This window comes from Nuphar pumila, chromosome 1 (assembly GCF_984573655.1).
Source record: "Nuphar pumila chromosome 1, dmNupPumi1.hap1.1, whole genome shotgun sequence".
In the NCBI taxonomy this organism is placed as follows: Eukaryota; Viridiplantae; Streptophyta; class Magnoliopsida; order Nymphaeales; family Nymphaeaceae; genus Nuphar; species Nuphar pumila.
Genome location: NC_143249.1, coordinates 92,516,277 through 92,660,455, shown reverse-complemented (window position 1 = coordinate 92,660,455; position 144,179 = coordinate 92,516,277). Strand labels below are relative to the sequence as shown.

General features: G+C 36.6%; 1 protein-coding gene across 1 annotated transcript; it reads left to right on the top strand.

The window, feature by feature from the left end:
- Nucleotides 1-38,360: 38,360 nt before the first annotated feature.
- On the top strand, nt 38,361-110,620 carry LOC149849067 (uncharacterized). The gene is made up of 3 exons (XM_089998479.1): nt 38,361-38,484; nt 38,583-38,971; nt 109,691-110,620. Exons 1-3 carry the CDS (start codon nt 38,406-38,408, stop codon nt 110,453-110,455), a joined length of 1,233 nt encoding a protein of 410 aa, XP_089854605.1. The 5' UTR covers nt 38,361-38,405; the 3' UTR covers nt 110,456-110,620.
- Nucleotides 110,621-144,179: the final 33,559 nt, after the last annotated feature.

Sequence of the window (144,179 nt, the reverse complement as noted above, 5' to 3'; positions counted from 1 at the left end):
AGTTAGTTTAGACATCACAATAAAGTGTCTCAAAGTCATGTCTCAACTTTCTTGCATTTGTCAAATAATATCATCTAGTTGGATGTCAAATCTTTCTTATTACTTGCATATCTGTATTTTCTTTATTGAAAATTTTTTGTTTTTTCATAAAGCAAAATGTAATTTTCATAAATTTAAAATTTTCATCAAAAAGCATGAATTAAGGCTAATAGGCCATTTTAAGATCATTTAGGCCTACTGATTGGATCCTATAACACCAAAACATAATTCATGACTTTAAAAATCCATTTATAAACCATTACCATTTTCTAAACTTATCAAACTCGAAATATCCCTTTTTAAACCATCTTCATTTTTTTTCTAAAAATTTATAGTTTTTAAATCTTGGCTTATATATAATTTTTTTTCTAAAACACATGGCCAGTGGTTTCTAAATTGCCAATTTTGTTAAAACATTTTTTTTTTTTTGAAAAACACAAACTCAACTGGCTGATTTTGAGTTGGTGTTTAAGAGTCAAATCAGTCCTTATCAAACTTATAATTTTCACCGCTTAACGAGTTGTGACAAAATCTTTTTTTTTTTCATTTTGTCCATTCTATGTAAAGTCATTTCAAAAAAAATGAATATGCAAGAAATCAGATGTTACATTTTTTGCATTCACATACGTGTCCAGACAATATGTAATTTCCTTTCAACAGACCGTTTATGCATATACGCATAAACAATTCCTAAGGGCGGATTTTTTTTTTCTTTTTGGAAAGATGCTATAGCATACACTATCCCACATTTACACATTTCTCGTGAATTCCAGTTTATAAAATAAGTTGAAAATCATGACTTACCATATGATAAAAATTTAACCACTGCATATTTTATATCGGACATGGTTTTGGCAGCATAACACTATAGACTTTCATGAAGATCGACAAACACAATTTCTATTTTGCATTAAAACAGAATATAATACTTAATATGCAAGTTTTGACCGCATGGCAATGCAACAAACAAGACATAAAAATAATAATGAACTTCTTGTACAGAATTCAGCATTTTGCGACCTACATGGAAATCAACAAACACCAATTTCATTTTATGACAAACAATAAGATGGTCGATCGAAATACAAGTCTCAAAAATTCATAATATCGTAAAAATGATAAACAGGGCTGATTAAAAATATTGAATTTAAGGAACTTGTAGCATGAACAAAAATTCGATATACACAGCCTACAATCATACATACACGCTAAGTCAGAGTACCCACCTTAACAATAAAGAATATGGAAATCGTGTAGACTCTCTTGGCTTTTTATAGAGAGGAAAAATAGTGGTTACACAAGTAGGTTAGTGGGAGTTTCAATTCCCAAAGGTCACTTTAGGTTAGTGGCTGCCAAGGCTTAATGAGAGAGATGGGAGTTTCAAGAAAACTTCTAAGTCTTAAATCTTTTTTTTTTCTATTCTATGTTTTGTAACCTCCCCCATTCACGTGAATGGGGGTGTTACACAGCCTCCCTTTGGCTGCTGTAACTCCAGGCCACCTTTTTCCACACAAGATGTTTTTGGATTTATCCTTCTTATCTCTTCTTGTTTCCATCTTACTTAACCAAATGTAACTTCATTTCACCTTCACGTAAAAGAGAAGGTGGGTTCAGCCCACTTCTTCCAATTAGTCCACTCTTACAAAACGCTTTCTCTTACTAATTACTTACCACTATTCATTGTTTTTTTTTTCTCCACTTTCACTATTGTAACCTCCCCTCCCATTTACGTAAATGGGAATGAGTGGTTCAGCCCACTCTGGGCTCTCAATGTCACTCTTTTAACACAAAAACGTGTTTAACACATATTTCATCTTATCATATTAGTTTGATTATGTTATTTATTTTCCTCAAGTGGGGTCCACTTAAAGAAAATGTACCCCCTCTTTAACGTCATTATCTCCCTCTTACTTTATTAATCCATATATATATATATATATATATATATATATATATATATATATATATATATATATATATATATATATATATATATATATATATATATATATATATATATATATATGTTACTAAGTGTATACTATATAATTATTTCATATCTTATGAAATCCATATCATATATTTACTATGTAATTATTTCATATAAAATTCATCTTATGGATTAAATCTTATTCTAATACTTCTTTCATTTTATTTTACCTCATTAAGGTCTGGATCCATGTTGGGTCCACTCTCATATACCTTATTCTCTACACTTACCGAAACTAATTTGGATCCTTTCGACATCTGGATCTAATTTTCAAAATTCTGCCCATATACATATATTTTTTTTTCTTTTATATCCTTCATCGTAAATTTTGGATATTATCTACGAACTAGATCCAGGTACAGGATCCATTTCCCATAACTAATGGATTTCAAATATTTTTGGTGTAAGACCTAGATCTGAATCCCAGTAGTTATGAATCTACTAATCTAAATTTTTAAATACATTACCTTTTTGCAAATTATTTTCAAAACCCTTATAATTTTTCTCAAAAATTTGTGGGTCTTATATCCTTCCCTCCTTAAAAAAAAATGTATACAAAATTTAAGCTATGATTACGTACCAAATAACTCAAGGTATTTCACTTTCATCTCTTCCTCTGGTTCCCACGTCCATTCTTCAATATTGTGATGTTGCCATCGCACCTTTACTAATTGAATAGTTTTTTTTCTCAGTACTTGCTCTCGTTGATTAACAATCTCAATAGGTCACTCCTCAATTGTGAGGTCTCTCTATTTCAAGATTCTCATATTGAATGATATGTGTAGGGTCTGGCATATACTTTCTTAACATAGACAAATGAAATATATTATGAATATTGGCAAACTGAAAAGAAAGTGTCACTCTATATGCCGCTCCTCTAATCTTCTCAAGAATTTCGAAGGGTCCCACATATCTTGGACTGAGCTTACCATTTTTGCCGAAATGGAATACACTCTTTGTTGGTGAAACTTTGATAAACACATGATCTTCTATCTCAAATACCAGTTCCCGTCGCCTTTGATCTACATAACTCTTTTGATGACTCGGAGTTGTCAAGAGTCTCTTTCTAATTAATTTTACCTAATTCGTATAGTGTTGAAGTACAATTGGGGATTCTATAGTTTGATCGCCAACTTTACTCCAACTAACCGGAGATCTGCAGTGTCGCCCATACAAAGCCTTGTACGAAGCCATACCAATACTCGAATGGAAACTATTGTTATAGTTAAATTTTGCTAACTTCAAGTTTTTAGTCTAATCCCCCTTTCAATCCAGATCACAAACTCTTAACATATCTTTCAATGTTTGAATTGTCCTTTCTGATTGCCCATCGATTTGAGGGTGAAAAGTTATACTAAACTTCAGTTTCGTTCCCAATGCCTTCTATAACTGTCTACAAAATTTTGAAGTAAATCTCGCATCTCTATCGAAAATGATTGACAACAAAATTCCGTGCAGTCGGACAATTTCGTCTAACGTTTGCAAGACTTTCTAATGTTTGGTTTGTTCTGATTTGCAAGAAGTGTGCTAACTTTGTCAGACAATCAACAATGACCTAGATTGCATCATACTGATGCCTGGTCTTTGGTAGACCTACTATAACATCCATAGTAATGTCCTCCTACTTTCACTGAGGTATCTTACTAGTTTGCATTGTACCTCTAGGCTTTTGATGTTCAATCTTAACCTGTTGACACACTAAATATTTTGAAACATACTCGACAATTTCGTGCTTCATTCCATTGTACCAAAAATTATACTGTAAATCCTTATATATTTTTGTACTTCCAAGATGAATGGTAAACTTAGATCTATGGGCACCATCTAACAATTCTTTCCTTAATTGTGGGTCTTTAGGCACACATAACCTTTGACCAAATCAAATACTACCATCTTATTAAGTGTAAAATTGCTTGATTTGGTTGACAAGCTGCTATCATTTTGAAAAAACTTGGGTCATCTTTTTGTTGACCAATGATTTGATCAACAAGATCAGTTCGGACCACTACGATAGCTATCTTGATTTTCCTAGTGTCAGAATCGAATGGCTTCCCAATAATAAAATCTTCCAGAAGTCCCCACCGGTTACTTATAACGCATGCTAAGCTCAATGCCTTTTTTCTCAAAGCGCTAGCTACAACATTAGTTTTTCCTGGGTAATAGGCTATTGAAAAATCATAATCTTTCAGAAATTCCAACCACCTTCGTTGTCTCATATTCAACTCCTTTTGTGAAAAAATGTATTTTAGACTCTTCTGATCGAAAAATACCTCAAATTGTTCTCTATATAGATAATGTCGCTAGATTTTGAGGGCAAAATCTACAATTGCTAGTTCCAAATCATGGGTAGGATAATTATACTCGTGTACTTCAATTGACGAGATACATATGCGATTACCTTACCATGCTGCGTTAAAACACATCTAAGGCCTATTTTAGAGGTATCATTATATATTACAAAGCCTTTGTGTCCCGATGGCAATGTAAGCACTAGGGTTGTAGTTAGCTTCTAACTCTTGAAAACTTTTCTCACACTACTTCGTCCACTCAAACTTGATTCTAAGAAGTAGCCTAGTCATCAGAGTGGCAATTTTAGAGAAATCCTAAATAAACCTTCGATAATATCCAGCAAGTCCTAGAAAGTTGCAAATATCGGTGACACTCATAGGTTGTTTTCAATCTACAATTGCTTCTATCTTGGCGGAATCTATAAATACTCCATCCTTTGAGATTACGTGCCCCAAAAACATCACTTATTCCATCCAAAATTTACACTTCAAAAATTTGGCATACAGTTTGTGCTTCCTAAGTGTTTACAATACAATCCTCAAATGCTCTTGATGATCCTTCACTTTTCGAATAAATTAGGATATCATCAATAAATACTATAACAAATAAATCCAAGAATGGGCAAAATATCATGTTTATCAGATCCATGAATGTTATGAGATTATTTGTTAGTCCAAAGGGCATCACCAAAAATTCATAATGATCATAACATGTTCTTAATGTGGTTTTCTGTATATCAGAATCCTTAATCTTTAATTGATGATAATCGGATTTGAGATCTATCTTTGAGAATACTTTTGCACCCTAAAGTTGATCAAATAAATCATTGATGCGAGGAAGAGGATACTTATTTTTAATTGTCACCAGATTCAACATATGGTAGTTAACACATAATCACATTGATCAATCCTTCTTTTTGACAAAGAGTACAAGTGCTCCCCACGACGATGCTCTAGGTCGGATAAAACCTTTATCTATAAGTTCCTGTAACTGCTTTTTTAGTTCTTCTAATTTTGCGGGTGCCATCCGATAAGAGGCCTTCGAAATTGGAGTCATATCTAGTACCAACTCTATTTTGAAGTCAATTTCATGCACCAAGGATAATCCAGGTAGATCATCAGGGAAGACATCCTCAAACTCTTGTATCACCTTTATCTCTCTGATAGGATTTATGTCAGGTTTTATCAAAGAGACACTGGCCAAAAAGGCCCTACATCCCTTTTCAACGAAATGTTGAGTTTTTAGAGACGAAATTATCCCTCCCTGCTTTTCTAATATATCAGCTTTGTAATTCACGACAGGTTGGTTAGGATGTGTAAAACGTATTTGTCTTTGATGACAATCCATACAACGTAGTGCTCATATAGTCAGTCCATCCCCAATATTACGTCATACCCAATAATGTCGAATACAATTAGATTGGCAGAAAGGTTCTTTTCTACAATTATGACTTGTACCTCGGGTAAATAGTTTTGCGCGATCGTCCTATTTCCTGACCGTGTGATAACCTCCAATATATATCCCATAACTACTAGTGATGCGTCTAATAAACTATCAAATCGTATAGCAATAAAAGAATGTATCACACCCGTATTGAATAATACTTTGGCATCACACTTGGCAACATAAATGTTACCTTCGATGACCTCTGCATCTTCTTTTAGCTCTTCTACAATGGTTGTGTAAACATGACCCGTGGCTTTCCTTTGTCTCTGCTGCTGTGAATACTGAGGTCGCTATTAAGTTTGTTGGGATCCCGTAGGTTGATCATTCTGACCCACACTCTTGGGACAGTCTTTCATGAAGTGCCCCATAACACCACAGTGAAGACATACTCCAATGTCCCAATAACATTGGCCTTTGTGGAGCTTCTTACACTTTGGGCAAACCTCTGTTTGTAGTGGTTGTCAAGTATTACCTCCTTGCTGACCGCACACCCTCTTGGTTGGTGATCCTGTAGAGAAATTTTGCGGCCTTTTCCACTTTTCCCCTCCCTTCTGGAACCTACCGATTGAAATCTTCATAGAGGACTTCCAGTCTTCTTGCAATATTGTATCCATTTCTATGGCCTGATTAAGATGTTGTGGTCGGCTAGTGAGAACTTTGGTCCTCAATCCATCTCGTAATCCATAAATATATTTCCTGGCTAAAGCTTCCTCGGTGATATAGGTGTGTGGATAGTATTTCTCCAAATGTCAAAATTTGGTTGTGTATTGTTTCACCTTCAAGCCATCTTGCTTGAAATCTACAAATTCTTGCATCTTACGATCTCGAGCGTATTGGGGAAAATAAATCTCAAGGAAAACTATGAAGAATTGTTCTCAGGTGATGTTCTGCAATTCCTCTAGCTTATATCGTACCTCCTTTACAGTTTTTCACCAACCTTTGGCATCCTCTTTGTAACGACCCCAACTCATCCTCATTGAAAAGTAAAAAAAAAAAATTAAACAATTACGGAAACCAAAATTCAAGGATATGGGGCCTCACGGACTTAACAACATTCCAAACCACAAGGGATCTCTGCATTAAACCATCCAATCAAAATAACTAACTTTATTAATCAAAAATTAAAGTCTGAAAATAGAAATAAATTAAAGTTTAAAATCATAAAGCCACATTGTCCAAAAATAACAGAAGTAAGTCACGCAGTCTTGTAGGCTTCCTATGGCAATTGTCCTCATCACTCAACTCCAGATTCTGTGAAAAACATAGAAAGTACTGGATAAGAATCAAAGATTCTTTAACAACAACAAACACATAATCCAATTATCATTCAAGCATTTAAAAGCAATTATCATACAATAACAATATCTCACATAAAACAGAACAAGAAAGAATGCATAAACTAATGCAAAATAGTAAATATGCATTATTTCAATGCACATACATGAACAATTTATTAAATTATTATTAGAGTTCTCTTTTGCATGCATGTCTCTATTAAATGCACACAAGTTTAGTTTCACTTTTCATTAAAACCCGAAGATACTCAAAACGGGCACAACAAATTCTCGAAGTTTAAGATATGATCCTAGTTGTAGCTTAACACACAATTTATATTTTATTACTAGGTTCCACACTTGTTCCTCGACCGATATCAGGAATCAACACTATCCATCGAAACATTAGAAATCAACATCTAATGTTGAGACACCAGGAAAATCAATATCCACTTATGCCACTTTTTTGGTATAAAAATAACAACATATGTGTCTACAACACCACCCTAGGCAAAGTAGCGGGAAACTCCCTAAAATCGTGGTCGGGAGGCGAATCGCCATATCAGATTCAGAGGCACAATCGCACACAGAGTTCAGTAACCTCACAGTTTTTCCAAAACCATCATCCAGGATTTCCACACTATGGAATGGACATCCAGGAAGAAAAATGTTATTTACATTATTTATCTCTTTTTATCTTTTTAACAATAATCAAATTCTTTACTAAAAGAATCATTTTGTAAATCAACATGCAAAACACAACACGGGACCTTGGCCCGTTACAATATTTAACAGTGTAATTAATTTAGAAAGCCAATAATTTCAAATGGATTTTGCAATGTATGCAACAAATCTTAGAGCAACACATGTTCATGTCCCATATGGCCTACAGTGGTTCATATCTGACCATCGATGCATCTTATGCAAAAATCCTCACTAAACATGTAGCCACACAATTATTCAAACATGTCCACAATGCTCATTCATTCATACACAACAAAAATATACATATAAAACAATTTGCATATACATATAAACACTTGCTTGCAACATGCATTTTGCTTTCATGATTCATCTGCATAATATCCAAACATGCACATGATCATGTTAATGCAACATTAAAACTCACTTCAGAATCATATGTTCATGATATGCACATCTATGCCAACATGATATTTATTTGCATGAGCATATACAACCAATAATCATTTTTGCCAATTCGAGCATGCTCGGGGGTACAGAACATAACTACCGAGCCATTGTTATGTTGCTACCATGCACAAGACATCATTAGCTTGTTGTTAGCAGCATGTTCCTCATGCTGAAACACATAGCCAAGAATAGTGGATAGCGGACAATGTTGCACAAGAATGTGCAGCATTGTTCTGCCCTATAACAGCCCACAAAAAAAACATAAACATAACATATTTAACAGCATGATTACAGATCATATGGGAGCATTGAGAAAGTAAAAATTCAGCCTACACATGACAACATAAAAAATTATTTTAACAGTGTGCTTACATAAATCGACAAGCACGATTTCAAGGCTGGTTCAATGCTAACCCAGGTGGTAGCATCTAACAAACATAATGATAACTATATCATAGCTAAAATTGAACATAAACAAACTAATCAAAATCCACACCAGAATTAGTTTATGTAAAATAGAAAACAAACAACAACTTATTGAAGATCAACATTATTGGTATAACCATTTTTTTTTATTGTTCTACTTCTTTTCCCTATATAAGAGTCGGCTGAATACTTGAATGAAATTCTGAACAGGCCTTACACATGTAAGTGTAATAGCCAAGCCAAGCTTCGATCTTACAAACTCAGTTTTATTTTATTTTCTGAAAACTGATTTGTATAATCAATCGGCCCTACAAATCTGAGCCAGATCTGTCCTCAAAGTGTGTTTTAACATATCGATTTAGATCTGCATGTGCATACAACAGGTTTGAACTGATACTGCATATGTATATAACGCTTAACAGATCTGAACATATTAAAAAAAAATACATGATAAAAATCAAAAACTGCATATGCATTAAATTTGCACATGCTTCCTTTATTAGAAACGATACATGATAAACAAAAATTGCATATGCATTTAAATCTGAACATGTTTCCTTAAAGGGAAACAATACATGATAAAAAAATTAGATTACATGTCGTGAAGTCAAGCCGATACCATAACCAGAAAAAACAATAATGTTGTCCAGCCAACAGATATATTTTTTATACAGAAATACCTGATAGTCGATATTTTCCTATTTTTAACATCATATACTAGACTGATGACTTTTGGCTGGGAATCAGATTGTACATAATCTGATCGGACCTGTTCTCAGATAGTCTGACCAAAAACACATCAAATCGATCACCAGTTGCAGACAGCATGTCGGTTTACCAAAGAAATAAAATTTTTAATGACAGTTCTAATATAGTTTTACTATGAAACATAAATAGTGTTGGACATGTAAGCACTTAGATCAACTGGTCTGCAGAACACATCATTTACAAGGACAGCATGCTAGAACATAAATATGCTATTCACTTTAATAGAAAATTGGAACCCCATTCTGTTAACAGCCAACAATTTTTCAGCATGTAAACAAGTCTAACAGAGTCAAATCTGCAGTGACAGCATGCTGAAACCTACAACAAGTTTGGCAAACCAGACCTTGCATACACAGTCCCACACACACCCAAATATATATATATATATATATATATATATATATATATATATATATATATATATATATATATATATATATATACACATAGACAACATGTTGCAAAGAAAAATCAATATTTAGAACATGAAAAACGAGAAATAAGCCATGTGTTTGTAAAAAATCTAGTTTCATGCACACGTACATCAAGACATGTAATCAAACATATGAAAAAAAAAACAGATTTATTATTTTTCCATCTAGAATCCCCACAAAAATCTAATTTAAACTATTTTTCTCTGTTCAAATCAAGAGAGGAACCCGTACCTTCGACTGGAGATGGAAAATGATCGAAAATATACGTCGAATGATCGGAATGGAAGGAGATCCATCTCCTTCTTCTTCCTACTTTTTCTTCTTTTCTTTCCTTTTCCTCTATTCTCTTTCTTTTTCTTTTTCTTTTTCTTTTTCTTTTTCTTTTTCTTTCTTTTCTCTTCTTCCTTTTCTCTCTCTTTCTCCCTCTCTCTCTCTAGAAAATGAAGTTTAGCGAGAGAGGCGAGTTAGACCCTTTTATTAATTTTTTTGTTTTTTTGGTCTTCTAGAGAGAGGATGACGTCCCTTCTCGAGTTTTTCACCCATTTGGCTATGAGATAGAGTTCTTCTAATGTATAACTCTATCTCTAACCTCCTCTTCCCTTTTTAACTACTTTTTTTTATCCATTTGGTATTTTATTTTGTGTTACTATTTTAATCTAACCTAATTTGGGCTCTTCTAGAATCCCTACATATTAGGTAGAGTTCCACAAATATAGAACTCTACCATACCAAAAACAAATTTTTAGAATTAATTACTTTTTAATATTTAAATAATTATTTATTTATTATTTATTAAAAAAAATCAAAAAGTTTTAGAGGGTATCTCCACCCTCTGGGAGACTTTTTAACTTGAAAATTCACTCAATTAAACCTTTATATTGAATTTAAAACTTTAAATTAGTTGGACTTAGATTTTGGATCTGGATCTAGATCTAGATCCAAGATCTAAATCCATATCCAATATCCATATGGATATCAAACTGGACCAAATCCTAATTAATATGGGTCTTGGACTGGGTCCAGATCCATATTAACTTGGGTCAAACAGATCGAATCCGATCTTATTTGATCCAATCCAGAACTGGTCACATCGAGGTAGGTCATTTTTTTAAAAATATGATTTTCGGGTTAACCATAACCTGAATTCAAAAAAACAAAATATCAATGTTTTCAGAATTTTGAGACGCATCTAATGATATATTACCTGAATTTCACTCAATTTTAAAGGTCAAAAATAAAAAAATTTACCAAATCATAATTGGCTCCTTTAGGTCTTGTCAATGGGTCATGGGCCAAGCCTAAACTGAGTTGACTCCACCTAAAACTGAAGATTCCTACCGACTTTACAAAATACTTAGCCAAATTTTATGAAGTTTTATAATTTAATATTATAGAAAAATACACAATATTACACTCTTTGAGGCAATACATACCAAAAGTTGCCTTATTATCCTCAGGGACCTCTAGTATTTTAAAAATTTCTCCTAACGAACAAATCCATTCCTCAGCGACATCAGGGTCTACCTTTCCCATGAAGGATGGGGGATCCATGTCCATAAAACGTTTATAGCTCGATCCCTGATTTCCTTCATTTGGAACATTACAGTTGATCATGCATACATTTCAGGGTTTAATTCATATCAAACTATGCATGATTTCATAGAAAAATATATTAAAAACTCAAGTTTGTGTTAGTTTCGAGAAAACATGCAAATAGGATAAAAAGTGGAAAATGTTTGAAAATTAGTTTTACTTTGCAATTTAGTGCATAGATTATTATTTGTAATTAATGTAGTAGGTTGAGTTTGAAAAATAGTATAGTTTGAATAGGTTTAGTTGAAGTTTTACAAAAATAGGGAAATCGAGTTGTTTAGCAAATAGTATTTTTTCTAATAGGGGAGCAAAGTGAAATATTCAAGAGTAGTGAGAGTTGTGGTAATTTTACCACAATTACCACTCAAACTCTTTTAAATACCCCGTAAGGGAAGAAAAAGGGTCTTTCCCCCTTGTAGCCAATGCCTCCTCTCTTTCTTTCTTACTTCTCTTCTTCCCCTCTTCTTCTCCTTCTCTTTCTCTCTTCTTCACCTTCTCTTTCCTTTCTTTTTGGTGTAGAAGTTCAGTCCGGCGGCGGCGCAAGGAGAAGGCCACTTCTCCTCTCAACCCTTCTTCTTGTCTCCTCCTCTACGCATGCCTCCTTCTCCTCGTCCCTCTCCTCTCTTGCTGGAATTTCTCCCTCTTCTTCTTCTTCCCTCTCTTTTCTCTTCCTTTCTTCTTCTCTTTTCTCTCTTCCTTCTTTCCGACGGAGAAGCTACACACCGGCGACAACGCAAATGATGGAGTCCACCTCTCCTCTCAACCCAAACTAAATCTGTAAGTAGCTCTTCTTTCTTCTTCTCATTCTCTCCTTCATTCTTTCTTCTGCTGATTGCATTTTAGATTAGCTCAAGTTGTTTTTAAAAATAAAAATAAAAAAATATACATAGATCGAATTTTGTATTTGATTGTCAATTTCAGTATCATCTATTCATTTTCTGTTTTCGCAATAGCATTTCACGCATCATCGTCTCTGTTTAGTTTCCTCTAAAAAAAATAGATATTCATCTTCTATTTTTCACAATAGCATTTGTGCCTATGGTTCATTTCTTCAAGATAGTTTAGTTCTGCAAGTTAGAATCTAATAGCGTCTGGGAATCACCATGAAATTCATAGCATATAATCTAAAATCACCATGAAATTCATGGTTTGTGTTCTATTCACATCATCTGTTGTGAATCACCGTGAAATTCATGGTCTCTGGTGAGATTCACAGCATCTGTTGTTAATCACCATGAATTCACGGTTTCTGTTCTGAAATCCACCATGAAATTCATGATTTGTTGTGCATCCATTTGTAGTTTGATTCCAACATCTGTGTACAATGTGCATCAGCTATGCATTTTAGCATAATTAATATCTAGAGCAATGAACAACATTCCCTTTTATATCTGTGATTTTCGTTCAACAGATTCATTGTTGATATGCATCATGTTCCGTTGATTAGTGCAGCAGTATGAATGTTAATAGCATTTGTGTAGTCCTTTGTTGATCAGCATCACGACATTAAGCACTAGCATCTTAGATCTGCACCATCAGTTTGCATACATACCATCGATTTCCCTGCATTTGCATGGTCTCTTTACATCAGCTGCATTGTTGAGTTAGTTTGCATATATAGTTGCATTGTTGTGTGTTAGTTGAATTATCACTCAGCATTTATATAAGTTGCATAGCAAGTTAGTCATCTGCATAGTAGTTAAGTCATTTAGCATATTAGTTTCCTGCATATTATTCCAGCATCTACTTAGTTAGTCACCTCCATATGCATATCATATTGGTCTTACTTGTACATCATTTAGTGTATGTTTATCTATTTTAGCATTTTAGTGTGTTTAGCATTTTGCTTGATTTCACCGGCATTGGTTTGTTTACTTGTTGTTTAGTGTGTAGACGTTTAGCATTTAGTTATATGTTTAGCATTTTGCTATTAGTATGTGTTTACTTGTATTTGTTTTATTTAACAAGTGATGTTTAGTGATACTTGTGTTTACTTGTCATTTAGCATTTAGTTTTCATTTAGTGAATATTGCATTCATATTTGTAATTGCCTTCGTTTAGCGGTATCATTTCTTATTTCAAATTAATTTTTAGCATTCATTTAGTGCATTTCATATAGTATTGTTTTAGTCTTTCTTTTGTGTTGCTCGTGTGTTTTAGATTGTGCAGGAAGGCGTGGAGCAAGAGCAAGCAAGCAAGTGATACTTGTTGCGCACACATTCGACACGCGACATGGAGGCACAAGCATAGAAGACTTTCATTTTTTTTAGATTAGGAGTTTTAATTTCCATTGAATTCTTGGGTTGTAATAAAACCATTTTAAACCCTCTGCGTAGGGTATTCATTTGTTGTAATAGTTAATTAGCTTTACTTTCCTCATACTTTTTCATTTTGGCAATAAAGAGTAGTCAATTGCTTATTTGAATACAAAGTATTCCTCGTTCCCTGAGTTCGACCCGGTCTCTACCACCAGTGAGAACCGGTTTTTATATTTGGTGTATGGTTTTCACATTGCTTTCATATAAAAATATCTTTTCAAAAATAGACATCAAATTTTGGCGTTGTTGTTGGGGAACGGCGAAATACAAGTATTCACTTTATTGCCTATTGTGTGTTTACGTATTTTAGGTTGTTTAGTCTATATTTCAGTTTATTACTTAGGATTGTTTAGTTTGTTTTTCACATTTAGGTTTTAGAACCATGTGTTTACACAATGTAGAGAACAGTTTACTTTTCCTGCACAACCCACCCATAGGATACCCTTAGAGGTGACTGCACACGATTGGTACATTGCTCTTAGTTTGCTTCTCGCAAATTCTTTATTGAGTGCAAGTGTGTGGTGTTTGTTTGCTTCTCAGTTTTAGTATCTGTTTTTGTTTACTCGCTTTGTGGTTTGCGTGATTTGGATGCTAGCATGTTAGTTAGGTAGAAAACCCCAAATTAGGATGTGTGCTACATCGGTCTACTTTGTGGTGTATGCAAGGACGATGTTCGCTTGACCCCGAGCTTGTTGAGCCAATTGAGGACCCCGAGTCCCTTATCAGGAGAGCCCATAGATCTGCAATCATGGTTGAGAATTAGTAGATAATTCATCCTCTTAGGGAGTATTTCATGCCAAACACGTACACTTCCGCCTTCTGCATCACGAGACTTGATGTAGGAGCGAATCATTTTGAGATAAAGGCCAGTGTCATTCAAATGTTACCATCGTTCTATAGCCTTAGCAACAAAGGCCCATACCGTCATCTCAACAAGTTTATCGAGATCTGCTCCACAGTACAGATCAACAACTTTGGAGATGATGCATTAAGGTTGGCATTGTTTTCATTCTCCTTCAAATATAAAGCCAAGCACTGGCTAAAGGCTCTCGATACGGTTCAGATTGCCACTTGGGAAGGAATGCAGCGCAAATTCCTTAAAAAGTACTTCTCAATTGGTAAGACGAATCAATTTCGTAAAGCCATAACCAGTTTTTCTCAAATCGAGGGAGAACAGTTTCACGAAACTTGGGAGAGGATGAGCGATCTTCTCCACAAGTGTCCCCACCACCAGGTGCCCCGTTAGCAACTGGTGCAATATTTTTATGATGGCCTGATCGAGAAGGACAGGCAAATAATGGATTCATCGTGTGGGGGCACTTTCATGCTCAAGAGTGAGGATGAGGTATGGTTATTATTTGAGACTCTGAGTGAGAACGCGATGCATCATGCCTTGTCTTCACGGCTCGATAGGACCACATCTGTGCCTAGTGGTCCTAGGAAAGTTGAGATTTTTGAAGTAGGATCCGAGCATGATTTGTATACCAAAGTTGACTAGGAAATTAGATCAATTCCTAGCCAATTCTTTGTGAAGTTCAGTAGCAAGAGTGTGTGAGCTATGCGCTATCCCTGCACACTTGTTTTAGAGTGTCTGACAGCACCGCTATATCCTGAATTCGTTTAGGGGCAGGTGAATGTTGCCCAAGGTTTCGCTAGAGCCATGCATGATCATTTTACACCCACATATACCCTGAGATGGCGAAACCAACCCATCAACCCTCTGACACAACATAGATAGAGTACCTTTTCATAAGATTACTTGTATCCCATAGTTCCACAGGTCCACCCCTAATATAGTACGCCTTCTCCTCAGGAGCCCACACCACGCATAACATTTCAGGAGAAGATGTTAGAAGCTTTTTCTAGAAATCAAGTCCACGCTTTGTTCCCATACGCAGTCAATTGCCAAGCTAGAGACTCAAATGGGATAGTTGGCTGAAGCCTTCAATAGACAAAGCAAGAGGAACATATCTAGTCAGCTTGTTGTCATCCCCAAGGGAGAGGATTCCATGTCATTTTACCTGCACCCCACATATTCATACCTGCGTAGGTCAAATCTGTTACATCCCTTAAGAATGGGAAGGCGTGTCACCCCATTCAGGAATTGACTCATGAACCCAATGTCATACCCAGTGACGAGTCGATCTCTTCCATTAGGCCTCAGAAGAAGGGGCAAGGCCCGCAGAATGCACTATCATCATATATTCACCGAGCCCCAATTTTTCAGGCCTTAGGACAGCCGATTGCTTTTAGCAAGCAAGAGGTGCATATGCAAAAGAAGCTTGACCTAGTCAAGCACGATCACAGCCACCTCTTGTTTGATGTTGCATACATCGATAGTCGATCGGTCCAAGACTCTCCTTTTGAGAGTAGTCTCCCAGAGGAGACTAATCTCCGTCCTTCCTATAGCGAGAGTCATGATATTATTTTTAAGGGTAGAGTGGGCGGAAACACAATGCGCAGTATCACAGATGACACTCTTTTTCTTAGAGAGTTCGATTGAGCTTGACTTCATGTCCATTGATCTTATGGATGATGAAGGGTTTCTCAGAAATCTGTCTGGCTGAGGATGTGAAACTTAACGCTTTATGGGAGACAGCCTATATGTTTGTATATTATTAGATTTGCCCTTAGAATTTGTAGATTTTCTTAGGTTTTTCTTTTTCTTTTCGTTCATGAGTTTCATGCCATGTCATGTACGCATTGCATTTTGTATAGTCGTAGGACGTGCATTCATATCGCATGTCAGGTTGTTTCTACTTGTTTCCCTCATTTATTTGCATCTCATATGCATTCACATAGTTTCATATAAGCATGGAGGAGTGCCACTGAGACAGTTTCATTCAAGCATGAGGGAGGGTGTAGTTTGCACACCCTGATATTTTTGTCTATGTACTTGCATATTTTTACACATCTTTCATGAAAAGTAGGCTTTTAAAGAAAAATTTTGAACTTATATGAATGTTAGTCAAAATCTATTGTTTTTAGAGGATTTTTAAGCCCCACAAAAAATTCTTTTTGACATGGATCTAGAAATTATGGTTGTTTATGTGAATTTTGAAGAAATGACGATAGATACATGTTAGAGTTTATTTTGAATCACAAATATGAATATGCACAGTTTTATTTTTGAAAAACTAAGCAAATAAACAAAAGCACAAAAATGAGCTCAAAAGTAAAAGAGCATGCGTTAGGTTGTTTGGATAATTTCACAATCCCTAGTAGATGGGACTTAGACGCAAGTTGAAGCGTTTGAGTTTCATTTCAAAAAGGAGAGTGTAAATCTTCGTGATCCTTAGTAGCTGAGAACAAACACAAGTTGAAGTGTTTGAGTCTCATATCGAAAAGGTAAATGAAGGAAGTCACTTTTGTGTCCTAGTTAATATCTTTGGCATATATTGAAAAAGTATAAAAGATATTGGCATTGCATAGGGCTTAAAAACATACCATACGCAAGCCATAAAAAAGTGCGCAAAAAGAAAAAGCATGAAAATTTGAAAATCAGGAAAGAAATGAGCTTAAAAAGAAAAAAAGTTCACTGCTTAGAAGTATAATTGAGAAAATATATAAATGAGGATAAGTAAATAATAACCAGTTTTTATTTGATTTTCCAAGAATAAAACATAAATAATTATGACATTTAGAAAAGTGAAAGAAATCTTTTTATTCTATGGTGGTATATAACAGACTCTAATTATGTTTAGATTATGTAATAACAGGAAATATTTGTGAAAACAAAGTTTTAAATTACCTACTACTTATGAAGAAGCGTAATATTGTGCATACATGAAAGGGATGTTTGTGGGTAGCATCGCTGCAAACCCTCACGAGACCTTACTCATCCACTGGGGTAACCCAGGGGTTGAAAGGGCTTGTTGCATATGCTAAATGCAACCGTGATTTCTACAAAAGTGAGTTAGTGATAGTTTGTATTTCTTGCATTTTTCTAGTTTGCTCAAGGACTAGCAAAAGATAAACATAGGGGTATTTGATCATGCATACATTTTAGAGTTTAATTCATATTAAACTATGCATGATTTCATAGAAAAATGTATTAAAAACCCAAGTTTGTGTTAGTTTTGAGAAAACATGCAAAAAGGATAAAAAGTGAAAAATGCTTGAAAAATTAGTTTTACTTTGCAATTTAGTGCATAGATTATTATTTGTAATTAATATAGTAGGTTGAGTTCGAAAAATAATATAGTTAAAATAGGTTTAGTTGAAGTTTTACAAAAATAGGGAAATCGAGTTGTTTAGCAAATAGTATTTTTTCTAATAGGGGAGCAAAGTGAAATATTCAAGAGTAGTGGGAGTTGTGATAATTTTACAACAACTACCACTCAAACCCTTTTAAATACCCCACATAAGGGAGGAAAAAGGGTCTTTCCTCCTTGTAGTCAATGCCTCCTCTCTTCCTTTTTTACTTCTCTTCTTCCCCTCTTCTTCTCCTTCTCTTTCTCTCTTCTTCACCTTCTCTTTCCTTTCTTTTGGTGTAAAAGTTCAGTCCGGCGGCAGCGCAAGGAGAAGGCCACTTCTCCTCTCAACCCTTCTTCTTATCTCTTCCTCTACGCATGCCTCCTCCTCTTCTCTCTCCTCTCTTGCTAGAATTTCTCCCTCTTCTTCTTCTTCCCTCTCTTTTCTCTTCCTCTCTTCTTCTCTTTTCTCTCTTCCTTCTTTCCGGCGGAAAAGCTACACACCGACGATGGCACAAATGATGGAGTCCACCTCTCCTCTCAACCCAAACTAAATTTGTAAGTATCTCTTCTCTCTTCTTCTTTCTTCTTCTTTCTTCTTTCTTCTTCTTTCTTCTTCTCATTCTCTCCTTCATTCTTTCTTCTGTTGATTGCATTTCAGATTAGCTCCAGTTGTTTTTAAAAATAAAGATAAAAAAATATACATAGATCGAATTTTGTATTTGATTGTCAATTTCAGTATCATCTATTCATTTCCTATTTTCGCAATAGCATTTCATGCATCATCATATATGTTTAGTTTCCTCTAAAAAAAATAGATATTCATCTCCTATTTTTCACAATAGCATTTGTGCCTATGGTTCATTTCTGCAAGATAGTTTAGTTCTGCAAGTTAGAATCTAATAGCGTCTGGGAATCATCGTGAAATTCATGGCATATGATCTAAAATCACCATGAAATTCAGAGTTCGTGTTCTATTCACAACATTTGTTGTGAATCACCGTGAAATTCACGGTCTCTGGTGAGATTCACAGCATCTGTTGTTAATCACCGTGAATTCACGGTTTTTGTTCTGAAATCCACCGTGAAATTCATGGTTTGTTGTGCATCCATTTGTAGTTTGATTCCAACATCTGTGTATAATGTGCATCTGCTACGCATTTTAGCATAATTAACATCTACAACAATGAACGACATTTCCTTTTATATCTGTGATTTTCATTCAGCAGATTCATTGTTGATATGCATCATGTTCCTCTGATTAGTACAGCAGTATGAATTCTAATAGCATTTGTGCAGTCCTTTGTTGATCAGCATCACAACATTGAGCACTAGCATCTTAGATCTGCACCATCAGCTTGCATATATACCATCGGTTTCCCTGCATTTGCATGGTCTCTGTTTTACATCAGCTGCATTATTGTGTTAGTTTGCATATATAGTTGCATTGTTGTGTGTTAGTTGAATTATCACTCAGCATTTATATAAGTTGCATAGCAAGTTAGTCATCTGCATAGTAGTTAAGTCATTTAGCATATTAGTTTCCTGCATATTATTCCAGCATCTACTTAGTTAGTCACCTGCACATGCATATCATATTAGTCTTACTTGCACATCATTTAGTGTATGTTTATCTGTTTTAGCATTTTAGCGTGTTTAGCATTTTGCTTGATTTCATCGGCATTGGTTTGTTTACTTGATTTATATAAGTTGCATAGCAAGTTAGTCATCTGCATAGTAGTTAAGTCATTTAGCATATTATTCCAGCATCTACTTAGTTAGTCACCTGCACATGCATATCATATTAGTCTTACATGTACATCATTTAGTGTATGTTTATCTGTTTTAGCATTTTAGTGTGTTTAGCATTTTGCTTGATTTCATCGGCATTGGTTTGTTTACCTGTTGTTTAGTGTGTAGACGTTTAGCATTTAGTTATATGTTTAGCATTTTGCTGTTAGTATGTGTTTACTTGTATTCATTTTGTTTAACACGTGATGTTTAGTGATACTTGTGTTTACTTGTCATTTAGCATTTAGTTTTTATTTAGTGAATATTGCATTCATATTTGTAATTGCCTTCGTTTAGCGGCATCATTTCTTGTTTCAAATTAATTTTTATCATTCATTTAGTGCATTTCATATAGTATTGTTTTAGTCTTTCTTTTATGCTACTCGTGTACCTTGGATTATGCAGGAAAGCGTGGAGCAAGAGCAAGCAAGCGAGTGATACTTGTTGCGCATGCATTCGACACGCGACATGGAGGAACAAGCATAGAAGACTTTCATTTTTTTTTAGATTAGGAGTTTTAATTTCCATTTAATTCTTGGTTTTTAATAAAACCATTTTAAACCCTCTGTGTAGGGTATTCATTTGTTGTACTAGTTAATTAGCTTTACTTTCCTCATACTTTTTCATTTTGGCAATAAAGAGTAGTCAATTGCTTGTTTGAATACAAAGTATTTCACATTCCCTGAGTTTGACCCGATCTCTACCACTAGTGAGAACCGGTTTTTATATTTGGTGTTTGGTTTTCACATTGCTTTCATATAAAAATATATTTTCAAAAATCATTTTCTCAAAAATAGACATCAATTGTTACCATTTCCCCTATTTTCGGCAAGGTTTTGGCATGTCTTAGTTAAGGTATTGAGAGCTTTTATTAGAAAATTCCTCTACCTTACCCAACCTTGAGGCTTTCGGTTGGCCATCTAATAAAGAAAATTTCCGTAAGTTCTTGGCTTTAGTGATGTACCTATCATATCACCTAGGTTCTTAGTCTCACACAACAACTATTAACCATATCAAATATTATAAGTAACATAAAAACTTACTTACCGGGAGTTGTTGAGTCGCTGAACGTGTCGAAAGCCAAGCTTTCCCTTTCTGCTTTGATACCAAGTTATAACATCCCAAGATTTTGAATCCAAAAAATTCAGTAAATTTTTTTTTGTCAATGGAAATATTTTTCAACATATTGGATCCAAAAACTTTGGACGAGTTGCGTTAAACAAATACACTAGCATTGGATTTTAATAAATGTGGAACATCTCTTTATAAAATTCTCATTGTCGCATATAAAAGTTCATCAAACAAGATAACAAAGTGATTCAAATTCAAAATTTAGTTTTCAGAAAAGGAAAATGGAGTGGCTCTCAAGCTCTGTCACAGCTCCTCATCATCACCTCTGTGGTTCATTTAGTTCCTATAATTGTGTAGGGAGTCAGAACAACACCCCAGTAGGAATACATTGACCAAGCATATGTATACAACAGTAAACATATATGAAGCATAGTCATTTTCAAACAAACATAGTGGAAATCGTAAAAACCATTGGAAACATTTTAGAGGTATGCATGATCAAGAATGTTATGTATAACTAACATTGCAATATAGTATGCATATATGACATGAGTATCTTATAATTCTTTTATTTATGTGTTCTTTCTTAAATGATGCATGCAATGCTTTTATCAGAATGCACATTACACTTTTGTTCCTCTTGTTAACAGTCTCGGTGGGTATGACACAGACATAATCTGAATCGAAGACACAACCAAGGGGTACATTCAAGAAATTTGTGTCTTATTACCTTGGTGATGTATATCCTTTTTGGCCCTCAGTGAGGGACAAAACTTATCGAGAGAGAAATCCCAACACCCTCAACCTGGTATACCAGTTTTTTCTTCAGCTGAAACCTTATTCACTACCACCCCGCAACACTAGTGGTAGCTATTCGCTATCTCCATGGCTGGGGAAGCAACCCTCTGTGCTTTACAATACACCAAGGAACCAGATGTACCACTTACTCTCTCATTATAAGCAACATGATAATTAACATTCACATTCTTAATTAATTAATTCTCATGACATACGTACTTAAACAAAATTTTCAAACTTATAATGGCCTCTATAGGGCACAAGTATGTGTGATTTTTTTTAAACTTTTCAGTCAGTTAGTGGCCACCACTTCAAGACATACATATTATAACTTTCTTTTCAGAGGTTCAGAATAGATATAGTGTTTCTTATTGCCTTTGGGAGTCAGTTTAGACATCACAATAAAGTGTCTCAAAATCATATCTCAACTTTCTTGCATTTGTCAAATAATATCATCTAGTTGGATGTCAAACCTTTCGTATTACTTGCATATTTGTATTTTCTTCTTTATTGAAAAAAATATGTTCTTTCATAAAGCAAAATACATTTTTCATAATAAAAATTTTATCAAAAACACAAATTAAGGCTAATAGGCCATTTCAAGGTCATTTAGGCCCACTAATGTGATCGTATAACACCAAAACATAATTCAAGACTTTAAAAAACCAATTATAAACTGTTACCATTTTCTAAACTTATCAAACTCAAAATATACCTTTCTAAACCGTCTTATTTTTTTTTATAAAAGTTTGCAGTTTTTAAATCTTGGCTTATATATAATTTTTTTCTAAAACACATAGCTTGTGGTTTCTAAATTGCCAATCTTATTAAAACACATTTTTTTTCTTTTTCTTTTTCTTTTTCTTTTTTTGAAAAACACAAACTCAACTTGTTGATTTTGAGCTGGTGTTTGAGATTTAAATCAGTCCTTATCAAACTCAAAATTTTCACCGCTTAACATGAGTTGTATAAGGATATGCAAAGGAACTACTGGGTGTAACGCCCCAAATTTCAAACTTGCAAACCTTTTTAGAAAAACAGGCAAGAGACTAGAAATATCTCTTTCCTTCAGTGTTTGATCATGAAATCAGCGGAAGATTTTTCTTTTGTTAAATCAGAAGGCAAGCTGACAACTTTGGGCACGTTAGCTAAAAGAACCAAAACTGACAAAATTAGGGTATCATAAGGAAAATCCGTTACAAACCCAAAGCGTCCAGGACGCGAGCTAAGAGCAGGAAGAAGAAGTCTTGAAGTCATCTTGCAATCGCGCCATCGCCCATAGTGTACCTAATCATCACCTGTACCCATAAAATGGGTTAGTTTCGCGAAAAACTAGTAGGTGCACAAGAGAGACTACGGGAAACTGAATTAAGTACATTTAATTCAGTAGGTTACGCAGTTTAAACCAGATATGCAGTTAAACAGGTAAGCAATACAACAAGGTAAGCAGTGCAAACGAGTAAGTAGTGTGAGCGAGTAAGCAATGCAAACACATAAGCAGTGCGAGCGAGTAAGTAAGCAGTGCAACCGACAAACGCAGCATACGATCCATTTGATTGTAAGTTGTGAACTACTACGCAACAAGCTTGTTCTCGTTCCTAGAACGGGGTCTCTCCATCTAATCACCATTAGGACATCGTTTGTCGCTCACTACTTCTAACAAACGCTTTGTCCTGAACAACCTTAATCTATTCCCATCTCTCAAAACCTTACGCGGCCAACTATCACCTGTTATGGCTCACAAAGGCATCATACTTCCTCAAGAAAGCCAGCCTTCCGTAGAAGGTCCAAAACATGATCACTAACTCAAATCGCTAACGATCTGATTCTCCCATCTGAGTCCTGCATGTAATCATGCTAAAACAGAAAGCTGAAACTATGAATTCATAGTTGGCTATCACAAACAATCTCAGAAGATCGTCACAACTCACCATAACTTTTTATGGTAAGCAAAAACACAAGATCCACATCGGATCGTTCGGTCTGAGAGATATACGACCTGACAAGGAATTTCTGCCCTAGAGGGTATACTTGGTCTTGGACCATACACTTCCTCACAGGAGTTCACCGTCTTTGCGGCTACCCATTCGTGGACAGTGTACATCCTCACAGAGAATCTACCACTCTAGCTGGATCACCTGATCTTGATCATACATAACCCCAGAGCGAAACCCTTGGGAAGCCGGTCCCCAACAAATGTCATATCCAATGAAAATCATTGCGATACACGCATCAACACTAATGACCGCTCTCAGGGTCGATAGCCACTAATACAAACAACAAGATCAACGCCGGATCACCTGGTCTGAGAAATGTATAACATCAGAAGGAATTCCGCCCTAGATGGTATACCTGGTCTTGGACCATACACTTCCTCACAGAAGTTCATTGTCTTTGCGGCTATCCGTTCGTGGACAGTGTACATCCTCACAGAGAATCTACCACTCTAGCCGGGTACCTAGTCTTGATCATACACACCCTCACAGATAATCCTTTGGAGATCAGGTCCTCGACAGACACCCCACTCAGTGATACATGCATCAATAATTGACTGCTCTGAACCATTGACTGCATCGGGGTCAGTAGCCACAATATGGGCACAAGCCTGTATATCAGCATTATGCATCGTATCACTTCACATAGTAAAACAAAACCCACAATCACCCATTACTCCAATAAGGTTCCATGAACCCTGAACATATTATCGCATACTTTTAACATTTCATATCACGTGGCATATCAATCATATCACAAAGAAGCATATAATACTACGCATCGTGTTATTGCCACGAGGAACATTGCAATCCTCAAATAGGACATCAACGCATGCGTAAACAACACAAGAGAACACGCAAATATGGCAATCCAGTTGATTCTATGGGCGAAGAGTAACTAACTCTACCCGTCAGCCAAACAAAACAACTGAATAAGACAAGCACTCATAACAATACTCGTAAAACATACAATTACCATCAAATGGCTCAATCCATCAACAAGTAATTAAATTAATCGTAAGGCATAAACCATTTCATCACAAGCCATTCATAAGCAATCATACGGTAGTAGTTATATCATAATATGTAAGCAGCTTATAAGACAAGCAGCCACATCAATCATAATTGCCACCAATTCGTAGATTACGAGCTGTATGCAATCACATAAATCATAAGAGAGGCAAGCCAACAAGTGCTATGCTACAATAAGCACCAAACAGTTCGACCAAGGGGTAAAGCAAGTCACATGCTAATATGTAGCAATTGGCATAATGCTATTATTATAAGCATTTAACTAGTATGAGAAACCCCTTATTAATCCGCAAAGAACTGCGTAAGCAGTTTAACAAACTAGAGTAACGCCTCAACAAGCATGCACAGCTCAACGAGTAGCATACTGAACTACCGAGCAAGTAAGCGATCGACCAGTGTGAACAGACTTTATGTTTCGATATTACTGGTCTGCGGGTACGCGTAGGCAAAACGTAGAAACAACTGAGACTAGTTCGGGCATCTATTATTCTATGTATTTTTAATAACCCAAATAGCTAGTTGAGTCTGATCCAAAGGGGACGGCTTTAGCCGAGAGAGGATTCCCCAGAGGTTGAAAAGCAGTGTCACAGATGCATTCAACTTCTGCAGAAGTGTTGAGTTAACTAATGTAGCCCCTTTCTCCTTAACTCCAATGACTTGGAAAGCCGGATCAACTGCCCGTAGGGTGGTTGTTAACAACCTGTCCATTGGAGTTTTGTACCGCTCTGTCCTCTCCCTTGACAAACAACAAGAAGCGAATGGGTGCGTTAGGGGTTGCTTAACTAACCACCCATTCTATGTTGTGGTCTTTAAACCACTCGAGCATCTTGTATGTGAAGGCGAATCAGTCATAATTTAAGTGATTACAGCATTGTGCATTTAGCACTGTTCGAGGTTGCACGACTGTCTCATCCGATCATCGCAGTACTAGACGTGTCGTGCACGACTACAAGTACTCTAGGATGAAGGGGGTATAGCTCCTCAATAGAAGCCTCAACAAGAGTGTTTCACAAAGATGTAAAGTTTATCAACTTTACTTCATCTTTTGAAATAGTAGTACCTTGTGTCAACATTATGCATGTGATTATCTCGAATCTCATCTGCTATCGGGGTATCTACATGTCTCGCATGACTCGATACTGGCCTCGATAGACGGGATACAGATTTCTCAACAGAACACTCGCTAAGAAGTTCGCTCGAACCCCCAATTCGGGATCACCCGAGATATGCCAAAAAGGCGAGCAAAACCAGCCAGTCATATCCTTCCAAATGCTTCGATTTGGAGCAGTCTTTAATGCTTTTGTGCAGCTCTCTAAAATCTCAAGTCGACTTTGCAGGACTGCGCACGCGAAGAGCCAGGATCCTTATGAGGTATCCCTCTCCTTAGACGAAGGTGCATCGCTAGCTCCCGACTGAACTCTTGACGCAAGAGGGAGTGATAGATGTCTCTTGCATCCTCTACGAGGATGCCTTAAACGCATATGCAATGAGCGAATACCTGAGCGTCATCTGCAATAGCAAGGCAGTAACAACACATATGCAAAAGCAAGAGCCTGACGCAAAGCGCGATGGCAAAGTAAAGATTGTAAGCAGGAGTGCAACGCAGAACCTTTGTGCGATGCGCGATGACAAGTAAAGACTGTAAACAAGAGTGCAACGCATAACCTTTGCGCGATGTGCAACGACAAAGTAAAGGACAAGGATCGGGAAACCGCATCCTTGAGTTAAATGCGTACTCGTATAAATATATATATATTTATATATATATATATATATATATATAGGGGTGGCAATCGGGTCGGGTTGGCGGGTTGGCGGGTCGGGTTGGCGTGTCAGCATACCTCAACCCGAACCTGACCCGTTTATTAAACGGGTCGACTGTGGCAAACACGAACCCGACCCGTTTAATAAACGGGTAACCCGACACGACCCGCCAACCCATTTAATAAATGGGTTGGGTCGGGTAAACGGGTTTTCAGGTTGGCGGGTCGGGTTGGTGGGTTGACGGGTCGGGCAGACGGGTTGGCGGGTTGACCCACCCTCCTAACCCGTTTATTAAACGGGTCAGCCGGGTTGGCGGGTTGGCATACCCCCAACCCGAACCCGACCTGTTTAATAAACGGGTTACGTGGGTCGACCCGTTTATTAAACGGGTTGGCTTAAGCCCAACCCGAACCCGCCTAAGAGGCGGGTTGGCGGGTCGTGTCAGAAATTGCCACCCCTATATATATATATATATATATATATATATATATATATATATATATATATATATATATATATATATATAATGGTCCCTTTTTAGTTAATTGAACTTAATTCAATTGTCCAAGTCTTCTGTGCAATCTTCCTCTACTTTTAAGAGTTGCAAGCTTGTTGTTGTCCACGGATGTACGCGATTGGCGGCTCGGGTCGCGGAGCGCGAGCGGTATCCATCGTACAAGCTGCAAAAGTAATGATCTTAGCAAGCTAATACCAAAATAAAAAGTCAGGGGTACTATCGTCGTCCTGACGTAAGGGAAGCAGAGGCAGGGGCATCGTGCACATGCGCATATGCTATAAGTGCAAGAAGCAGGGGCAGGGGCTGCGAGCCCCTGCTGACTTGCTGTCAGCAGACTTCGAGGAGGCAGGGGGTTGCACCCCTGCCCTCATAAAGCGAGGGCAGGCAGAGTTGCGCCCCTGCCTGACAAAGTAGAAGAGAGGCAGGGTCAAAGCCTCTGCCTGTCAACAACGAACGCAGATCCGCCTGATGCCAGGGAAAAGCGAGGCGAGGGGCTTGCCCTGGCCTGCCGAAAAACAGTGAAGGCAGGGGCACCTAACAAGAAAAGAGGCACAGGGAGGGCTCATCCCCCTCCTCTGCCTCAACAAGGAGCAGGGAGGGGCTCGACCCCCTCCTCTGTCAAAACAAAGAGCAGGGAGGGGGCTCAGCCCCTCCTCTGCCGTAACAAGAATCAGAGAGGGACTTGACCCCCTCCCCTGTCAACACAAAGAGCAGGGAGGGGGCTCAGCCCCTCCCCTGTCATAACACGAAGCATGGAGGGGGATCAGCCCCTCCCCTGCCATAAGGGGATGCAGAGAGCAGGGAGGAGGGGCTCGACCCCTCCCCTGACATAACAGAAGCAGGGAGGGGTCGTGCCCCTCCCCTGCCAAACAGAGGGAAACAGAGAGGAGGGGGGTGAGCCCCTCCTCTGTCGTAACAGGAGGCAGGGAGGAGGGCTCGGCCCCTCCCCTGCCATAACAAAGACAACAAAGAGGAGGGGGGCGAGCCCCTCCTCTGCCGTAACAGAGAGGAGGGGCTCGACTCCTCCCCTCCCAAAAGTGGCACAGGGAGGGGGACTCGGCCCCTCCCTTACAAAACACGTCGCAGGGTGGGGCTCAGTCCCTCCCTTGCTGAAAAAAGTCGCAGGGAGAGGGCTTTGCCCCTCCCTTGTGATTTAGTGCAGCAGGTTGACGGCTCGATCGCCTCCCTGCGCAACGGAAGGTTAAGGGAGTAAGAGAGGGGATCGGAAGAGAGACGAGAGAGCAAAGAGGGGAAAAGGGCGTACCTAAGGAGTCGCCGAAAGGAGGGAGGGGGGGGGGGAGGGGGGTCGCCGATGGGGGTGCTTGGCAACGCAGAGGTTGGCAAGGGGGGTCGCTCGGGAGAGAAAATAGAAGAGGGGAAGGAGGTTTCGAGAGACCTCCTTCCCTTTGTCGCTGCGTGCTTTTATTAGCATGCAACCGACTAACCCCGTGACAGATCCGGGTCGGGTCCGGGTTAGGGTCCGACCCAGGCCCAAATAAATTTTTTTTTCTGAGTTGTTACAACTGGTGGATTGGCATGAAAAGAGATATCAGAGAGTATGTGTTGAGATGCTTAGTATGCCAGAAGGTCAAGATAGAACATCAAAGACCTGGCGGAACACTCCAGATGATCAAGATACCTCAGTGAAAGTGGAAAAACATTACCATGAACTTTGTGGTGGAAGTGAGAAAACATTACCATGGACTTTATGGTACGTCTGCTCAAGACACGACACCAATATAATACGATATGGGACATAGTGCATCGCCTTACAAAGTCAGCGTACTTCTTACAGACCAGGGTGAATCAGACTCTTGAGAGTCTAGCAGACTTGTATGTAGAAGAGATCGTCAGGTTACATGGAGTACCGATCTCAATTATTTTTTATAGAGATCTGAGATTTACGTCCAAGTTCTGGGGACAACTTTAGAAAGCTTTGGCGACAAAGCTTAAGTTTAGCATAGCTTTTTACCTGCAAACAGACAGACAATCGGAGAGGATGATCCAGACACTAGAGGATACGTTGTGTGTTTCTATGCTTGAATGGAAGGGCCATTAGAGTAAACATTTGAAGTTAGCCGAGTTTTCCTATAATAATAGTTATCATTCAAGCATCGGTATGGCTCCATATGAAGATTTATATGGGCAACCATGTAGGTCTCCTGTATGTTGGAGTTGTATTGGTGATTGAGTTGCTGAGTCTCTAATAGTCTTGCAACACTACATTGACTAAGTGTAGTTGATACGAAAGAAACTTTTGACCGCTCAAAGCCGTCAAAAAAGTTATGCAAATCCAAAGCATCGTGAAGTCACCTTTGAAGTCAGGGTTCATGTATTTGTTAAGGTATCACCAACCAAGAGTGTATTTCGGTTTGGCAAGAAGGGTAAGCTAAGTTCGAGGTATGTAGGACCTTGCCTCATCCTCGAGAAGATTAGAAGCACAACTTACAGATTGGCACAACCGCTCCAATTCTCGAACATCCACGATGTTTTCCATGTGTTTATGTTGAAAAAACATGTGCCAAACCCGACACGTATTATCTAATATGATGAGGTAGAAGCACAGAAGGATCTCACGATCGAGGAGCGTCCGATAGAGATTTTGGACTAATGAGAGCAAGTGTTACAACACAGGATGATTCTTTTAGTGAAGGTATGATGGCAATACTATGGACTCAAAGAATATACATGGGAGCCGAATGCGGAGATGAAAGTGAAATATTCAATCCTATTCGGTATGTAACCTTAGCCAAATTTTGAGGATAATTTTTTTTAAGGGGGTTTGGATGTAATGCCTGCGATTTTTCGTAGAATTTTCGTAAATTTTCATGAGTAATCCTATAAATGATAATTGGGTATGGATAATAAATGTTACAAAATATAAGTAGACTAGTTCCTAGAAAAAAAAACTCTCTAAATGACTATGTTCTGCCAACCCTAGTGAAAATTGTTTTTGAAATTTATTTCTTTTGTGAAGATGGCATTTTTAGAAAATAATTTAGATAATTGAGATAAATTAGTTTTTAAAAGAATTTCATATGCATTTGAAATAATTTGGGTTATATGTGGAGTCATTTTATTTAATTTGAAATATAGTTTTGAAAATTTTGAAATCTAAAATAGTAAATAAAATCAATTAATCAAATAAGAAATAATAGAATGAAAAATTGGATTTAACTAAAATCTATAAAATAGTAGAGGTCCATAGGTGAGCCATTCCCTATGGGGCCCATCCTATGTCGCACCTTATGGTTTAGTTAAAAACTGAATTTAAAACTTTGAATTCAAGACTTTTTAAAAGTTACCAAAAAACTAATTTTTAAAGAGCAAGTCAAAACTTGCTAAATAACAAGAGGGGAGACCTCCCAAGGGGGGAGCCATACCATCCTAGAAGGATCTAGGATAGGCCGGTTGGCTAAGAGAAAAAAAGGAATAAGAAAAGAAAAAAGGAAGGAAAGAAAACATAAATATTGACTAAGTCAAACTTGCTTGCAAGCAAGCAAGTTTGACAAAGTTTTAATATGGAAAGGGGAAACCCCATAAGAGGGTGACGTCCAATTTATGAGGATTATACCTCACACTATATACATTATAGTATGCTATATAATATAATAGCCTAAGTTAAGATGGAAGAATATATATATATATATATAAGGCAATAGGGAAAAAATGATTAGGAAATTTAGAAAAAAAATAAAAGAAAGAAAAGACTAGAGAGTCTTAGATCAAGGGCTAAGAATTTCCCCAACCCCTTGATCGACCCCTAGGCTTTAAACAAAGGGAGGAGGGCTCACGCCTCCCCCCCCCCCCAAACAATTTTTCCCTTTTGTTATTTTGGTTCAATCTCTCCCTATTCTCTTGCCTATTCTTCTTTCTTCTTCCTCTTTTACTTTTTTTTCTGGTTTTCCTCTTCTACATAACTAAGAGGAGTACCCACACACATTGAAGGGGGGTTGAGCAATGAGTTGCAGCCACCACATAAAGCGGAGTAGCCAATTCAATTGCAAAATTCGATTTTTTCGATTAGAAGAGGTGTTTCTTGAAAAAGGTAGGGGGTTCTATTATATAAACATAGATCCAAACTCATACGCAGAAGTTTATTCTGATTTCTAATTAGATGAATCATGTACCAAACCTCCCATGCGAGGATTCGGTGTCGAATTCGTTAAAATTAGAATAGATATGTTTTTTTGAAGAAAAAACCTCTCAAAAATTGGTTTTTGCTAAATCGGGTTTCTTAGATCTTAATTAAAATTAGGTTATAACACTAATATATGTGCATACACTCTGAGTCAAAAGTGCATGCATGCATATACGTGTGAAAAAGTCTTTGGTTTAAGCCTTAACGGAAAAAAATATAAAATGTGCATTGGGTTTGAATATGGGCAAATAGCCTAGCCGATAAGCCTGGATTTGAAGTATTAAGGGTTTTCGATTAAAAGCCCTTCCAGAACCTTGAAATATATTAATGATGAGGGACTGATCTGATTTTCTAGAGAAAAGTCGATTCAATCCCTAGAAAACGTTTTGATTGTTTTGAAAAAAAAACTTAAGATTTGAGGCCAACTGTGTGTTATGGGTTTTTTAGAAATAAAAATCGTTTTTCGAAATACAATTGGGTAACATATAATTAGTTTTAAAAAAAAAATAGTTAGATTTACTTGATTTAATATTTCCATTCATGTTGTATGTTGTTAATTGATATTTTGCTATTTTTCCGTGAAAAAAATATAACTCTATGCATGAATCTGAGAAAAAACACCAAAAATGTTTCTAAGGAAATAATTTTCAGGAAAATATATCAATTTTCCTCCCTAATAGCTGCAAAAATGGGATTTGTTTATAATGAAATACGTAATATTATGAATTGATATTTTTTAAATAATATTTGATGCATTGTTGTTGAAATTTTTTGAAACTTTCAATTCGGGTGGCCTATTTTTGCTCACCTGAATGCATATTTCTTGCTATTTCGTATTTCTGGCCTCACACCTGACTGGTAAATCGTTTGTATCTCCCTCGTTCGTAGGGGTTTTTATGAACGATTTATTGTGTTAGAAAGATAATAAAATTTTACACAATCTATGAAATTTTGAGCTCTATTCACAGAATGAGCACTGAACTATGATAGTCGAAACAAAAAAATTATAGGTTGTACTAAACCGGTCATATCTCTCTCATGCAACAGAAGTTTTTCGAACGGTTTCTGGCACCAAAAAACTAACAAAATTTTCTATAACTTGTCAAAATATCAGCTCTGTCCGCATAACATACACATCTCTAAGATAGTTATATCAGTCAGACAAATTAGGGTTCTGACAAATCCCAAACTGGCTAAAGGCCCGATTAGCAAATACGTGCAATATTTTATAAGGCATTTGAATGTGCTTTTATGTCAATTGTATAACATTGCATGTGTGCTTTTAAAGTAAAATTTTATGCAATGATTGAGTGTCTAATATGGGGCACGAACTGAATGAAGTGCTTATGCATTAATTTGCTTTTGTCACCATTTGCTATTGAATTGAATAAAATTGGCACGAATTGTCATTTGAATATGGATGCTTTAATTGCTTATGATCGATGTGTATTCATGAATGAATGTTAAAGTTAAAAATATATTAATGCATAATTATTGTCTCGCATTTGAAATGTGTTCATCCATGAGCCCTGAAGAGGCCTAAATCTTGTAAATAGATTTGAATTGTGTGTTGTATGGAATCAACGAATTAAAAAGAGTTGAACATATAACACTAAATACTGATGCTTACACAGAGAGGGTAAGTGGTACTTTTGGCTTCGTGGATATTGTATTTGAGCATAGAAGGTTGCTGTAAAACCCACATTTTTTTGATATTTTATGAGAAATAATAGTAAATCAAAGCTAAAATATTTTTTTAAATTAAGCTATAAATTTAATTATAATTCAAGTATTAACAGAAATTCAAAATAAATTTTAAGTTGAGAATTTAATCTGAATCAGGGTTTTTATTTTTACTCATATTTAATCTGGATTTAAGTTGAACTTAAATGAAAACTTAATTTTACTTTCAATATTAGTTAGGATTTGAAGTCTTATTGAATTTTGATTTCGATTTCTGGAGTTTTATCAATTTGGATTTCAGATTGGGAATTTGAATTCTGGTCAGACTTGGATTTGAATTCGGATTTAATCATTGTCTCAAACATTATAGTTGGATTTGGGTTTGGTTCAAGTCTAAAATAAGATTTAGTTGAATGTTAATTCAAGTTTGAATGATAAATTAATTTGAAATTGGAACCAAATTTAGAATTTATAATAATTAATAAATAAATAAATAAATTTTTATATTTGGGTGAAATGTAGAATTTTAATAAAGACTAAATCAAGATTTCATTTGCATATTATAAAGAGTCAAAAATTTAATCTCAATTGAATTTGAGTTTAATTGAAGTTAATTTGTGAAGTTTGGATTTTATTTAGTTTCTATTTCACACAAATTTGAATTCAAATTTTTATTAAACATAAATATGAATTTGGACATAATACCCATTTTTTTGAGGTTTTTCTTTAATCTTGGCATTTAAATTATTATGTGATAAATTATAAATTTTAAATTCTAGCTAGAAGTGCTTCGAGGGTTTGTAGGATTTAAAAGGAAAATATTTAGGTATGAAAATAACCCCTACACGCCTAGGGTTTTTCAGAATCTCGAAACTTGATTTTCTAAATAGTTTTGAAAAAATTGAATTTACCCTTAGTTGAATTAATGAAAATAAATAATTTAAGTATTTAAAACTTTGAAAATATATTAATGAAATTTAATTAGGCTTGAATTTAATTAAAATACATGTATTAGCATTTTATGTGAATTTTGAATTAGTTTATGAAACATTCCAATTTAATTTGAATTGAATTTGACTTGAATTTCATAGAATGAATTTCAAAAATAAACTAGAGTTTGTAAAATGGTAGGAGTCTATAGGTGGGCCATCCCATCGTATGTGGCATCCCAATTTAAGGTTTAAATTGGTGAAAATAAAAACAAGTTTGAAAAAGAGGTGAAAATCAAACTTAGTAAAAACAAGGAAAAAGAGTTGAAAAAATCAAAACTTTCTAATTTTCAAAACAAACCCCATAAGGAGTGGCATCAATTTTAGAAGACCCTAGAAGGGTCCAGCAAGGGCTGGACCCATGAAGGGAATAGGAAAGAAAGAAAGAAAAGGAATATATATATATAATAACATTTGAAAAGTCTGGCTTTTTTAAAAATTAAAAAGAAGGTTAACCATGGTGGTCTACTACCCTAAACAAGCCCTCACATACGTGGGTTTGGCTTAGGGCTATCAAAATGTGGAAAAAGAATGGTTTTCTGAGTGAAAACCTCTTTGAAAAAACGTTTTTCCCAAAAATCAGTTTCTCAGAAAATTAAAACTTACAATTTTAAAATCCATAAATTAGGCTATGATTTTTATGCAAATTTTGATTTGGGTTAGTAGTGTATGGTATTGTAGACATCCTATACAAATTCAACGAATTTCCATGGTTGAAATCCTTAGATTTTATAATTTTAGTCTTATCGGGTTTTTAGAAAAAAAAATGGTAAATTTAAGAAAATCATGATTTTCGTAATTAGGATCGTGTAATATTTTGATTGTAGTTGTTAGAGTAGGTTCATGTGTATATTTTGTGATTTTTATAGTTTTTTTTTAAATTTTAATTGCATGTAAATTCTATGATTTATTTGATTAATTGGGCATTTTATTGATTCCCACTGGATCTCTAGTCCCAAACCAGTGGTTTTGAACTTGGATCCACTTTTCACTTACTTAAAATTAGTAAAGATTGGTTTGAGTTCTTTCTTGGACCAAATCCAGATCCATATTTTTGTCTCTACCTTTAAATACCCCAAACCCATCAAATCTGGACCCAGATCTAACCCAAATACCCCTCATTTCAACACATTTTAATCCTAACCCCTATCCCAATCAACCTGAACTATCCGAAATTTCAAAATTTTGACCAAATCCACTAAACTTCAATCCAAATCTAACTCCATTACACTCTCACCCAATCCAAGAACCTATAAACCTAAACTTAACCTATAATCTAAATATGAACCTAACCTAAACCTTAAACCTTAAACCCACCCAGTCTATATCTAAACCAAGATCGGACCTAGACTTTTCATGTCCCATCATGCATCTAGAGTTTGACCCCGTAGGTGACAATGATCGGTTAAAGCAAAAATTTCTAGAAAGCTCTCTCCTTGAGCATATCCTTTCCTATCATCTCCATCCAAGTCTTCCTAGGCCTACCCCGACCTCTTTTAACTAATATATTTTCTCATTTCTCCATCCTGCTAACTGGAGCATCATTAGGCCTTCGCCGAATATGTCCAAACCATAGTAAACGATTCTCTCTTATCTTATTTTCAATGGGTGCAACACCTACCTTCTTACGTATCTCCTCGTTCTGAATCTTAGCTTTTATTGTATTTCCACACATCCATCTAAGCATACGCATCTCAACTACACTCATTTTTTGAATATGATGTCTCTTGGCAGCCCAACATTCCGTACCATATAGTAAAGCGGGCCTAATAGTTGTCCTATAAAACTTTCCCTTCAACCGCAATGGCATTCTACGATCGCACAACACTCCAGTTGCACTTTTCCATTTCATCCACCCAACCTTTATCCTATGATTTATATCTCCATCAATTTCTCCATACTTTTGAATAATAGATCCCAAATATTTGAAACAATCATCCACCAGTATTTCTTGCTCACCAAGCTTCACTACACTCCCATCACTACTTCGTTGCTTACTAAACTGACATTCCATATATTTTGTCTTACTCTTACTCAACTTAAAACCTCTTGCTTCCAATGTCTGTCTCCATAATTCTAACTTAGCATTAACCCCAGCTCTAGACTCATCAATCAAAACAATATCATCAGCAAACAACATACACCACGGCAAATTTTCTTGAATTGATCTCATAAGCTCATCCATCACTATAGCAAATAGGAAAGGGCTTAAAGCAGATCCTTGATGTAACCCAACCGTTATAGGAAAATTGGTTGTCACCCCTCCACAAGTGTGGACATTGGTTACTACTCCTTCATACATATCCTTAATTATACTAATGTACTTGAGAGAAACACTTTTCTTCATCATTGTCCACCAGAGAACGTCCCTAGGTGCTCTATCGTATGCCTTCTCCAAATCAATAAAAACCATATGCAAATCTTTGTTCCTCTCTCTATTTATCTCAATAAGTTGTCTAAGAAGATGTATAGCTTCCATAGTTGATCTTCTAGGCATAAAACCAAATTGATTCTCCGATATCATGACAACCTTCCTCAACCTAGACTCAATCACCCTCTCCCAAAGTTTCATAGTATGACTCATGAGTTTTATACCACGATAGTTTGTGCAATCTTGTATATCACCCTTATTCTTATATAGAGACACCAAAGTACTCTTCCTCCACTCATTATGCATCTTATTTGTCCGCCAAATCTTGTTAAAAATATTTGTCAACCATTCTAAATCTTTCTCTCCCAAGCATTTCCAAGCCTCGATAGGTATACCTTCTGGGCCAACTGCCCTTCTTGATTTCATTTTCTTCAAAGCCTCTGCAATTTCTTTCTTTTGAATCTTGCGCATGAAGTCACGATTCATCTCATGAAAAAGAATGGACAAGTCTCCAAGATCTTGAGCATGACTTCCATTAAATAGCTTATCAAAATGATCTTTCTATCTCTCCTTAATCTCCTCATCTTTGACTAAAACCCTTTGTGTTTCATTTTTGATACATCTAATCATACCCAGATCCCTCGATTTTCTATCTCTCATCTTTGCAAGCCTATAAATATCCTTCTCGCCCTCTTTGGTATCCAACTTGTCATAAACCTCCTTATATACCTTATCCCTTGTGTTTCGAACTACTTTTTTAGCTTCCTTCTTTGCTATCATATACTTCTCAAAATTCTCATTATCACGACTTTTACTTAGATTTATATAACACTCTCTTTTAACCTTAATAGCTAATTTAACATCCTCGTTCCACCATGATGTATCCTTACCTAGCGGTACACCGCCTTTAGACTCACTCAATACCTCCTTAGCTACCTTTCTCATGCCACCCATTATCTTATTTCACATTGAGTCTGAATCCTCTTCGAGACACCGATCAACTTCCTTAACTACCTGCTCTACAAACATTCTTTGTTTAACTCCTTTCAGTGCCCACCACTTAATTATAGGATTTATCCTATGTTTATCCCTTTTGCGGCATTGTCTAATTCTAAGGTCTAAAATTAAGACTCTATGTTGTGTAACTACACTTTCTCCTAGTATAACCTTACAATCGATGCAATAACCCCTATCTCTCTTTCTAAGTAGGAAAAAATCTATCTAACTCGTATTAACCCCACTTTTAAATGTTATCAGGTGAGACTCCTTCTTCCTAAACCAAGCGTTTGCTAAGATCATATTATAGGACAAACTAAAATCTAAAATTCTTTTTCCACTTTCGTTTCTTTCTCCTATACCATAGCCTCCATGAATACTCTCAAATCCATCCCTAATAATGCCTACATGTCTATTAAGGTCACCGCCGATGAAAAACTTTTCACCATAAGATATCTCTTGTACTAATTCATCTAAATCTTCCAAAAATTGATGCTTAATGGAATCATCTAAACCTACTTGAGGTGCATAAATACTAATAATATTAATAATATCTGTACCTAATACTAATTTAATAAGTAAAATCCTATCACCCTTCCTACGGACCTTAACTACCTTATCTATAAACTCACGACTCATAACAATTCCTACTCCATTCCTATTTCTATTTATTCCTGTATACCAAATCTTATATCCCTGAGGTTCTATCACTTTTGCCTTCTCACCTACCCATTTGGTCTTTTGTAGACATAAAATATCAATCTTTCTCCTACACATAACATCTACTAACTCTACCAACTTATCAATTAAAGACCCTGTGTTTCAAGTGGCTAACCTAATTTTATAGTCTTGGACTAACTTCTTTACCCCCACCCGTCCAACAAAGTGAGAGAACCCTTGCCTATTTGACACCACACCTGGGCGCCGGTGTGCCGCGTTGCTTCCGGGTGTGACGGGCAAATCTTACCCGGTGTAGTTAGGATAAGGCTTGATGATGATTTTTGAAAATTTAAATATACCAAGATTTTTTATTTATTTATCGTGAGATTCTCCTTTGCTGAGAAATTCCTGATTTTCCGGTGCCACTGAATAACTCGGTTTTGACATTGGTGCGAAGTGAAAACCGAATCTATAGCGAAACGTTTTGGAAATGAAATCCGCCCAATCCGGTTTGCTGACGCAACGGCCGTGACGACGTACTTGTATCCGTAAACTGGTGACTATGCGCAGAAGATGAATTTATCAAAATACCCCTGCTCTTTTGGCGCGCATTTCCTCGTCCGTCGTCTCTCTCTGGGTGCTGTGCAAATTCTTCGTCTTCTTCGTCCGTCTTTCGATGGATTTCAATCGATTCAGGCCGTTCGAACCTTCCAGAAGTCTCAGCGATGGCTTCTTCACCAACGAAGCCATTCGAGGTATGGGATTAAAGGAAAACCTTAGAACAATCCCTTCTTCTCCTTTCATTTTTTCGGACATTCTCCTCTCTGAATCCCTTTTCTGGTCTGATTTTCAGCGGGATATATCGCCCGAGACCTTGTCGGGAGCCACCTGCTGGAGAAAACCCTGAGTTCGAGGGAGGCCCTGAGGTGGGAGATCGAGAAGCAGAAGATCCGCTCGGAGCTTATCGTCGCGGACATCGTGAGGAGGCGCCATCTCGTGGAGGAGGTCCACCGGGAGCTCGCGCTCGAGCGGGAACTCGCACTCCGGCGGGAGAGCCGGTTGCTCGACTCCTTGGCCTCTCGGGCGACGGATGTTAAGGCGGAGAATCGCTTCTCGCTTGCGCCACAGCCGTTGCCTGAGTCAGGGTCCGTGATCGACTGGTTTCGGCTCGAGGAGTCTGCTTCGGGTGACCCAGGGTTTTCGGAGCCGGGGGCTCAGAAGAAAGCGCCTGTGGCGCCTCCTGTGAGTTTGTTCAAGAAAGAATCACTTTTTTTCTTCCCATTTTTCGCCGAAAATTACCTGCGTTTCCTTTGCAAGCCGCTTTTAACATCATACTTTGTCCTTTTCGCTTTCTATTCGTGTGAATACACATTCCTAGAAGCACAAATTTTTGCTTGGGGAAATAAAGTTTTGTTTTTTTAATGGTAAATTCGCGTGTTTTTATTCTTGATGACAACACTCGTCTTTGCGCCTAATTTTAGAGCGCATGCGTTATTTGTTTCTGGATATATGTTTTCAGAAAATCTTCTTTTCAGTTTTTCCCTTTATGATGGATGGTCTCAACTGCTGGCTCCATCGACAAACAAGATGTTATCGTCTAATACGCATATTGTACCTATTCGTTTATGCATCCTGTGTGTATTTTGATTGTTGGGGTCATAGCGAGCGTTTTGTAGGGAAAACATGGTTTTGCATTATGGGTTTTCCTTGCTCGAAGGTTCATGGATGTTGCTGCCCTATTTGCTAAAGTTTGCTTCTTTTCAGCCATACCTTTGTTCCTGTTGTCAATCCTTTCTAAAACAAAAGTTTTGCCTTCCTCTTCAGTTGATAAGTATGGTCCTATATGTATTTTGAAGGAAGAAAAAACTATCTTTCTTTTTCTTTTTGGATAGACCAGCTGGGGTTAAGCAGGCCCCTATCAGTTCATTAAACATATTATCAATTTACATTGTTCTTCCTAAAGAGCTAATCCATGAAAAACAAATAAAAATTCATGAGAGTTCCTCCCAAACAAAAAATCCAAGACCCAAACTCTGTTAGAAGCATAGTCACATATATCAGCGATATTTTGAAAATATCAAGATATTATCGTGATATATTCAGCAAACGATAATATAGGTTAAATATCGTGATGTTTTCAAACCAGTTTGATAATATCGTGATATTATCACTATATTCTCGTGATATTATCATGATATTATCAATTAGTTTTACTGTTTTTATTTATTTTTTACATTTTAAATATGTTTTTCTTCTTTTTTTTTATATTTTTTACTTATTTCATTTATTATTTATGTATTTTTTGTCTAAACATGATATTTTCTTATTTATTTTTGTTATTTTTTATATATTTTAAGCCCCGAGATTTTCTCAAGATTTATCACCAAACCTATATTATCTCGAGAAATTGCCTCTCGAGATATAGTCAATACTGATATTTGTGACTATGGTTAGAAGGACACCTGAGTCTTGTTCAGGCTCACGGTGGACTTGGTCTCTCTCCGGACTCTCACACTATGGAGGACTCTCTCAAGAAGGACTCCCTAAAGAAGGAAGCTCACATGAAGGACTCCCTTGCATTGGAGTCTCATGTGTTAGGGACTTGCATGATTCAGGGCTCTCAAGAGTCCAAACACCAAAATCGTGTGGACCTCTTGGGCCCCTTGATCTCTTAAAATCGTGTAACCCAGAGGTCCTCCTAAGTCTATAAATATAATAATAATCATAGCTCTCAGGTGACCTGAAATGAGTCTTTCTCATGGATGTAGGCACGCTTTCTGCTGAACCACATAAATTGTTTTGCCATCTTTGTTTGTGTGTCATTTTAAACTCAATGACATTATAGTGGACTTGGATAAGATCAAGAAGAAAACCATCTTCTTTACACACAAACTCAATGTCATTACACTCAACTATCTGGGCTTGAAAATCTTCTTTACAATTCTGGATCTAAGATTAAATGATCCAAGACCCAACTCTGGGCTCCATAACCAGATTAGACTTCTTTAAGCGTCCCACTTTAGAAGGTGATTTAGTAAGAAAGCCTTTCCTAATTAAAGGTTTCTTACTATTATGCTTAGGCATATTCTTTCCCTCTAATGTAGGGCTAAATTGAGAAGGATCTCCATCTTTACTTGCCTCCTCTACTATGGAATTCATATTACCCGTTAAAGCCCCACTCCTTATCTTATTAGGAGACTTTAAAAAAGACTCTAGATTAGATGAAATCTCAGCATCCGTATTGGCCTCATCATATTTTCTCTTTGGATTATCCAACATGGTAATTCCATCATTTACCAAATCAGAAATTTCTACATCATAAAATGGCATCCCATCAAGCCCTTCATAAGCCTCATCTAAAATAGGCAATAACTCATCCAACAACCTATCTTGAGGATTGCTAACCAACTCAAGATTTGTTTCCTCAAGTACACTAGATTTTGCAACATCATCCAAATCCTTCATGATTTGACCTTTCCCTTCCTTCAAAGATACCAAAGCTGTAGCAGTTACCTTAGAAAGATCCTGAATAACTGAACTGTCCACATTTCCAATATTGACCTCCCCAATCAAAGAATTCACAATATCCACTTCGGCCATAGAAGCACCCACCTCATCAGGATTCTTTCTTAGAACACCGGAATCTCTATCAGCTTCACCTTCAGCTGCCAAAATCTGCTCACCAGGATTCGTAGGATTTATCTCCTCCACCAGATAAGAAACATCAGGTTCAGTTATCAGGTTCACATTAGAAACATTCATAGACAATCCTAATACTGAATCAACTGAATTAATATTGGAACTAATTCTGAACTCATCAAACCCATTAACAAACTCCGACATGATTCTTCTAGGACTATTATAGTTAAAGAATAACACATCATTAATCCCATGATTATGGTCTGCTTCGCCTTCTATTTCCTGAGCTTCTGAATTAAGAACATAAAAATGGTTGCTAATTTGCATACGATCCAATGAATCTCCTTGTTTCTTTGACGACATTTTTGGAGTCCAATGATACAAATTTTTTCTTTTCCATATGCTGTTCTTGCAACAGGCTTCTTGCCATTATCAATTCTCCTAAGTTTCTTTGGACGAGACCCAACAAAATCGTTCCTAGATTGACAAAAGGAACACAATGAAGTTGACCCTTCATATTCAATTTGAAGATCACCAGAAAACTGATCTCCAATCGCAACTGAAACCTTTTTATTGACTTACCAGGGCAAAGTGCCAGCTACCTCCCAAATCAGATCTATTGTCAATAGTAATTAGCTTTGCATCGATAGCTTCTACAATACACCAAAACACCTCCTTACGCCAAACAACAGGAGGAAGATTATATATTCTGGCCCAAACTGGAACTGAATGAAGACCATGAAGTTTTGGAATTCTTGAGCCATCCCAGGTTTCCATTAACAAGTTTCAACCAACCAACATTCAAGAACCCTTTGTTAAAACGTATTGTAAGTCTCATGATTAGCAAAAGTAATAACAAACTCACTTCTCGACAATGATGAAAAACAGGCCTGTTCTTAATATTCCACCTCTTAATCAGTTCTTGCACAAAGAACTGACGCTCCATAGCTTTTTTGCCCCACTTACTAACAAGTGAATACTTCAACCTTATATTCTTGGACTCGTAAAAACATGATGGTATATTAATGATCATGTGGCCCATATCTTCTAATGGAGGTGGTAGAGAATCAGGATTAGGAAGTAGAGAACACCCTACCACCTATGCCCATGATCGATTAACTGAGAGTTTTTTGCAGCTATCCTTAGAATCAACATCAAGAGCACCTTTTCCACGACCCTGCTGAGTAGACGCACCAACTACCTTCTCTGATCCTTCTTGCTAGAGAAGAACCCACTCAAACAAAGGTTGAGTTGTAGTCAGTACGCCATGGCCTCTCTCCTGAGAGGAGGAAGAAACCCTAAGGGGCGAGGACCCGAGTTCTGACCCATCTAGCCAGATCCCAAAACAATATATATTTCAAGTCAGTTTTTTGGTCTCTTTTATTTGGAACTTGGAAGATTAGAAAATCATATATAAGTAGTTCAAATATGAAATATAATGATAAAGAGAGTCAAAAGAAAAGCAGCATAGAGCAGAGAAAAAGAGAGAAGGTTAAGTTAAAATGTCTGGCATACATTCTTTGGCGAAAAGGAGCAATGAGTCTTGAGGTTGGTTGTGAATTGTACCAATCCAGCATGAGCCACCATTTGCTTATGGTGTGGTATTTTCTCCCTTTAACCAAGATTCAGCTTGCTATTAAAATCAATCTCTCCAATAAGGATTTCCAGTCAGCTGATTGATCTGTCCAAGCTATTTCCCTCAAACTAGAGAAGAAAGGACAAAAACAAACTAAGAGTGGCCATCTCTTCATGGAAATAAGAAAGGAGTAGGTGCTGGCTAAGTAAATACTCTTGGCTGTATGTTAGACTGGATTAAGGATCTATCCAATACCACATGCCAAGTGAAAAGTATTGCTCTAGGAATGGGACTCGAACCCCAAATGACCCTTCTTTGAGAATGGGGCTGGAGTTACCTCATTGAGTTATCTATAGCAGAAATGAGCAGGGTATCCCAGATTTAGTGCAACCCCAGATGAAATCTTCTTCTTCATGATTTAGTTTTCGATTGTGCATCATTAGCAGATTTCACTCAGAAAATTTAGTCTGTTGGAAGATGTCAAAGAACCAAATTCTGAGGCCCTTACCAATCCAGGACAAGAAGCCTGCTGCCGTGCAACCCTTGGATCTTGGATCTGGCCATATGAAAGAATGAAGATTGCAGGAAATTTGGCAGAAAAGGGGGCTAGTCCAGTCCTGTTGCCCTTAAAAGGGATCTGTCACCTGCTTCCCACCTGTAATCTAATTCTGTCATTGAATAATTCTAAAGTTTTAATCCCTTTCCATAAACTAGAGGCAGAATGACATTGTTGGTTTGGAACTCATTGCAGGCATGTTGGCATTCTAATTTTCCTTTTAAGAAGACATGAAGCCAAAAAAGCTTCTTGTGCTTTTTAACTTACCATGTTTTAAGTTTCATTACCAAGGATATGTTGCATGCTATGTAAGACGGACTCTTCTAACAGGGCACCGCACCCGCACCCATGCGGGTGCGATACTTGGATACAACTTCTTTTGTGTCTGGTGAAGTCAACCACACTGAGGTCCATTTCTGTCCAAAAGTAGATTCAGTTAATCCTAACCAAGTCCAGTTTTATCTATATTATATATGTAAATACATAAATGCACACACCCGCACCCAAGTTTTTTTAAAGTGACACATCGCCGCACCCGCACCTATGTGACATAGGTTGCATGTAGCCACATTTTTTTCAATCTATGACTGTACATTATTGAAAGTCTATGTATCTATGCAATATAATGTTTTACATTTCTGTGTAATATCTCTTTATTAGGTCTTATTGTACATACCCTATAAAAAAGGGGGTATTTTAGATTTTTTACATTTTTCCTTTGTTGTACACTTAAGGGTCGACCCTTTTTATGTAAGTGAGGACCCCCTCACACAATATTGCATTGTGAAGTAAACATTGTTTCTACTGTCCATTTGAGCTCTTTGTAAACCCTAGCTCCTTTCCCTCTCTATTCTCATAAACTTCAACGTGGTATCAAAGCTAGAGGGTGCAAGAAAGAAGAGCTGGAAGGAGGAGAAGGTTGAGGTTACGGTATACGTCATCAAGGAAGGAATGACTGGTCTGCTCAGACCAGTTTTAGTTAGTTTGAATCCACAACTTGTTAGGGCTTGATTTTAGAAGATCTACAAATCAAACCCCATTGAATTTGGAGTTGTTTTGGATTTTTGGTGATTTTTTCAAGATCTTCTGAGTTTCTTGAAAAGTTCAGCCCAAATTTGGGGAAAACAGTGAATCTGCTTCAATTTTTGGTTTTTGAAGGCTCAAATCAGTTCTATTCATGTTGTTTTTGCTATAGAAGGTCGGAGAAACTGATTGGGTCAGCTGTTTTGGGGTTTTGGAGGAGATTTGAGCAAGTTTTGAGGTGTCTATAACTTGCAATAAGCTATTTTTTTTTAAGGTGCCGACTACCCCTATTTGCTGAGTGTGAGCTGGGTATGTGTTGGTTCAGCATATGTTGTAGGTAGAGAGTGCTTTGTGACTTCCATTTGCTTTTTGATATGTTTTGTTGGGATTTTGGTGAGCTTATTTCCTTCTATTTTTGGTAACATTGGTTGTTTGTGTAATTATGGAGAAGGAAGGGATTTCAATTATTAAGTTGAATGAGACTAATTATGTATATTGGGCTGATTTCTTGGAAGCCTTAGTTGTTGGAAAATGTTTGGGAGGTTCCTTGAATGGTTCAAAGGCAAAACCCAAGGTTTCTGATGAGGGTTTTGATAAGTCTATAGAGGAATGGGTCATGAACAGTGCGAGAGTCAAGGCATGGATTCTTGGGTCCGTGGAACCGAGAGTTGCCATAAATATTTCAACATTTCATGAGGCAAAAGAAGCTTGAGTGTACCTCAGGCAATTCTATAAATAGGAGAATTGGGCAAGACATTATCAATTCATTCAAGAGTTGAGAAGTATGCCCCAAGAAAACAAATCCATTGAAGAATTTCATTCAGATGTGCAGAGAATTTGGGATGCCCTTGCACTTATGGAGTGCGAGAAAAAATGTGAGAAATGTACAAAATTTGTGTCTTGTACATCATGTCAAACCTATTTGGGGTTTCTTGATGAACACATAGAGTCTGACAGAGTTATTGAGTTTCCCATGACTCTTGGACCAGAATTTGATAGAACGAGTGCCATTTTGCATCTTTCTCACTTATCATCTATAACTCAAGTCATTACACAATTAATTGCAGAAGAGACTAAGATAAAGTCTCTTGTATCATATTAATTCGAGGATAATGTCATGGCTGTTTCTAGGCAGATGGGTGGTAAAGTTGGTAGAAGAAGTGGTGATAGGACTGGAGGACGAGAAGAGTTGGGATTTGGTTGGAGAGGTGGCCTTAGTTCTGTTCAGTGTCACTATTGCAAGAGCTTTGGCCATATAAAACTTTTTTGTCCCATTCTCAAGAAAAAGAAAAGTGGTGCATGTGCAGCTTCTTCTGAGAGTGAGAGTATAATGCCCAAGGATGAGCAACTAGGTGGTCTATCGTTTGCTAGTAGCGAAGTGATAGGTAGTGGGTAGCTTCAGAGGTTAGAGCGGGTTCAGTATGAGATCAACATCAGATTTAACAACTGCAACTTCTTGCTCAGTCAACCATTGGTCCTTCTTTCTCTGCCACTCCTACCTCCTCTCTGGTACTGCTTTCTTAGGTATCTCAGGTCATTCTTTTGGTTGGCTAATAGACTCTGGAGCTTCATATCATATGACAACTCATGAGTATCTCCTAGCCAACTGTCGACCCTGCAGTGGTATTTTTCGCACTGCAGATGGTTCTTCTATGTTTGTCTCCAAAGTAGGTTTAATTACTTATGATTCTTATCCTGATACTAAATTCAATCTCTTGCAAGTTTACCATGTTCTAATCTTTGCTATGAATCTTATTTTTCTCTCTTGTTGGTTGTGATGTACATGATCAATTGTCAGGGAATAAGATTGGGATTGATCGTAGAAAAAAAGGTTTATATTACCTGGACTGGATTGATATGAGGAAGCAGAAGGAAGTTGGAACTGGAGCTTCAGTTATAGATGAGTCTGTTGTTAAAAATTGTTAATATATATATATATATATTATGTATATTTATTTGTATAAATATATTTTTCTCTTTCTTTATTTATATATGTGTGTAACTAGATTAGTAACTAGGTTAGAGTAGTTAGGTTAGTTTTTATTTTTTTTGGTCTTGTTTGAACTAGTCAACACTTGTTGACTAGTCAACAAGAGAGTCGTTGGGAGGCCCAACGACTCTATTGAGAGCCGTTGTCATTGAACCCTCCCAACCCAACGACTCTCTTGGCGCCTCTCATGTTTGTGTATATATAAGGGTTGGAACCCCTCTCAAATGTAATGCTTCCTGCATGAAGGTTATCAATAAAATATTATTTATTTTTAGCTTCTTGTCTTGCCCCTTGTGTGGGTTTTGTGAGAAAGCCCATTTGTGGCTTTTTGTGTTCTTTAGCATTGTGGTGGATCTTGTTGGTGGCTTCCGTTTTCTTTACATGGTATCAGAGCAAGGTTCACTATTTACTCTTGAGGATTGCGTATTATCTCGTTTTCCATGCTTGTGGGAGAAAAAAATTTTCTTGGTGATTCAAGTGCTCGTGTGTTTGTGGTGGTGTGCTCATACTACTACTCTCTCCTTTCTCATCTACTTCTCTTGTTCTTTTTTCTTTTCTTCTCTTTCTCTCTACTTTGTAAGGATGGATGACAATGAGAAAGTCACCATCATACCCATGAAACTCAATTATACTAATTTCGTAATGTGGTCTTCAATAATGAAGCACCATATATGGGAAAATGATTGTGGGGATTAATCCACACGATGGACCAAAAAGTTCAGGTGACCTCCCATCACCCAGAGGTTAGGAGGTCGGGTTATCCTTAAGATCTAGGGATTGAACCTCACTAGTGCACTGGAAGGATGCATTCGAAGCAACCTGGTAGGGTTTCCATGCATGAAAACTATCGCCCCGCTATGGACAGGGTCATCAGCCCTCTCGGGTATACAAAATACATAGTATAATAAACCTCAGAACGTCGCGTTGATGCCAAAGTCATGCTTTTCCCACGTACCAAGGGGTGAACGGTTAATATTGAAACAATGCTTTAGCTATAGGTTTGGCGATGAATGAATAAATAAACGTGCGTTAGTGTTACTCATGCATAACCTTGTGAGAGTTATTGATATCGGTACACTGCAGGACCGATCGGGCAAAGGACCAAAGTTGTATCTGCACGACTAAGTTGAGCTCGAGGAGCTCTTGCTTTGATTCATGGGATACCGATATGCTAAGTCGTGGAAACTTGAACTACATTGTTTCTAACTACGACCTGAAGAGGCTCGTCATGTTTACAAGCTTTATACTTATTAGAATTTGAATGCTTTTCTATGTGATATGCGGAGCAGGACAACATCAAGTTCCAGGGTTTCTCCAGACTATGTTGAATATTTCATTTATAAAACCAACTTTATCTAATACTACTTTACCAAGTAGTGTTGTTTGTAATAAATAACTCGTTTTGATTTGCTTAAATAGAATACTTTGATGGTCAATGAGTGCTTGGCCACATACCTGTGACTTACCCGACATCTTCTAACATCGACGACCAACTATCATCTATTTCTGCTGCTAAAAATCCTTTTTAAATTTTGCTGCGAAGCAAAAAAAATAAAAAAGAAATCCATGAATTTTTGACCAAGTTTTGTTTTGAAAATCCGGGGCGTTACAGAATTGGTATTAGAGCCTAAGTTTGAGAAACCTGATTCGAGATCCGTCATGTTTGCAATATCGCACTGTAAGTATTACTTCCAAGTTTCTGATCTTGTAAAAACTTTTGTCAAATATAGATGGCAACCTACGACCCAAGCGGGTATTGTTATCAGTGTTGTATTGTGCACTCCGAATAGTTATGTCCATTCGAAGTCCAGGATTGCCAGTTCTATGGCGAAGATGGCATTTTGCTAACGAATGCCAAAGGAAGCATACCGTCGACATGGGTAGACGGGCAACACGCGGTCTTAAAGATGAGACCTCGCGCTTAAGCGGACCCCATCACTCCAACGTAGGGAGTAGTAGTACCCCATCGACCTCTGTAGGATCACCAAGCTTGGGAGGCAATGACTGGCTTTTCCGTGCTACGTTTTATCGCTCACCGAGCTATTATCTCAAAACACCTACTCCCGGCTTGGGCGGCCCAAACACGACATACATCTCCTTCTACTCGTCAATTGTAATCTCAGACTCTCCGAGTTGTCATTCTGCCATGTCTCAAAATGGACAGGCATCACCGGTCTACCCTCCGACTTCACCCGAGAGTGCGGAAATATTGCCTAAGCAACCTCCAACTGCAACCAAGCCAAGGCAATATGGCAATAAACAGGTCTATCTAAGGCAGTTTATGTCAAAAGAAGAAACCCAGTTCTTAGAAACTTATCGTGTTTTGAGTCAGTGGTGAAAAAGTGTATTCTGGTAGGACCAGACCCGGGTCCATTGTATGTACAGTCTGGATACTAGGACCCGGGCCATGTACAGGTTTAAGGAGGTTCATGTACAGATAAACTTATCTCTTTCGGGTCTGGACATTGCACCGGACCCGGATCCATTGTTCTTTTAAATGTATTAATACAAAGTTTAGGTCACGATTTCATTAGTTGAAATCGTGTCAGCCGCTCTTCTTCTGTTCTCTCTCTCTCTTTTCTCAATATAGGTACCAAAGGGGATTCTAACATGGTATCAGAGCCAAGATCCATCTAAGGGCTGAAGAGACTTCCGAAAGGTGCAATGGCCAGAGGTTTGAGGTCTTCATCTTCTTCATTTTTTTCTTCTTCCGTCTATCTCTCATTCCTCCATTTCTTTTCTAAATTTTTGGTGTATTCCCGTCCCATGTGGGCCTGCATTCACGTGAGTCTGGGTTTTACGTGAATCCTGTTCACGTAAGCACTGTGCAAAAAGGGGTAACTCTGTTTCACGTGAATCGCTGAAATCGATTCACGTGAAACACAATAACGACCCACGTGAACTGCGATTTTTTTTTCCAGACATTGTCTGATCTGGTGCACCAGATCTGTCCCTTTTGCCCAATTTTCTCTTCGCATCTACTCTACGTATCCAGATCTGACGCAACTCTACCATCAGATCTGGATATCAAGTTCTCCTCGGTGTTTATCTCTACTGTGTTGGTTTTCCATTATATACTGTCCAGATCTGAATCACTCCTCCTTCTGCATTCACGTGAATCCCTAGTTTCACGTGAATCCCCAAAACCGACCCACCTTCTTCGTCTGAAATACTCCACCTCTGCATATTCTTATTTTCTCACTTGAACCAAAATATTCACATATGCGCGTGAGATTGCATCAAATCTGAAATACTAAGTCTGTGATTGTTTTTTTTTTCCTCTGATTCTCACTTTTCTTCCAAGTTGCTGTCATAGTTGGAACTTTCTTTTTTGCCTATCAATACTTAGTTCAACGTGTAAAAAGGATTTTCTGCACGTTAATCCCAAACCTTGCAAGAGTGTAAGGGAAAACTCAGTTCTGATTCTCTTCTAAATCTGACAGTCTGTGACCTCCAACTTTAAGGCTTAAAAAAAAAAGAGGTGGGGAAGACTGAAAACTTTGTGAACACTCTTGTTAAATTTTCTCTCTCCATGGATTCTTATTCTTCTCAATCGAGTCTTTCTTCAAGCTTTCTCAATCAACTCGTTTCTGAAAAGTTGAATACCTCAAACTTCTTGATTTGGAAAAGACAAATCATCCCTTTTATAAGGAGCCAAGGTCTCTTAGGTCACTTGGATGAAACCACTCTAGTTTCGCCAGAATTTGTTACGAGAGAAGACAAAGATGATAAAGGGGCAAGTTCAATTGTGTATGACAAGAATGCAAAATACCTCAACTGGGAAAGAAAAGATCAATCAGTAGTTGCATACATCACTTCTACCTTGTCTCAAGAGGTCCTTATTGCTATCTCTAACAATTGTACAACTCTACAGCTCTGGGAGAGATTGGTTCAGACATACTCACAGGTTTCACAGGCGAGGATGGTTTTTCTTAAGAGGGAATTTCAGTTGTTGAGAAAAGATTCCATGACCATCATGGAATATCTGAACAAGATGAAGACCATCACAGGCCAACTTGCAGTTATAGGATGTGCGGTAAATGACAGTGATATGGTACAACAAACTCTGAGTGGATTGGGATCTGACTACAATATGATCGTCACTTCACTATTGTGTCTGCCTGCCCTTCCTACCTTTGATGAGTTACGAGCTAAATTAATTCAGTATGAAATGACTCTGAAAGGTTTTTCTGAAGAAACTCGTGTTCATACAAATTCCCAAGAAGTTTTTGCCACAGGAATGACCTATGGTCGAGAACGAGGATGAGGGGGGCAATGGTGAAGTGGACACGGAGGACGTGGTTTGCTTCCCACTCCAAATATGTTGACTCATGCCCAGGGACAAAGACCCATCCCCACTTGTTTCCTTTGTAACAAAAGGGGGCATATCAAGGCGAATTGTTGTCACAATTCAGAAAATAAAGGAAAGGCTCCACAGACAGAAACCAAAAGAAAGTCCACCAATATCAGAGATAGTGGAGAGATTAAAGATCTGCTAATATCCGCCTTGTCAGAATTGAAGTTGAAGCAGAATGATCAAGGCACCTGGTTTGTCGACTCTGGGGCAGCAACTCACGTGACAGGTGATGCAGGTAAACTTTCTAATCCTATTCCTTATTTTGGCAAAAGCAAGATTGTCACTGGCGATGGATCCCACCATCCTGTTTATCATGTTGGAAAAACTGTCATTCCCATGTCACATTCTACTCTTGAACTTTCTGATGTCCTTCATGCTCCAACATCAAGAAAAATATTATCTCTGTTTCCAAACTTATTGATGATAATCATGCCTCAGTTGAATTCAATCCCTTCTCTGTGCAGGTCAAGGACCTACGCACGAGGGAAACATTCGCTGAAGGAAAGAGACGAGGCAATATATATGTCTTTGAAGAAGCTCCACGTCCGTCCGTCCACCCTGCTCATCTGGATTCAAAGCCTTCGTTACAGTCATGTTCCCTATCTTCTGCAAATGTTTTTAGTATTTCTGAATGTAATAAGCCTTTCTTATGACATAGTCGATTAGGTCATTGTGGGAGTCATTTTATTAAAAAACTTGTCTCTAATAATCTCATTCTAAAAGAAAGTCTCAATGAGGATGAGAAAAGTCAGAAGTGTTTCAGTTGTCTTTTATGCAAAAGTCATGTATTGCCTTTTCATTCCATTAATAAGAGAGCTTCGAAACCTTTTGAAATAATTTGTTCTGATATATGAGGGCCCGCCCCAGTTATCTCTGGATCTAGGAGCAGATACTACCTAATCTTTGTTGATAGCTATTCTCGATACACCTGGATATATTTCATAAAAAATAAGTCGAAAGTTTTCTCTTTGTTTCAAAACTTTCTTTCCTTAGTAAGAAATCAATTCTTTCAGTCCATTCAATTTTTTCAATGTGACGGAGGTGGGAGGTTCTCATCTAGTGACTTCATTTCTTTTCTTCAAAATAACAGAATAGGAAGAAGGGTGTCCTGTCCACACACCCCTCAACAAAATGGGATTGCTGAGCGAAAACATAGGCATATCGTTGAAAGTGCCATGAGTATGCTTCATGACAGTAACCTTCCCATCAATCTATGGACAAAAGCCTTCCATTCTGCCGTATATGTGATAAATAGACTGCCTATGGTTGTTATGGAAAATAAGTCTCTTTATTATTGTCTTTTTGGAGCTCACCCCAGTTATCATGATTTGCGTGTCTTCGGAAGTTGTTATGTGCACATTGACCAGTCCCTGAGAAACAAGTTTCAGGACAAGGCTCAAAAGTGTAGAGTTGTGGGATACGCAGACAACTACAAATGATATAGGTGTTATGATCCAACCAACAGGCGCATCAGAATCTCAAGAAATGTTGTCTTCGATGAGCAAAATTTTGATCACAAAGCCGGCACAACGGATATGTCCTCTAACACAACTGAAGTTTCTATCCTTGGATGAATTCAGAACTTTTTGCTAGTTCCAATGCAGTCTGTCCTCCAGATTGTATGCAACAAGAAGAAGAAATGTTTGCGAACACTAGGACATCGGGATCACAGAATAAGGAAGAAGTACCATCGTCAGTACCGGGCAGATACAAGGGCATTTTCTATTCTAGACAGAGAACGACAACATCAAACCCTCTAAATCATGCCTTAGCAGCCGATCCTACTCCCTCCCATGCTCTTGAGGTCAGAAAATCAAATCGCATACGACATCCTATTGATAGGTGGGTCAGCTACAATAACTTCTCCTTGGATTTTCAACTCTTTTTAACTGCCCTCAATAAGGAAGATGAACCTGTTAGACAGGGCAGATATCGTGCATTTGTATTTGTATCTAAGTTTGGATCCAGATCCGGATCCAAACTACTTTTGTGTAACATGTCCAACCAATATTGGGGCATACTTGTAAATACCCCTAACCTATTAGGGTTACTTGTAAAGTACCTTGTATTAGGTTTTGTTATATAAATTAAAAGGTAGAGATCACAATTTTTCCATAAGGGAAAATTGTGAACAGTTGCAGCTCCATTCTCTTTCTTCTCTACAGTTTTCTGATCGTTGATTCTGGAGAAAACTTTCATGGTATCAGAGCGAGTCTGATCCGAAGGCTGAAATTCTTTCCAGCAGGTGTGTCCCTAAGAGATCTTATTCCCTTTTTTGTCTCCCCTCTAACCTTTTGCTGTTCTACGTTTTTCATTCTGTTCTTCATCTTCAATATTCTGTTTTCAAGTATTTCTTGTTCTCTAGATTCTCGTTCTTATTAATCTTTTCTTTCAGACCTGATACACAAATCAGATCAGCCATCTGGTTTGCGTCAAATCAGGTTTAGATCTTCCCCTCTTTTTGAAATCAGTTTCACGACAACCCTTCTATTCCAAATCAGTTTCGTGACATCTTTGGTATCGGATTTGCGTCAAACTGATTTGGGTCGAGTTATTTTTCACACAAATCAGTTTCACGACAAACCCAAACCAGTTTCACGATATTTCTTTTCAGTTTTGCGTTAAATTCATTCTCGTTGTTCATCGGATCTGTGTGATAGATCTGACACCTCATGGTATTTCCCAGATCGATGTATTAAATCTGACTATTGGTTAGAGTCAGTATGCAGACTTGGTTTCACCTGTTCTTCTCTGTTTTCATTATTGCTGTGTGCAATCTCAAAAAAAAATATATAGTCTTCATTTTGGTCACTTCTTTGATGCAATCAAAATAGATCTGTGTATCAGACCTAACTTTTCTCATTCACGTTGAATATTCGAGCTCTCTCCTAAAAAAAAGGACGAGACTTATTTGTTGCATCTTGGTCTGAGACCATTTTCCATACTGATTGCACACATTAAAAAAAAAAAAACATTTTTTTTTAAAGTCATAGATTCTTCTTCCCATTCATTTCTCTCATCTAATTTCCTTGGTCAACTCATTTCTGAAAAGCTTACCAATTCCAATTTTTTGATTTGGAAAAGACAAATTCTTCCATTCATTAAAAGCCAAGGTCTCTCTGGACATCTAAATGGATCAATCTCAGCTCCTCCAGAATTTGTTATACAAGAAACTAAGGATGGAAATGAGGCTGATTTTATACAACAAATTCCAAATCCCCAATACGAGATTTGGATGAAGCGTGATCAAGCTGCAGTTGCCTTTATTATTTCTACTATCTCTCAAGAAGTATTGGTGGGAATTCCAGACGAGTGTTCAGCAAAGGAATTGTGGGACAGGCTGGTCAAGACATACTCTCAGATATCAGAGGCTAGAATTTCTTTTCTTCAGTGTGAATTTCAACTCTTGACTAAGGGCTCCATGTCCGTCATGGAGTACTTGAACATAGTTAAGAGTATCAGTGATCAACTAGCCGTTGTAGGGTATGAAGTGGCAGATAAAGACAAAGTCAGGCAAACCTTGAATGGCTTGGGACCGGAATTTCATGTTCTTTCGACTTCATTGCTATGTCTACCCGACTTACCGTCATTTGAGGACTTGCAAGCAAAACTACTTCAATATGAGATGACTTTGAAGGGGATGTCACATGCGACTGGTGGACATGTTCTTGCTACTGGGATTTCTTTTGGTCAGGGACGTGGGGATAGTAATTTTGGAGGTGGCAGAGGACGAGGACGAGGTACTCCAGGGGGGCGTGGGTTACTCCCTACTCCGAATGCTACATCAATTTATAATGTAAAAAATGTACCTACATGTTATCTCTGTAACAAGCGAGGTCACATCAAAGCCAATTGTTGGCACAATCCACAGAACAAAGGAAAGTTCCAAAAGGGTGAGAGCTTGTCAGGACGAAAAGAGAACTCTTCAAAGTTTGGCGGGGATGTGAAAGAGCTTCTCTTGGTCACGTTGTCTGATCTTGATATGAAGCGTGATGATAAAGGAGTGTGGTACATTGATTCAGGGGCAGCTACTCATGTCACAGGTAATGCAGGTAAATTCTCTAATTTAAACCCCTATTTTGAAAAAAATAATATTGTCACTGGAGATGGGTCACACCATCCCATCACTCACATTGGAAATGTTTCTATTCCCTTGTCTAAATCCCCACTTCATCTTTCTAATGTCCTGCATGCTCCAGATATTAAGAAAAATATAGTTTCTGTTTCTAAGCTTGTTGATCATACCAATTCTTCCGTTGAATTTACTTTGTCTTTTGTTTATGTCAAGGAACTACAAACGAAGAAGACGTTCGCTAGAGGGGAACGCCGGGGAAATATGTGTGTCTTCCAGGAGGATCCTTCTACTTGTGTCCAACCTACCTTGAAGTCTCCTCAATGTATGTCGTCAAAGAGTATTCGTGTGTTTAGTTTACAATCTTCAAATAAATGTAATAAGCCTGATTTTTGGCATTCTCGTCTTGGTCATTGTGGTCGAGTCTTTCTTGAACGACTGGTATCTAATGGACTTATTCCTGAATCTAGCTTGATTCCTAGATCAGATGATAAAATATGTTCCAGTTGTCAACTGTGTAAGAGTCATGTTCTTCCTTTCCATTCAATAAATGAGAGAGCTTCAAGGCCTTTTGAAATCGTCTGTTTTGATGTGTGGGGACCGGCCCCTGATTCCTCTAATTCTGGCAGCAGATACTATGTTATTTTCATCGATAATTTCTCTCGTTTCACATGGATATACTTCATGAAGAATAAATCGAAAGTCTTCTCTATTTTCCGTTGTTTTCATGCGTTTATTAAAACTCATTTTTTTGTAATATTTTATATTTCCAATGTGATGGTGGGGGGGGGAATACTCCTCTAGGGAATTTATCAATTACCTCCAAGATAGTGGAATAAATCGTAGAGTATCGTGCCCGCATACACCTCAACAAAATGGAGTTGCAGAACGAAAACACCGTCACATTGCGGAGAGTGCTATGAGCATGATGCACGAAAGTCGTGTTCCCATAGGATTATGGACAAAGACTTTTCATTCTGCTGTTTACATCATTAATTGTCTGCCCATGAAGATTTTAGAAAATAAATCACCTTATTTCGCTTTATTTGGGAAGCATCCTAATTATGATGAACTAAATTTTTTTGGCTGTATGTGTTATGTTCATATTGACTCTTCTCTGCGAAATAAGTTTCAGGCTAAGGCATCAAAGTACAGATTTGTTGGATATGCAGATCACCATAAAGGGTACAAATGTTATGATCCTGACAACAGGCGAAACAAGATATCTAGAAATGTAGTTTTTGATGAAAATGATGGAGATGGAGAATGTGTTTCTGCCCAAACCAATATGAACGCTTTTTTCTATGATCCATGGCTTAGTGCAGAGTTTTTTCCTGAAACAAGCAATGCGTGCTCTTCCTCTTGTGCTCCAGGGATATCCTGTCAAGATGAAAACAACAGAATACAGGAACTTGAAATAGACAATCCTCCAGAGATTGATAAGTTTGCTGGGCAAGTTTATAGGAGAAGAGAAAGGTCCCTTTTGACCCCAAATAATATTGAACAAGGAGCTCTTACGTCTTATCCACCCAATGACATCGCTACTTCTCCAATTCCGAATACCGTAGCATTCTCGATCAGACGATCAGAAAGAGCCCGACATCCTATTGAAAGGTGGGTTAGTTATGAGAATTTCACCATGGATTTTCAGTTATTTTTGTCTCAGATTGAAAAAGAGACCGAGCCTAGACATTTTCATCAAGCTATTAACTCCAAGAAATGGATTCAGGCCATGAATGAAGAGATGAAAGCTTTATACCAATGTCAAACATGGACAATTGTCCCTCGACCTTCAGGTAAGAATGTTGTTGGGTCGCGATGGGTTTACAAGATCAAATACAAACCGGATGGGAGTGTTGAGCGATATAAAGCTCGTCTCGTAGCAAAGGGATTCACCCAAGAATTTGGACAGGATTATGATGAAACCTTTAGTCCAGTCGTGAAAATGGGCACAATTCGCATTGTTCTTTCATTGGCTGTAGGTTATGGTTGGAGAATAAGCCAACTAGATGTGAAGAATGCTTTTCTTCATGGGGATTTGAAGGAAGAAGTATACATGGAACAACTGCCAGGGTACACAGAAGGAGATTCAAAGGAGTATGTCTGGAGATTAAATCGAGCCCTCTATGGCCTGAAACAAGCGTCTCGATCTTGGTTTGAGAGTTTCTTCCTAGAAATTCAAAGACATGGTTTTTATCGATCGCAATTGGATCATTCTCTTTTTATTCATCGAAGTAAGGAGTCTACTATCTTCTTATTGATATATGTCGATGATATAATTATTACAGGAAGTAGTGAGAACCAGGTTCAAGAGACTAAAAATCTTCTGAGCCAAAGATTCAAAATGAAGGACCTTGGAAATCTTCGGTACTTTCTTGGAGTAGAGGTGGATAATCAATAAAATAAGCTTACTTTGACCCAACATAAATACACTCTCGATCTGTTAGAAAAGGCTGGAATGAAGGATTGCAAACCTCTTGCTACTCCTAGTGTGCTTAACCAGAAATTAAGTACGCAAGACAGAGACTTGTATCATGATTCCACCAAATATCGGAGTTTAGTGGGAATGCTTCAATATCTCATGTTTACCAGGCTTGATATCACATATTCAGTCAATCAAGTTTCTCAATTCATGCATGAGCCAAGAACGGGACACATGGATGCAGTAAAAAGGATACTGAGATACTTGAAGAGTACTGTTGGCGATGAACTTTTGTACACTAAAAGCAGAACCATAAGTACTGCTCATGACATCATTGTTTATTCAGATGCAGACCGGGCCGGAGATCCTGATGATCGAAAGTCGGTTTCAGGATACAGGGTTTTCATTGGTGCCAGTCTTGTTTCCTGGAGTAGTAGAAAACAAAAGGCAGTGGCTAGATCTAGCACGGAAGCCGAATACAAGGCGATGGCTGCTGCTACGGCAGAAGTAACATGGACTAGACATTTGTTAACAGAATTAAAGGAACCGATTGCTAGTTGCTTTCTCCTTTGTGACAACCAAAGTGCTATTCAAATATCTCTTAATCCTATTCATCAGAGCAAGACCAAACACATTGAGATTGATCAGCATTTTATTAGGCAGAAGATTGAGGGAAAAGAGATTGAGCCCCATTATGTTAGAACAGAAGACCAAGTGGCTGATTTGTTCACTAAGGGACTCACAAAGTGTCATTTTTGGTTCCTAAAGAGCAAGTTGTCCATGATTAAAAATCATGCACAACTTGAGGGGGACTGTTAGACAGGGCAGATATCATGCATTTGTATTTGTATCTAAGTTTGGCGGATCCAAACTACTTTTGTATAACATGTTCAGCCAATATTGGGGCATACTTGTAAATACCCCTAACCTATTAGGGTTACTTGGAAAGTACCTTGTATTAGGTTTTGTTATATAAATTAAAAGGTAGAGATAACAATTTTTCCATAAGGGAAAATCGTGAATAGTTGCAGCCCCATTCTCTTTCTTCTCTACAGTTTCCTGATCGTTGATTCTGGAGAAAACTTTAAGAACCCATTATGGACTATCAGGCAGCCACTTCTACCAAATGGGTAGAAACCATGAATGATGAAATGCAGGCCTTACATGAATGTGGAACATGGGAAGTTGTTCCCAGACCACCTGACAAAAATGTTGTCGGATACAAATGGGTCTACAAAATAAAGTATAAACCAGATGGAACCATTGAACGATACAAGGCAAGACTGGTGGCAAAAGGGTTCACCCAAGAAGCAAGACAAGACTATGATGAGACCTTCAGTCCGGTGGTGAGAATGGGAACAATTCGAATTATTCTTTCCTTGGCTGTTGAACATGGATAGAAGCTGAGTCAGCTCAATGTGTGAAAAATGCATTCTTGCTTGGAGATTTGAAGGAGAAAGTCTACATGGAACAACCCCCTGGATATCAAGAACAAAATTATAAAACCCATGTGTGCAGGCTAAAGAGAGCTATCTATGGTCTAAAACAAGCATCTCGTTCTTGGTTTGACAGCTTCTCGCTTGAGATTCAAAAACATGGATTTTCGCGTTCTCTTCTGGATCACTCATTATTTATTTTTAGAAGTCAGAATGTCACAACTGTGCTATTAATCTATGTTGACAATATTGTCATCACAGGAAACTTTGAACCTCACATCAAAGAAGTAAAAGACTTACTAGGTCAGAGGTTCAAAATGAAAGACCTTGGTGTCCTGCGCTATTTTCTTGGTGTAGAAGTTGACAATCAGACTCATGGCTTGACGCTCACTCAACATAGGTATACAGTAGATGTTCTCAGCAAGGCAGGTATGAAAGATTGCAAGCCTCTAGGAACTCCAAGTGTGCTTCACAAAAACTTAGCACTCATGATGGAGATCTGTGTGAGGATCCCACCAAGTATCGCAGTCTAATAGGGATGTTACAGTATCTGACATTCACTCGTCCTGATATTGTTTATTCAGTCAATCAAGTGTCTCAGTTTATGCATGCACCACGTACTGGACATATGGAAGCAGTTAAGAGGATTCTTAGATATCTGAAAGGGACCATTGGAGATGAATTGATATATTCACCACAGTCGTATGGCAAGGAAGAACATGAACTTACTATATATTGTGATGCAGACTGGGCAGGGGATCCTGGTGAACGAAGATCTACATTAGGATATTGTGTCTTTATTGAAAGAAATTTAGTCTCTTGGAGTAGTAGAAAACAAAAAGTTGTCGCTAGGTCAAACACTGAGGCTGAGTATACATCCATGGTTGCCGCTACTGCCGAAGCCACGTGGATCAGGATCTATCTTGCTATGTGACAATCAAAGTGCGACCAACACTTTGTAAGACAAAAAGTTGAAGAAAAAGAGATCGAGCTTGAGTTTGTCAATACTGAAAAACAAGTTGTAGACGTATTTACAAAGGGCTTGACAAAGGATCGTTTTTGGATGCTTAAAGGCAAGTTGTTCATGGTCGAAAACCATGATCAACTTGAGGGGGGGTGAAGTAGGACCCGACCCGGGTCCATTGTATGTACAGTCTGGATACTAGGACTCGGGCCATGTACAGGTTTAAAGAGGTTCATGTACAAATAAACTTATCTCTTTCGGGTCTGGACATTGCACCAGACCCAGATCCATTGTTCTTTTAAATGTTTTAATACAAAGTTTAGGATGAAATCGTGACATCCGCAACCCACTTTTCTTCTTCTTCTGTTCTCTCTCTCTCTTTTCTCAATGTAGGTACCAGAGGGGATTCTAACAAGTGGACTCACGTGTGACGTTTTCGCTGCCTATGTTAGCTAGTAAGGTGTAACCCTTGTAATTATGGCGATGTGTGCGTGTTTGTGCTACAATATATATATATATATATATATATATATATATTACTTCCCTATATGCAATCGAAAAACCGAATCACATTAATTGTATGTGAATAGATAAATGACTCCCACAACGAGGAGAACCACGCCAAGCGAGAAGTCCCATACTAAGGGGTTCCTGCTAAAAACCCTCAACAACTTGGTTACTGTCATCCGTGAGACGAGGTAGGAACCGACCCCACCTCAAAATGAAAACACTGGAGGAATTACTTATGAGAAGTTCCTAAAGCTAGACTCATCGATCTTTGCGGTTGAGCCGATCCAGAACTTGCAAAAAGCTGGATCGAAGAGACGGAAAGTGCGTTCCTAGTGCTGGGAGTGCCAGAAGAAAGAAAAACCAATTTTGGCACGTACCGGTTAAAGGACAACACACGAAAGTGGTGGGATACCACTAAGATTATCCAATTCTCAGAGTACGAAGTCATCCCTTGGGGGTGACTTTCAAATAGCTTTCCTGGATAACTATTTCCCGCTACACTTCCGGAATAGGAAGAAGATGGAGTTCTTGAAACTAGAACAGGGTGGTATGGGTCTCATCAACTATAATACCAAGTTTTAGAACCTTGAGCGATACTGCTCTAGGTTATTTGAGACCGACCAGGAGAGGGCCGGCAAATACATTAACGGGTTGCGGGAAGGGTTGCGGTGTTGTGCGATAACCAGTATGCCCCAGACTTTCCAAGCTGTTGTGGCAACAACTTCGAGGATTAACACGGACTGAGAGCGATCTAAAGGGGTCGTAGGAAAGAGGCCTGTAGCAAGCAAGGGAAACAACAAGAGAACATTCCCAAGTGGGCAAGAATCACTACCACCTTTCCGCAAGAGGGAGTTTTAAAGAAAGAACTCTGCTTCGACGATCGTGAAACCACCACCAAGGCAAGAAGCGGTCCAGCCTGGCTAGTAGTCCAACTCTGGCTGTCAGAAGTATCGCTCGACCCACCCTGGAAAACCTTGTCCTCGCGACATGGGTGGTTGTCTCTATTTCGGTAGGATAGGCCACTACATGAGGAACTGTGCCAAAAGTGTAAGATTCGTGCATTAAAAACAAAAAAATTTGGATCTAGGTTGGATCCAACCCGGATCCAACCGCAGGACCCCCCCCCCCCCCCGTTTTCTATTTAAAACCCCACCGGGGGGGAGGGGTTCTTTTGAGAACACCCGACCCCCCGAAGCCCGACCCCTGCTCACCCTGACGCCCCACCTGTGGGGGGGGGATCCCTGCTCGCCGGAGCCTCTCTCAGACTCCTGCCCTTCCTCTCTCCCCTCGTCTCCCTCTCTCTCACGCCAATTCCCTTTCCCCTTGTTTCCTTCTTCATGTCGTCGGCACACCCGTACCATCGCTGCTCCCCTCCGGTATGCTCCCTCCTCCCCGTTTCTTCTTCTGCCTTCTCTATTTACCTGAGAGCATCAACAACGTTCGGCTGCTGCTCTCTCTCCCTCGCTCATTCTCTTTGTTGCCGGCAGGAGGATGCCACCCTCCTGCCTCTCTTTCTCTGGCATGCCTGAAGCTCCCCTTTCTTTTTCCCTTCCTTTTTCCAGCAGGCTGTTGCTGTGGTAGGGATGACTGACAAGGGGTGGCTGAGGCCGCTCCCCTGTCACCCCTTTTTGTCAGGCAAGCCCCCTCTGTCCACTTCCCCTGTCGACACTCTTTTGTTTTTTGGTCTTCTTGAACCCGAGCCGGGCTTGGTTTCGCCGCTCTGCCGCACCACCAGTGGCAGGCAGGGGCCTTCGGCCCTCAGCATCCACTACCTCCGGTAGTGGCATGGCTGTCGGCCTTCTTCTTTTTGGTGACAGCTACAACATTCTGCTATAACTGTCCCTTGGGTCGGCATACCAAGCTGAGCTCGGTTTAAACCGAGCCCAGCCTGATTCTCTTAGTAGGAAGACCGAGCCTAGGCTCGGTCCTGTCTTGTTTGGGGGCCAAACCTAGCTCGGCTATCACCGAGCGCAGCCTGAGTTGACCCCGTAACCCGAGCCAACTCGTGTGCACCGAGTCTGACTCGGTTCTTCCACGCCCGGCTCGATCCGGTCTATTCGAACTGGATTCAAGCTCGACTGTTGCAACGTAATCGTCATTGCCTTTCGTCAAAATCTAAGAACTTAACATAGTGCAATCAATTGCAGCGTACCACTTTGGCATAACAGACGTGACATGCTTGCCAAGGCACGAGCCTTTAAAAACCTACGTTCGGAATCGTCAGCGAGTCCGACCATCTCCGAGGTAGGGAAAAGTTGCATACGAGGACAAATGACATAATACTTCTAACTTGTATATATATATATATGCTTTTAACTCAACGATGCAGTTTTGCATATTCTTGTCCATTTAAAATTATGTCATTTACTTTGTCGCCGCACTATTATGTGCACAGACTACTGCTTACGCAATTTATTTAGCCAATGCATGGTTTCGTACATCGTACACTGCTTATGCAATTTATTTAGCCAATGTACGGTTTCGTACATTGTGCATTGCTTACGCAATTTATTTAGCCGATGTACGGTTTTGTACATCGTGCATAGCTTACGCAATTTATTTAGCTCGATGTGTGACTTCGAACATTGGGCCTTGCTTTATGTCATTTATTTTGCTGCGGCGGTGCAACGTGCACATGCTTACGCTTTACTATATATGTATTCTATATACATATACATATGACTTTATAAGGTACGCGTACTCCTGCCTACTTGAGATTATGCGTACTTTTAGAGACGCAGATTTGCGCATCCTCACCAAGCCTTTATTTTTAAAAGGTTTTCACATGCAAGATTTCAAAGCTTGTATTATTTGTTGTTTCGAAAAGCAAAACAAGTATTTGGCGTTTGCGTATTTGCAATTGAGTCTTTCTCTCAAACTTGCGTAATAGAAGGGCTTCAACTACGTAGCCCTAAGTGGTACGTATGTTCGGTCTTTCATTTTTGGTATCCGAAATGACTCAGATATTTCGGGCCTAAAGCAAGAGACTTTGGAAATTTCTAAATGATTTTGGGGTTTCTTTCTAACAAACCGATATCCCTTTCATCGTAGTGGTACTATCAGACATGCACAACATGTTAGTACTACGCTGATTGGATGAAGGGTTTATGGTAACCTCGTAGCATGAAATTGCGCGATGATTAAAAGAAAGTCACATAAATAGTGATGATTCACCTTCACATGCAAGATACTCGATTTGGTTTTAAAGACCAGAGTGTGTAGAATGGTTCATCAGTTAAAAATAGAACCTGACATACCCATTCGTCTTTTTGGTTTCGTCAAGAGAGAAGATGAAATGGTACAAAAACTCTGATGGACAGGTTGTTAACAACTACGCTACTCGAGTAACAATTGACTCGGTGTTCCCGATCATCGGAGTTAGGGGACTGGGCTATCAAAAATTTATTCTTGGTGGTAGGTCCCAATGACTTCTGTTGGGAATTCTCTTTCAGTCATTGACTTGTAAGAAAATAGGCGAAAATACAAATAACAAGTGATAAAGTCCAATAATGGGGGACCCCAACGATTCCCTTTGTGGGGTTCCCAATTATCCAAAAAAGGGGAAAATAAAAAGAATAAAATAAAAATAAAGAAAAGAAAAAACCTAAAATAAGTTGTTTTAAAACAACTTTTATTACATGTGAAAAGACCAAAATACCCCTATCGGGTATTTTGAATAAAACAATATATATATATATATATATATATAATACGCCCCCTCAAACTTTACGGGAAGAAGACAGAAAGTTTGAAAAAACTAAGAGAAGGTCTCTAAGTCTTTAAGGAAAATCTCCATCTTTATGACATCTCAGAATTTTTTTACAAATATAAGTCTTCAATCATTCCCAAGCACCTTCATTAGCTATCTCCATGATGTATCGAAGGTATCACATCTTAAAGGTCCTATAGAGAACGAACAAACCAAAAGAAGACTCACACAAAAGTATTCTAGCCCAAGAGTTGCAAAATTTTAAGAACAATATATTTTAAAGCAAGAATAGAAGGGTTTAATCAAAGTTGTAATAATTTTTTGAATCATTAGATATTAAGAAAGACAAGATTATACTTCAAAGATGAAATTAAATCATAATCAACTTATTTTTCATAATATTGATCATAAGAAGATTTGATTATTTAAAGGACATATGATTCATTAAGAAGAGATAAATTTATGCATAAAAAATATCTTACGTATTTCAATCTAGCACCATGTGAAAATGTCTTCAATCTTTGAAAACGAATCAAGTCCGAAAAATGACTTCAATGTGAAAATATCTTCAATAAGATCAAGTTCAAAGATGACTTGATTAACCCACGAGAATCACAAAGAGGCCAAGTGCATAAAGACACAATGAAATACTCACTAAGGAGCACAAATGCAAAAAGGCATGAAAAAAAGTTAATCTTTATTGAGAGAGAAGGTGCTCAAAAGCTTTATAAAGAGCTAATTAACTTCATGCATATAATTATGTGAACTATGCTAATACACATATATGCATTATGTAGTTAAAGCATCTTTATTGCACATGAAACAATAATGAAAATATAACTATTTTTATCAATAAAAGATGAGTTAATTAAATTTATGCTTATCACAACATGGACAAGATAATTAATTAGAGACATAATTCACTCACACATCCTAGAGTGAGTTTAAGTATAGAGGACCAAATATCAATATATATATATATATATATGTTACCAATGAAATGCAAGATCTTTTATCGATATATATATATATATATATTTATATATGTTACCAATGAAATGCAGGATCTTTTATCAATAAATATTTTTATATATGTTACCAATGAAATGCATGATCTTTTATCGATAAATATTTTTCCATACAAAGAAAAAAACAAGTAGTAAAGGTTTAAGTTTTTTTTCAAATTCATCAAAGAATTAAAAAAGCCCACATGACAAAGGGAATGGTATATGCAAATCAAAACCAATTTACGGAAGATGACAAATTTTAAAAAATCCCATAAATATCATGAGATGGTATTTTGCAAATCTCAACAATAGTTCATCCACTATAAGCAATCACCTCATTAGATCTCCAAAACCCACAAATCAAATGTATAACGACTAAAACAAGAGCATAGATACAATGCCACTAAATGGCTAAACACACACACAAAGGTATGTAAAAACCAAGGTTGCCAAACTAGGAAGCGGAAGCGGGAAATGATACAGGAAGCAGAAGCGAGAAGTGAGGCATTTTAAAATTTATAAGAAGCAGAAAGCGAAGTTTCAATTTAAAAGCGAAATATGAATAAAAAATGAAGTCATATGGAATCAAACAAGAAACAAATAAAAACTAAAATAAAATTGATCATTCTTATATTTCATGATTTTTTTGTAAAAGAGTTAAATTTTTGTTAAAATCTAACACTGATGGTTACCAATTTAAAGAAAGTACATGGAAAGTGAGTGAAAGAGTGAGAGAAAATACATGAAAAAGGTGAAAATAAATGTGAGAAAAGTAAATAGTATACATAGACCATGTGTATGAGAAGCATAGAAGAAGCGTGGGGGAATCGAGCTTCCCATGAAGTTTCGGAAGCGAGGAGTATCGCGCTTCCGAAGCGAGTTTCCGAGAAACGAGCTTTCCACCTACCTAAGAAGCTTCCGGTAACTCTAGTAAAAACACACACGAAGGTGTGTAAAAACACCTTTTGTTTACATATAATGACACTAAAAAACAAGTATATCAGTGACTAGAACAAGAGTACAAAACTAACAATGGACTAAAAATCATATACGAAGGTATGAATAAACATATCTTGTCTACATATAATAACACTTAAAAACAAGTATATCAACGACTAGAACAAGTGTGCAAAGCCAACAATGGACTAAAAATCACACACGAAGGTGTGAATAAACATCTCTTGTCTAAATAAAATGACACTTAAATAAGAGACATAAAAGGAGAAGACACTCGAGGCAAGAAGGCTTGTAATGAAAGTACACTAATGCAATCAATATTAATTTTAACTACATTTCGAAAAACTATGGTTTCAAAAAATTGATAGCCATCACAAATATACTTAATTAAAAGCATCAATAATAAAGACAATGGTAAAAAAACAAATGAGTGATTCAATACACTCACAATCAGAAGTCACATAACTGTTAGTTAGAGTCAAACTACAAGTTACAATCTAAAATGACATAAAATGAGGTGCACACAACTCACCCTAACAAACATTTTTTATTCAACAATTACAAGGCCAAGAAGATTGATGCATCATAAAAAAGTCTCTGATGGAGAACACAAATGCCACAAGAAGGCAATAAATACTCACGAAAATCATTTTTCAAACAAGTGAGTTCAAATACCGATTTGAAAAGCAAAGTTTCAAATCAAATTCAATAATGGTAGATGGAAAACTTGAACTCATATGCTCATGCAATTATAAGCATTGTTAACATAAGCAAGTTATATAAAGAGATAACTCAATCTAGTTCATAAAAGGAACCAATTTGAAAAAAATAAAGTTTCAAAATTAGAATTTCAATAAAGAACAGGAAATCTTAGAATGAATGTAGTGCATTCATATGTCCAACAATATGTCTCATGACAATTTTTACAATCTTTAATAAGCAAATAAGAATCATATTTATTATAAGCAATTCTTCAAAAAATGGATTTATGGATACATCAATCAAGAAATAAGTGCACTAAGGCATATTACATACAAATGATCCAATGACTCTCAAAGAGAAGATAAAAACAATATATGTGACCTAGAAAGAAGCTATTTAGATTTAAATTACAAGTCTACTACGAGACAATCAATGCCATTAAAGAGAACCAAAGCATATATAGGGATTTTCAAAGAACCATACGAAAAATCAAGTGTATACATTCTCACAAAAAAGAACTCATGTATATGCAATGATTTAAGTAACTTAAAGCTACATATCTCATACAAAAGACATGCATAAGACCAATTTTAAGCACATATACCAGTGATAGATTTAAAGCACTAAAAGCATCATATATAAAAATTTATATTTTAAGTATACAATGAGTCAAAACATGAACACGCTTGTCCACCAAGTATGCAACACAATATTTAAATCATATGCAAGGCATGTAAGATAATTCCATGGTATACCTAATATCATCACTATTGATATACACACAAGTTATTTTGAAATATCAAATTATTTTAAGATATGTACCTATACGAACATGATTGACTTTTATAATAATGATTTCTTTAAACTAACCAACTAAGGCCAACGATACATGCTCAAACATATATATATATATATATATATATATATATATATATATATATATTAAAGCAAGTTTTTGATAAATTTAAGACTCAAACATGATTTCAAGACATGCATATATCTAGTTTACTCAAAAAACAAAAAAAATGATAAGAAAACAAGTTCAACAATGATTAAAAATACCATTTAAAACTTTCAAAACATACACGATTTCAAAAACATACATTTTGTTTTTATTTTTTATTTCTATTTTTAAAAAATAACATAGAAATATATATATATATATATATATATATATATATAACAATAAAGAAAATAAGTGTTTTCTCATACGGAATGCATGAACTAAATAAAACAAGAAATACTTAAAAAATGTAAGACACATACCGAGTAAATATTTTTCTTGAATCCAATCCAAGGAGAAGAGAAGAAAGAAGAGATAACGAATACTCCACCACCGATCTTTACGCGATCACGATTTTACATGAGCTTGAATAGGACTTACAAAAGAGCTTCAACTCTTTTTCAAATTTTGAATGGTACCTTTTTCGATGTACCGAAAAAACAAATTTAGCTTGATCTCAACCTCGCTCCGATACCATGTAAGGAAATAGGTGAAAATACAAATAACAAGTGATAACACTTGAAAGTCCAATAATAGATAAGAAATCACAAGCACATAAAGTGCAAATATGCAAACCCACTAAGGGGAAATCACATGCACATAAAGTGCAAATACACAAACCCACTAAGGGAAAATGCCAAAAGGCAAAAAGTGAATCAATATTATCGAGAAGAGGTGAGAGAACAACAACTTAATGTGAGGGGGAGCACCCCTTTATATACAAAGCAAAAGAGAGAGAGAGAGGGAGCATTGGGGCTCCCCACAAAGGAGTCGTTGGGGACCCCAACAATTCCCTTTGTGGGGTTCCCAATTATCCAAAAAAGGGGAAAATAAAAAGAATAAAATAAAAATAAAGAAAAGAAAAAACCTAAAATAAGTTGTTTTAAAACAACTTTTATTACATGTGAAAAGACCAAAATACCCCTATTGGGTATTTTGAATAAAATAGAAAAATACATATATATATATATATATATATATATATATTTATATATTTAACATGGCCGTCCCCTTAGGAGTGGACTCATCTAGTTGTCCAAGGTATTGAAATACATGCAATAACAAACCCCCGAGCAGTCTCAGTTGTTTCTACATTTTTCCTGTGCGTACCCTTAGGACAGGTAATTATCGAAACAAGATTATCATGCTCATTTTGCTTATTCTGAACTGCACATCACGAAATGAACAACATATATGTTAGTCTTGTTCTGAATTTTGATATCTATGCACCTACCAGATTTTTATAAGTTTGACCCATTTTATGGGGTACATGTGATGATTAGGTGAGTACGATAGGCGATGTCGCGATGATGTGATATCAAAATTCCACTATTTCTCTGATGTTTCGTTCCTGAGCACGTTTTATAATTTTTCATAAAGATTTCCTTTGAAAATTCCTTTTTTTGTATAAACTTTAAATTATCAAAAACCTTGTTTTAAATTTATGTGGTTTCAATTTTTATACAGAGATACAAATCTATTGTGTAAAGGAAGGTTCACCTATAATGCACCCAAGGTCTGTTAACTTGTTATTTCAAACACCATTTTTCGCTGAACTGTCATTTTAAACTCTGAAAAAGGATTGATTACAAAGCTTTTAAACTTTTCCTAAAAAGTTACTACAAGTTTGGATTTTAGGGCATTACAAAAAAGGCCTTGGATGAACAACGGAGGAATACCGGACCGGTCGGACCCTCCTAACAAGTGCAACAACGTCCTCTGTTCCAACGACCGCCACCACCGAGAATAAAGCAGAGACCTGCGTCTGGTCGTGTATATGTTGTAACCACTGAGCAATTTACTAATGGTTAACTGATTGAAGGCACCATACCTGTTAATGGACATGCCACTTATGTCTTGTTTGATTGTGGAGCTAGACACACTTTTATCTCCAACGCTTTCACGGAACAACTCCACGCCTCGGCGAAATCGGTAGATAAAATAATTAAAGTGTATAACCCACTGGGTTCTCGTACAAAGTATATAAAATATGTGAAGAACTTAAATATAGAGATAGCAAGTCAATATTTGCCTACTAGCGCCCTACTCGATATGATGCAGTACGATGTCATTCTGGGCATGAATTGGTTAGCCCCGAATCATGTTAAGATTTTGTGCAATGAGGGCAAAGTCATACTGTCTCGACTGGGGTTAATACTGGTTTCCAAACCTATCCCGCAGAAATGAGCCATATCGGCGTTAAAAGCACAAAAGTATCTTAGAAAGGGTTGTGTGTCCTTCCTAGTGAGTCTCTAGGCAGAAGAGCTGAGCATTGCACCTCCTGAGAGTTTGGAGGTAGTGCGGGAATTTTTTGATGTATTTCCTGAAGGCATATCTCGGGTGATCTCGAATTGGGGGTTCGAGCGAACTTCTTAGCGGGTGTTCTGTGGAGAAACCTGTATCCTGTCTATCGAGGTCAGTATCGAGTCATGCGAGACATGTAGATACCTCGATAGCGGATGTGATTCGAGATAATCACATGCATAATGTTGGCACAAGGTACTGTTGTTTCAAAAGATAAAGTAAAGTTGATAAACTTTACATCTTTGTGAAACACTCCTGTTGAGGCTTCTATTGAGGAGTTATACCCCCTTCATCCTAGAGTACTTGTAGTCGTGCACGACACGTCTAGTACTGCGATGATCGGATGAGACTGTCGTGCGACCTCGAACAACGCTAAATGCAAAATGTTGTAATCACATAAATGGCCTCACATTCGCCTTCACAGGCAAGATGCTCGAGTGGTTTAAAGATCACAGCATAAAATGGGTCGTTAGTTAAGCAACCCCTAACGTACCTATTCACTTCTATGTGTTTGTCAAGGGAGAGGACAGAGCGGTACAAACTCCAATGGACAGGTTGTTAACAACCACCCTACGGGCAACGATCCGGCCTCCCCAGTCATTGGAGTTAGGGGAAAGGGGCTACATTAGTTAGCTCAACACTTCTGCAGAAGTTGGATGCATCCGTGACACAACCTCCTTTGGGGAATCCTCTCTCGGCTAAAGTCGTCCCTTTGGAGCGAACTCAACTAGCTATTCGGGTTATTGAAAATACATAGAATAACAGACGCCCGAACTAGTTTCAGTTGGTTCTACGTTTTGCCTGCGCGTACCCGCAGGTTAGTAATTATCGAAACATAAGGTCTGTGCACACAGGTCGTTGGGTCAGGAGATTCGCTTGCACTACTGACTCGCTTGCACTACTGATTCACTTGCACTACTGACTCGCTTGCACTATTGATTCGCTTGCACTACTAATTCGCTTGCTTGCTCGGTAGTTCAGTATGCTACTCGTTGAGCTGTGCACGCCTGTCAAGGCGTTACTCTAGTTGGTTAAACTGCTTACGCAGTTCTTTGCGGAGTAATAAGGAGTTTCTCATTCTAGTTAAATGGTTATAATAATAGCATTATGCTAGTTGCTACATATTAGCATGTGACTTGCTTTATCCCTTGGTCGAACTGTTTGATGCTTATTGTAGCGTAGCACTTGTTGACTTGCATCTCTTATGATTGATGTGATTGCATACAACTCGTAATCTACGAACTGATGACAACTAGAATTGATGTGGCCGCTTGTCTTATAAGCTGCTTACATGTTGTGATATAACTGCTGCCGTACGATTGCTTATGAATGGCTTATGATGAAATGGTTTATGCCTTACGATAAATTAAATTGCTTGTTGATGGACTGAGCCATTTTATGGTAATTATATGTTTTAAGAGCATTGTTATGAGTGCTTGTCTTATTCAGTTGGTTTGTTTGGTTGACGGGTAGAGTTAGTTACTCTTCGCCCATAGAATCAACTGGATTGCCACATCTGCGCGTTCTCACGTGTCGTTTATGCATGTTTTGAGGGCCTATTTGAGGATTACAATATTCCTTGTGGCAACAATACGATGCGTAGGATTATGTGCTTCTATGTGAAGTGATACGATGCATATTGCTGATATGCATGCTTGTGCCCATATTGTGGCTACTGACCCCGAGGCGGTCAATGGTTCAGAGCAGTCGATTAATGACGCATGTATCACCGAGTAGGGTGTCTGTCGAGGACCTGATCTCCAAAGGATTATCTGCGGGGGCGTGTATGATCAAGACCAGGTACCCGACTAGAGTGGTAGATCCTTTGTGAGGATGTAGGGCGAAATTTCTTGTGAGGTTATACATTTCCCAGACCAGGTGATCCGGCGTTGATCTTGTTGTTTGTATTAGTGGCTATCGACCCTGAGTGCGGTCATTAGTGTTGATGCGTGTATCACAATGATTTTCATTGGATATGACATTTGTTGGGGACCGACTTCCCAAAGGTTTCGCTGTGGGGGTATGTCTGATCAAGATCAGGTACCCGACTAGAGTGGTAGATTCTTTGTGAAGATGTACACTGTCCACGAACGGGTAGCCGCAAAGGCGGTGAACTCCTGTGAGGAAGTGTATGGTCCAAGACCAAGTATACCCTCTAGGGCGGTAATTCCTTGTCCGGTCGTATATCTCTCGGACCGAACGATCCGACGTGGATCTTTGCGTTTTCGCTTACCATAAAAAGTTATGGTGAGCTATGACGATTTTCTGAGATTGTTTGTGATAGCCAACTATGAATTCATAGTTTCGGCTTTCTGTTTTAGCATGATTTACATGCAGGACTCAAATGTGAGAATCAGACCGTTAGCGATTTGAGTTAGTGATTACGTTTTGGACCTTCTATGGAAGGGCGAGCTTTTCTGAGGAATTATGATGCCTTAGTGAGTCATAACCGGTGACAGTTAGTCGCGTAAGACTTTGAGAGATGAGAATAGATTAAGGTTGTACAGGATAAAGCGTTTATTAGAAGTAGTGAGCGATAAACGATGTCCTGATGGTGATTAGATGCAGAGACCTCGTTCTAGGAACGAGAACAAGCTAGTTGCGTGGTGGTTCACAACCTAGGATCAATTGAATCGTATGCTGTGTTTGTCAGTTGCATTGCTTACTTGCTTTGAACTGCTTACTGTTTGCACTACTTATTCGCTTGTACTACTTACGCGTTTGCGCTATTCACCTGCTTGCATTGCTTACCTGTTTAACTGATAACTGCTTTAAACTGCGTAGCCTACTGAATTAAATGTACTTAATTCAGTTTCTTGTAGTCTCTCTTGTGCACCTACTAGTTTTTCGTGAAACTAGCCCATTCTATGGGTACAGGTGATGATTAGGTACTCTACGAGCGATGGCGATTGCAAGATGGCTTCAAGACTTCTTCTTCCTGCTCTTAGCTCGCGTCCTGGACGCTTTGGGTTTGTATCAGATTTCCCTTGAGATACCCGAATTTTGCGAGTTTTGGTTCTTTTAGCTAACGTGCCCAAAGTTGTCAGCTTGCCTTCTGATTTATCAAAGAAAAATCTTTTGGCTGATTTCATAAACAAACTCTGAAGGAAAGAGATATTTCTAGTCTCTTGCCTGTTTTTCTGAAAAGGTTCGCAAGTTTGAAATTTGGGGCGTTACAACTTGATATCAGAGCTAAGGGAAACAAGGATTCTTGACCATTGAGCATCCGCATCGCGCTGTGAGTATACTTTTCTTCTTGCTTTGTGGGTGTGTTTTAGCGTTGTTAAGCTAAGTGGCTTGACGTGTTTCGCTTATGTACCAGCATTGCTGGGTTTTTGTAAACTACTCATGTTACGCATGAATAGTATAGACGTTTTTGACTTCTTTTTCGAGCTTTCTGAGATTTTGATCTTGGGTATTTCCTTGTTTACTCCAAGGATGGCAAGGAACTCGAACAAAGATTCAGCTTACGAATGGTCAAATATTAGGGAAAAATACCCTGACTGGTATTTTGACCAATGAATGCAATAGAAATTTCGCGGACAAAATTCTTTTAAGGAGGGTAGGATGTAATAAACTGGAAAAAAAAATTTTGAGTTTGGATTCGGGTCGGATCCGGACTCGGACCCTACCCGGACCCAAATGGGGGCACCGCCTCCCTCGCACTTTCTAAAGACAGCGAGAAATGGGGGGTTTCAAATACGAAACCCCTTCCCCTCTTCTTCCTCTCTCGTTCTCTCTCGCTGGAGACCCCTATCGACTCGCCGCCACCTGCGACCTCCCTCCGACGCCGCCGCTGCCGCCGTCGGCGACCACCAGGTACGCCCCTCCTTTCCCTCTCAGTCTCTTCTCTCTTCCTCACATCTCTCTCTATGGCCACAGGAGGGGTCAAATCCCCTCCCTGTGCCCTCTTTTAGCAGGGGAGGGGCTCGACACCCCTCCTTGCTCTCCGTTACGGTAGGGAAGGGGGCTGAGCCTCCTCCCTTCTTTCGTTACAGCAGGGGAGGGGTTGAGCCCCCTCCCTGCTTCCGTCACGGCAGAGGAGGGGCTGAGCCCCTCCTTCCTGCCTCTTGTCACGACAGAGGAGGGGCCGAGCCCCTCCTTCCTGCCTCTTGTTACGGTAGAGGAGGGGTCGAGCCCCCCCTCCTCTCCGTTCCTTCTGTCATGGCAGGGGAGGGGTTGAGCTCCCCTCCCTGCTCCCTATATCGACAGGGGAGGGGGTCGAGCCCCTCCCTGCTCTCCTGTCAGCAGGGGAGGGAGGGTCGAGCCCCTCCCTGCTCACAGATGCGGCAGGGGAGGGGGTTGAGCCCTCCCTGAACCCTCATCTTCTTCGTGTTCAGCCGACCGACAGGGGGCAGAGCCCTTTGTCCTCGCCGCTTGTCGGCAGGGGGACCCCCCTGTCTCCCTTTTCGGTTCGATCGACAGGGGGCAGAGCCCCCTGTCGTTGTTCTTTCACGTCAGGCTGGGCGGGGCAGAGCCCCCTGCCTGTGTCTTTTCTGCGATCGATGGGCACGATGGGAGGATTGGGTTTCTTTCCGCCGCCCTATGCTTACTGGGTAGGGGAGGACCGAGCCCTCCCTGTGTTCTGTTTCTGCTTGGCAAACAGAGGCTCATCCCCTGTCTTTGTTTCTTTTTGCAGGACAGAACAATGTCGTCGCCACGACCCTTTTTCAGAGATGGCGGAGGACGGAGTCCCCTACCCCTCTTTGCATTCTTGGCAGGCAGGGGCGAAGCCCCCTGCCTCCCCCTTAGTGGCTAGCAGGGAAGGGCCTCGCCTCCTTGCTCTCTTGGCAGGTAGGGCGAAGTCTCCCTCGTTTTCTTCAGGCAGGGGTGCAACCCCCTGCCTCCTGTTTCTTGCACTTATGGCAGATGCGCAAGGGCACGATGCCCCTGCCTCTGCTTTCCTTACGTCAGGACGACGACAGTGCCCCCGACCCTCTATTTTTGGTGGTAGCTTGCTAAGATCGTTACTTTTGCAGCTCATGCGACGGATCCTGATCGCGCTCCGCGACCCGAGCCGTCAATCGCTTACACTCGCAGACGCCAACAAGCTTGCAACTCTCAAAGGTAGGGAAAGATTGCACAGAAGACTTGGACAATTGAATTAAGTTCAATTAACTAAAAAGGACAATTAAATAAATATATATGCATATATATCATATATATTTATACGAGTACACATTTAACTCAAGGACGCGGTTTCGCGATCCTTGTCCTTTAACTTGCCGTCGCGCATCGCTCGAAGGTTCTGCGTTGCACTCTTATTTACAACCTTTACTTTGCCGTCGTGCATCGCGCGAAGGTTCTGCGTTGCACTCCTGTTTACAGCCTTTACTTTGCCGTCGCGCATCGCGCAAAGGTTCTGCGTTGCACTCCTGCTTACGGTCTTTACTTTGCCGTCGAGCTTTGCGCTAGGCTCTTGCTTTTGCATGTGTTGGTATTGCCTTGCTATTGCAGACGTGCAGTTCCTTGCTCTTTGCGTATGCTTTAAAGGCATCCTCGTGGAGGATGCAAGAGGCATTTACCACTCTCCCTCTTGCGACAAGAGTTCAGTCAGGAGCGAGCGACACATCCTCGTTTAAGGAGAGGGATACCTCACAAGGATCCTGGCTCTTCGTATGCGCAATCCTGCAGAGTCGACTTGAGATTTTAGAGAGCTGCGCAAAAGCATCAAAGACTGCTCCAAATCGAAGCATTTGGAAGGATGTGACTGGCTGGTTCTGCTCGCCTTTTTGTCATATCTCGGGTGATCTCGAATTGGGGGTTCGAGCGAACTTCTTAGCGGGTGTTCTGTTGAGAAACCCGTATCCCGTCGATCGAGGTCGGTATTGAGTCATGCGAGACATATAGATACCTCGATAGCGGATGTGATTCGAGATAATCACATGCATAATGTTGGCACAAGGTACTGCTGTTTCAAAAGATAAAGTAAAGTTGATAAACTTTACATCTTTGTGAAACACTCCTGTTGAGGCTTCTATTGAGGAGTTATACCCCCTTCATCCTAGAGCACTTGTAGTCGTGCACGACACGTCTAGTACTGCGATGATCGGATGAGACGGTCGTGCGACCTCGAACAACGCTAAATGCAAAATGTTGTAATCACATAAATGGCCTCACATTCGCCTTCACAGGCAAGATGCTCGAGTGGTTTAAAGATCACATCATAGAATGGGTCGTTAGTTAAGCAACCCCTAACGTACCTATTCGCTTCTATGTGTCTGTCAAGGGAGAGGACAGAGCGGTACAAACTCCAATGGACAGGTTGTTAACAACCACCCTACGAGCAATGATCCGGCCTCCCCAGTCATTGGAGTTAAGGGAAAGGGGCTACATTAGTTAGCTCAACACTTCTGCAGAAGTTGGATGCATCCGTGGCACAACCTCCTTTGGGGAATCCTCTCTCGGCTAAAGCCGTCCCTTTGGAGCGAACTCAACTAGCTATTCGGGTTATTGAAAATACATAGAATAATAGACGCCCGAACTAGTTTAAGTTGGTTCTACGTTTTGCCTGCGTGTACCCGCAGGTTAGTAATTATCGAAACATAAGGTCTGTTCACACAGGTCGTTGGGTCGGGAGATTCACTTGCACTACTGACTCGCTTGCACTACTGATTCACTTGCACTACTGACTCGCTTGCACTATTGATTCGCTTGCACTACTAATTCGCTTGCTTGCTCGGTAGTTCAGTATGCTACTCGTTGAACTGTGCACGCCTGTCAAGGCGTTACTCTAATTGGTTAAACTGCTTACGCAGTTCTTTGCGGAGTAATAAGTAGTTTCTCATACTAGTTAAATGGTTATAATAATAGCATTATGCTAGTTGCTACATATTAGCATGTGACTTGCTTTATCCCTTGGTCGAACTGTTTGGTGCTTATTGTAGCGTAGCACTTGTTGACTTGCATATCTTATGATTGATGTGATTGCATACAACTCGTAATCTACGAACTGGTGGCAACTAGGATTGATGTGGCCGCTTGTCTTATAAGCTGCTTACATGTTGTGATATAACTGCTGCCGTACGATTACTTATGAATGGCTTGTGATGAAATGGTTTATGCCTTACGATAAATTAAATTACTTGTTGATGGACTGAGCCATTTTATGGTAATTATATGTTTTACGAGCATTGTTATGAGTGCTTGACTTATTCAGTTGGTTTGTTTGGTTGACGGGTAGAGTTAGTTACTCTTCGCCCATAGAATCAACTGGATTGCCACATCTGCGCGTTCTCACGTGTCGTTTATGCATGTTTTGAGGGCCTATTTGAGGATTACAATATTCCTTGTGGCAACAATACGATGCGTAGGATTATGTGCTTCTATGTGAAGTGATACGATGCATATTGCTGATATGCATGCTTGTGCCCATATTGTGGCTACTGATCCCCGAGACGGTCAATGGTTCAGAGCAGTCGATTAATGACGCATGTATCACCGAGTAGGGTGTCTGTCGAGGACCTGATCTCCAAAGGATTATCTGCGGGGGCGTGTATGATCAAGACCAGGTATCCGACTAGAGTGGTAGATCCTTTGTGAGGATGTACACTGTCCACGAACGGGTAGCCGCAAAGGCGGTGAACTCTTGTGAGGAAGTGTATGGTCTAAGACCTGGTATACCATCTAGGGCGGAATTCCTTGTGAGGTTATACATTTCCCAGACCAGGTGATCCGGCGTTGATCTTGTTGTTTGTATTAGTGGCTATCGACCCTAAGAGCGGTCATTAGTGTTGATGCGTGTATCACAATGATTTTCATTGGATATGGCATTTGTTGGGGACCGACTTCCCAAAGGTTTCGCTGTGGGGGTATGTCTGATCAAGATCAGGTACCCGACTAGAGTGGTAGATTCTTTGTGAGGATGTACACTGTCCACGAACGGGTAGCCGCAAAGGCGGTGAACTCCTGTGAGGAAGTGTATGGTCCAAGACCAAGTATACCCTCTAGGGCGGTAATTCCTTGTCCGGTCGTATATCTCTCGGACCGAACGATCTGACGTGGATCTTGCATTTTCGCTTACCATAAAAAGTTATGATGAGCTGTGACGATCTTCTGAGATTGTTTGTGATAGCCAACTATGAATTCATAGTTTCGGCTTTCTGTTTTAGCATGATTTACATGCAGGACTCAGATGTGAGAATCAGACCGTTAGCGATTTGAGTTAGTGATTACGTTTTGGACCTTCTATGGAAGGGCGAGCTTTTCTGAGGAAGTATGACGCCTTAGTGAGTCATAACCGGTGACAGTTAGCCGCGTAAGACTTTGAGAGATGAGAATTGATTAAGGTTTTACAGGACAAAGCGTTTGTTAGAAGTAGTGAGCGATAAACGATGTCTTGATGGTGATTAGATGCAGAGACCTCGTTCTAGGAACGAGAACAAGCTAGTTGCGTGGTGGTTCACAACCTACGATCAATTGAATCGTATGCTGTGTTTGTCAGTTGCATTGCTTACTTGCTTTGAACTGCTTACTGTTTGCACTACTTATTCGCTTGTACTACTTACGCGTTTGCGCTATTCACCTGCTTGCATTGCTTACCTGTTTAACTGATAACTGCTTTAAACTGCGTAGCCTACTGAATTAAATGTACTTAATTCAGTTTCTTGTAGTCTCTCTTGTGCATCTACTAGTTTTTCGTAAAACTAGCCCATTCTATGGGTACAGGTGATGATTAGTACTCTACGAGCGATGGCGATTGCAAGATGGCTTCAAGACTTCTTCCTGCTCTTAGCTCGCGTCCTGGACGCTTTGGGTTTGTATCAGATTTCCCTTGAGATACCCGAATTTTGCGAGTTTTGGTTCTTTTAGCTAACTTGCCCAAAGTTGTCAGCTTGCCTTCTGATTTATCAAAGAAAAATCTTTCGTTGATTTCATAAACAAACTCTGAAGGAAAGAGATATTTCTAGTCTCTTGCCTGTTTTTCTGAAAAAGTTTGCAAGTTTGAAATTTGGGGCGTTACACGTATCGTAGTCAAACAATTTAAAGATCACCAGTATATAGAGCTAAAAGCGAGGGCTATAAAGGATGACACTTTCTTTCACTTAAAAGATGAGGGTATATGGATGGAGGAAAGGCTATGTGTCCCAAATAACCTTAAGCTAAGAGAAGAAATACTCGTGGAAGCACATAATAGCAAATATACTATCCACCCTAAAGACACAAAAATATTTAGAGATATGAAGAGAAAATACTGGTGGAGGGGTATGAAGAAGGATGTGGCTACGTTTGTCTCGAATTGCTTGACTTGCCAGTAAGTCAAGATAGAATATCAACGACATGATGGTACGATGTAACAGATCGAAATTCCACAATGGAAATTAGAGGACATTACGATGGATTTTATCATAGGACTACCTCGATCCAAGAGACAACATGACTTGATTTGGGTGATCATAGACATATTCACCAAGTCTGCTCACTTCCTACCAATCAACACTAAGTACTCCAGAGAAAAATTGGTAGAACTCTATGTTCGAAAGATTATTAGACTCCATAGAGTGCCGGTTTCGATTATCTCTGATTGCAACCCAAAGTTTTCCTCTCACTTTTGGGAGCAGCTGTAGAGAGCCTTGGGGAACAAAACTAAAGTTCATCACGACATTCCATCCCCAAACTGATGGGCAATCTAAGCGCACTATACAAACTCTCGAAGATATGCTGCGAGCTTGTATGTTGGAATGGAAAGGGGATTGAGATTCACACCTAGCGTTGCAGAATTCACCTACAACAATAGACATCACACTAGTATTGGGATGACACCGTATGAAGCCTTGTACGGAAGGCCCTGTTGATCACCAATCCACTTGGGTGAAGTTAGTGAGCGAACCTTGGACTCGCCCATTGTACTTTAGCACTACACTCAGTAGATGTACATGATTCGAGAAAAACTACTCATCACTCAGAGTCGACAGAAAAACTACGCAACTCACTTTTTTGGTTCGAGATAAAGTTTTTGTCAAGGTCTCTCCAACCAAAAGTGTTTTTCGTTTTGGAAAGAATGAGAAGCTAAGCCCCAAATTCATTGCTTCCTTTAAGATTCTGAACAAAATTAGAGAGACAGCGTACTGGATAGCATTGCCACGCCAATATGTTCAAATACACAACGTATTTCACGTGTCAATGCTTAGGAAATACGTCCATGACCCTTCCAACGTCATTCAAAGAAGAAAGACTGGTAGAAATCATGGACCGTCGGAAACAAATGCTTAGATTAAAGGTCATCTCACTTGTTAAAGTGAAACGACAACACTGTGGCATAGACAGTGTTCATAATGGAATTTCAATATGCGAGAAAAATGCTTAGATTGCACTTGAGAACCCAAATCCAATATGCGAGAAAAATATCCTAAGCTATTCACGTAGTGTTCATAATGGAATTTCAAGGACAAATTTTTTTTAATGGGGTAATGTAACACTTGTAAAATTTTATCGCTTAATTAGACTTAAAGTTTCATGGTCAAAATTGGGTACGAGGATATTCTCATTGCTTTTATTTTTATTCTTATTTGGATCCCGGATATCCTATTCGGATCTTCAATATTGGATCCCGAATATCCTATCTGGATCTTCGATATTGGATCCTAAAGACCTTACTGGGATATCTAATATTGGATACCGAAAAGCTTGTTTGGATCGGTAATGTTGGATCCCCGATATCTTAATTGGACTTTTTATTGGAAACAAATAAGGGTCTAGTTAGATTTGGATATTGGACCCATAGCATTTTATGTGGATCCACGAATCCAAATCGGATCTTGGATTTGAAATTTTAATATGGAATCCATAACTTTTTATTTGGATCCATGACGTGTTAATCGGATACCGGATATTTGGATCTCGAAATGGAGTTCCAGAAAATCTGGATCCTTGATTAGACCCCGATAGTTCAAATATGAGCTCAAAAGCACAATGGAGCATAGGATCCAATGTAGAAAATCCAAAATCTCGGTAGTTTTTTTTAAGCCCATAATGTCACACGTTATGGCATGGTACAATAATATATATATATATATATATATATATATAGAGAGAGAGAGAGAGAGAGAGAGAGAGAGAGAGAGTCACTTGTAAGAGGGATTAGGGTTGAACCCTAATCACATGGCTATTTTAGTAAAAAGAGTAAAACACGTTAAACCCAAAACGTGAAATGAAAAGGCAGGGTGTGTGAAACTCCATTCATGCCTGTCTTCCCACTTTCCTCTCTTACGACCCCTCTTACCTCCTCGTCCGACCCCAACCACCACCCACGTGTGAATTGTCTCACAAATAATCAAGTTTATAAAAACTTGGCAAGAACATTCACTCATCAAATGCACTAAGGCGTAAATATTACAAAGTGCACTAAGGCACAAATATCACAAAGTGCACTAAGGCGTAAATATTACAAAGTGCACTAAGGCACAAATATCACAAACTGCACTAAGGCACAAAGCACATGAGAAACACTGAATATTATTGAGAGAAAAACCTCACTAGAAAGGTACATTACAAAGGGAAAACAGTCCCTTATTTATAGAAATGAGAGAAGGCAATAACCATTGGGCTACTTCCCAACGGCTCTACAGCCCAACGGATGGTCAAATAGTCAAATGTTGACTATTGACTTTGACTAAAAAACAAAAAAGACAAAATAAAACAATAAATATAAAAATACATATTACAAAAAATGTAATTCATGCGTATATGCTTTAAATATATATATATATATATATATATATATTCATACATATACATACTCTTGTATTACGAAGAGTATATATATATATATACATATATATTCAAGTATATACGTATATATGTGACTTTCTAACAGTTCCCCTCAAACTTATGGTGCAATCACTGAAAGTTTGTCAAAGTGCCTTGGTGAAGAAATCAATAAGTTGATATTCCGATGTCACATAGGGAAGATCAATAGTCTTCTTTAAGTATTCTTCACGAACGAAGTGGCAGTTCATTTCTATATGCTTAGTCCTTTCATAAAATATATGATTTCTAGCAATGTATATAGAGCTCTTGTTGTCACAACATAATCTTGTAGGATTCTGAAGATAAACTCCCATATCTGAAATTAGTTGTTTGAGCCACACAATTTCTATGGTAGTAGTTGTCATTGCTCTATACTAAACTTCTGTAAATGATAATGACACTTTTTGTTGTTTCTTGCACTTCCATGAAATTAAGGATTCACCTATATTTTGAAAATATTATGAAAAAACGCAAGATGTTAACTCAATGCTTTAAACTTAAAAATATCATAATATTTTTAAAATATTGTATTATTTTTAATGAAATGTAAATATCGTGATTTATCACAATATTTACTTTTTTTAACGTGAGGTTTTTAAAAGGACGTGTACAGTTAATTGCTAGAGTTATTTAAGAATTAAGATGCATTAAAAGTGGCATTATAACAACTACTAAATGCCATTAAATTCATTACTGCTCTCTCTCTCTCTCTCAATGTTGCATATTAATAAAATCTTCATCCATCAACACTATAACACTTCAAAAAAAGTAGCTTTGGAAAGTGTTGAAGAAAAGATGACTTTCTAAAATCCTTATTTGGAAATTGAAAATGTAAAATGCTTTTATAAGAGGTTTGAATTTTGAAACCAGACTTTAAATCAATGTCATTTCTTAAAATTTATATTTTACCCTATTTATTTTAAGCTTTAATTTATTTATTTTTGCTGAGATATTCTAAAAAAATGCAAAATAAATAAAATTTTGAAAATCTCATGAGGAAAATGATGTTGATAAAACTTTTTGTCTCTACGGGCGCATGTTTGAAAGTTTTTTTGTAAAAAAAGAGGAATAATAAAAAAACGTGTCTTTATACCCCCTGAGCAGAACAACTTTGCTAAAAGAAAGAATAGATATATATCGGAGACTACTAGAGCTTTGCATTTTTGGTGGGTGTATGCCTAAAGACTATTGGGCAGATGCAGTGTCTATAATCATTTATCAAATTAATTCTATGCCATCCATTGTTCTTAAAGGTATATCTCTATTTCAAATATTATATGGAATTGTTCCAAACTATAAGATGACGAAAGTTTTTGGATGCATTTGTTTTTGTACTCTTGCCTGATAGATATCTAGATAAATTTTTTCTTAGAGCTGTGAAATGTTGCTTATTAGGATTTTCTAATGGCCGAAAAGGCTACAAGTGATATGATCATGTTGAAAGAAGAATTTGGATATCTAAGAATGTTGTTTTCATGAGGACATACCTTATGTTAGTCAAGTTAAAGACAATATGGGTGGTGTGATTGATTTCTCTTTCTTGGTGCCATTTCTTGAAAAAGAAGGATTTGATAAGAATATTGAGGTTCAAGGGGAGCAAGATCATACTAAAGAGATAGGTTTGGACATACCTACTTTAGAAGGCATAATAATGTTGTTGAGATACCATTCTTGGATCAAATTGAATTTGAGCAGATGGAAAATCTAGAAGCCAATTCTGATTCGACTCCTTTTTCAGTTGAGCTTGGACATATAAGTTTGGAGTCTTCCCCTTCCTCATCTCCATTGTGTTTGTGTAAAAGCTCTAGAGTATCCGTTTCTTGTTTTGTTTCTAATGAGTCTTTTTTTTTTCTTAAGCATCGTGCAATTTTGACCTTGATCCATTCCTATATTGAGCTTAGTTCCTATACAATGGCAACTTCTAGATCTTATAAAACCTCTATAAGGGAAAAATGTAGTTGGGTGTAAGTGGGTTTTTAAAATAAAGATTAAATCAGATGGGTCTATTAAGAGATAAGATAAAGTTAGTGGCAAAGGGTTATAGTCAACAATTTGAGATTGATTTTGCTGAGTCATTTGCTCATGTAGCTTATATGACCACCATAAGGATTTTGCTTGCAATATAGCAATTGAGGCAATGGAACTTGTAGCAGTTAGATGTCAAAAATGCATTCTTGAATGAAAATTTAGATGATGAGGTGTACATGGAGTTGCTCAGGAATACTTAGATTCTCAAGGCAAAGTGTGCAGAGTGAGGAGAGCTCTTTATGGGGTCAAACATGCACCACGAGCATGGTTTGAAAAAATCAACACTGCAATTAGATCTCTTGGTTTGAGCAAAGCTATCATGATCTCTCTTTGTTTGTGTCCTCGGTTTATGATAAGTGCATATTTCCCCTATATGTTGATGATATGATTATTATAGGAGATGATATTCAAAAGGTGGAGGATACCAAGAAGACTAGTTAGCGTCTTTGAGATAAAGTACTTAGGAAATTTGAAATATTTCCTTGGTCTGGAAGTTGCATACTCAAAAAATGGACTTTACTTATCACAACATGCATATGTGACTGATCTTGTTGTGAAGGCAATACTAGTAGATGATTTTAAGAGAGTTACCTCTTTGATGGAAGTAAATGTCAAGCTGAGGGCTACAAATGAGACCTAGTGGTATACACTCAGTTAGTTGGGAGTTTGATGTTGTAACACCCCAAAATTTCAATTTGTAATTGTGAAAATATTTAATGAAATCCTTTCGAATATTCAAAGTTTTTAAATCTAAAATTTAGCAGAAGCAGATTTTCTTAAAAAAGAATACAAGTTGATACTTCTGAGCGCGTTAGCACAAAAATCCAGCGAAACCATTTGTAGCAAAACAGTTAGTGAGCAAAAAGGTATATTTTACTGATAAACATTTCAGTATGTACAAAGTTAGGAGTTTTCTTCTCCTGAGAGCAAAAGTACAAAGCCCAAAACAAGCAGCCAGGATGCCAGAAACAAGAGTGAGGCCTCGATCCATGTTGCACCGCGCCACCGGTTGAATGAAAAACCTACTTGTCACCTGCACCCATAAAATAGGTTAGTTTCGCAAAAAACTAGTAGGTGCCCAAAAAGGCCAGCACACAAAAACAAGTTGTTGAGCGCCTGTTATTCGGATCCCCTCCCCAATCAGCATATGAGTATGCAATAAGATCTACTGAGGAAGAAGCGGATAAGAAGACTCCTTTATTTATTGTGCCTCTCATGTATTTGATAATTCTCATGACTGCACCCATATGAGCTGATGTTGTAGCATGCTGAAATTGATTAGCTATATGTAAAACATGAGCTATGTCAGGTATTGTAATACTTAGATACATAAGAGATCCCACGAGCTGTCTGAAGGGAGTTGGGTTATCCAAAGGAACTCCATCATCAGCTTGCGTCTTCATTCCGATAATCTCTGGAGTGTCAACAACTTTGTCATCTGATAAACCTAACCTGTCAATGATATCTAAAGCAAATTTTGTTTGTGACAATATATATTCTCTGTTAGAATATGATACTTCTATCCCCAAAAAGTATGTTAGGAACCCAAAATCAGTCATTTCAAAGGAGTTTTTCAAAAACTATTTTACTTTTTTAATTCCTTCTTTGTCACTTCTTGTAATCAACATGTCATCAACATATAAAAGTAAAATTATAATACCTGCAGAAGAGTTCTTAATAAATAAAGTTGTGTCAGTATAACATGGTTTAAAACCATATTTTGTAATAACATTGTTGAATGTGTCAAACCAAGCTTTAGGTGCTTATTTGAGTCTATACAGTGCCTTTTTTAATTTAAGCACTTTATCTGTAGGAACTATCAATCCAAGTGGAATATCCATGTATACTTCCTCATTGAGATTGCTATTTAAAAAGGCATTTTTAACATCCATTTGAAATATATGCCAATTTTTAATAGCTGCAATAGCTACAAGAATTCAAACAATTGTCATTCTGGCAACAGGAGCAAATGTTTCTTCATAATCTACTCCATGTTCTTGATAATAACCTTTGGCAACTAACCTGGCTTTATGTCTTTCCAAGGATCCATCGCTTTTTGTCTTGACTTTGAAAACCCATCTACAACCTATGGTTTTCTTTCCAATGGGTAGACTTAGAATTTCCCAAGTGTTGGCTCCTTCAGGAGCATCTAATTCTATATGCATGACTTTTACCCATTCAGGTAGGTTTTTTGCTTCATCGTAACATGCGGGTTCAAAATATGAATGAATAGCTATAAGACATGCTTTTTGTTTAGGAGAGAATAAGTCATAAGAAACAAATTTATTTGTAATCCTTGGTTCATTCAGATCTACGAATGATGATTTGTTTAGAGGAAATTTTCAATGCTTTATGTTTATCTTGATTTACACTTTCATCGGATATATTTCTATTTCTTCTAGTTTATATTATTGGTTCAACTGTTGTTCTATTCTCAATAGAGGGTTCTACATAAGTATCTTCATCATTAGACAATAGTTTAAATAGGAAGGAATAGTCAGAATTTATGTCTTGAGACATTTCCTTCAAATCCACTTTTATTTTCAACAAAGTTAACATTCCTTGAGACAAGGAGTTTATCATTTTTTAGGGGATAGCCTTAGAAGATAGTTTATCCCTTTTATCATTTAAGAAGTAACATTTGCAACCAAAGATTCTCAGTCTTTGATAGTCACGTTTGCAGAAGTTTAGGTGAGATGCGCAGGAACCTAGAGAGAGAGAGAGAGAGAGAGAGAGAGAGAGAGAGAGAGAGAGACGGTTGTGAAATAAGATAACACGTTAAGTTTGATTAGGGCTAATCTCTATGTTAAATAGAGAGAGGCCAAAGAAAGAAATTACACACAAGTCCCTCATTAGAGAGAGGCCAAAGAAAGAAATTACACACAAGTCCCTCATTAAACTTAAATATCAAATAACCTCTAGTCTAGGAAAACTTAAACTTAAAAACCTCTTAATCTCAACACTCCCCCTCAAGCTGGAGCATAGATATCAATCATGCTCAGCTTGTCACAACATTTTGAGAAATTTGGTCTAGCAAGAGGCTTTGTAAACATATCTGCAACTTGGTCCTCCGACTTTAGATATTTGGTAGTGATATGACCAGCTTGAACCATATCTCTTACATAGTGGCAATCAACCTCAATGTGCTTTGTTCTCTCATGAAAGACAAGATTGTTCGCTATATATGTGGCAGCCTTGTTATCACACATCATGGTCATAGGAGAGGAAACCTTCACCTGAAGATCATGAAGAACAATACGAACCCACATCAATTCAGCAACTGTTTGGGCCATAGTCCTATATTCTGATTCTACATTCGATCTAGAACCACATTTTGCTTCTTACTTCTCCATGAAATCAAGTTGTCTCTCAGAAACACAAAATCCTGTGGTAGATTTTCTATCTACTACAGATCCTGCATGGTCAGCATCAGAATAGGCCATTATCTCTAGAGTTCCATCTTTCCTGAACAATAACCCTTTTGCAGGAGAAGATTTTAAATACCTGAGAATCATTATAGCGGCATTCTAGTGTACCTCAGTTGGTTTGTCCATAAACTGGCTAACTTTGCTTACTGCTAAAGCAATATCCGGCCTGGTCACAGTTACATACAGTAGCTTCCCTACTAGTGAGCGATAGCTTTTGCTATCAACCGGTTTTGACCCTTCTTCAAACAACTGAACTTTATGGTCCATGGGAATATTTGCTGGTTGAGCTCCCAACATTCCCGTTTCCTTTAATAAGTCAAGAACATACTTTCGTTGAGACAAAACCATCCCTTCACGGCTCCTGACAACTTCTATACCCAGAAAATATCTAAGTGGACCAAGGTCTTTTGTAACAAAGTGTTTTTGAAGATGAGCCTTTGTGGCTTCAATATCTTTCACATCGTCTCCTGTAAGAATGATGTCATCCACATATACCACCATAACAACTATGCCTGAGTTAGTTTTCTTGATAAATAGTGTATGATCTGTTGCTGACATGTTAAAGCCAAAGCGTGACATCACTTTAAACAACTTTTGAAACCATCCACACGGACTTTGTTTCAAGCCATAAATCGCCTTTCTCAATCTACACACCTTCTGACACTCCCCCTCAACCTCGAATCCTGGAGGTTGTTGCATGTAAACTGTCTCAGATAGATCCCCATATAGAAATGCATTTTTCATATCTAATTGACACAAGCTCCAACCATGATGAACAACTACTGAGAGAACAAGACGAATGGTGCCCATTCGTGCAACAGGAGAAAAGGTTTCAAAGAAATCAATACCATATGTCTGAGTATATCCTTTTGCTACTAATCTGGCCTTGTACCTTTCAATAGAACCATCCGATTTGTACTTTATTATATATACCCATTTGCATCCAACAATGTCAACATCGACTGGGGAATCAACTAGATCCCATGTATGCTGAGACACTAAAGCATCCATTTCTTCTTGCATAGCCAGCTTCCAGCGGTTATCTAGCTCTGCCTGTTGATAGTTCAGATGAATCGTTTCAGCAGATAAGGCTGAAATAAAAGTTTTCATCTGATTTCCAATTCTGACATCGAAGACAAAATGAGATATGGGATATAAGGTACATTGTCGTGTCCCCTTGCATATAGCGATAGGCCTGTTATCATTATCATGAAGATCACTATTGTCAGTAGTACTTACCTCAGGAGAAGAAGAGGATGGAGGCACTGGCGAAGGTGGAGCTCTACGCACATATACCAATGGAGGATTATTAAATCGTGAAGAGGATGAAGTTTGGTTCGGTAATGAGGGCACATATTCCAAAGGAAAAGGAGTATAGGTAATAGAAAAGAGTCAGTTGGATCAACCTGCAGCGGGGAACCGGTACTAGAGAAATATGGAGTGGATTCCAAGAAAGATACATCTGCACTGACATACCCTCGGCGAGAAATAAGATCATAACATCAATATCCCTTTTGATTTTTTTGATAACCTATAAATATGCATTTTGTAGCTTGATCTGATAATTTATCACGGTCAGGGCCAAGTTTGTGTACAAAACAAACACATCCAAATATTTTTGGTGAGAATGAGAAGAGTGGGGCATTAGGTTTTAGGATATGTAATGGAATTTGATCACCCACAAAAGATGAAGGCATGCGGTTGATCAAATAACAAGCAGTGGTAATCGCATCACCCCAATATAACGCAGGAACATTGGATTGAATCATAATGGTCCGAGCAGCATCAAACAGGTGCCGATGTTTTCGCTCAGCCACCCCATTTTGTTGAGATGAATAGGCACAGGATGTTTGGGGTTAAATTCCATGATCTTGGTAAAATTGTAACAGAACTTTTGATTTAAACTCAAGAGCATTATCAGTGCGAACAATCTTGACAATAGATTCAAACTGAGTTTTTATTTCAAGAATTAAGGATTTGATAATACTTGGAACTTCAGATCGTTCTTTTATTAAAAACACCCATGACAACTTAGAGAAATCATCAACAATAACAAGATAATATCGACACTGAGTCTTAGTAGAAATCTTACTAGGACCCCATACATCTGCATGAAGAAGTTCAAAAACTTTATGACTAGACTGACTCTGACTCGAAGGAAACGAACTTCGATGATGCTTGCCCAACTGACATGCTTCACACTGAAATGATGTAGTGGAAGGAATTTGAGGAAAGACAGAACGCAGCTTTGACAATGAAGGATGACCAAGACGATGATGCCACTGAACAAGACTGGATGAGTGTTCCACTGTAGCATGAACATTACCCACTGGATGATGTAGGTAGTAGACTCCATTTTCTTCATAGCCTCCACCAATCTTCTTCCCCATCAGATCAAATATTACTCTACAGTTTTGTTCTTTTGTAAGGCAACTAACAGAGACTAAACTTTGAGGAAAGTTGGGAGCATGAAGAACATTTTTCAACTGTAAGGAGGAGGATATAGAAATATTTCCCTGACCAACAACCGATGAGGAACTCTCATCGGCTAATGAGACTCCTCGATGAACAATAATATCCTTTAGATCTGAAAAGACAAGCGAATTTCCACACAAGTGTCTGGATGCACCAGAGTCAATAATCCACTTACTGTCATTCAGATGAAGATGATTCCCTGTTGAGTAGGCAACACCGGCTACAGGAGGGGTGAAACTCAAAGGGCGAAGAGCTATCAGCTCATCATATTCAGCTCGACTGAGGGTGATACTGTCACTTGCCGAGATATTATCATGTACATTTGTTGCCTCTAGTGTAGTAACATTTGCTTTAGGAGCATATGACTTTGATGAAGAAGAGGTTGGCCGACCATGCTTATCCCAACAACGATCTTCTAAATGTCCAGATTTTCCACAGAATGTACATTGAAGTTTTTCTCTGCCTCCCATACCTCGTCCACGACCTCATCCTCTGATATTCTGAATATTTTCACGCCCATAACCAGATGAGACAACTAGAGCAGATGATTGGGTCACAAGTCTACTCAGACGATTGTATGCATCAGCTAGAGTAGGTACATCTGATCCGGTCAACATTTGGACTTTTGCAACAGAGAATTCTGAAGATAAACCTGTAAGAAACCGAGCAACCATAGTCTGTTCTTGATGATCCTTTTGGTTCGAACAACAAAAAGGCCTATGAGCATTGAGTCTTTTAAACGCAGCTTTTACGGAGGCATAGTACTGGGCCAAGGTCTGATCTCCCTGCTGTAAATTATATATCTCCTGTTCGACTTGCAGGATACGACTCACATTAGTCTCTTGTGAGTACGTATCTCGAAGATTGTCCCACATCTGTTTGGCTGTATTATAGTAAATTAAACCATCTGCAATATGGGTTTCGACACTATTCATGATCCATGACATAACTATGTCATTATCTTCATCCCAAGTAACGTATTTTCCCACCTTTTCATTGGGTTCGTCTTCCAACAAAATATGTTTTCTACGATGTCCAGATACCGACATCATAAAAGTTCTGGACCACCTGGCATAGTTAGTTTCATTCAACCTTACAGAAGAGCCGTACGAGAAGGGATTTGCAAAAGACTTATACTCCCCAATATGTTCAATTTTGGAATCACATTTCGAAGTTTCACCCATACTGAATATTTAATTCTATTTCAGCTGCCAAAAAAAATCAGATTCACTCACTTGAACAACGAGTTTTATAATCACACGTCAGGCAAGTCCACGACTACATAGTTTGCCACACAGAAAAAAATCTTGACAGGCTACAAGCGGCACAGAAAATAGCGTGTTTTACAATCACGCATCAGCCAATACTACGACCATCAGCTGTACTCAACACAGAATCCCACGACAGTAGATAAAAACTTCCCACAAACATAATATTTTTCCACACAGCAGGGAACCACGCCTGCTGCTTCCACGACAGAAACACAATTGATACTAACATGCTGCTTTCACAACACACATGTTAAAAAAAATCACGACACAATAGGGAATCACGACTGCTGATATTCATATTCTGAAATCGAACAACCAAATAAGATCTGAGAAGAACTCGACACCCAGATTCACGACCAACGATAATATGCACACGCAGAAAATAAAAATCATGACAACTGCTGCTCCCAGACATATAAATCACGACAACCAAAAATAATTTTGTTTCTTCAGGGCACCATTAAAAAAAAACAGTCATATCCCGATCACAAAAACAACACAGGAAATGAGATTGCCGCTGCTCCCAAACACAAAAATCACGGCAGTTGCTCAAGGGTTACGGCTGCCAGACACAGGAATCACGACAGCAAAAAAAAGCCCACAACTCAAGGGTTACGGCAAGAGATCACCTGAAGACACACATCCACCGTGTCCCTTAGATCTGGGTCATGACCTTAGTCAGACACCAGATCTGTTATCAGATCTTACGCAAAAAAAAAGACTGTGCACACCTAGTTCCAACTTTTCTTTTTGTTGGTGTAGATCAAGCACGATCGATCACGCTCCCGAGATCAATGGCTCTGATACCATGTAGAAGTTTAGATGAGATGCACAGGAACCTAGAGAGAGAGAGAGAGAGAGAGAGAGAGAGAGAGAGAGAGAGAGAGAGAGAGACGACTGTGAAATAAGATAACACGTTAAGTTTGATTAGGGCTAATCTCTATGTTAAATAGAGAGAGGCCAAAGAAAGAAATTACACACAAGTCCCTCATTAAACTTAAATATCAAATAACCTCTAGTCTAGGAAAACTTAAACTTAAAAACCTCTTAATCTCAACAACGTTGGTATTTGAAATTTTTTCAAAAGGAATTTCATTGGATAAAGTTTTTGAAGACATCCTATTTATGAAATATACTGAGGTTAAGGCAGCTTCAGCCCAAAGATTTTTAGGAACATTCTTACCATTAAGTAGTGTCATTGTAGTTTTCATAATATGCCTATGTTTTCTTTCTAAAATCCCATTTTGTTGTGGAGTTCTAGGACACGATCTTTTATGCGAAATTCCTTCATTTTCTACGAATTGTTTAAAATCTTTTGACAAATATTCTCCCCAAGAGTCATTTTTTATGATTTTGATCTTGCTTTCAATTTAATTTTTAATCATGTTATGAAAAGTTTTGAAGGTTGCAAATACATTAGATTTAAACTTAAGAAGCTAAATACAATAATATCTAGTGAAATCATCGACAAACACAACATAGTAGGAAAATCCTCGTTTAGAAATCATAGGTGCAGGACCTCAGACATCCGAATGAACCAACTCATAAGGCATGAAGGAGTAAAAAGTTCTTTGTCCATAAGGCAAAGATGTCATTTTTCCAAGTAAAAATTCCTTAAATTCAAAATTATCTTTGCAAAGATCCCTAGTAATAGGTATAAAATTCAATTTCCTTATATTTGGATGCCCGAGTCTATGGGGGCAATATTACAAAATGATTCCTTTGGAATACAAATGAAGTTCATATAATAAAGATTTCCTTGCCTAGAACCTTCCCTTAATCAATTTCCCGGACTGGTGATCCTACATCCGAGATTTGAGAAACCGAAAGTAAATTAAGATGTAGTTTTGGTATAAGTCTTACTTTTGGAATATAAAACTTGTGTTTTGTCAAATCATTTTTAAAAATCCCAACACCCCTTATTTTCAAGGAAGTTTCATCGGTAGTGGAAACAAATGATGCATTTGAGTTAGGTTGACATTCAGATAAAATAGACTTGTGTGGGGTCATATGAAATGAAGCTTCTGAATCAAGAAGTCAAGAGCACATACCAAGGGTTGAAGAGGATGCAATGACCGCTCCTGATGTAGATCCTTTAAGCAATGGTTGTAATGCCTCTGTCAATTGAGATAATGATTTGGTGAGATCTTTGAGGTTTAGAGTATCCTCTTCTTGTTTTGGCGGAACCGCAACAACCCTTTTTTCTTAAGGTCTATAGTCCTTGAATCTAGGACATTGAGGTCTAATGTCGCTGGGCTCATGACAATTATGACAAATGTTTTTTTATTCTCCTCTATTCTTATTAAAATGAAGAGGTCTATATGGTTTGATAGAATGTACCGGTTTGGAGGCAGCAAGCACACAATCCTCTTCTTGACTATTGCTAGAAGTAGCAAGAACACTATCACTCTTAATCATATTTAGCCTAGTCTCTTCTCCATTAAGTTTAGTGAGAATCTCATGAATAGGAGGAGGCGATGAAGATAATAGCAAGGAAACCCTAGTTTGTTCAAACTCAGGTCTCAATCCATAAAGAAAAGCAAAAAGTCTATCTTCTTCAACTTGAGCTCTCCACGTCTCAATACACTTACCTTTCCATTTGGGTTCAAATTGAGCAAGTTGAGTCCAAATGGATGATAACTCCATAAAATAATCTCTATCATTCTTATCTCCTTGTTTTGGAAATAATACTTATGGGCCATATCTTTTTCGATAAACATACCTTTGAGATACTCCCATGCTTCGCTTGCATTTTTGTAACACGAGATTTGAGGCAATTTTTGTTTTGACTCCACTTAGCATCTATGAAATAATCTTGGCATTTTTCATGTCTCATTCATCTAATTTTTTGTAATATTCTTCTATTGCTTTGTCTTTTTCTTCGAGACTTGTCTTGACACCATTTTCACATATTGTAATTTTAGGAGTGGGTTCAAGAATAATACCTCTCACGTATCCCCACGAACCTTGACCTTTTATGAATGTGTTTGGCCCAAGTGATGTAATTGCTTCCATCAAGCTTTAGCTTGAATGGTGGAATAAAATTGGAGAGCTTGAATGGTGGAATAAAATTGGAGTTGCCTGAATTGTGTAGGAAGAATTCACCCATGATGAAAAGGAGAAGAGAACCACGACCAAGGAAGAATTACACACACGTTTCATGAGGCAGCCCACCAATGCACACTTTATGAGGCAGCCTTTACGAGTTAGTATAAACCAAGCTCTGATACCATGTGAAGGGTCTCACAAATAATCAAGTTTATAAAAACTTGACAAAAACATTCACTCATCAAATGCACTAAGGTTAAATATTACAAAGTGCATTAAGGCACAAATATCACAAAGTGCACTAAGGCACAAAGCACATGGGAAATACTGAATATTATTGAGAGAAAAACCTCACTTGAAAGATACAATACAAAGGGAAAATAGTCCCTTATTTATAGACATGAGAGAAGGCAATAGCCGTTGGGTTACTTCCCAACGACTCTAATTAGAGATGTTGGGAACATCCCAACGGCTGGTCAAATAGTCAAATTATTGACTATTGACTTTGACTAAAAACCAAAAAAGACAATAAAATAAGAAATATAAAAATACATATTACAAAAAATGTAATTCATACATGTATACTTTAAAATTTTAAATACATATATATATATATATATATATACATATATATTCAAGTATATACGTATATATGTGACTTTCTCACACCACGAACTCCCTTCTCCCCCTTTCACGATTTTTTTTAAACCCACCCCCAACAGAGGTAAACCGTCCCTCGTCTCTTCCTCTCTTATACGGTCCAAAGAGGGAACTTTACGAAAGCACGACAACAAAGGGGAAATCGACAAAAAAAGAGGGTTCTCGACTCAGAGGTAGGATTTCCTGTGATTTTTGCAGTGTGCCCTGTTTCAAGAATGCAATGTGTTGCTGCACAACCCATCTGCGTGGGCTTAGTCTGTGCAAACGCAGAATCCATGTTCTGCATGCGTGCTATATGCAAACTATTGGTTATGCGCGTCTTGACTTTAGGAAATCTATATTTAATCACCTGATTAGCATATTTTGTGTTTGTAAGGTTCTGTGAGATGGAAAATCGAAAAATTTCTGAATGTTACATGCATGAAAATAGACTGTGGAAACAATGCTCTGCGTGTTTTACTTTTGACTCATGCTATATGTTGAGAATAGGTGGTTTTAAGTAAAGTTCTTTTATATTAAGATGCTATTTGTATTTTTGCTTTTATAATGGGGCTTGATTATAATTATGCTTTTAAGCCTCTCTCTATTTAACATAGAGAGAGGCCCTAATAACTTAACGAGTTCTCTTTTTCTTGTGCAGCCGTCTCTCTCTCTCTTTTCTCTCTCTATCTAGGGCTCGGTTCATCTTCTACATGGTATCAGAGCCTAGCCGATCGTGGGAGCGTGATCGAGTGTGATCAAAGCCCAGTCGATCGTGGAGGCTTTCTTGATCGTGGAGGCTTTCTTGATCGAGTGTGATCAAACTTCGATCCAATGAATATCTTTTTTTCCAATCAGGTCAGCGATTAAATTTTTGTTTAGATCTGATGACAGATCTGGGCATGCTGCTGGTAGTGGATGCTTGCTGTGGGTTTCGTAGCTCCTCATTTTTTTTTTCGTAAATACCTACTGCTGAGTTGGTAGTTCCTGCCGTGATTCTGCAAATGTTTGCTTGCTATTGGTGATTCTGCATCTGTTTGGGGCCCTATTTTTTTTATCGCATGAGATCTTGATATCGTGGAAATGGGTACAGTCTGCACTGAAGCACGTTAGTTTCTGTGTGTTACTATCTTTGCTTTCTAATCAGCAGTGAATGTTTGAAAGAGATCAGTGCTTCTATTTCAGCCGTGATACCCTGATTTTTGGGTCCTGAGTTGGTTTTATCGTGCTTTCATGTCGTGACTTCCTGTTCTTTTTGAGAAACAACAATCCAACTCGTAGTGGTGTTGCTCGTGATTGAAAAATGACTGATTGTCAAGCTGTACATGTCTGGGGAGCTGCCCTTGTTATGAAACAGGTTCTGCGTATGCAGAAGTTATGTGGTCGTGATTCACTGACGTGCTGAAATTTTTTTTCCTGTTTGTGGGCTGCTGCTCACTATTGTCGTGGGGTGTTTTTTTTTTGGTTCGTATGTGAACAACTACTGATTGTAATATCAGTTGGTGTGTGAGTGTAACACACGTTTTTTCCCTGTTTTGATTGGAGTCTGTTCAGTTTTTCGCGGAACCAGAAGTATGGCTGAAACTTCGAAATGTGGTTCAAAATTGGAAAATATTGGAGAATATAAGGCATTTGCCAATCCATTTTCGTACGGCTCGTCTGTAAGATCGAATGACACTATGCCAGGTAGTCCAGAACATTTATGATGTTGGTATCTGGACATCGTAGAAAACATATCTTGTTGGAAGACGAACCCACTGAAAAGGTGGGAAAATATGTTACCTGGGATGAAGATAATGACATAGTTATGTCATGGATTATGAATAGTGTCGAACCCCATATTGCAGATGGTTTAATTTACTATAATACAGCCAAACAGATGTGGGACAATCTTCGAGATACATACTCACAAGAGACTAATGTGAGTCGTATCCTACAAGTTGAACAGAAAATATATAATTTACAGCAGGGAGATCAGACCTTGGCCCAGTACTATGCCTCCGTAAAAGCTGCGTTTAAAAGACTTAATGCTCACAGACCCCTCTGTTGTTCGAAACAAAAGGATCATCAAGAACAAACTATGGTTGCTCGGTTTCTTACAGGTTTATCTTCAGAATTCTCCGTTGCAAAAGTCCAAATGTTGATTGGTTCGGATGTACCTACTCTTGCTGAGGCATATAATCGTCTGAGCAGACTTGCGATCTCACTTCCACAGTCTCAGCCTGTGACTCAGTCATCTGCCTTAGTTGTCTCATTTGGTTATGGGCGTGGAAATCTTCAGAATATCAGAGGACAAGGTCGTGGGCGAGGTGTGGGAGGCAGAGGAAAGCTTCAATGTACATTCTGTGGAAAATCTGGACATTTAGAAGATTGTTGCTGGGATAAGCATGGCCGACCAACCTCCTCTTCATCAAAGTCATATGCTCCTAAAGCAAATGTTACTACTCTCGAGGCAACAAAGGCACATAAAAATATCTCTGCAAGTGACAGTAGTATCACCCTCAGTCGTGCTGAATATGATGAGCTGATAGCTCTTCGTCCTTTGAGTTCCACCTCTTCTGTAGCTGGTGTTGCCTATTCAACTGGAAATCCTCTTCATCCGACTCACAGTAAGTGGATTATTGATTCTGGTGCATCCAGACATTTGTGTGGAAATTCACTTGTTTTTTCAGATCTAAAGGATATTAAGGCTCAACTTGGAGTCTCATTAGCCGATGGGAGCACCTCCCCGGTTGTTGGTCAGGGAAATATTTCTATATCCTCATTACAGTTGAAAAATGCTCTTCATGCTCCAAAATTTCCTCAAAGTTTACTCTCTGTTAGTTGCCTTGTAAAAGAACAAAACTGTAGAGTAATATTTGATCCAATGGGTTGTCATTTTCAGGATTTGTTGAGGGGGAAGAAGATTGGTGGAGGCTATGAAGAAAATGGAATTTACTACCTACATTATCCAATGGGTACTGTTCATGCTGCAGTGGAACATTCATTCAGTCCTGTTCAGTGGCATCGTCGTCTTGGTCATCCTTCATTGTCAAAGCTCCGTTCGGTCTTTCCTCAGATTCCTTCCACCACATCATTTCAGTGTGAAGCATGTCAGCTGGGCAAGCATCATCGAAGTTCGTTTCCTTCGAGTCAGAGTCAGTCTAGTAATAAAGTCTTTGAACTTCTTCATGCAGATGTATGGGGTCCTAGTAAGATTCCTACTAGGACTCAGTGTCGATACTATTTAGTTATTGTTGATGATTTCTCGAAGTTGTCATGGGTGTTTTTAATAAAGGAACGATCTGACGTTCCAAGTATTATCAAATCTTTAATTCTTGAAATAAAAACTCAGTTTGAATCTAGTGTCAAGATTGTTCACACTGATAATGCTCTCGAGTTTAAATCAAAAGGTCTGTTACAGTTTTACCAAGATAATGACATCCAACCCCAAACTTGTGCCTATTCATCTCAACAAAATGGGGTGGCTGAGCGAAAACATCGTCACCTACTTGATGTTGCCAGGACCATTATGATTCAGTCCAATGTTCCTGCGTTATACTGGGGAGATGCAATTACAACTGCTTGCTATCTGATCAACCGCATGCCATCTTCTTCTGTGGGTGATCAAATTCCAATTCATGTCCTAAAACCCAATACCCCCCTCTTCTCCCTCTCGCCCAAAGTATTTGGATGTGTTTGTTTTGTACATAAACTTGGCCCTGACCGTGATAAATTAGCTGCTCAAGCTATAAAATGCATATTTATAGGTTATCCCAAAAATCAAAAGGGATATCGATGTTATGATCCTACTTCTCGTCGAGAGTATGTCAGTGCAGATGTATCTTTCTTGGAATCCACTCCATATTACTCTAGTACCGGTTCCCCGCTGCAAGTTGATCCAGTTGAGTCTTGTCCATTACCTATACCTCCTTTTCCTTTGGAATCCGTGCCCTTATTCCCGAACCAAACTTCATCCTCTTCCAGATTTCATAATCCTCCATTGGTATATGTGCGTAGAGATCCACCTCCGCAAGTGCCTTCATCGTCTTCTTCCCCTGAAGTAAGTTCTACTGACAATAGTGATCTTCATGATGATGATAACAGGCCGATTGCTCTACGCAAGGGGACACGACAATGTACCTTATATCCCATATCTCATTTTGTCTCCGATGCCAGAATTGGAAATCAGATGAAATCTTTTATTTCAGCTTTATCTGCTGAAACTATTCCTCTGAACTATCAGCAGGCAGAACTTGATACTCGCTGGAAGCTGGCTATGCAAGAAGAAATGAATGCTTTAATATCTCAGCATACATGGGATCTAGTTGACTCCCCAGCAGATGCTGACATTGTTGGATGTAAATGGGTATATACTATAAAGTACAAATCTGATGGTTCAATTGAAAGGTACAAGGCCAGATTAGTAGCCAAAGGGTATACTCAGACATATGGTATTGATTTCTTTGAAACTTTTTCTCCTGTTGCACGGATGGGTACCATTTGTCTTGTTCTCTCAGTAGCTGTTCAGCATGGTTGGAGCTTGTACCAATTAGATGTGAAAAATGCATTTCTATATGGGGACTTATCTGAGACCGTTTACATGCAACAACCTCCAGGATTCGAGGTTGAGGGGGAGTGTCAGAAGGTGTGTAGACTGAAAAGGCGATTTATGGCTTGAAACAAAGTCCTCGTGCATGGTTTCAAAAGTTGTTTGAAGTGATGTCACGTTTTGGCTTTAATAGGTCAGCAACAGATCATACACTATTTATAAAGAAAACTAGCTCTGGCATAGTTGTTATGGTGGTATATGTGGATGACATCATTCTTACAGGAGATGATGTGAAAGCTATTGATGCCACAAAGGCTCATCTTCAAAAACACTTTGTTACAAAAGACCTTGGTTCACTGAGGTATTTTCTGGGTATAGAAGTTGCCAGGAGCCGTGAAGGGATGGTTTTGTCTCAACGGAAGTATGTTCTTGACTTATTAAAAGAAACAGGAATGTTGGGAGCTAAACCAGCAAATATTCCCATGGACCATAAAGTTCAGTTGTTTGAAGAAGGGTCAAAACTGGTTGATAGCAAAAGCTATCGCTCCTTAGTAGGGAAACTACTGTATGTAACTGTGACCAGGCCGGATATTGCTTTAGCAGTAAATAAAGTTAGTCAGTTTATGGACAAACCAACTGAGGTACACTGGGATGCAACTATTATGATTCTCAGATATCTAAAATCTTCTCCTGGAAAGGGGTTATTGTTCAGGAAAGGTGAAACTCTGGAGATAGTGGCCTATTCTGATGTTGACTATGCAGGATCTGTAGTGGATAGAAAATCTACCACGGGATTCTGTGTGTTCTTGGGAGACAACTTGATCTCTTGGAGAAGTAAGAAACAAAATGTGGTTTCTAGGTCGAGTGCAGAATCAGAATATCGGGCTATGGCCCAAACAACTGCTGAATTGATGTGGGTTCGTACTGTTCTTCTTGATCTTCAGGTGAAGGTTTCCTCTCCCATGACCATGATGTGCGATAACAAAGCTGCAACATATATAGCGAACAATCTTGTATTTCATGAGAGAACAAAGCGCATTGAGGTTGATTGCCACTATGTAAGGGATATGGTTCAAGCTGGTCATATCACCACAAAATATCTAAAGTCGGAAGACCAAGTTGCAGATATGTTTACAAAACCTCTTGCTAGACCAAATTTCTCAAAATGTTGTGACAAGCTGAGCATGATTGATATCTATGCTCCAGCTTGAGGGGGAGTGTTGAGAATAGGTGGTTTTAAGTAAAGTTCTTTTATATTAAGATGTTATTTGTATTTTTGATTTTATAATGGGGCTTGATTGTAATTATGCTTTTAAGCCTCTCTCTATTTAACATAGAGAGAGGCCCTAATAACTTAACGAGTTCTCTTTTTCTTGTGCAGCCGTCTCTCTCTCTTTTCTCTCTCTATCTAGGGCTCGGTTCATCTTCTACACTATAGTACTCTGATTATAAAAATTTCTGGCCTATGTATGGGTGATTTCTGGTACTGCATAATTTTGGCAGACCATATTTTGTTCTACATATCTTCTCCATGTTAGATAAATGATCTGTGATACATATATATTTTGATTTGCCGATTTGGCATTGTAATACATATTAAAGTTTCTGTTTTGCGTTAGCACAAGCACAATATTGATTGTCTGTGGTATGGGTATTGACAGAAATTGATATAGATTAAGTTCAATGACAAATTTGGATTTTTTGTGTTAAATGCATTGACTGTAATCAATTTTTGTTTTATACTCAAGGATGCAGTGATTATCTGTGTTGAGTACGACATAATTCATTTTTTTTCTGAGTTATGTTCAATTTCGAAACTCAAGACTCATATGTATGCGTTGGATGTTTTCTTTTTACATAATGTTAAATAGCACAAGTATAGTAAGTGTGAATCCAAGAATGAGATTTAATGCCTATGAGTTCACCTTAGAAAATTTCAGGTTTAAGCATATTAAAAATAGAAATTTCGGACTGAGTGGATGCAGCAGCGTATTTCTGTGTGAGGCCATGCAAAAAAGTCTGTATTTGCATGCTTCTTGAGTTATTTCAAATTCGTGTGGAACCTTATGTCTTGCTATTGAACAGATCTGTTTTAAGTTCAATGACTGAATTGCAATGTATAATAAATGCAGTGACGGGAAATAAACTTTGTTTTAAGTTTAATAAGAAACCTTATCATTTTGTATTGAGTTCATGGATAGCAAACAATTTCTGCGATAAGGTCAATGACAGAAATTGTCCACTGCATAGTTGTAAACTTAGTGCTTGTAATATTAAATTCCATGATTAAAAATTTGTCTGCATAATTAAATTTTTTTTAGTTTGGAAGTCGAAATCGGTGAACAGTCTGCTCATTCCTGGCCTACTTGTTGTGATGAGGCATTCAAGGTGGGAATTGGTTGTATTAACCATAATCTACGTCATAATATATGGGATCTGTATGTGTTTTCTCTGAAATTATCACTCAGTGACAACAACAAGCTGGGTATATACTGTTGGAAAATCTTTCAATGATAGTATCCTCACATGTAAGGTTTGCTTTTAAAAGTTTCTGCCAACTGCCCTTAAATTTTAAATATACATAGAATGTATAGTGGAGTACTTCAAGTTCTTGTTTATAAAACTTGTAAACTCTGCGCTATACCAATGGTAACATCTTGTTATAAATACTTTAATGCAAATGATTGTCCGTATTATGCCCTGCTCCTATAAAGTGTTAAGTCCAAGGTTGAGTGATAATACAATTGTGTTTTATGAAATGAATATAGGTATAAAGTTTTACAATTACTTTTAGGTGATTAACTTGAAAGGTAACTTACCTACAATTCTCAAAGAATGAATACATAACCGAGCGTGCGGGTTGGTTTGATGCTGGCATATGAGCTGCCAAGTCAGGGAATTGAGGGTTTCGTATTGGCATCTCGAGTTTTTATAAAGCTAATATACAAGTAAATATAAATTTAACATTTTTTTGCTTGACTGGTTTAAAGGTATCGGGGCACTTGTGCTCGCCTGGTTTAAAGGTACCAGAGCACACTGAGTGGGATTGCACAAATAAATGGATAAAATGGTAACCTATCTATCTAAGGTGAGATTATTTGGGAACATACTACCACTGTAGTATGATTCATTATTTATGTGAGCACCTGTGGCATTGAGCTACTGGGTTCAATTCATGTAAAAGCCCTGAGAAGTCAGGTAACAAAAATTTATAAGACAAGTAACCCACTGAGACTCAGACTTACCTTGGAGAGGGTAGGTGGTACACAACTCCGGGGACGTGTTATATTAGTTTCGAGCGGCAATGGCTCGTTGGTTCCCAGTCCTCGGAGTTAGGGAACCCAGACTACCATTTTGTCCTAGGTGGTAGGTCCAAGTTCTTCAAAAGTTATTGATGCATATTGTTTGTTTGGGCTTTGGGAGGTTCTCTCGGTTATTAAACCACTCTCTTAGGATTTCAGTTTCAGTTAGGCATTCAAGTTAATAAAAAACACTGCATAATAAAATCCTGAATGTTCTCTTCTGTTATGGTTGCCTTGACCTACGAGTGCCCGTGGGATAATTAAAAAGAAACTTAAATTAAGTATTTTATGTTCTTATCCATATGTACATCGTGATATTCTGTACCTGAAATTGTTTATCATTTATTTGTGGTTATTCATATATCAGACATGAGTTATTTCTTGCGATATTTATTTAATCATTCCATGTTATGCCATAGCTTTACAATTCATTGAATATTCAATAGCGTTGCACTTTCTTGTCACACCGTACACATGCATAATCATAGTAATCCTATTGATCAGAATGGTTGTAGCATAATCCTATTACTTTATCATTTTCGGGATGATGTATGGACCATGAATTTTTGATGTTTTCGGGACAATTAGAAATAGTTCAGTTATTTTCATTTCTGCTTTTGTAATGTTTTGAACATTTTGTGTACTATCAAATTTCATTGGTAATGGATTCAATAGTGTGTTGCTTTGATTTTCCTATGATGTACCCGAGATTCTTAACCTGAAATGGATTAAAAAAAAATCTCGAAATTCGGGTCGCTATAGGTAATGATGTAAGACCCACAAATTTTTAGTAAAAATTCTGAATAAAACTAAGAGGTATTTTATGTAAAATTATCATATTGACCCGTAATGCGAATCAAACAAATTTCAACGAGCCAGTTATACTTAGGACATATATATTCATAAGGATATATGCTCAAACAGTTAAGGAGTTAGAACTCTCTCCCTGGACAAAATTAGGAGATTTCACACAACCTATCCACTTCATCTCCTCATGATGAAGAAATTGGTGTACTCACATTTTTTCGTGAAAAATATCGGCGAAACCCCAAAAATACGCGTGCCCTACAAAAATGTCTGCCAGACCCCACACAAGTAACTCACTAAAATTATCTTATGGGCCCCACATAAATATCCCATAGAATTATTAAGTGGTTCTCACAGAGGATGTCATTTAGTTACTTTACCATTAAGTTTGGACCTTTGATCAGTTGGGCCATCTAGATCAGAACCAGACCCTATGTGGATCCAAGATCCACTTTTTTCTCTATAAATAGGAGGAGACCCTCCTTAGAAAAATCGTTCCCTCCTCTCTCTCTTCTTTCTCTAGCCTCTCTCTCCCCTCTCTCGTGGTTCTAGCCTAGACCATGCCCACTTGCAGTAAGCTTGGACCTGCCTAGCGTAGGTTGAGTTCAGTTGGGTCAAGTCAACTTGACTTACTAGGTTAGCCTTTCTCTTCTTTTATTTTGGTCTTAGCCTAGGTCAAGACTACTTGACCTAGACTGAGCCTACTTGAAGAATTGCTTTTGTAGAGGAAGAGTAGTTTTTCAAAGTGTGGTTATGTGTTGTTATGCTCCTTAGAATAAGATCAGAAGAAATAAAACCGTGAAATGATAAATGATGTTATGGAAGCATGGAGGAGCTGCGAGTATCAAGAACTACTTCAAATGAGTATGATTAAACCATTTAGGCCAAAGCTTGTCGGTTTCTTGACTGAATCTGTAAGGCATTGTTGCTTAATCAACATCATTGCTCTCTCCCTCTCTCATGCATGCTTGCACGCATGCACCAAGATCTTGTTTTCTGGACTTCAATAGCTGCTCCTTCCTGTACATGTTAAAAATATTTGTGTTTCCCTCTTTTATCTTACATTTTGCCTCAAACAAATCTTTTATTCTTCATATACAGTTCTAATTCTGTTTATGTGTATGCAACTCTTGTTTTATTTAAACATATTTGTTGCCTCTGTAATATATCTGTAGTTCTATATGTGTAAAACCCAAGATTTTTTTTTTATAATTAAAATGAATAAATGATGAATTATTGGTGTATTCATGACTATAATTGTGAATTCTTGATTTTCTTGATATTCTTGATTTTCTTGATATTCTTGATTTTGATTAATTATGAACCTTTGTCTCAAGTTATGAACATTATTTAAAGAATAATTGAAAAAAACTAAAATATGTGGACTAAACACGAAAGTAAATGATTTCAGACTATGGATTTTAGATTTGGATCTAATCTCATTGGATTGGACCAATAATATTAGATGTCATTATTGTTTCGACAGAAATTTCGGCCAATCAGTGGCTCATCTATTAAATCGAAGTTGACCCTAACGTTCCTCATTTTGAGGGCATCGAAATCGACTATTTACATGCCCAAATTGTATTGATTTAAACGTTTTATCAGTGACCGAAGTTCATGCCTAATTATAGGTCGAAAATTAACGTTTTTCGATATCGACTAATTTTTTTTACCAAACCGTATGCATACGATTAAATCTAAGATCACCACGACGATCTACATTTTAAGGGCTATCAAATCGACTATTTAAACATCCAATTCTGATGAGTCTTTAGGTCTGTAGGCCTCCCGAAAGGTTACTATGTCACTAGAGCCCAAGCCACGGTAAAAAGTCTCTACTTTTCTTTTATAGCTTAAGTAATTTCGAAATTTGATTAATTAGGTCCCATAATTTATTTTTTTTATTTTATTAATAAAAAAATTTAATAAATATTAACTTCTTATATTAGAGATGAGACTCTTGTCTAAGCCCATCTATAAATAGAGACCCTCATGAGGAGGATTAACAATGTTAGTTCTCTTTTTCTCTCCTCTCTTCCCCGTGCCCCTTGGAGCCTTTCCTTCTCTTTTTTGGATTCAAGAAAGACCTACACGTGATTCCAGGGGGTATATTAGATTCTTTTCAAGCTAGTAGAAGGTGCAGATCATGCAATAAGACCCGCTGGAATCTTCGAAAAACGTTTTTCCAACACGAGGTAGGTGATTTATGCTTTTCTTGCAAGAACAAAATTCTTGGCATGAATTCCAATGATTTTAGACCATGATCAAACCCTTCTAACTGTGGGTTTGAACCAGATCTAAAGATCCATGAAAACAGAACGATTTTCCCAAAAGAAAATCTTCTTGGAAATCGTTTTTTTCATAAAAACCCGGTTTCTCAAAAAAGAAATCTGTAAATTTTATAAATACTTGTGTTATGCTATGACTTTCTTGCAAGTAATGATTTGTATTGGTAAAATAGGTTATTGTAGACATTTTGTAATTTTTTTGTGAATTTTCATGGTCGAAAATTGAAGATATTGCGATTTTAGCAATATCAGGTTTTTCAAAAAATAAATTGGTTAATATTGAAAAGATGTTGATATTGTAGTTAGATTCATGCAATATTCAATGGTAGTTGATAGATTATATTATAGTTAGATATTATGTAATTTTTATAGATTTTTGTGAGTTTTTATTTCATGCATATTCTACAATTTAGTTAATTTATTATATATTTTACCGAATTAATTTATGAGAAAATAAAGCATGCGCGAGATGGGCATATTTTTTCTGCTAAACGGCTGAGGAAAAGTGTGATTTGTCTCAGTTAAAATATAACAGAGTTAGCTGTATATTTTATTTTGGGTTTTATTTAATTTATGCAAGAAAAATCACGGGTGTACGGATTCGGATGACCTGGTTTGGTCCAACCTGAATGCATAGACCCGGAATTACAACTTTTCGGCCAGACATCCGACCAGTAAAACATTTGTATTTCCCTCATCCGGAGGAGTTTTGACAAACGGTTTGTTGGGTTGGAAAGCTAACAAAATTTCGCATCTACTATGAAATTTTAGGCTTTATTCATGGATTGAGCACGACCCTCTGACAGTCGAAACAAAATACATTATGTCAGTAGTAAAACGTTAATAACTCTCTCGTATAGAGGAACTTTTACAAACGGTTTGCGGCTACGAAAAGTTGACGAAATTTTCTACATACTGTAGAAATATCAACTATGTTCACCGACTGTAAATTTTTCTGTTAATTCTGTAACAGTCGGACAGAGTTGAGGATTTTGTTAATCGAGACGGATCTTTGGACCAAGAATCGACTTTTGCATAGTTTGCATATATGTCATATAAATTTCTTCATATTGAATAACATGCAACATATGAATGAGTATGTAAGCCTGATTTTATGCAGAAGTTTATATGTCTAGCTTAAAACATTAATTGCCGTAAGAAAGCCTACACATAAAGATAAAGGATCGAAGGGTCCAATGAATGCAAGTTCATGATTTAATTTCAAATATTGTGTTGGCTGCATGTATGCCCATGTTGTAATGATGATGATGATGATGATATTGATGTTGCAACGATATGGATGCTCTAATTCATGTTCTTTATTGCATTGATAATGCACATGCATATGTGTTAACTAAAGCATGAATGTAAATGAAATTTTCATTTTTGCATATGCTCAAGTTTATGTTAAAAGCATGATTGAATAAATATTTCAATGCGTTACAAGAATGCATCCACAACCTGTAAAGTAGCCAAATGTTTTGATGTTGCATGAAGAATATGAATATAATCAAGTAAACATGTGACATTAAAATCAAGATATTTGCTGGGAGAGTGACAGGTGGTATGAAACTTCGTGGGGCAAGTATGTTTCGAGCACATAAGGTTGCTCCTCTCCTCCAATGATTTTATGAAGAAACTTCTGCACTAGACTGCAGCGTTGAGGGCAAGGTATTCATGAGGAAATCTGATGCATCAGGTTAAAAGGTTTTGGGAATATTTCTCGTATTATCGTTCCTAACCCCGTCCTGGTCAAAGGGCCCGACAAGGCCAAAGCTACCCTTGTATGTAAAACACTGCCTGAGTCATGGTCCTAATATGGAAGTCAAGCCTCTGTCGTATCAACAAGGCTAAGAAGTGATAACTTATGATGTATGTACATTAGTTAGGCATTTCTTGCATCATTTAAGAAAGAGAATGTAATTAAAGATAAGAATATATGCACACATCGAAGGGTTTCTGCATATGGTAAGTCATGCATATTAACTGCTCATGCATTTTACTTCTTGAATGTATGAATTAATGCTTTCTTGTTTAATTTGGTAGATTGAATATGCATGGCTAGTTATGTAATTATTTTAGTAAATTTTTAAATGCTAAACTATGAAACAACGGTTGAAATTCTTGCTTTGTACTTCTGTCTTACGAGTTTAGTATATCTCACTCTATTGAGATATGTATTGTTTGATCCTATACGGTTTAATATTTTCTGGTAATGAGGAGTAGCTTACATGCGAAGGCGGGAGGTTGCAACGGAGACTGAGCCTACCTTTCCTTTGCATTTACAAGATTTTTGGACTCTAATTTATTATTTGATTATTATGTCAATGGACTAAAGAAATTAAATTTTTTTAATGATTGTGGACATTGCTTTATTTTATGCAAGTTAAAATCTATTTCTTTTGAATCCCCACAATCGTATGGTTATGCATGAATAAGAGAAGTAGCATGCCAAATTTTAGACCCGATGAAATTTCCGTTGTTTTTGTTAAAGTATTTAAAAAAGGGTTTAAAAAAAAATTTCACCATTTTTCGGCTTATAAAAATTGGGGTGTTACAGTATGTCACTCAGAACTACTTGGATACTGACGATGGTGGCATAATTTCTTCTAACACTTAAATGAGCCTTCTAGTAACATAAACAACAAAGCGTTATTCTTAAGGAGTTTATTTGGATTTGTTGAAGATTGTGTGAGAAACTCATGTTCGATACATGATATATGTTTACTTTTTTTTTTATGAGACATGGACATGGATATCCTCAAAGATTTAATTGGACTTAGGTTTTAGGATCTTCATGTCACTCTTAAAATAGTCTTTCTTTATTTATTGTTTTCATGCCATTATGGGCCCTACCTTTTCTTTTTCTGTTGCCTTTTATTATTGCTTTTATGCCAGCCAAACATTAACATGCGTATCTATGTTTAGGATATGGTTTTCTTTGACATTGATATCCTTGTACAAGAATCAAAACACTACCTAAGTTTCTTCTATATGTTTTGCTTGTTCCAAGCTTTGAAAACTCAAGTAGTGATGAGATTATGTTGGTTTCCACGTCTAGTCTCTGGCTTCTATAATCCCATCTCATTGATGTGTGGAACGAGGGCGTAAATTGTTTAATGCATCTAATATCATGAAGCACTTTATTGTGATATCTTTGTCACCACTTTAAAAAAGGAACAACTAAGATCAGTAGAAAAAACAAGGAAAACTTAAAATAAAAAATAAAATAAACTAACCAAACAGATTTTATCAGTGAACAATGATATATAACTATTGAAATAGTATTTTATTGTCTTATCCTTACATTCTGTAGAATTTACAAAATCAACATGATAATAATGCACTAAAGCATTGGACAGAGTAAGAAACAAGTAAATGGCACGAATTAGCTAAAGAAACAGTAAGAAGACAAGTCAATAGCAGGGTTAATGTTTGCTATGATCGATTGTACCTACAATCTACTTAACTAAACTTTTTTTAAAATTTTCTTTATGGTAAATTCTGACCTCCTAGATGTGATCTACATGCTCCATTTAGTAGGAACTTTTGAAGGCATACTTCTTTCTGGAACACAAACTCAAGTTTATTGGTAGATGTACTTCTGTTGCACTAAGGCTGCAACCTTCTGACAAAGACATTTTTTCTTAAAATACTTCAACTGAGCATTCTGTTGGCATTTTCCACAAAAGCATTGTATGTTTTCTTTATGTGCTTTTATTGTCTTAGACTTTAAAATCTCTTGCTAATGGAATTGATTTTTTTCAAATTCCTCATCCGGACCATCTTCTGTAGGACACTTATGTGACTGGTTGCAATTACATTACAGAGATCTAGAGAAGTTTGATTCTGATCTTAGGCATATCTCAAGACTATTGGCAGATATCAGGATTCAACACCTGCTAATGCATCTTCCTTTTTTTGAAAAGTTTCACTTTTGTCTTTGTAGTCCAGGTGGTTGTCCAAGTCCTGTTAGCATGAACCTGTATGTTCATATTCTCCATTCATTCTTGTCTTACCCCTGCTGTTGTTTTTAGTGTTGCCTGTTTAGGGATGGAACGTCACCAGTAATTTTTGAAACCTGTCATGTTTTATTAGCAATAGCATACTGGTAATGGACATGTGCTGCTTGATTATGAGTTTATTGCTGTTCCTGCCTCCTGCAGGCTAGGCCATTAAATACTAAGGTTGGAGGGGTAAAGCGTAAAGTGCCTCTATCATCCACCACAGCAGAAGACACAGCTGCAGCAGCGGAGAAGGAACTCCCATGGTTAGCTATTCCAAGAAAGAAAATGCAAACATCCCAAAGTGTGTGGACCTGTACCCTCTGTAATGTAAGTTGCACAAGCAGGGATGGCTTGGCTGATCACTGTCTTGGCAAAAAGCATAAGGCAAAAGTTAAGGAATTAAAACTAAAGAAAGGGGAAGGTGCTTCGGACAAGATTGATGCAAAAGCACCACAAAAGAATGCAACCAAAGCTGTTGGTGTTGAAAATAGTGGTCCTGGTATTGCTGCAAAAGATTTGAACCTGAAGAAAACACCAGGTAGCAGGAGGAAGCAGCTGAAGAGCAATGCAGTTGGGCAAACACTGAAAAAACGGAAGGAAAACCAAGCAAAAGACCAATTCATGTTCTGGTGCGAGCATTGTGGAGTTGGGTGCAATAGCGACATTGTCCGTGATTCACACCTAGGAGGAAGGAAACATGCTGCAAAAATGGAGGTGCTCAAGAAGTCTGGCAGTGCCAGTGGCACAACTATGTCTCTTATGATGAAAGCAGTAAAGGAGACTGGTGAATCGGAATCTGTGACAATAGTTCTGAAAGGGGTTGATGCTATGAATGGAGGTGAAGATGTTTTAGAACAGAAGGAAAATGAAGAGGAAGGGGTTGAGGGTGATGAAGTTCAAGAACAAGAGGATCAGGAATCATAGGTCTTTCTTTCATCCTTCACAACTTAGGGAAAGAGTGGTTTATCTGCTAGACTGGACATTCTTGTGTTTTCTATTTGTGTTCTGTTTCATATTTCCACTATGTGAAAGCCGCATCTTAAGGCTTACGATTTAACTTCTTGGCTTGTATTTCCTGCTTCCATGCGAGCTTCTCTCCCCCCCCCCCCCCTCTCTCTCTCTCTCTCTCTCTCTGAGTGTGTGTGTGTGTGTGATAACCAATTACAGTAAATATTAATGAACTACATGACCACAATATATTGGGGTGAAAGAGCACCAGTTATTTCATCTTAATATCTTCTAGTTTCCACATGTTATTCGGTTTATGAATTTTAAAAAAAATTTGAGTGACCTTTAATATATCCATACTATTCAAAATTTCCCTATCAAAGAGAATTCTGAAAATGCCAGCGGGTAGTTTTGCTCCAATGTTACAAATCTCGGTGTTGGGAAATTTTGGCTATGAAAATTTTGCAAGAAACCAAAATTCTTTTCTGTTGGAAAAATCTTGGCAAAACATTGAAATATTATAAAACATAAATTTTGAAAAAATTATGAATACAACACAAAGTAAAAAAAGTTGGTTTTCTTATTGTGATAAGATTAAGGTTACTTGTCAACAATTATGAATAAATTAGCATGGGTCTCTCATGCAATGGATAATAATCAATCCAATTGCTTCGTGGACGTGCATGAGCCGTGGCAGACATTTGCACGTCTTGATTGTCAGTTTCACAGCATGTAAAGAGGCCGTCATTTATGCAGGTAATTGTTGTGCCTTAAATTTTAAAGGGCATCATGATTGCAGAACGCCATTAGGATACGTAGCCCTTAATCAAGTTCCATCCCACGCATTTTCTATGTTTGGATGCTCATGGAAATGAAGAGTGAAGTAATAATAGACAGGTACTTGTTGGTACACCAGATCTGCTTCTCATTTCCATTCGTCCATTAAAAAAACAAATTTGGGATATACGGAGTATTCTTTGCTGTGCATCAGTTTTCAGCACCTTATGGTAGAGGATGTTTGGCTTTCAACACACTAAATTATGCTTCATTTAGACATCTATATAAGAAATTATGTCCAAAGTAAGCTAACATGTCAGTACAACCGGACTTGTTTCTTAACAACAAATCGCCACTTATGGTTAGAACTCATTGGTTGTTAGAAAATGTTTTCTCCTTAGAAAACTTTGACTTTTTGTGTAGAAATGATAAAAATGGTGAATTATCATTAGAACATATGGATTATCATTAGAGTTTTCTGATGACAAGTTACGACTTGTTAGAAGACACTTAATTTGGCTCAAAATTGCATGGGAAATAAGAATAAACCTTATCTAAGCTGCCACTCTTATCATATATATATCACTAAAATAAGAGAACTAGAAATATACGAACTACCATGTGAATTGGGCATTTCTGACACTTTTGCAAATCCGACCATGTAGATGTGTTTGGCATGGTGAATTTGAATCATGTATTCTTGATAAAAAGATAATTTTTGGATGCTTGAATATTTATGAAGATTATGAGCTGCTATTTCAGGAGCTCCAAGAAAGGCTTGCAAGTTGGTTAATGAAGCAACTAAAGATGAAAGAAGGTAGAACAAAGAGCTGGCCTATTTTTGGGATGCAAGACTCCATAAATAAACCAGTCGAAGAAGAGCTTAACTAGAAATAGCCCAACCCTTAAAAGGTTTTATTTAAAAATAGGTTTGCATTTATAATATTTTGGTAACTTGTGTAAGGCTTAATGAGCCCCCTCCTTGGCCTATATATAGGCCCTGTTTCTTGGCTTGAAGGGATTATGAAATGAAAATTGAATCTCTCCCTAAAACTCGTCTCTATCTCTTCTCTCTTTTCTATCTCACGTCCCTCTCTCTAACCTTGGTGTGCTAACCTCTAGTAGATTTAGTTCACTAAGTGGACTTAGGCTGCTATCAAGGTTCACTCAATCAGCGTAGTCAAACCGAGTTCTTGATGATCATCATCTCACCCTGTAAACCCGACCTCCACCAGCTGACCCAACCGCTATAGAAGACCCTCTCTGAATCCCCCTAAACCAAGTCATTCCCTTAATCCAAACCTAAGTTAGAACCTACCCAATCAAATTTAGCTTATCTTGAATTATGATAAACATAGAATTTTGTCACAGTTTGCAGATTTACTCAGCCCAAACTGTGAGAAATCTGACTCTCCAATTTGAACTTAGTGTTTCTTAGGGTGTCAAGTTTTAACTCCTTGAATTTCAGGATTTATAGAGTTCTCATCTCCGAGAACTCTATTTTTCAATTTGAGTCTATCAGTCCAAAACCAAATCTGCCTTACTCAAACTTGAATTTACCCACCACTTTTTAAAATAGTATCTCCCTTGTCTTGAGTCTTCTGACCTTTAAATTTGGTCAGAACTTAATTTAAGGTGTCTGATGATACATGAAATGCATATCATTTATATATATTGTTCATGCATTTAGGTTTATTTTGAAGGATAAAAACCCATGTAATTGTGGATTTAGGGGCAAGGAAGCCATAGTTCAAATTTCATTTGAATCCAAGCTAAAACGAAGGAAATGAAGCATTTTTAGGGTAATTGAAGTGAACGCCAAGGTAAAGTGGATTAAGATCCGATCCAAAGGTGAAATATTGGATCATGAACTAGATCCAAATCCAAAATATTCATAAACCCATGTGATCTAAGGTGCATTCTATGAATTTTTGCAAGAAACCCCCTCCATATCAAGCATTTAGGTAGTTGTAATATTGAATAGTTTTAACATATAGTTAGAATTAAATTTTGTTTAAGGTAGGTTTTAGAATTAGAAATAGTTTTAGTAAGATAAATAGAATAGAAAGGTTAGGGTTTGATGTATTTTGGTTCATTCGAAATACTCTGTATCTTGTTTTACTTGGATAAAAAAACCCAAATTCGGGTTTTCCTCCAAACGTTTTCTGCATTTTTCGGGTCTAAGATACTTTTAAGGTTATTAGGAACCTTTAAATCAAATTTAATCAATTTCTAATATGTTTATGGATTTTTCTTTCATTTTTTGGGGCATAAAAGGCTAAAACTTGGATTTTCTTCAATTTTTAACATGTTTGCTCATTTTGTATGATTTTTCCTTTTATCGCTTTTTTTTTAATTATTGTAATTCAATTTAAGGGTTGTAATAATTCAATTAATGAAAAATTTACTTCATGCTTAGTTTAGAATGAATGAGCATATACATTAGTTTTAATTTCTCATAATTAATTATTGTATTTATTTTTCTTTTATTTTTAATTCACTATAGGAAAACATGAATGTCACATGCACCATTTAATAAAGAGTAAATAAAAGTAAGTAAAGTTTGTATTTATGGACATAGTCGGAATATAAATAATACTTATAATTATTATTCTTTATTTAAATGCAATTCAATTTAAAAAACCATCATATTTCAAATACATTTTCTTCTTTTATTAGAATCTAAAATAAAGATTATATCAAAGTATATTCGTGCCCATAGTCATAAATATATGAAAATTTAATCTTATTTTAATTCTATAAAGGCACAAAAATTTATTTCATTCTTTATTGAAATTTAAATAAAGATTAAATTAGAATATGTTTGTGACCATAGTCATGAATATATTAAACTTTTAATTTTATTAAAGAATTAAATTTGATTTTAATTCCAATTTCAAATAAATTCTTTTTAAATACATTTATCATTTAAGATAAAATTGCATCGTTATTTTCTATTTTTCAAAATTATTCAAAACATTTTCAATTTCAAAGTATTTTCCAAGTGATTTTTGAAATAATTTCCATTTCTAAATTCAATGTTATTTCTCAATTTCCAATTTTTGATTCTTATTTTCAATTCTAACTTTCCATTTTTTAATTTCTAAATTTAACTTTGAAATTCATTTTCAATTCTAAGTTTTAAATTCAATTTTTAAATTTCAAGTGTTGGTTTATTTCAATTTTAAATATCAATTTTATTTTCCATTTTTTGAATTTCAAATTTTTACTTTGAATTTCACTTCAAGTTCAATTATTTATTTCTTTTAAAGTTTTGAATTCTATTTTCACTTCAAATTCAATTTCAAATTTTCTATTCTAAAACTTTAATTCTTAATTTGGAATTTCATTTCAATTCCCAATTGTTATTCCAAATCAAATTTTGAATTTCCTTTTTGAATTCTAAATCCTAAGATTTCAAATGCAATTTTAAGTTTGATTTCTGAATTCAATTCTCAATTGAGAAACCAAACTCTAATTCTGATTTTCTATCACAATTCAATCCAGATTTTAGATTTCAAAATTTAACTTTGAATTCAATTTCAAAAACTTCAAATTCAAACTTTCAATTCAATTTACAAATTCTCAATTTCGATTTCTGAAACTTCAAAATCATCTCTTAAAGGATATTTTCAAAATCAATTTCAAAATCACTTGAAAAATTCAGATTTCTAAAAAAATTCAAAAATATACATATTCTCAAACTCAAAATCATAGCACAAGCCTGCTTCAATGTGCATTTAGGACTTAAAATAATTTCTTAGATAAATTTAGGCAAAGCAAAGGCATAAATTCGATCCTTAGTTCAATTACCCCTGGTAAAGGTGCCAGGAACGATTGAACCTAGTACCGATGAGCAAATTCTGTCTCCCCATTTTCCCACAAATTTTAAAACGAAGGCGAGTAATTTCAAAATATCTTTACAAAAGGTGAAGTAAGACCTTGCGAGAGTTTTTCTCTTTATTCCCTTAAAAAGGAATAAAAAGAAAATTTTTGCAACGATCACATCATGGCAGTGGAAAATTATTTGCCCACCTTCCCTTTTGGGTTTACCTTAGTTGTGTACTTCCTTCGTTGGAGTAACTACGCAATTATCATAATTCTAGGAATGACTTAATTACTGGTAATGGGATATCCTTTCAAAATTATCAATCTGATCTCATCAGATTTTCCTCTTCTCCTTTTTATTCAAATTGTTGCCCTCAAAGATTTTTTTTTCATCCTGACCATCCCCTTTGTCCTACAAAGAGTATCGGCATTGTTGAGTGATTCAGACCATATCAGGCAAGAAGATGACACCATATCAGTGCATTCGCGATTTCAGCAGCGAGCAAGAAAAGATGAATTTTCCAAGATCTGCCAGAGGATAGAGTCAGACTGACAGGGATGACATCGATCCCGCCACATATCAGTTGTTCAAGAAAATAATGATTAAAATGATGTCTAAGCAAGCTGAAGACAGTCCCAGAAAGGCTCCCATCAAGAAGAAGACATATGTCTCCTTCTCCAAGAATATCACTAGCAAGAACAACAACACTGAAGGTTCTATACCCGACATAAGCAGCAATGGAGGCAAAAAGAAAGATACCTTCAAGCAAGATAACAAGACTCTCCAATCGAGCTCTCGCCAGAAATCGAGCACTCAAGAAAAAATGAAGCATGACAATTGGAGTTTCACTCATGATTTCACTCATCTTGATCAACCACGTGAAGAAATGCTCGAATATATGCTAGCCCATGAGACGATTAAACTTCCAAAAATTGCTAATCCTCCTGTCATGAGAAAATTTAAGGATCAATTTTGCAAATTTAATCGAGCAATAGGACATGACACCGAGCAATGCTTCGTTCTCAAGAACATCATTCAAAATCGCATCGACAATAATCTCCTTGTTAAAGATGAAGGAAAGGACCAACCGACTGTCCTGACCAAGCCTTTCCAATCCAGTCCCCAGCAGAAAGCAAGCGCCCGACAAAAGATAAAGCGTGACGACTGGGGTTACGATCACGAGTTTACTCCTCTAGATCCGCCCCTCGAAAAGATCCTTGAATATATGCTGGTCAAGGAAATGGTTAAACTCCCAAAGATTGTTGATCCTCCTGCCACAAAGGGCAAATGGAAAGATTGATTTTGCAAGTTTCACCGAACAATGGGGCATGATACCAAATGTTACTTCGTCTTCAAGAACATCGTGCAAGATTTCATTGACAGAAAGCTTCTTAACGAGGAGGAGAGTCAATCAACTATCTTGCCAACATCCTTTTGGACGTGAAGAAGAAGGATGATGCCAATGCTATATCATTTCCTTCATTTTGTTCATGTTATTTTAAAGGGGCAATATAGTCTTAGTTCGATTATCAATTTCTTATTCCTCTTCTTCAATACATCAATAAATTTATCATTTTTTCTCATAACTTGGTGCCATCTTTTGTATTTCTCTTTCTTTGCAAAATGTCTTCTTGCAAGGAGTAACCTCTTTTAGAGTGCCTCCCGAATTAATCAAGAAGTGCATCCCAATTTTTTCCTTGTTATCTTCGAGAACGTTCTTCAAAATATCAATTATTTATCCTTTCATCCAACATCTTACTTCCCAGTTACACTGGGGCATTTTTTTTGAAAATTTGTCTCTACTTCAAAACGTCCTGTATGTAGACAGAATCAAGCAAAATCTTTCAACATTCATTTGCATTCAGTTGTATTCATTTGCATCTATTTGCATTCATCTATCTACATTTATTTGCATTAATTTGCTCAAATTTATTACCCATTCAGGATAAGGGATAATTTTGAGACCCTAATAGTTGTCCAAGTCATCGTGAGGATGAAGATTGAAAATCTCCCATCACAATCATTGAGCACTTTCAAAACACCACTCTTTTCTACATCTGACCTTCGGGTCAAGTCTTTTACCAAAACCATTTTCGCCAGTCATGCCAAAATTAACCTTCGTGTTAAGCCTATTTCCAAAATCCAGTTTCACACTAGTCGAACCATAACAAAATTCAATCTTCGCACTGATCGAGCTTTCAAAATTTAGCTTTCAAGCCAATTTTCAAATCTAACTTCTAAATTGGCCTAGAAAATCTGAGTTTTGACTCGAATTTTCTTCTAAATCCAATTCATCTAGTTTCCTTTTGAAGATTCTAGTTCTGACTCAAATTTTCTTTTCTTTAAATTCAAGAATTGGTCTAAAAGATCAGAGTTTCGACTCAATTTTTTTTTCAAATCCAATTTGTCTAGTTTTCCTTTAAAGATTCGAATTCCGACTTGAACTTTCTTGCCAAACCCAGTTCTAACACTGGTCCTATCAAATCCAATTTTCGAATTGGTCATTTCACCAAAATTCAGCTTCACGTTGGTTCCTTTACCGAATCCAATTATTGTACTGGTCGCTTTTTTCAAATTCAAGCCTTATACTAATTCATTTTCTCAAAATTGTTGTTCCTAGTGAACCGATGTTGTTCTTAATTGAAACAATGTTGTTCTTAATTGAACCAATGTTGTTCTTAAGTAAATTGATGTTATTCTTAGTTGAACTGATGTTGTTCTTAATTGAACTGATGTTGTTCTTAAGTAAACCAATGTTGTTCTTAGTTGAACCAATGTTGTTCTTAAGTGAACCGATGTTGTTCCTAGTGAACCTATGTCATTCTTAAGTGAACCGATGTTGTTCTTAAGTGAACTGATGTTGTTCCTAGTGAACCGATGTTGTTCTTAAGTGAACTGATGTTGTTCTTAAGTGAACCGATATTGTTGTTAATTGAACCGGTGTTATTCTTAAGTGAACTAGTGTTGTTCTTAAGTGAACCGATGTTGTTTCTAGTGAACCTGTGTCGTTCTTAAGTGAACCAATGTTGTTCTTAAGTGAACCGATGTTATTCCTAGTGAATCGATGTTGTTCTTAAGTGAACCGATGTTGTTCTTAATTGAACCGATGTTCTTAATTGAACCAATGTCGTTCTTAATTGAACTGATGTTATTCTTAAGTGAATCAATGTTGTTCTAAATGAACCGATGTTGTTCTTACGGAATGAATGTTGTTTCTATGGAACCAATGTGAATCCCCTTTTAAACCATTCATTATGATCCAGCCTTTCATTAAGATCCTAGCTCAAACAATCAATCAAAACCTCTGGGTCACTAGTTTTTATCAAACAAACCTTTAAGTTACCAATATTATCAAAAGTCTATCATTTTCCAACCTTCGGGTTGTATCTGCCAATCATGGTCATCCAAGATTTGACCCTTGTGTCAAACTCGCTCCCAATTAGCTCAATATCAATCATCAATCATTTTTCTTAAGAGAGACCCTTTTTTACACGGAGAGTTCATGGGCGCTCGTTCTTTTTGCATGCAACTATTGTTTGTTTGTTGAACCCCTTTCTAGGGAGAGTTTGAAGGGACTCGTGTTTCATTAACAGTTTGTGGTTGTACTTTTGCAGTGGTTATTTTTAAAACATTATTTTCAATAAAAGCATTTGGAAAATCATCAACCAAAAACAATAAAAACTGACTTTTCATTTTCATGGCAAGTACGGGTCGAATCCTCAGGGAACAAGATACATTCAACTTAAATCTAAAACTTCAATTTATTAATATTACAACTATTTACAACTATGTTAACATTATAATTCTAATTGAATTACAATCTAAAAATGAAAATGAACTGAAATGGATTAATAAGTCTTCTCCAGATCGCCAAGGGTAAATTTATCTTTTTGCCACACGTGCATATGCACTCGCAGTTTAAATACACCTGTTGATATGTTTCTAACTTATCAACCTAAACAAAAGAAAATCAAGAGTTAGCAACAATTCAATGAGTAATTCTAAAAATTAAATCTAAAACTGCTTCTGATTACTTGCTAACTTAAGCTACAATAACACCAAAATAACTACAAATGCAATTTTTTACTAAACTAACTAAGTAAACAAACTGTAACTAGTTTGACTACTGTTAATATGTTAACTACATGCTAGAAAACATGAAAAACTATCGAAAATCAACTAAGTAAGTAAATGACTATTTTACCCTTATTATAGTGCAAAATGGATTCTGATAGGTTTTCGCAAACAGGGAGTTTGAAGAGGAAAACAAAATTCGATTCTAAGTATTTCTCTTTTGTTCTCTTTATGACAGACTCAAGAGTCTGTCAGACTTTACGGAATTGAAAAACTCATCCGGGAACTCTGGATACAAGCGTTTCAAGTTCGATACAAATTCTAGAACCGTTTGACCCGAAATCTAAAATCACGAAAAAACTAATTTTGTAGAACGCTTAAAAGGAAAACCAAATCAACTCGAAATGAGTTGATTTTTGGTTTGCAAACATGCAACACTCTAATGAATAGACTAGGATAGTAATTTCGGAAAAACCCTGAAAATTTTTATAGAGTATAACGAGTGTAAGTCAGTGCAAAATTCTGGTTACTATTTCAGAGCACTATTCATTGCAAAAATCCAATGCATGCACTATTAAATTAAGTATGTGCATTCACAGTCATATACACCTTTAATAGGTTGTTTTAACTACAGACAATGGAATCAATTAAACTAACTAATTACCCATGCAAATGACTTAAGCAATTTAATTCTAAATCTAATTTATAAGCTACATTATCACTACGCTAACTTAACTACCACACAAATTTTGAAATCTAGCACTTAATCAATACTTACCAATGAAATTCCACTAGAGGGGGGGGGGGGGGGGTGAATAGTGAAATTTGATTAAGATCGATAAAATAAAAACTAAAGACAATAAGGCACAACACAGAAAACACAGGATTTATACTGGTTCGGTCGAGTTACTGACCTACATCCAGTTCTCCAGTAAAACACTTGAGCTTTTCATTATAACATCCACGTTACGGGATAAATAGTACAATCACCCTCTTTCACAGAGGTCTACTTCTCTCAACAGAGAAGGGAACACCCTCTTTCACAGAGGTCTACTTCTCTCAACAGAGAAGGAAACACCCTCTTTCACAGAGGTCTACTTCTCTCAACAGAGAAGGGAACACCCTCTTTCACAGAGGTCTACTTCTCTCAACAGAGAAGGAATAGAGTGAATAACATAAAGTTACAATACTTCCTAAAGAACCTTCAGAATGATATGAATGCACGAATGAAGATTCTCAGAATGTTCTTTTCTTTTCACACAGATGATTCTTTTGTCAAAGAGCTTTTCTTGACTTTTTTTCTTTCTTTTTCTAGGCTCTCTTTTTCGAATATTGAATATGAGTTTTTCTCTTTGTAAGATCACATGTGTCTTTGAAAGACTATTTTGTTTGTATATATATAGTCTTGAGAAAATAGTCGTTGCCTTTTTTAAATGATTGTCCTTTTGGGATATGAGGTGTCAGGTCATTTCAAAAACAACTTTGTGTGAAATGATAAGTGTACTATATTGCTTTTTCAAAAAGTCTTCTTTCCATAAGTGTAGCATTTGGGGTACACTATTCGTTGTTGCTTTTTAAATAAGATATAATTTGTAATAGGTCTTTTCTCATAATAAATGATTTATAGTACATTGAACGTTGGAGTGTAAGCTATCATGTAGTTTTGTCTTTACTCAATTTAATGATTTGTAGTATATTAATATTTTTCTTATAAATCGTCACTTCTTTAGTTAAATACATGTAAGTATAATAAATGCTTTGTTAAGTATTTTATTTATAAATGGTCATTTCTTAATTACTTTTTGAGATGGCATTTAATGTTTACAGAAAGAATGATGGCTTTAAGTAAGTCGACATTCTTGAGTGTGAATTATTATTATTAAATAAATAGTCATTTCTCAAATGTTTTTTGAGATGGCATTTAATGTTTACAGAAAGAATGATGACTTTAAGTAAGTCGACATTCTTGAGTTATATTAAATACATAAAAGGTCTTTTCAAAACTTAATTGTCTTGTTTAAATAATAAGTAGTTTTGTATATAAAATAGTATTTGTTTTCTCAATTTGTCAATTCAATATAGACGATTGTATATTTTGTATTTTTCTTTCATATTTGAAATCATTAGCTTTTATATCATTTCAAGTTTTCTTTTTCATAAATGCATGTAAGAAAGTACAATGATTTGTTTCAAAAAGATGTTTTTGAAATATTGTATTCTTTTTATGAAAGCTTTGATTTTTGTAACTAGATGTCTTGTATGATATTTAAAGCATGTAATATGAAATATGCAATATGCATGCTTCTGAAGGTTTTGTTACATATGACTCTAAAGAAGAAAAAAAATCTTTATCTTGAAGTTGCCGAACTTCTTGGATAGACTTTATGAATGTATGGCCCATCAACCTTTTTCTACAGAGAGTATGATTCCATCAACTAGTTGTACTTGATCAGGTTGTCTCCATTCTTCTCAGGGGAAACAACCCTGCATCAAATACTTGTTAAATGCATGACAAATCATATCCAGTCATAATATAACATTTTCATGAAGGCATATCATCATATCATATTAAGGCATGTATGACAGCATATCATATTATATATCATCAAAACATAGTTTCTCAACATTCTCCCCCTTTTTGACGATGACAATATATGCTCCCCCTATCAAAAAGCCATATGCATAATAATAATGATATCATAAAAAATGCATATAAAGTAAAAATAGAGTAAAAGTTTGAGTTTAAGAAAACGAGAATTTCTCCAACATAGGAGAGACAGGTTTTTCTCATCCTTTGTCATAGACAAAAAGGAGGGGATCAGAGTGTAAAAAGTATTATTACAGACCAATAAAAAAGTTCATTTAGAATCGGATGTGTGATTAAACTTCTGGAGTAGAGCATCTTGGCCGATCTTTAATGATTGAAAGGCTTGGTGCAAAGAAGCTTGGTTCCTCAGTAGGAGATCCTGAGAGTTCTGGGCGTCGACAAGGGTGATGAATATGTCTAGTTCAGAAGTTGTTGCAGGATCTGCCTCACCATGGCCTTCGTCGTCAGAGTGGTTTTGAGGTGACCCTTCCTCAGGGAAGTAGGAGTCATCAAATGCATGAATGGAATAAGAGACGACATCATTTTGAAGTGGCACTTTGAAATACTTAAGAACGTGGGTGATAAAATAACTGAATGGGAGAGAACGGAAGGTACAAAAATTAATCATGTTATTGAAAATGATGCTGGACCAGTTTATGGGAAAGTTACAGAAGATCGCATAGATAAGAAGGGAGATTTTGTTTGCCACGAATCCCTTGGATGGTTGTTTGGGGAAGACATTGGAGGAGAGGATTTGTGACAGCAGCAGAGCATGAGGTTTCAGATTGCTCGTATGCCACAGGAAGTGGGTGGATCGAGTGGAGTGGAGGACCTTTTGAAACACAATACGATCTATAGGTACTATGTTTGGTAGTTTGATTCCATAGGAAGAAATGTTAAGAAAACAACCTAACAGGGGAATGTCAAATGAAATCATTTTACCATGGACCATGAATGTGATAGTCGATTGGTCATGGTTGACAGAGAGGTTGGTGTAGAAAATTTTGATTAGATGAGGATAATAGGACATAGAGTTGGAATAAACAAAGTCTTGAAGGGAAGTTTCTAGGTCGAAGGAGGTGAATGCTTCAAAGTGGACTAGTTTACCAGTTTGGATCGGCAGAGAGTTAATGGAGTGGAAGTGGTGAATGAGATCCGGATATCTCAAATCAGCAGCCTCAATCATGTTGACATCATAAGATCTTGAAGAAGACGTCATTGCAAGCAACTTGAGAGAATAAAAGCTTGGAGAGAATGAGAACTTGGAGAGAATAAGAGCTTGTAGGTTGATAGAATTTTTCAAATGAATTCGTGAGGAGTGAATCATTTCATTAAATAGAGGATGAAATTTATTATAATAATAAGTGAATGACAATTGAAGTGAAGGAAGTTTAGATTTTAGTTGAGTTGAAAACTCGTGAATTGTAACTTAAGGCACTTGTGAATGATAGATCAAATCACTCTTTGGAAGAGTGTGTTGATGAGAGCATATTATATTATGATAGATGACAATAAGAACATAGTTTCAAAAATTATTTTTCTATATAAGGAAATTTTTAATATAGGAGAGTCCATCGTATTGTGAAATTTGTCATGGTTTGAGTATGAAGTGCTCTTTGAAAGTATAGTGTGTGATTGAAAAAGAAAGAAGAAATGAATGGAGCCAAAGAGGTGGGTTACACGATGTAAATAATGATCCATAGATTTTAAAATTTTTAATTAAAGAGGTGATGAGATGTGAAGAGACTTGAAAAAAATCGTGACAAGAAAGTGTGTAAGAATTGTATAAAGCAATATGATGTGAGATGGAAGATGAATAATGGCCTAATAAGACAAACAATAAGTTAAAGAACAATTTTACTTAAAGAGGATAGATTCTAAATTCGTAAGGGATGCATTTTAGAAAGAGACAAAAGAGACTTATGAGAGAAGGGAGCAAGAGTAGTCAAAGATGACATACATGGATTTTCGAATGAGACATGTATGGAGAAGAGGACAAAAATAATTAATGATTGACATGAGATGAAAGACATAAAGAAGTGTCATGATTGTCTTGAATTAATGTTTATAGCTCATAGATTGTTGAAGGTTATTTTTAAAGAAACTCGACATGAGAGAGTTTATTGTTTTGGAAAATAAAAAATGAGGTTGTCAAATCTTGTCATAGGAGCCAAAACCACGGTTTTGAGATGACAAAAAGGTGGATTCAAATTACGTAGAAGAGAGAGAGAGATGGGACCAATGAAAAGGACAATTAATACTTAATATATATATATATATATATATATATATATATATATATATATATATATATATATATATAAGAGGAGAGACATGTTTGTCGAGAATGAGTTTTTGTATGGATTCTTACAGAGATGTGTAAAAGTGGTGATTGGACATAAAGTTGAATGTACTTTAAAAGATATGATATATTTAAAAGAAAGAGTGACATAAAGCATTTGTTTTTGAGTTAAAAAGCTTGTGGTGTACGTGAATACATGAAAGACTCTTTTTGGCTTTGAAAAAGGAAAAAGGTGATAAAAGAGAATGAAAACAAAACATGAGAGGAAATAAAAAAATATAAACACTCGAGTATAAATTATGATGATAGTCTAAAATGTAATTCGTAAATAAGTGTGGGAAGACAAAAGATGATTTGACATAAAGAGTTTTTAACATACTTATATGTTAAGCTTTAGTTAAGATAAATTTTGTCAAGTAAAGTTTGTAGTTAAATTATATTTTATTATTTGAAAAGGTGAACTCGTGTAGAATGATTTTACTATATCCCAATTAGTCATTAAATTTATAAATCATTTAATTTACAGATTCCTAATTATCTTCTAATTTTTATAAAGTCTTCATTTTTTAAAGGTTTAGTGAAAATATCTGCTAATTGTTTATTAGTGGGTATAAATTCCAGTTTAATTATGTTGTTTAAGACTTGTTCTCTTAAAAAGTGGTGTCTAATTTGAATGTGTTTAGTTCATGAGTGTAAAATAGGATTTTTAGACAAATTTATAGCACTTGTATTATCACATAAAATAGTTGTATTTTCAAATTTTAAACCAAAATATTTTAAAGTTTGTTTCATGCAGATGACTTGTGTACATGCTAGGCTTGCAACTATGTATTCAGCTTCAGTAGTTGACAATGATACACAGTTTTGTTTCTTACTGAACCATGAAACTAGTGAGTGCCCTAGCATATGACATGTTCCACTTGTGTTTTTTCTATCAGATTTACTTCCAGCGAAGTCAACATCACTGTATGAGATTAAATCAAAAGTAGATGACTTTGAATAAAATAACCCAAAATCAACTGTTCCTTTTAGATATCTCATTATTCTTTTTACAGCTTTAAGATGTGATTCTTTTGGATTTGATTAATATCTAGCACACAAGCAAACACTGAACATGATATATGGACGGCTAGCAGTTAAATAAAGTAGTGATCCTATCATACCTCTGAATAACTTTGTATCCACAGTCTTACCATCTCCATCTTTGTCCAATACAATAGTTGTGCTCATAGGAGTATTCTTTGAAGCAGTTGAGTTCATGTTGAACCTCTTCAGAAGTTCATGAGCATATTTAGATTGATTGATGAAGACTCCATCCTTGGTTTGCTTAATATGCAGTCCAAGAAAGTAGGTGAGTTCTCCCATCATATTCATTTCAAATTCTTTTTGCATGGAGTTAGAAAAATCTTCACAAAGACTGTTGTTAGTAGATCCAAAGATGATATCGTCCACATATATTTGAACGATTAAGGTATGATCATTCACTAGTTTTACAAATAAGGTTGAATCTGCTTTGCCTACAGAAAATCTGTTTTTTAATAAAAAAGTTTTAAGCCTGTCATACCAAGCACGAGGTGCTTGTTTTAAACCATATAAGGCACGTTTTAGTTTGAAGACATGATCCAAAAATTGTTCATTTTCAAAACCTGAAGGTTGTTTTACATAAACTTCTTCATTTATAAAACCATTTAGAAAAGCACTTTTAACATCCATTTGGTATAGTTTGAAATCCATATAGCTTGCATATGCTAAAAACATTCTTATAGATTCAAGTCTAGCAACAGGAGCAAATGTTTCATCAAAATCAATACCTTCCTCCTGATTGTATCCTTGAGCCACTAGCCTTGCCTTGTTTCTTATAACATTACTTATTTCATCCAGCTTGTTTCTGAAGATCCATATTGTCCCAATGATTTGATGATCTTTTGGTCTTGGTACAAGATCCCATACATCATTTCTTTGGAACTGATTCAGTTCTTTAATCATGGCTAGCATCCATAACTCGTCAATGATGGCTTCATCAATCTTCTTTGGTTCAAGTTGAGAAATGAATGCCATATTTGCAATATGTTCCAGCTGAGCTCTAGTTTGAACCCCCTTAGTCAGGTCTCCCAAAATCTGCTTTTGAGGATGATCTCTGATTTTAGCAAATGTTCTTTGAAGATTATCTTCATTTGGTTTAGCTGTGTTATCTAAGAAAAAATCTGTACTTTCTAGATCATCATCGTTAGTCTGCTTATGAACAGATTGATCAATAGATTCACAAAAACTGACATGCATAGATTCTTCAATAGAATTTGAACTCTTATTAAAAACTTTGTATGCTTTACTATGACTTGAGTATCCTAAGAATATGCCTTCAACATATTTAGCATCAAATTTATCGAGGCTATCTTTTGTGTTAAGGATAAAGCATTTACACCCAAAGACTTTGAAGTAGTCTATTCTTGGAGTTCTGTCATAGAATAGTTCATAGGGAGTTTTATTCAATAAGGGCCTGATAAGAACTCTATTTGATATATAGCATGCAGTATTAACAACTTCTGCCCAAAAATATTTAGCAAGATTATTATGTTGGAGCATAGTTCTAGCAGATTCTTGAAGGGTTCTTTTCTTTCTTTCTACTACACCATTTTGAGGTGCAGCTCTAGGAAAGGCAAAGTTATGAGAGATACCATGCAAGTTATAGAAATTTACAAAAAGGTCATTATCAAATTCTCCTCCATGGTCACTACGGATTTTGATAATTATAGAAGATTTTTCATTTTGTAACTTTTTACATAAAATTTAAAATTCATAAAACGTATCACTTTTGTTTTTTAAAAATATTACCCAAGTAAATCTTAAGTAATCATCTACAATGACAAAAGCATATTTATTATGATTAAGACTAGCTACCCTAGAAGGACCAAAAAGATCCAGGTGGAGAAGCTCTAAAGGTCTTTTACTTGAAACAATATTTTTTGATTTGAAAGATGATTTTGACAATTTTCCTAATTGACAAGCATCACAAAAATAGTCTTTTTTAAATGCTATTTTAGGCAATCCACGTACCAAATTGTTTTTAGCTAATTTAGACATATATTTAGAGTTAACATGTCCCATTCTCATATGCCATAAATTTTGAGAGTCATTATTAGCTATAAGACAGTGTTCAGTAATATTCTCTAGGTATAATTGATATATATTATTTTTTCTTATACCTTTTAAAATAATATTTTCATTGGTATCTGCTATGAGGCATGCATCATGTTTGAAGCTAACGTTATAACCTGTGTCACACATTTGACTTATACTTAAGAGGTTATGTTTTAAACCTTTAACAAGGAGAACATCTTTGATAAGAGGTTTGTCGATATTACCAATATTGCCAATACCAATTATCAACCCTTTGTTGTTATCTCCAAAGGTGACGGTTCCTCCTTCTTTATGATGAAGAACAACAAAAAGATCTGGATGTCCTGTCATATGTTTTGAACATCCACTGTCTAGTATCCATCTGTTCTTCTTCTTTAAAGCCTGCAAAACATCAAGTAAAACTTCTTTTTGGTACCGGATCGGGTCCCTTTTTGTTAGACTTTGGAACCCATATCCATTTAGATTTGGGTTTGTCTACAGATTTAGAGGAGTACATGGTATTAAAATTGAAGTTATAATACTTCTGTTTAGGCTCAACAGAACCTTTGACAAATGTAGTCCTTTGATTCATACAAGAAGGTTTATTTATATGAGAGTAATCAATACAATTCTTGTAAAAAGAGAATTTTTGAGAGGATAGGAGTTTATCCAGGTTCTCTTTCCCTTTGGTAAACCTGAAAACCGTTTTCATAAGGTTTTCAGTTTTGATTTTTAATTCTGAAATTTCTACTTGAAGATTTTTTGTCTTGGAATTAGTAGAACTGATTTTAGAAGTAAGAATAAAATTTTTCTTTTTCAACTCAGAAATTTCAATACTGAGTTCTTCATTTTTTTGGAGAAGCTCTAGATTTTCAGATTTTAAAATTTTGTTTTTGAGAATCGTTTTTCTTGATTCTTCAAAAAGTTCTTGAAAAGCATTTTGAAGTTCTTCAAAAGAAAAATCAAAAGATTCACTTACAGAGCTTTCTTCTACCATGAAGCACATGTTAGCTGTTTCGGCTTCATCATCACTTGACTCTTCACTTGTGAATGATTCTGAATCATCCCATTGAGCATGCAGAGCCTTTTTCTTGAAGAACCTTTTCTTTGGTTCCTCGGTTTTGGATTTTTTTTTTAGAAGAGGACAGTCACGTCTCATGTGACCTGGCTTATTATATTGATAGCACATGGTATCTTCCTTAGAATCTTTCTTTTCCTTGTGCTTATTTGATAGCCTGTTCTTTCTCATGAAGCGCTGAAATTTCAGATTTTTTTTCTGAGTCCTCATTCTCAGAAATGGCTAAAAAGGCGAGATTTTTCTTTGTCGGTTGTTCCTCTTCTCTTTTTTTCTTCATATGAACTTCATAGGCCATAAGATTGCCTATTAAGTCATCCAGAGTAAGCTTGGATAAATCTTGAGCTTCTTCAATAGCTGTTGTCTTTTTCTCCCAATCAGTTGTGAGAGATCTCAAGATTTTCTTCACCTTATTGGTCTGAGAATAGGTTTCTCCCAGAGATTTAAGATCGTTGGTGATGTTGGTGAATCTTGTAAACATCTATGTGATGAGTTCATCTTTATTCATTTTGAATAGCTCATATTTTCGAACCAGAGATGAGATCTTAGCTTCCTTTACTTTGTTGGTTCCTTCATGGATAACCTCCATAGAGTGCCAAATATCATATGCAGATTCGCAGACTGATATTCTGTTGAATTCATTTTGATCAATGGCACAGTACAAAGCATTCATGACCTTTGCATTAAGATTAGCCATCTTCTTTTCTTCATCAGACGATAAGCTATAGTCTGAAGATGAAGATGTGTATGGACTTTCAACAGTTTTCCATACAGCAAAGTCTATAGATTTGAGAAATATGGCCATCCTGCATTTTCAATATCCATAGTTGGAGCCGTTGAAGAAAGGAGGGCGAGATGCGTGTTGTCCTTCGATGTCATGAGCATAAGAAGTTGATGCCATTAGTGCTGGAAGACTTGTTAGGTCGAAACCAGCAAAACGTGCTCTGATACCAAATGAAATTCCACTAGAGGGGGGGGGGGTGAATAGTGAAATTTGATTAAGATCGATAAAATAAAAATTAAAGGCAATAAGGCACAACACAGAAAACACATGATTTATACAGGTTCGGTCGAGTTACTGAGCTACATCCAGTCCCCAAGTAAAACACTTGAGCTTTTCACTATAACATCCGTGTTACGGGATAAATAGTACAATCACCCTCTTTCCCAGAGGTCTACTTCTCTCAACAGAGAAGAGAAACACCCTCTTTCACAGAGGTCTACTTCTCTCAACAGAGAAGGAATAGAGTGAATAACAGAAAGTTACAATACTTCCTAAAGAACCTTCAGAATGATATGAATGCACGAATGAAGATTCTCAGAATGTTCTTTTCTTTTCACACAGATGATTCTTTTGTCAAAGAGCTTTTCTTGACTTTTTCTCTTTCTTTTTCTAGGCTCTCTTTTTCGAATATTGAATATGAGTTTTTCTCTTTGTAAGATCACATGTGTCTTTGAAAGACTATTTTGTTTGTATATATATAGTCTTGAGAAAATAGTCGTTGCCTTTTTTAAATGATTGTCCTTTTGGGATATGAGGTGTCAGGTCATTTCAAAAACAACTTTGTGTGAAATGGTAAGTGTACTATATTGCTTTTTTAAAAAGTCTTCTTTCTATAAGTGTAGCATTTGGGGTACACTATTCGTTGTTGCTTTTTAAATAAGATATAATTTGTAATAGGTCTTTTCTCATAATAAATGATTTATAGTACATTGAACGTTGGAGTGTAAGCTATCATGTAGTTTTGTCTTTACTCAATTTAATGATTTGTAGTATATCAATATTTTTCTTACAAATCGTCACTTCTTTAGTTAAATACATGTAAGTATAATAAATGCTTTGTTAAGTATTTTATTTATAAATGGTCATTTCTTAATTTCTTTTTGAGATGACATTTAATGTTTACAGAAAGAATGATGGCTTTAAGTAAGTCGACATTCTTGAGTGTGAATTTTTATTATTAAATAAATAGTCATTTCTCAAATGCTTTTTGAGATGACATTTAATGTTTACAGAAAGAATGATGACTTTAAGTAAGTCGACATTCTTGAGTGTATCTTAAATACATAAAAGGTCTTTTCAAAACTTAATTGTCTTGTTTAAACAATAAGTACTTTTGTATATAAAATAATATTTGTTTTCTCAATTTGTCAATTCAATATAGACGATTGTATATTTTGTATTTTTCTTTCATATTTGAAATCATTAGCTGTTATATCATTTCAAGTTTTCTTTTTCATAAATGCATGTAAGAAAGTACAATGATTTGTTTCAAAAAGATATTTTTGAAATATCGTATTCTTTTTATGAAAGCTTTGCTTTTTGTAACTAGATGTCTTGTATGATATTTAAAGCACGTAATATGAAATATGCAATATGCATGCTTCTGAAGGTTCTGTTACATATGACTCTAAAGAAGAAAAAAAATCTTTATCTTGAAGTAGCCGAACTTCTTGGATAGACTTTATGAATGTATGGACCATCAACCTTTTTCTACAGAGAGTATGATTCCATCAACTAGTTGTACTTGATCAGGTTGTCTCCATTCTTCTCAGGGGAAATAACCCTGCATCAAATACTCGTTAAATGCATGACAAATCATATCCAGTCATAATATAACATTTTCATGAAGGCATGTCATCATATCATATTAAGGCATGTATGACAACATATCATATTATGTATCATCAAAACATAGTTTCTCAACAACCAAATGGTTCTAAATGTCTAAATATCCTAATTCCTAAAGTGCATCTACCTAAGAAATATAACTTACTAAAAATTGAAACAATGAAACTACAATGCACGGTTTTACAAACTTAACTCAAAGTCAATACTTACTACAAGAATACAATATAAAATTTGAATTCAGCATCTACTCTTATATTGGGAATGGAAGTTATACTGGGACATAGGTGAAAAATCAATTACTACTTAAAATGATCCTACATGGTTTTGAATAAAATCTCATAAAAATCAACTTTCACTAAAACCGAATTTCCATAAAATCCCTATACTATCCTACCAAAAACTACATTTACCTAAGATAGTACCAAGACTCACTATTTAATTGATCTAAGGGCTGAATAAAGAAGTCAAAGATTACCTAAACTAAATAAAGAAACCAGGTAACTCCTTAAAACACCTATACGTTGTTCACAATTTCTACCCTATTCAACGTCTATGCATATTACAAATTAATTTCAAATACATCTATGTTAACCCAAGCTATCAACTATACCAACATGCATTAACCTAAGTCTCAATTAGCTGAACCTAACCTAATTAGACTAACTAATAACTAAGGATAACAATTAATACATAAAGAATTGAACTACTCGACTAGCTAAAACGAATTACCTACAAGAATCAACATAACAATTATATCAAAACTAATAACGTGCAGCATTATGAAACCTACAGATCTCACATCATCTACTGTTGAACAACTACTGTACACACATAAATTAATCAAAGGAAAACATCAACAAAAATTACAATTGGCTAACATACACGATTCAGCCGATCATGCTTAAAAATGAAATTTGATGAGAGCTAACTTTAATCGGCCAAATAGAATAGATACAAAATCGATTTTTGCATATTAAAACTTGTAAGTTGGACTGACATGACACTCTAAATTGGCTGACCACAACTGCACACAACACAAGACACTCGATCTATTCTAAAAGAGGGGATGAAGAAGAAGACTAACCTTTTGGCTTGTCCAACGAAAGAGGGAGAGGAAGAGTGGAATCTGCCTAGAGGGATGCACCTACAGCCTTCGGTGGTGCTGGGCTATGCTTGCTTTGCTGCAAATGGCTGGAAGACACAGGTGGTGGTGCTCCGAAGGGTGGCGTGCTGGACCGATGAGGCGGGTGATGTAGAAAATCGGGGAGGTAGAGCCGGTTAGCCATGGAGGGGTAGACAACACCCCATCCATGGATGGCGCACTCCATGGCTACTCCTTTCTATAAAAATGAAACATGAAGCCTTAGTTCCAGCAAGGGGAGAAGAATGAAAGGTCTGAAAGAAGAGAAATGGAAGAACGAAGGGGCAATTTCAATGGAGTTGCTTGGCAAAGCCAAGAAAAAACCAAAGGGGAAGAAGATGGGGTGTATGGGTGGTTGAGGAAGACAATAGTGGAACGTGAATCAGGCTGGGAGGCGCACAACCCTAGGCAAAAATGATTTGCCTAGGGTTTTCTAAAGTTTTTATAGTTAAATCCTAAATTTTGCTATTTCCTGAAAGAGGATTAAAACAAAAGTAATTGTTGGGCGCCTATTTAGAGGAGGCTTTTAGCAATTATTTTCTAAATTCGTGGATGGGGCTGATATGGGTTGGATTGGGTACATTTTGGCCCAGATCCGAGGCCCAAATGGCCCTTTTGGATCCGAAATGTCTCGGTTTGCCCCGAGGTTCGACTCGCTTCACTAAAAATGCAATATCTCTCTCATTTTAAGTTCGATTTGAACAAAATTCAAACCATAGCTCAATGACATCTATATGCATCTAAGTGTGGGTTCTAAACCTGTAAATGATGCATTTATGCCATAAAAATATATTATCATTATGAGTATTTTACGCATCATCAGTTTGCAAGACAATTTTTTTATTATCACACAAAAAACCCTATTTCTAGGGAGAGCTTTGACGAAAGCTCGTTCTCCTTGTGGCCCCCCAATATTTTTTGTTAGGCCATCCTGTCATCAAGGACCCTTTTCCGGGGATAGCATGATGGACTTGTTCTTCTATGACAATTTATCGATCTTATCCAATCAGTCACCTTTCCATAAGAGACGCCTAAAGTTAGGGAGTTTTGACGAAAACTTAATTTCTCTTCAAAAGTTCATTTTGCAAACACCTCCTTTTCAGGGAAGAGAGGAGTATCTTTTATTACCCGTTCAGGTAAGGGTCTGTTATCATTGCAAAATTTTACTTTTACAAGCCAAACTGACCTTTGAAAAAGATTTTAAAAATAACTCACCTCCGTTTTAAAATGCGGGAAAATTCTAAAGAATGAGACTCACCTGTCAATATGAGGTTCAACCGTTCCTGGCGCCATAACCAGGGGTAATTGAACCAAGGTTTAATCTGGTGCTTTGGTTTGCTCAACTTGTCTAAATCAATGTTCTAGTCCTAAATACACAAAGAATCAGGCATGTGCTATGACTTTGGAAAAGTGCAAATTGAAAACCTGATGTGTGCTTCAAATGTTGGAGAATTCTTGGAAAAATGAACACTTTAAAAATCGTGAATCACATTAGAAAATTCTTCTGAAGAAAAGGAAAATCGATTTTTGAAGAAATCCTGATGTTTTGAGAAAATCGATTTTGAAGAAAACTTTGGAGATTTTGAAAAAATTGATTTTTTTGAGTTTTGAACTCTTGAATTGATCAAAAGGATGGGCATATAACCCTGTGAAAACTATTCATGATGCAATCTAACCTAGATGATGCATGAATGCAATTTGAGAAAATATTTTTTAAAGAATTTATGAAAAATCTTTGAAAAAGAGATTTTTGTGCCTTATAGAATTTAGATGAAATGAATTCTTTATATATCACTGACTATGGCCACGAATATGTACTGAATATAGTTCATTTGATTCTAAAAGGAAAAAATATTTAGAAAAACTTTGAAATACACAATGATTTCTGAAAATGCCTAAGAGTGTAGGCCATTTATGGCTTAAAAGAAGATGATAAATCTGGATATTGTTCATATTCTCACTATGGCCACAAATACGAACTCAATCAAGTTTATTAACTCCTTAGAAGCGAGTGCACGTGTCATTCATGTAGACCATTATAGATTTGTAATAGGCATGAATCATCATTCATTACACATTGATATTATTGAAAATAAAGTATATGCAATGCAAACCTATTCTAGGCAAAAAAATAAATTCTTATTCCAAATTTATAATTTATATTAATAATAAATTGAAAAAAGAAAATAAATATAAATAAAATACAGTATTGAGTATTCCTACAAAACTAGCAAACTTGTTAGTGGAGATATGCTGGCTTTTCGGGATTTATCCAACAATATCTGAAAATTGCTGGATTTATCCGGATATAAGTCTTTTTGAAGCTTTCATGGAGTAAGAAAATCATGAATGAAGTATTGAATGTATATAGGATTGAATAAAATGTGAAAATAAACTTTATTTAATAGATTGAATTTCGAAATTTGGGTAAAATGACCAAAATACCCCTAAAAACAAGACTATGGCCTTGAAATCAGGGTTTTTCGAAATAAATTTGAAATATCTCTTATTTGGGCATTCATAATTTGATAAAATTGATTTTAAAGGGGATTTACATGTTTCATAGCATGTTTGAAGTATTGAAATAAAGAAATATTGCCCGAAATTAGAAATATTAAATGAAAATGATGATTTTAGCCTTGCTTTAGGGTTTTTCAAGAACTAGTTTTAATAAAATACATGCAAACCAACTTTAGAAAAATCTCAAAATTATTTTTAAGACTCCTAATAGCCTTAGGGATGTCCTAAAATCTAAAAATTAGGAAGACTTTTGAGAAAAAATATGAAAATAAGGTATTTTTCAAAATAATTTGATTTTTTGATAAAATAAAATAAGTGGAAAAATCAGTTATGATATTTCTGCCAAAAAGAGTTAAAAAAGAACTCAAATTGAACTCAGATTGAGTTCAAAGACTCTAGGCAATTTTAGGAATCTAATGGAGTTGACAGAGTTAAAAAATATTTTGTGGAACTCGATTTATGATAAAAACATTGAAGATGAAATATTTTGAAACTGGAAATATCATTTTAAAATCTGTTTTGGTATTTTGGATGTTTCAGGGTCTAAAAATATTCAATCTTTTCCAAAATTGGGAAAGATTCTAGACATCTCAGGTAACAGACCACAGTTCAGAGTGTTGAAAAATACCTTTTGGTTAGGGTTGAGTGACTTCAGAAAGTCAGGGTTTTTGTTTTTGAAAATAAGCCTGTTATAGAATCTGGATTTTGTACCAGTCTCGATTTTAAATATGAAAACGGGGTCAAAACAACTGCAATAATTATGAAAAATTCAGGGTAAATACTGGACAAGTAAACAAAGCACTTGGTTTTTACAGTTTTGAAAAATCATCTTCCGTTAGGGAGATATAACAAACATAAATTGACCATGATTTTGTATTCTGTCTGATGACCTATAGAAATAGATACATGACTTCTATTTTTAAAAACAGGGTTACAAAACCCTAAAAAAGCCATTTTTTATTGAAAATCGGAAGGATATGCATCATGCTACTATGAAAAATTCATATTTTTATGACTAACATAGATAGGCAAAATAAATATAAAAGCATGCACCTAAAAATCATGACAGATAACGATGGTAACATTACATAAAATAAACTTGATTTAAGCATTATAAATGATGAAAAAAATAAAACTAATGCTATTAGGCATGCTTCCATGTATTAAACCTTGAAAATATGTATAAATATGATTGAACAAAACAAAAATATACAGAAAGCATGAAATCAAACTTGCTTTAGCCCTTAAAAGAGGGATTTGATCCATAGGGTAATTGAATCTCATCTTTTCTTTGGCATAAACATAAAAAATAGTATTCTAAAGTATTTCAATGGATTAAAATTTTGAAAATCAGTCTAATATATCATTAGATCAGGTTCTTGAATTTATTTTATGGTTCTTGAATAAAAAAAAGCATGCTTGAATCCAACATAGAGAGGGGCGACAATGGTTAAATGCTTGAAACATGCAATAAAATTAATAAAAACATGAAATAAAATAAATAAAAACTCACCTTAGGAGTGCTGCAACAATGGAGGAAAGAGGACCACGGTTTTTAAGGGAGAGAGAGGGTGAGAAAGCATGTGTGGGTCGAAATCTATAGCCCCTATTTATAGCTTTTCATTAGGTTTGATTAGAGAGAGTTTTATTTTCTCAAAATGCTTCCTAATTAATTCAATTAAGGGGGCAATTTTCTTAATTGTGTTTGACTTTTCAACCTTCCTAATTAGACTCTAATTTACCTAATTGAATTCTAGTTAGCCTTAAACAAGTCCAAATGTGGTGCCACCTATCGTGGGCCCACATTTGATTTTAAAACTTTAATTAAAAGCTAAAAACAAGGTTTAAAAATATTAAAATGAAAGTGAGGTTTTAAAATTGATTTTGACTCTAACCTAACTAGAACATTGACTAATTCTAAGCTAACCAAAGTATTTTCAAATGTGGAGCCACCTAGTGTGGGCCCCACTTGTTTTTCAGAAAATGATTTTGAAACTTTAAAATAAAGGGTTAAAAATAAGATTTTCAAAAAGAGGTTAAAATGAGAGATGATTTTGAACTTCAAGGTTTCGAATTAACCAGAGTTCTAAATGAGTTGAAACTCTTTCAGATGTGGCGCCAACTGTGTGGGATCCACCTTAGGGTTTTGAAAAAGTTAAAATAAAGACCGAAAAGGGTTTAAAACAAAGTAAAATCATGTGATAACAATCAAAAGTTTTTTAAAAACAGAGTCCTAAACTAACTGGAATTTTGACTAGAGTCCTAAAATTTTGAAACTCTTAAATTTTGGTTTTTGAAAGACAAACGAAAGGGTTTTGAAAGGTCTTATCAGCGATTAGTGAAAATGAGCAAAAAGATGAAATCGGGGTTAGAGTCTTAATCAACTAGGACTCTAGAATAAAGTCCTAAAATTTTGAAACTCTGAGAATGGGGTATGTTTTCGAAAAATAAGTGAAATAAAAGTAAAAAGATGAAATCAGAGTAGAGTTTTGGACCGACTGAAACTCTGGGGTAGAGTCCTAAAATTTTGAAACTCTATAACGAATTCCTGAAATTTTGAAAATTGATCATTTGAAAGATAAATGAAGAAGTTTTTGAAAGATTTTATCAAAATTGAAGTCAATGTTAGAGTCTTAATCCAACTTAAACTCTAAAGCAGAGTCATGATCCGACTAAAACTCTAAAATTTTGACTTTTCTGGAAAGATTTTGAAAGCTTTCCTTGAAAATAGGTGAAAATAGAGATAAAATATGAAATCCTAATTCGACTGAAACTCTGTGATAGAGTCCTAGTCTGACTGAGACTCTAAAATTTTTATCTTTTGAAAGTCAGATGATAAGGGTTTTGAAAATAAGTGAAAAACATGAATAAAGTATGAAATCAGGATAGAGTCCTAATCCGACAAAAACTTTGGGATAGAGTCTGAGTCCGACTAAAACTCTAAAATTTTAGGCCAAAATGAAAGATTTTCTTAAAAATAGATGAAAATATCAATAAGTGATAAAGTCCTAATCCGATTGAAACTCTGAGATGGAGTCCTAAATCAACTAAAACTCTGAAATTTGAGAAATAAAGGAATCCAGAAGTGACGCCACCTAGATGAGTCTCATCTGAGAATTGAGATCAATTAAAATTCGAGTTTAAAATGAATTCAGATCACTTTCTAAAGAAAATATTTTAAAATAAAGATCCTGGGGGTTGGCAAATGGCAAAATGTCGATTTAAAACCCAGGTATTTAAAATTGATTTCGAAAGAAAAGTTTTAAAACTTGAATCTGAATTGAAAGATTTTGAAAAACAAGAGTGCTGGATCTCGAAAATGCCATGCAATACAATGAAATGACATGAAATGATGCAAAATGATATGAAATGAGATACAAAAGGCAATCCATGGATGAGGGATTTGAAATCTCGGACCTCTGGAAGAGACAAAGAATTGAACATTTCTGTTTGAATGCAAAAATTGATGATTGAAATTGAGATTAAATTTTAAAGTATTTGAATTTGGGGCAAAATTTGGGCTGTGAAAGGCTCTGGATTAGATGTCGACCAACTGGTTCTCTGAAGGATTTAGAGAGCGAGTCCCAGTGGTAAGAGAAAGGGTTTGTGAGCGAAGGTGGAAAATTTGGGGTGTTTAAAGATGTCTCTCTTTGCTACTAAGCCGGTTGAGAGTCAAGCTTAGTGGCAAAGAAAAACACACCAAATTTGGGCTATAAAAATGCCCCAATTAGGAAATCTGACTAGATATGAAAGAATTTGCTCTAGTGATGATGGTAGATATGACATAGAGAATAGAGAAGAAAATACACCTCATCGAAATGAGGCTCAGGATTAGCCCTTAACCTGAATGGGACGAAAGATACCTCACAGAGGAGGCTCAGGTGTAACCCTTAACCTGAACGGGCATGGATAAAATACCTCACGAAGTGAGGCTCAGGTGTAACCCTTAACCTGAACGGGTATGGATAACAAAATCCTTGAATGAAGAAACCATGATGGAACCTTCGGATTTTGCACAATTGATTCGAGAGGGGTTTTCAAAAAGTAAGGAAAATGAGGTTGCAGGAGGCAATCTTGGAAGATGAGTAAGGCAATTCTTTTTTAAGAAGTATAAGGCAAATTTTTTGTTAGTACAAAAGACGAATAAGGCAACTCTCTCAAAGAGAGGCAAGGGTGATTCTTTCGGTAACGAGAAAGGTGAATAAGGCGATGTGAGACAATTCTTTCAAAAATGTGAAATATGAATAAGGTGATGTGAGGCAACTCTTTCGACAACGCGAAAGACGAATAAGGCTATCCTTTCGGAGAGAAGTGAGGCAAATCTTTTGACAACACGAAAGACGACTAAGGCTATCCTTTCAGAGAGAAGTGAGGTGAGTCTTTTGACAATGCGAAAGATGACTAAAGCTATCCTTTCGGAGAGGAGTGAGGCGAATCTTTCGACAACACGAAAGATGACTAAGGCTATCCTTTCAGAGAGGAGTGAGGCGAATCTTTCGACAACGCGAAAGACGACAAAGGCTATCCTTTCAGAGAGGAGTGATGCAAATCTTTCGATAATGAGAAAGATGACTAAGGCTATCTGTAAACACCCTAAAATTTCACTCTCATCCAATACTTACATTTCATGTGTCATTGCATATCATTGCATATCATTGCATGCATTCGGCATACCATTTCATTGCATTGCATAGCATTGCATGTCATTACATCTCATTTTCGAGATCCAGCACTCCTGTTTTCAAAATATTTAATCCAGATTCGGGTTTTAAAACTTTTCTTTCAAAATCAATTTTTAAAACCTGGGTTTTTAATCAGCATTCTGTCATTTGCCAACCCCCAGGACCTTATATTTTGAAATGTTTTCTCAGAAAATAATCTGGATTTGTTTTAAACTCAATTTTCAACCGATTTCAATTCTCAGATGAGACCCATTTAGGTGGTGTCGCTTCTGGATTCCTTTACTTGTCAAAAATCTCCAAAAATTTCAGAGTCCTGGTTGGATCAGGACTCTTTTTCTAGAGTCCAGTCGGATCAGAACTCTACTTTTCACTACCTTTTTACCTGTTTTCGGAGAAAACCTTTTAAAATCTTCTGTTTTGGCCAAAATCTTAGAGTCCTAGTTGGATCAGGACTCTTCTTCAAGAGTCCAGTCGGATCAGGACTCTTCTTCAAAGTTTTAATTAGATTAGGACTCTAATCTTTTACAGCTATTTTATCTATTTTCAATCAAATCTTTCAAAATGAGTCAAAAACTCAGAGTTTTAGTCAAAACAGGACTCTGTTCAGAGAGTCCTAGTTAGATCAGGACTCTGATCCTGATTTCAATTTTGAAAGAATCTTTCAAAAATCTTTCCATCTATCAAAACTGTTACACTTTTATCAAAGAATTTCAAAATTCTGAGGTTTTATCCCAGAGTTCTGATCAAATCAGGACTCTACCCCAGAGTCCTGATCGAATCAGGACTCTATCCAAAATTGGTTTTCATACTTCATTTTCACTGGTTTTCAAAAGCTTTGCTTAAATTTCATCATTTACTTATCAGAAAACCAAAATTTCTTAGAGTTCTGATCGAATCAGGACTCTTTCTCAGAGTCCTAATCAGATCAGGACTCTAAACCAAAACTTCAAATTTATCCTGTTTTTAACTGTTTTTCAAAATTCTCTCATTTGTTTTCTCAGAAAATCCAAAAATTTGAGAGTCCTAGTTCAATTAAGACTATGTCCCCAAAGTCTCAGTTGAATCAGAACTTTGTTTTATTTCAATATTTGTTATTGTTTTTAACTATTTTCACAAGTTCTTTCATCTGTTTTTCAGAAAATACCAAAAAAATCTAGAGTTTTAGTCCGATCAGGACTCTATCCTGGAGTCCTAGTCCAGTCAGGAGTCTGTTTTGAAGTTCGTTGTTACTTCCATTTTCATTTATTTCCATTTTTTTAAAAAAATTAGGTCATTTTGTAGAGTCCAATTAATTCAGGACTCTATTTCAGAGTTCCGATCGAGTTAGGAGTCTAACCCTAACTGTATTTTCTGAATTATTTCACCATTTTCGATGAAATCTTTTCAAAAATTCCTTCATTTGGCTTTTAAAACCCAAAATCTCAGAGTCCTAAAAATCCAGGACTCTAACCCAGAGTTCCAGTTCGCCTGAGACTCTATTTCAAAGATCTTGAATTTCAATTATTGATTTTAACCTCTTTTCAAAGTTATTTTCAGTGTTTATTTCAAATTTCTCAAAACCTCAGGTAGGCCCACTCAGTTGGCACCATATCCAGAGGAGTTCTGGCCCAGTTGGAACTCTATGTCATTTCAAAACTTTGAATTTCAAGTTTACTTTTGAAAATCTTTTGAAAATTCTCTCAATTTCAAGCTTTAAAATCGTTTTTTTTTAATTCAAGTGGGGTCCACTCGAGGTGGCGCCACATTTGAGAAAGTCAGGGCTAGACTAGGGTTAGTCAGTGTCTTGGTTAGTTTTAGAAGTTTAAAAAAAAAGTCAAAATCCATTTTGAAAAACCCATTTGAAAATTTAGTTTTAAATTGTTGTTTTTAAAAAAGTTTTAGTTAAAACTTTAAAACCCCAATGTGGGAAAACGCCAAGCGGCGCCACATTTGGGGATTTTTTAGGTTTAGCTAGGGGCTAATTAGGACTTAATTAGGATAATTAGGCTAGGGGTAGATAGGTAACTCCACCCCAAAATCGCCCCCCCCCCCCCCCTTTTTAGAAGTCCAAAAATTTTAAAACTCTTAATTTTTAACCTAATTTTTTATTATAAAAAGGAGCATAAGGGGGGTCGATTTTTCCAGCTCTTCTCTTGAGTATTCTTGGAGCTTCTCTCTCCTCTCCAGCCCTTCCTCCATTGCTGCAACTCCAAGGTAATTATTTCTTTTAATTTCTTTAGTTTATTTAATGCTTTTATTGATTTAAACATCAATTTAGCCATTGGCACCTACCCTTGCATGGATTAAACCATGGATTCAAGTTCAAGAACCTCAAGAACGGTCCAAGAAAGTGATCTAACTCTGTTTCATTATGTTTACAGGGATTCTAATCCGTTAGAATCGAGTATTGTATCGATTTTCATGTTATTAACCAATAAATCATGAGATTTACCCTTTTAATGGGTTAAATCTATGGTTTTAAAGGTAAAATCGAATTCCAGCCAATGATTCCCTGTGTTTATTTATTTTCTTTGATTATTTATGTTTATTACACATTTTCCAGCATAGAAATCAATTTTATTTTATTGTTTTGGTATTTTCCTTATTATTTTCATTAATTAATGCATGGTTTATTAGGTTTCATTAGATTTCTGTGTGTTTTTAAGCATGGATCAGCAAAGAATATGTTATTTTGTATTGAAGCATTCACTGTAAATTTATGATTTTTTAATATGTGATACATGGATATGTCAGTAAACTACTGTAAAAAATTAGGATGTTTTATGATTTGGTAACTCTGTCAGAAAAATCAGACATTAAACCGTGATTTTCAATCTTTAAAATCGTTGTTAAAATTCAAGAGGTGACTTGCAGTTGTGATATTTCTCTCATATGATATCCGATTTAAGATCCGTAAAGTGCAGTGAATTACTATTGATGTGAACGATTTATTGTGAAATTTTGATAATTTTTAATTTCTGTTTAGTATTTTTCCTCTGTCAGAGACTCAAATTTAAAATTTAAAACTCGTTAGGGTTTACCAAAACCCTAATCTGACTTGTAATGATCATAGATCTCAAACCACAGATCCAATTCATGATCTGTAAAAAAAGAGTTTTATTATTTTTATGTATACTATTTACTACTAAAAGTTTAGAAATTTTTTATTAAGTTTGATATTTATTTCTGTATTTTCAATCCAAAGTAGCTGTTTTAACCCCTGTTAGATTCGTTATATTTTAGTTCAGATTGTCGGAAGAGTTTCTCCCTAACCGGAGATGGTTTTTGTGATCTATAAAAAGAAAAACCTCTATTTTTATGTGTAGTTTTCTTCTGTAAAAATTCAGAATTTTTCATGGAAAATTGACCCTTGATTCGGGTCTAACTCTGAAACTGGTTTGTGACCTAGGTTAAAAATAGCATATTTTAGGGTTTTAATGCAATTTTCGGATTAAAATAATGTCAAAAAATTATTTTTATGATTCCAATCTTATTTTAAGGTCGTAACAAGTGCATGTACCAATTTGTATGAATTTTGGAATCCGTTTGATGCCTGAATTAATCAAATTGCAAAACAGAGCACCCGCAGGATCCCGAAACACTGCCGAAATCACAATTTTTGTGATATTTCTTGATTTTCGTGCATAAGTGTATGTTTTTAGGGTTTATTCATGTCTAGAATCATATTAGGGTGTTTCATGTTTGATTTTATGTTTATTTCAATCATAAATCTCAAGTTTTTATCAAAATCTATTTCAGAAAACCCTGATTTCAAGGCCATAGTCTTGCTATCAGGGGTAATTTGGTCATTTGACCTCAATTTCGAAATTAGAAACCCTAATTTTAATGTTTTTAATCATGGCATATCATACTTAGTTCAATTCATCCTTATTTGGATTTTAAAAGTTGTATTTAACAAAATATCTTTCTGAAAACCCTAATTTCAAGGCCATGGTCTTGCTATCAGGGGTATTTTGGTCATTTTGACCCCAATTTCGAAATTCCAAATTTCATTTTCATATTTATTCCATCTTATTTCATATTTTATTAAGTTTATATAAGGGAATCATATGAAAAATGACTTATATCTAGCAAAATCCAGCAATTTCCAGATATTGCTGGATAAACCTAGAAAAGCCAACATATCTTCACTAATTCATTTTTCTAGTTTTGTAGGAACCTTGAAGACTTTATTTTCTTTTAAATTTTTGTATTTAAATTCAATTAGTGATGTAAATTGTAATTAAATTTGGAATAAGAATTTCAATTTCTGCTTAGATTAGGATTTGCATTGCATATAGTTTAAACTTTGATATATAACTGCAATGTATGCATTATTCATGCACATATTATAAATTCACTGCGTTCTACACGAATGACACATGCACAAGCTCTTATGGAGTTGACAAACTCGGTGGAATTTGTATTTATGGCCATAGTCAGAATACGAATGATACCCAGATTTGTAATCTTCGTATTAGCCACATTCAGCCTACACTCTTAGGCTAACTTCAAAAATGCACTGCATTTCTCAAAAATACAAAAAGGATTTTCTCAATTCCTCAAAATCAAGTCTTTCAAATCCATATTCACTCAATTCATTTATTTGCAAATTCCAATTTCAATTCAGAGAAATCAATTTTCTCAAAATTTCTAAGTCTTATTCTAAAATCGATTTTCTCAAAACTCTAAGTTTTTCAAATGATATTTCAAGTATTTTTCAAAGTTCAAAATTCGATTTTCCAAGTTATAGCTTCAATTTCCAAGTTCTAATTCAAAGAAATCAAGTTTTTCAAAGTTATTTGAAATTCCTCAGAATCGATTTTCACAAAACTTCAAGATTTCTTCAAAAATCGATTTTCACTTTCCTCAGAAATATTTTCTCACTAAGCTCATGATTTTCCAAGTGTTATCTTTTCCAAGAATCTCCAAATATTTTCCAATATTCAAATCAAACATCATGTTTTCAAATATGCATTTTCAGA

What these genes read in the sequence shown, in the direction of transcription:
- LOC149849067 (XM_089998479.1), top strand. Translation starts at nt 38,406, where the DNA reads ATGGATTTCAATCGATTCAGGCCGTTCGAACCTTCCAGAAGTCTCAGC. An exon ending in CACCAACGAAGCCATTCGAG is followed by an intron (nt 38,485 to 38,582) that starts GTATGGGATTAA and finishes TCTGATTTTCAG; the next exon opens with CGGGATATATCGCCCGAGAC. An exon ending in AAGCGCCTGTGGCGCCTCCT is followed by an intron (nt 38,972 to 109,690) that starts GTGAGTTTGTTC and finishes TGCCTCCTGCAG; the next exon opens with GCTAGGCCATTAAATACTAA.